The following is a 135857-nucleotide window of genomic DNA, read 5'->3' as shown; positions in this document are numbered from 1 at the left end:
ACTCACTCGGCCCATCCATCTGTCCAGTTGTCCCCCCATGGCTCACCCACTTTAGCCACGAGGCCACCGTGACATCAGTGAGAGCTGGGAGGTACCCCCCGGATGGCGAGCAGGGCAGCGGGTCTGAGCAGAAAGCCCCTGCCTGTGAGGCTGACGTGGGACCATCCAGGCCCAGCCGCCAGCTGACCCCCCGCAGATGGGCTCTGAGCGGCCCTCCACATGGGGCCCCTGCAAAGGCTGTCGTCAGCGGTCATCGCCTGGCAGAGCCAAACTCACAGCAGGATGACCCCAGGCCAGGGGGTGATGGGGCTCCAGTGCACGAGCCCGGTGCCCTCCTGGCGAGGCCCCTCTCCCTCTGCCTGTGAGAGGGAGTAATTCCCAAGGGAAGGCGCTCAGCCCAGGCATGGTGCAGTATGGGTCTTTCTTTGCCAGATGGGGCCATGCCTTGAGCTGCCCGTGTTGTGCTTCTCTTGCCTCGTGCAACGTCTGGTGCCAAGGGCGGAAAGCCATTGCCTCTGGCGATGGTGAGTGGGACGCAGGTGGGGGCTTCTCAGGACACGCTGAAAGAGACGGGTGCAGGCCCCAATCAGAGCCCACCCCAGGTCTGCCCCAGCCCCGACCTCCGACCTCCCCTCGACGCTACTTCATGCGCTGCACGGCGAGTTTGGGAACAGCCTCAGATACGGCTGTTACAGCGGATGCGGTAGAGATAGGGTTTCTGATGGTTATCAGTGGGCACAGAACCCAGACACTGACCTCTTTGTTGGGGGAACAAGGAGGGTTCTCAGATGCACCCAGAGAATTTAAAGTGGCCGCCCGCTGTCCCGGGGCTGGGTGGGGCGGCCTGGAGTCAGGAGGGAGGGACAGGGCGACCCCCAGGGCTGAGGCAGGGTGGGGGCTAAGCTTCTTGCAGACGCCGCACCCGGCCTGTCTGGGGCAAGCTGGACCCAGACCCAGACCCAGCAGTGAGCCTGGGGCGCCGGTGGAGGGGAGGTGGCCGGCAGCACACACATCTCTGATCGTTTTAGGCTTGCACCCCGCTGCCCACGGGCAGGGCCAGGAAGGGAGCCTGCCTCGGCCCGGTGCCTTCAACCACCAGAGAAAAGGGCTTCTGTTCCAGGGCTGCTTGGAATTGGGGGTTGGGGGGAGAAAATAAATAATAGGGCAGGGGGGCGAGCTGTAGCCCTAGCGCACGGCAGGGTCCAGCTGCCCGGGACAGTGCGCGTTGCCGCCCTGCAGGGACGGGGACAGGGGCAGACTGGGCAGGGCCGTGCTCCTCTCCCCGGAGCCGTGGGGCGCCGGCTCCTGCACCCCTGGGGTGCATGCGCAGGCAGGGCGGCTGGAGATGGTGGACTCAGCCTGCCCCATTTAAGTGGGGGCCAGGGCCCCCCAGAGTGTTAAGGGCTGGGGAAACGAGGGTGAAGGGCCTGGTGGTCGTACGGCCTGGATCTCCTGGCCCCTCTCCTCCTGCAAGTCGGGCGCGCGGCGCAGGATGCAAGCCCCCTCCAGGTCCCCACGTCCCCGTCCCCTGCCCCTCACCCGCCCTCACGGGCACCCAGCCCGCCCAGGGCAGCCGCCAGGCGAGGGGCCGCTCCCAGCAGGAGGCACAGAGCCGGGAACACAGCGCTGCCGTCTCCCCTCCACTCGGACGGACGCGGAAGTTCAGGGGTTCTGCAGCGTCAGCAGAGCCGCGCGCGGGCGCTTTTATCATGCCGCGAACACGCCGCTCCCGGGAGTGATAAGCATTAAACCGACCGGGAGGCTGTCAGTCTCAGTTTGAGGGTTTAGAAATATTGGGACGAATAATTAGATTTCATATCGTTACCGCAGCACCCATCGGAGGATCAGGCAGATTAATTTTTTTCTCCCTCCTCCACTCATTAATATTCATTAGAGACTCAGGGAGACCCTGGCCTCCGCCTCTGTGCTGGCCCCGGTCAGGAGAGCCGGGACGTGGGAGCCGCCGGTCAGTCGCTGCTGTGCCAGCCCCGCCCCCCAGCCTGCCCCCAGCTGTGGGTGACGGGGACCCCCAGCCCTGCAGCTAGCCGTCCGTTAAAGCGTGCTCCTTGGTGGAGACACTCGCCCCCCGTTGACAACCTGGCGGTTGCTGGCCTGCTGCCCCAGTGGATGTCAGCCTCCTGGGCCCAAAGGCACAGCCTCTGCCCGCTGTGTCCTGCTGGCCGAAGGGAATGGAGAAGCAAGGGTGGCGGGACTCCTGTTTGTCCTGTGTTTGTCACGTGACAGGAGGGCACTGTCTGAAAAGGAGGGCTTCACACAGGCTTCGACTTCCCAGTGCCCCGGGGAAACTGAGTCAAAGAGGGATGTGACCCACCCCCAGAGCAGGTGGCAGCACAAGGACGGTCGAGGGAGCCCGCGGGCTCGGGGCATTGCCGTTTGCAGAGGTGCTGGGCCCAGGGAGGGCGGGCACGGTGCTGGCTATTGGGCACAGGCAGGGAGTCTGGACTGGACCCGATGCCCAGCTCTGGAGCCCACATGGTCCCTGCAGGCAAAGCCCAGTAAAGCCGTGGGCTTGGACCAGGCGGGGAGGTGCCCAGAACACGTCAGGGAACCTCCCATGTGTCACTTGCTCCAGCCATCCCATCACGGTAGCTTCCTGGCCAGGTGCCCCCATCCAGGTGACGGCAAGTGACACTGGTCCTTCAGTTAGAGGTTCTGATACACAGTTTGACTTAAAAGCTTTCACTTGCATAAAACAAAGAAAATACTCCCGACACGAATGTGCTGTGCCTTTCCACACGGCGCCAGTGGCGGAGCTTGGGGACCCCGCCCCCAGGAGAGGAGCCGTCCAGAACCCATCCAGCCCTGGGGCTGCGGCCTGAGGGGCGGCAGCGGTCATCACCCTAACTTTCTGTGGCCAGGCAGGGCCAGGGTCTGTACCTCATCGCCTCCGTGTGGCAAGGGCCAGCCCCCTCCCAGCACCAGGCCATGTTGGGACAGGGGACGTATGTTTGCAGTGCTGCCTGGGGAGGGTGGGGGAGGGCACCGGAAATCAGGCCACCCCCTCGGGGGCCGCGGGCAGCCCCGAGTGAGAACCGAGCTCAGAGTGCTCTTCCGCTCTGGGCGCTGCAGAGGCCCGGCTCGCAGACCAGGCCGCCGGAGAGAGCGTGGCTGGGCGAGGGGCTGACCACAGTCTGCGAGCCGCAGGGAGGCCAGGTGCTGAGCCAGCCTCGGTGGGGGGGTCGTCTTGCTGCCCGCGACCTCAGGCGGCTGCTGGGCCCAGGCAGGTGGGACGAGGCATCTGCGGGCCCGCGTGCCGTGCGGCCGCTCCCACAGCTCACTCTGCAGGTCTCTGGGGGCCTGTGTGGGAGGCGCCTGCGCCCGGCCCAGTGCCCCACCAGGGAGGGGGCAGCAAGACCGGAGGTCCAGGTGTGCCTCCCCGCTCTGCCACTCACTGGCTGTGTGACCTTAGGCAAGTTGCTTCACCTCTCTGGGCCTCAGTTTCCAAGGGAAACCAGCGCCTGACCCATGGCAGGCACTGGCTCCCTGCTGCATGCGTGTCGCCAGCACAGCGCTTGGCACAGCCAAAGACAGGGAGCCCCCCCGCCGCCCCGGCCAGCCTCTCTCCTGCTGACTGTGTCCGAGGGCATGACTGAGTCCTTGCTGACCCCCCTCCCCGCCCCCAGAGCCCGGCCCTGACCCTGCTGCTGGAGGACGAGGCCTGCTGGCTGAGGACGCTGCCCCGGGCCCTGACCGAGGCCGAAGCCAACTCGGAGATCTACAGGAAGGGTTGGTATCCTGGCGCTTCCCTCACTGCCTTCCGGAGGGTGGGGGTCCCGGCTCCCCCTGGGCCGGCCCTTAAAGGGAAACCAGCCTGCTTGGGCCGGGCCGAGGGGCTGGCCACCGCTGCCACCACACGCCCAGCGCCCCCATTAATGCTCGCCTAGGGCTGGACAGGTGTCAGCCCCGGGGGTTGGGGAGAGCGGGCCCAGGCCAGGACTGCCCTCGGGGCCTCTGGGGGTGCCCGCTGGGCCAGGGCCCTGTGCAGCCTGGCTCCCTCCAGGAGGGGTCAGGAGGGCCATGTCCAAACCCAGCTGGGGGGCCTGGGACAGGTCCCCGCACCTTCTGGGGCCTCTGTTTTGTGAAGCCGAGGAAAGCTCTGCGCCCCACGTCCCTCCTGCATCCCTGCACCTTCCAGGAGTGGCCCTGGGAGGGCGGGGGACGCCCCCCCCTCCATTACAGATGAGGCAGCTCAGGTCCCGGGGAGGATGTGGGGATAGACACGTGACAACTTCTACAGCCAAGCAAGAGCCATCCACCGCAGCGTGGCCACGGGAAATCCACCCCCTTCCTCTGGGTGGGGGGGGACTCCGCTTTGGTAGAGTGTTCTGGGGGTGTCGCCCTCACCATCGCCTCCTGAACACACTGGACTAAATGTCCTGTGGGCAGCCTCGTTTCAGGACAGAGCCAAAGGCCACTGGAGGTGGGCAGGGGCAAGCTGGGCTGCTGCTCCAACACCCCCCCAGCCCCTCCCCAGCTGGGGGCCTCCAGGGCACAGCAGGGGTCAGAGCAGGTGCTGAGGTCAGCATCCGGGGACCTGAGCGTTCCATCTGACCTGCCGTTGACCCCGAGGACCTGGCTAGCACGGCACCCGTGTGCCTGTCTGCCCCTCTGTAGGGGGAGAGGACCCCGGCCCACCCTCCCTGCTTTGGGGTGCTGTGAGGGCCCAGGTTGGCAGCAGGTGACCAGCTGGGGGTTCGTACACCTGGCGGGGACGTGGCCCAGCTAGCAGTGCCTGGCCCGCCCCCCCTGCTCGCCTGGTCAACAGGGTTCATCTGCCCAGGCAGGCAGCACAAGGGTCCCTGCGGTGCTGATGCCAGCCAGGTGGCCTGGTCCCGTGGGGCCTGCGCCTCTGCGCCGGACGCTGGAGGTGGCCGGACCTGCGGGCAGCTCAGCCCGGGTCCTGTTGGCCAAGGCTGCCCCCCGCAGGCCACCGTGGCAACAGCCGCGCTGGCTGAGTCGCGAGGAGCTGGGAGGCCTTTCTAGGGCGCGGGAGAGCGGCTCCCAGGCCCTCCCGGCCGCTCTGCTCCCCTCTCCCGGAAGAGGGCCCTCCCGCTCAGACGGGCACAGGCAGGGAGGCCCCAAGAGCAGGCAGAGCCGGGGCAACACCTAGTCGCTCGGAGGAGGCAGGCGCGCCACGGAAACCAGACGGCCACAGCTGCGAACCCGGGTGTGGCCTCTCCCCGGCCACCACGCCGGCTTCGGAACCCCCGTGCCTAAGCTGGGGCGGCGCGGAGGCATGGCCGTGGGGGCCTGGGGCTGCCGGCGCCCCGTCACAGACGCCCTCCCCCCGCAGATGGCGCCCTCTGGTGCAGGCTCACCAGGCCGGTGGCCGCGGGCGGGCGGCTCAGCGTGCTCCTCGCGGCCGAGCCCCACAGCGCCCCCCGCCAGCCTGCGAAGGAGGAGCCCGCGGAGCCCGAGGGCCTGGCCCCCTCCCCCGCCGCCGACATCCAGCTCCTGCCCCAGCAGGCCGGCATGGCGTCCATCCTCGCGACTGCAGTTGTCAACAGTGAGTAACCCGCTGCCGGCCCGCCCCCCACCCCAGGCTCAGGGCTGCAGGCGGTGCCCAGCTCAGGCTCTGCAAAGACCGGTCACCACTGCCACCTGAACAGAGGAGGGCATGCGCCCCGGGGGCGTGCACGGGGGCCTGGCAGTGGGGTCCCAGGAGGGGCTCCAGGGTGCAGCCAGCGTGCAGCGGGCCACGTGGTGAGCGCACAGATGCTGACGGGGAGGCGGGTCTGCAGCAGAGCGGGCTTCTCACCACGGCGCCTCTGGCACACGCTCCGCGGGGTCCTGAGGGCCCTTCTAGACCACCAGCTGGAGAGGCCGCGCGGGGTGGGGGTGGAGTCTTGGATACATGCACCGTGGGGTGTCCAGCAGCAGCCCTGCCCTCGCCCACTAGACGCTGGTACCATCCCCACCTCCCAGTTGTGAAGGACGTGGCCAAGTGTCCCCTGGGGCAGAGCCGCCAGTGAGGAGAGCTGGAGTGGAGGGACCACGTTTGTCACTCACTCCTCCCCACAAGCAGCGGAGGGTCTGAGAACCGACAAGATTCGCTCGTTTCTCAAATCCTTGTTCAACATCCACACCAAACCAAGCGGTCAAGGCACTGGGGTCACCGAGGTGGGGACAGCTGCCCGCCCTGAGGGCGCCACCACTCCAGGGGCGGGGGCAGCCTTACTAGGGGAGGCAGGCGGCCACAGGCACATCCACGAAGGAGGGCAGCGGCTGGGGTGCTCAAGAGACCCGCGCGCCAGGGAGAGCAGCTGAGCGGATGGCCCGGGCCCAGCGAGACGGCCACCGTGGCCAGAGCCAGACTCCGAGGGTGGCCCCGGACCAGGGCTGGGGTTCCTTCTCAGAGAAACGACCGCGGCAGGGGACTTTCAGGCAGCAAAGGGTACGACCCCATTTAGTTCTAAAATTGCATGGCTACTAGAGGGAGACTGTAGGGTTGTAAAATTGGGAGAAAAGTGACCTTTTTAAGCAGGTCAAACGTGATGACGGCTTTAAGCGGGTGGAGGCACCATGGCAGAGGCCAGAGGGGCACTGGAGTGAACAGGGCCTGCCGGGGGTCGGGGGGGAGGCGGCAGCGCGAGGCCGGGGCTTCAGCATGGCCGCGGGGCGGACACTGTCCGTCCCATCGCAGTCAGGGTGGAGGGCCCGTTCTGAGCAGCCTGACCCGAGACGCCTGTTGGGCACTAAGTGGAGCCCAGGCGGCGACTGGGGGACACGTGCTGGGGCTCAGGGTGTGGTCAGAGTGGGGGAGCTCCGGGCAGGACGAGGCCCCAGGGGGAGACAGGACCTGCAGACACCAGAGCCAGGGGTGAGGGGAGGCGTCTGCCGATGGTCTGCCGTGGCCCGGCTGTGTTGAGACCAAGGGCAGGCAGCATGGAGGTCACCGTGACCCAAACACTGGCAGCCAAGTGAGGAGGGTGACACCAGAGGGGGTGGGGACAAGCACAGGCGGGCGGCCCGTCCCCAGAGCCTGCATGGAGGGACTGGGCCGGACAGGGCAAGGCCACTGCCCCAGGGAGGATGGGGTCCTGCAGGGGGGCTGAGAGAGTGGTGGTGAGCAAACGGGGGTCTTGTCTGAACGTTGAGGTTTCAGGAAAGAAGGGTGCTGGATGGAAGGGTCTCTCAGAGGCCAGGACGGCCACCCAACCAGGGCAGGGAATGGCATCGGGTGCCCGGGGGGCTGCCTCTGTCTCTTTTGGGGGTGGGGGGGCTGCAGGGAGCCCCGGGTGCTGGAGGGCTTCCTCTCAAGCCCGCCCAGGAGCAGCCTCTCTGGGCCTCGGTTTCCCTCCCCTTGGGTCTGATACTTTGTCTGTGAGGGCATGGTGGGCTAGACATTGTTTATACCAACCCCACATGGGCCTCTCCTACTGGTGGTCTAGAAGGGCTTTCAGAACCCGAGCTCCAAAGTCAATCAGACCTGGTTTAATTCTTGAGACTCCACCACTCTGGGCCTCAAAAAGTTTTCTCATGTGTGGAAGCAGTAAAGGTAATGCCGATCTTGAGGTGTCTGTGCAGGTTACCTGGGCTGCATCCACCCAGGACTTGGCCCGAGGTCAGCCCTGGGTTGGTGGGGTGACGGCCGTCCTTGCTGAGCTTTAGGGCTGCGGCTGCGGCCCACGCCGGCCTCCGAGGCTGCCTGTCCCTTCCCTATGCCGCAAGCAGCGGGACAGTCCCCAGCACTGGCCCTGCAGATACGAACAGAAGCCCACCGCTGGCCCCTCAGACCCGGATCCCAGCTCAAGGCCTCAGCTGATAGAGAACAGAGCTGCCTTGAGACCCCCAAATAAAAGGGAACTTGAAAACCAGAAATAAACAACACAGGAGGAAGAGTTAAGCCGGAAACACCGCAGGCACAGGGGCGTGAGGAGTGCCCGCCTCACTTGACAGACAGGTACTAAATTCCTTAAAAGAGGCACAAGGTGGAAACCTGGCAGCCCCCCCCCGGGGGGCGGCAGGCAGACCACCTGTTCAGTAACTGCCAACCAACGGGCTGAAAAACACATCCTAACCTGCAGAAGTTAAAACCCCCAAAAGGTGTTCCAGGCCCCTCCATTCCATGTGAAGGTCAAGGTCGAGACCCAGAACAATGTCTCCCCGCTGCCCTGGGTTCAGCCAAGGGGTGGCCGGCCAAGGAGCAGGGACAGAAACAACAGAACATTCCTTATCATTCTGCTGAGAAGCGGAGGGCTGCTGAAGCACCCACCAGAGAATCCTCACCAGCTGGCAAATCCACCCCCACCATCCAAACCCCCATAAACTGCAAAGGTAGAGGCAGCCCACCTGGGTTCAATGTGGTGAATTCAGCAAGTTCTGACCAGTAACACAAAGAGCCATCAGATGTTTGGCGGGTAGGGGGAAGGGCGGTGCACCGGGCAGCTCCTCGTCCTCTGCAGCTCCTGGCCTCAGCCCCCTGCCCACCCAGAGCCACGCTCACCTCTCGCCCTCCTGCCCCAGTGCTTGGGGCTCAGGCACCCAGCCGCCCACACACCCGCTCACACGCACACACCTGTCTCCTCCTCCTCCTCCAAGGGCACCCAGCTCCCCACACACCCGCTCACACGCACACACCTGTCTCCTCCTCCTCCTCCACGGGCACCCAGCTCCACGCCAGCCCGCGACTCCCATCGCCCCCACCAAGTCACAGAGACAATCAGGTCACGGACCCCAGCCTCGCTCCTTCCCTGGGCACCCCCAAGAGACCACAGTGTCTCCTTATGGGGCTCACTGTCGGGACGCAGCCCAGGGGCCATCCTGGGGGTCACTCACACCCCATCCACAAGTCCCCATGGCATCCTGGAGATCCGCAGAGAGGGGACACAGTTATCAAGGGACACCTGAGAAGGCAAAGCAGTGAAGAGGGACAGCCCAGGTCACAAACCCCCCCCCCCCCCCACGCTGGAGGACGCTGGGGCACAGCCCTCGTGTTGTAGAGGGCCCACGGCCTGCCCCGGGTGGTAGGCAGCCGGCACTGCTGCCGGGGCACCACTCAGGCTGCGCCCGCCTCTCCCACCCGCAGAAGACGTCTTTCCCTGCAAGGACTGCGGCATCTGGTACCGCAGCGAGCGGAACCTACAAGCCCACCTCCTCTACTACTGCGCCAGCCGCCAGGGCACCAGCTCCCCCGCCGTGGCCGCCCCCGACGAGAAGCCCAAGGAGACCTACCCCAACGAGCGGGTCTGCCCCTTCCCCCAGTGCCGCAAAAGCTGCCCCAGCGCCAGCTCCCTGGAGATCCACATGCGCAGCCACAGCGGTGAGCCCCGCCCCCAACAGCGTGTCTCCCCACCCAAGCCATGCATGCCCACTGCACTTACCCTGGGGTTGCACAGCTGCCGTGGGCGTGCCCGAGTGGCCCTCCCACCACGCCGAGCAGCCTCCCACAGGGCCCCGGGCCACGCGGCCCGCCTGCGATCAGCTGGGTGGTCGGCTGGGGGCTGGGCCCCCGCTGGGGTCCTAGGAGGCAGAGCTTAGGGGTCCTCCACACATGCCCGTGCCGTAGTCCTCGGCCAGCCAGGCTCCCTAACCGGGCCCCATGTTCCAGGAGAGCGCCCCTTCGTGTGTCTCATCTGCCTGTCCGCCTTCACCACCAAGGCCAACTGCGAGCGGCACCTCAAGGTGCACACAGACACGCTGACGGGTAAGCGGGGCCAGGAAGGGGGCGGTGGGGTATGTGGGGCGCAGCCACCGGCAGGGCTCTGACACCACAGCCCACCTGCAGGTGTCTGCCACAGCTGCGGCTTCATCTCCACCACAAGGGACATCCTCTACAGCCACCTGGTGACCAACCACATGGTCTGCCAGCCGGGCTCTAAGGTTGAGATCTACTCACCAGGGACTGGGCACCCCACTGCCAAGCTCCCCGCAGGTGAGCCCCTGGGGACCGAGGACTGGGAAGGGGGAGGCAGGCCCGGCCACGAGGGGTGGAGGAGTGGGGGGGGATGTCGGTTTCGGCCTCGACCCTCCACCACCTCTGCGCCCAGCCCAGCTCTCCCTTCCCGCCCTCCCCGGCTTCAGGTCTGGCCCAGGCAGGTCCTGCTCCAGCCCTTAAGTGTGGCCCCTGGGGTCTCCCCGCAGACAGTCTGGCCGGCTTCCAGCAGCACACGGCGCTGCACGGCCCTCTGGCCTCTGCAGACCTGGGCCTGGTGGCCGCCCCATCACCGGGACTGGAGAGGAAGGCCCTGGCAGAGGCCACCAACGGAGAGGCCAGAGCGGGCCCCCAGAACGGGGGCGGCGGCGAGACCCCGGCGACCCCCAGGAGCATCAAGGTGGAGGCGGCGGAGGAGCCGGAGGCGGAGCCAGGGCCCCCGGCCCTGTCGCGGACGCCGTCACCGCCCAGCGCCGGCCCCAGCCCCGTGCGCGTGAAGGCGGAGCTGTCCAGCCCCACACCCGGCTCCAGCCCAGGGCCCGGCGCGCTCTTCCTGCCACAGCTGCCCGCGGCGCCGCCGGCCTCCGAGATCCTGGCCAAGATGTCCGAGCTGGTGCACAGCCGGCTGCAGGCGGGCGCGGGGGTGGCCGCGCCGGCTGGCCTCTTCACGGGGGCCCCCAAGGGCGCTACGTGTTTCGACTGCGACATCACCTTCAACAACGTCAACAACTTCTATGTGCACAAGCGCCTGTACTGCTCCGGCCGCCGCCCGCCCGACGACACGCCCCCCACCCGCCGGCCCAAGGCGGCCCCCGCCCCGCCGCGCGCGCCCCCCGCCCCGCCGCCCGCCGAGGCCGACGAGCCGCGCTCGCCGCCGGGCCCCGGGGCGCGCGAGGACGAGGCGGGGGGCGCGGCTACGCCCGAGGCCGAGGCCGAGGCGGGCGGCCGGGGCAGCGAAGGCAGCCCGAGCCCGGGCAGCGGGGCAGACGAGGACGACGACCCCCGCCGGACGCTGTGCGAGGCCTGCAACATCCGCTTCAGCCGCCACGAGACCTATACGGTGCACAAGCGGTACTACTGCGCCTCTCGCCACGACCCGCCGCCGCGCCGGCCCCCGCCCGCCGGAACCACCGGGACCTCCGGGACCCCCGCGCCCGCTGCGCCGCCCGTGCGCACGCGCAGGCGCCGCAAGCTCTACGAGCTGCACGTGGCCGGACCCGCCCCACCCCCGGTCGGACCCGCCCCGTCCCCGCTCGGACCCGCCCCGTCCCCGCTCGGACCTGCCCAGCCCGTCGCGCCAGGCCACGCCCCCACGCCGCCTGCGTCGCCGGCGCCGCGGCCCGGAAGCGGAAATGGAGGCGGAAGCGGCCCAGACCCGGCGGAAGGCCCTATCGACCTGAGCAAAAAGCCGCGGCGCCAGGCTCCCGCCGCCGCCCCTGGCCCTCCGCCTGGCCTACCGGCCCTGGCCGACTACCACGAGTGCACAGCCTGCCGCGTGAGCTTCCATAGCCTCGAGGCGTACCTGGCGCACAAGAAGTTCTCGTGCCCCTCCGCCCCGCGCCGCCTGCGCGCCACCCCCGAGGACCCGCCCGCCGTTGTCTGCCCCTACTGTCCCCCGAACGGCGTCGTGCGCGGCGACCTCATCGAGCACTTCCGCCTGGCGCACGGCCTGCTGCTGGGCAAGCCCCCGGCCGGCTCTGGCCCTGGCGCCGAGGCCCGGACGCCCTCGCCCGCCGCCCCCCGCGACGGCCTCAACGGCCAGGACCACTGGGAGCCGCCCGCCGGCAGCCCCCGGCCCGGCCCGCCCCCGGCCACGTCCCCCGAGGCCGTGCCGGCGCCCCCCTCCCACTCGGACAAGGGCGTGCAGACCCCCAGCCAGGGGACGCCGGCCTCCGTGCCCAACGGCAACCACAGGTACTGCCGCCTGTGCAACATCAGGTTCAGCAGCCTGTCCACGTTCATCGCCCACAAGAAGTATTACTGCTCCTCGCACGCGGCCGAGCACGTGAAGTGAGCGCCCGGCGCTGCTGCCCTGCAGGGGGACCCGGGACGCTCCGGCCACAGACCTCGTCAGAGAGGCTGCAGGGGGCAGCGGCCGCCTGGACCTTGGCACTTAATAAAGAAGTTCAGTTTGCTGAGCACGGTGGTGGAGCAGTCTAGTTCTCTGAGCAGCGGGGCCCCGCGGGGAGGGCACAGGCAGGGCCAGCACCACCTGTGAGTACACACAGGACACTGCAGGCCGGAGTCACACACTGGCCCTAAGAGCTGCATCTCGCCCTGCACCCGGGGCTGATGGCACTGCTCTGGGCCCCCTTGGGGCACGGGGAGAGCAGGCACTGCCCTTCTAGGTCCACTGCTGCTGCCCTCCAGGAGCCAGCCAGAAGCTCTGGTTTGGTCACCAGACACCAAACGGAAGAGCTTAATCCTGGCCAGCGGACAGCTCTTCCACCTGCTGAGTCCTGAGGCCTGGATGTCACCTGTCCAGTCACGGGCCACCAAGGAACCCAGGGAGGGGAGCATGTTGGGGAGGATGAAGCCCTGCGGCTGCCGAGGCTGATGGGGGGGGGCGGGGGAGAAAGTGAGCTGCTGACAGGCACTGGGGCGCTGCCGAGGCTGATGGGGGGTGGGGAGAAGGAAGCGTGAGCCGCGGACAGGCACTGGGGGCCACACCACCCCCAGTCTGCCCTGCTGCTACTGCTGACCATGACCTGGGCCAAACCCAAGCAAGAGGAGTCCAACTGTGGTCTTGGCACTTGGCAGCTGGGGGGCTGTGGGCATCCTCAAGCCTGGTGGCCCTGTTTGCAGTACAGAATGTCTTTTCCAATATACCTGGCTGCCTACTGCAGATGAAAGTGAAACCTGACCTCTCACCTTTCTCTGCCTCCAAACATCAGATGTGCTTCCTGCCACCCACCCAGACTCACTTTCCTCCTCGCTAGAGGCAGGTTTCCTCCCGCCCAGCCCTCAGGGGTGACAGGCTAAGGAGTTTGTGTTCGGACAAGAACAGTCCCCACACCTCGCCCACAGGTCCACGGGACACGGCCCCCTCCCGCTTGCCCCCAGCTGGGCTGCTGGACAGTCGGGGGCCCCGGGAGCCAAGCTGCTTTCCGGGTAAATGCCCCGCCTTGTGAAGGCCTTCCTGGCTCTGCCCTCCTGGACTCGGGCAGGGAGGCTCCCAGACCCTTCAACTCTGCTCCTCATTGTTGCGCCCCGGAGAGTCTGAGGCTCCGCCTCTGAGTCCCGCCACCAAATGAGGCAGATGTCATTAACCCTGAGGCAGGGTGAACGCCTCTGTGTGCTGATGAGCACAGATGCTCAAAGGGGAAGGATGGGGGAGGCAGGCGAAGCATCTGTGCTCACCTCCACCCCTGCACCGCGTGAGTGGAGGACAGCGCCACACAGAAAAGGGCCTCAGTGTCCACGCCCACCCGACCCCTGACCCCCACCCCAGGCCTGAACTGCTGGCCAGGCCAAGCCTTGTACCAGGGAGGTCCTGGGCCCTGCAGCTGGGTCCTGGGTCACATGCCCCCTGCTCTCCCCCCGGCGCATGGCCAGCACCCTGCAGCGCTTGCCCCACTCAAGGTCCCCAGTGCTAGGCTCTCCACCCACAGCCCAGAGCCCGCCTTCACCCTCCTCGGACCCCCGTTTCCCACACCCTGCCTCCTTCTCAAGCCACGCCACGTCCTCCCCAAGAACCTGCCGCCACCGTCCCAGCTGCAGCCCAGGGACAGCGCTCGGCCTCCTCCCCACCTCTCTGGGAGCCCTGATGCTCCCAGACCAGCCCCCCGCCCGTGGGGGATCACGGCTCTGAGCCACCGCCCCCATCCCCGAAGCTCACTCCACTTACGCTCCTGGGCAGGCACGCGGGTTCCCGGGCCCCTACATCTCTCTAGCCCGGCCATGCGCCCCGCCCAGACCAGTGCACCCACTACATGTCCCTCAAGGGCCCTGACACGTCCAAGACTGAGCTCTCCCTGCTGCGTCTTCTCCCCACACCTGTGCAGACGTGGCCATCAACCCTCTGCCCCCGGAGCTGGTGACAGCAGCACCCTCACCTCCTCACACCTCAGTGTCAGAGCAGCTGTGACTCCGTGAAACCCGCCTCTGCCCATCCTGGCCCCCAGGTCCACAAGTTCGCCTGGCTTCTCTCTCAGCCGCCAATTCCAAACCTCTCAGCGCGTCTCACTGCCTCCGGGACGGCCACCCCCGATGGACTGCACTGTCCCCCGCCAACACGACTCTTCACTGCCAGGTCGGGTGGCTGGGAGACCAGGTGGTGTCACACCCTGCTACAGGCCTTCGGCGGCTCCTGCTGCACAGAGGTGGCCGCCAGGCCCTGGTCGTCGCCGCGAGGCCTGTTCATGCTGCTCCAGCGTCTCGGCAACACCTGCTCCCCGCAAGGGGCTGCCCTTGTCACGCGGTTTAGAGACTTTCCCTGACCCTCCGTCCTAACACCCTGCTCATTTCCCCGTCATGGTGGTCACTCTCGGGGTCACGTGGTCTCATTTTCTTACCCCCTTCTCCCTGCCCCACGGGCCTCGCCGGCCTTGACCACTGCCTCCTGGGCACCTGGCCCACGGCCCGGCCCCGGGGAGGGGCACGTGGTCAGTCAGGCCCCCCACCACACCCCAGTTGTCACAGCCCTCTGCAAAGCCAGCCCCGCCTGCCCACCTCCTGGGTTCCCTCCTCCATCCCATTCTCTGCTGGGCTCCTGCCTTTGGCTGCCCCCCCAACGCTGTGCCAATTGCACCTCCCCAAGCCAGCTCTGATCAGGTGACACTGTACACACGGCATGCACAGCACGCGGTCCACGTTCAAGGCCACCGTCCAACCCCATCTCCTCCTAATTGGGTCGCCCCCCCCCCCCAGAGTCCTGTGTGCAAACCTCGTCCAGGTCTCCGCAGCCCCGCGCACCCTGGGCCACCCCTGGGGAAACCCTGGCACTAGGAATCACTGCAGGTGGACGTTCCTGGCGCCAGGGGTCAGCAGTGACTCGTTTACGTGGGCCAGGAGGCCAGGTGCCAAGAGCTCTCGGCCGGCGAGGGCACCCGCCCTCTGTCTCCCGAGGACCCAGAAGGAAGGGTGGGAGGCGGAGGCGGGTCCCAGATGCAAAGGGAACAGGGAGAACGTGGAGGAGGGCAGCGTGCCACCCGAGGACCTGCAGAGTCTGGAGCCGCGTGGTCTCCACAGAAGGCGAAGGCGCAGCAGAGATGACGGGCGAGCACGGGAGGAGCCCCGAGGGCCGGGCCCTGGGTGCGGGGGCGCACGGGAGAAGGCGGCGGGCCCAGGCAGAGTCCCGGCAGGCACCAGGCGGGTCATACGGCTGCCCGTGCAGCAGCCCTGGAGGTACAGCCTCTACCCTCCTCCCCCATCGCCGTCCTCACAGGAGGACGTGGGCTCCGGGAGGGGGCGGGACCGGCCATCACTCGAGCCGGTGCTGGGAGCATCACGGCTGAGCGCGCACACGGCTGCCGCGGCCGCCTCCCTTCCGAGGCTCCGGCCCAGCCTTGCTCGCAGACCTGCCCTCGCCTGCCTCTCACGGGTAGCAGCTCGGAGCAGCTGAGGCCGGGCCCCCCACTGCGCGGCCCAGGCCGGCCTCAGCGCCTCCCTGTGGGGACAGCCTCCCCACCGCCGCGGGGGACGACTTAGGAGAGTGGTTCTCGGGACACGATTGGTCCCCGTTCCTGAGAGCACTCTTCTCCGGGGCAGGCACATCGCATCACCCAGAGCCCCAGGGGAGAATACATATTCCAGGGGCCCCAGACGGGCTGAACAGGCCAGGGCCCGGGAATCGGCCTTGATCAGCTCCCAGCAGGTTCTTCTCTGGCCAGTTTGAGAAATACCTGAAGGGCAGGTGCTCAGACACTGTTCATGCCTTTCTGATCAGCCCAACAGGCGCAGGACGGCCCTGCCGAGGGGCCTCTGTCAGCTGGGGCAGGACGCAGCAAGGAGGGGGCTGGGCCCAGACCTCAGCCCTTCAGAGCCGCACGTTCCGACACTCCGTCCCGATACCATTCTGCCTTCACTCATCATCAGATGAGCCTCGGAAGCCCCGGCCCCGCTAAGTCCAGGCCGCGCTGCAGAGTAGAGTCGCCGGGGGCGGCAGCCATGCCCAGACTGCGGAAGGTCCCCTGTGCAGAGTCCGAAGGGCACGAGGCTGGGAGAGTGGGCTGGGACTCCGAGGGGTCCGGCCGCGTTACTTAACTGGGGGCTCGCGGGTGGGAACGGCCCCCAGCCGCCGTACCGGAGAGAAGTGCCAGGCAGCACCTCCAGGAGAGGAGAGGGGACCCCGTCCCTGACGCTGTGCTTGCGGGCGGCGCAGCCCCGAGTGCTGACCCGTGTGACGGGGCACCCTCGCTCCGGGAGCACGCCCAGGCCCGAGGCTCCTTTGCTGCCACACGGCTGCCACCGTCACGCTCGTCCCTGATCCCCACCCCCACCCCCACCCCGAGCATGGCAGCACGAGAACTAATGCCCTGATGGAATCAGCCTGAGCACCAGCTCCCTGTGCACCCAACACGCCCAGGAGGTGAGCAAGCCCCTCCCTACGTGCAAACGCCCGCACAGGTAGCCCAGGCGCTGTGCTCGGGGGCTGGGGGCTGGGGGCTGGAATCCTGCCACCGCTGTGCTGCTGCGGCCGCCCCGTCCCAGGGAAGCCGACCAGGGCACCTGGAGAGGGAAGCGGCCACCGGGACGTCCACATGACACTTTGTGAGGTCGCATCAGTGGGCGACAACAGAGAATTCGAAACAGAAGCTTGAGATTCAAACGTGTCTGGAGATTCAAAATAGTACAGGACTTTGCACGGCAGGAGAGGACAAGGGCCGACTGGGTGTCATGAGTCTACCACCAGCTCTGAGTTACTACTCACCGCCCCCGAGATGCGGCCGCTAGCCAGTATTTCCAAGGACCCCAAAATGCATAGGCTTTAAAAGACCCCCAGAGTCTGAGGACCAAATTCTTGAGGAACACACATGCGACCTGACCCCCCCCACCCAGGAGGGGCCACGCCGGGACCCACGCCACTAACTCAGTGGGGATCAAAGCAAAGGCTGCTGCCGGGGAGGATCCTGACACCACGCCGGGGCGCGAAGGACAAGGAGACGACGCCCGCGGCCCCGGCCCCGCAGGCTCGGTCAGGGAGAGGCCCTGCCCCTGCACACGCGGGCGCCCAGCCACCTCTGCCACGGGGGTCGCCACTCGGACGCAAGAAAGCCGGGGGCGGGGGGCGGGGGGCGGGGTACGCTGCATGAGGCCCGACTCCCCACCACCCGGGCTGGTGGGTCTGTAACGTCTCTGAACGTGGCAGCCCCGATGGCTTGATTCCATGCACAATGTGAAGAGGCCCCAGCAGCCCCTTCTCGAGTCCCAGGAGCAACTCTTAGAATTCTGTCGTTAACAGCCCTCTGATCAGGCCCACGGCAAGAAACGCAGCCGACATCGCCAACCTCTCCACGGACGCTGAGGAGCGAAGCCTGCTCCCCACGAGGCCCCGCCTCCGCCTGGGCCGTGCGTGTGGCCACGCCCTGCTCCGCTCCGCGTGCTGGGGGGGTGGCGGGTGAGGGGGGCACTCAGGTTGCTCCTCACCGCCCGCAGTGAGGCCCCCGCCCCACCAGGGCCAGGCGGAAAACGCCGTGTGGGGCGGGGAGGCGGAGGGCAGAGGGAGCGCACAGCTGGCGGGGACTTGAGACCGAAAACACATCTGCTGCCCCCACCCCCCGTCCACAGCCAGGTGTTTTCTGGGGCTGTGACTCGACGCTGGGTGGGAGCAGAGCTTCTAGCCAGACGAAGGGCGCTCGTACACGCATGCACATGCTCCCAGCCTCTCGTCTGCGGTGGGTGAGCCGTGATCTCGTGGACGGAGCACCTTTACAGGAGCCCCTCGGGCGTGGCCGGGACACACCCCTCTGGTCGGTTCTCTGGGTTCCCTGGATGTCACCTTCACGCCGCCCAGGGCCTCTGCAGGGACATCCCTTACAGGCTGGTCTCTGACACTTAATGAGATGAGAAGATCACGGAGTTCCTGCAGGCCCCCTGCAGCTGACACGAATGCCCTTTATCACGCAGAGGGGTAGTCAAAGCTGGACCCACCACCTCATTAGGTCCTACTGGAAACCGAGGCCACTCTGAGCTCCATGGAAATCACGTCTCAGCACTCCAGGTGACAGGGCTGGCCCCATGAGTCAGCACAGAGAAATCTCAGCGATGACGCCGAGGGCATGTGCGACTCACACGCAGGTGCACACGTAACGGTGGGTTCACGTTCGGGCTCCACGTATGTGCTCGGACGGCATGACGGCAGAGTGACGGCCCCAAAACTGTCCGTGTCTTAATTCCCGCAACCCGTGTGTGTTTCCCTCCAGGTGCTGACCTGATGACCTTGAGATGGGGAGGCCATCCCAGAGGGACAGGCACGCACAGGGAGCAAGGCCAGCGGGCAGGGCAGACTGGCCCGGGCAGGCGGAGGGGCAGGCCCCCTGGATTCTGAGAAGGATCCACCAGCCGCAGCTGGTGTGCCGGGTCTGGACCTGGACGCGCCCAGACTCAGGCCTCTCCCCCGGGGGTTCCCTGAGCCACATCTCTAACCTGCGGTGGGCAGAGCTCGGTCCCAGGGCCCTGCAGACGGCAGCTTGGGCTCGCCTTCCATGACACTCCAGCCACCCAGCAGAGGGCAACTGGGAAGGAGCAAGGACACGCACACACCTCCTGTGCTTTTACACCAGCAGCTCTGATTGTGCGCCAGGGAATCCAGGGTTGCCCCCAACCTTTCCAGAGGGCCAGCAAGGTCCTCCTTTGACCGAAGTTGCGTGAGTGGCACAAAAGCCAAGGCGGGTGTGACAAGTGGACCTTACCACTGACTGAGGCAGCAGATCCGGCAGATCCGGCAATGGGCACCCTGGCCCTCCCGCCCCCGTCTCACAGGAAAGCAACAGAAACCAGTTTAAATTAAGAATGTCCTTGATGGAGCAGTAAAAAGCATTAAATCTATTAAATCTCACCTGTTGAGCACAGTCTCCTTAACATTCTGTGTGATGACCAGGGAAGAGCAGGACGGTGGACCTGAAGAAAGCCCCGGAGGACATACGGAGCCTCCAGGTGAACCCCCCCCCGATGGCTCCAGGGAACGTCATCGGCTGGTTTGCAAGATGATGACAGAAACACAGGGCACTGAGCACGTGAGTCCTAAAAATGGATCAATTAGCCTGTCCTGTAGGGGAAACCAGTGACAGTATTTTTTGTCAGTGTTAAAACTGGAGCTTTGGGACTTCCCTGGTGGCGCAGTGGTTGAGAATCTGCCTGCCAATGCAGGGGACATGGGTTTGAGCCCTGGTCTGGGAAGATCCCACATGCTGCGGAGCAACTGGGCCCATGAGCCACAATTACTGAGCCTGTGCGTCTGGAGCCTGTGCTCCGCAACAAGAGAGGCCGCGACAGTGAGAGGCCCGCGCACCACGATGAAGAGTGGCCCCCGCTCGCCGCAACTGGAGAAAGCCCTCGCACAGAAACGGAGACCCAACACAGCCATAAATAAAAATAAATAAATAAGTAAAATTAAAAAAAAAAAAGTGAGCAAAGGGAAATCAAGCAAGACTAAAATTAAAAAAAAAAAAAAAAAACTGGAGCTTTGAAGTGAAGACTAGAATCTGGGACGCCTGTGCCCATCACTGCTGGCTTGACAGCTTCTCAATATTTAAAGACTTTTCTGATGAGATTGGTGGTGATTTTAACAAATGAGAATTTTTTTAGGCTGTGAGATGAAAAGTGTTGGTCTTTGGAGGCTGCATGACTCAAATGGTGATGGGGATCTTACAGAACCGTGCACGGGTGAAACGCACTCACCCAGAGAAAGCAGAGTCTAAAATACAGGGCGCGTGATGAGGACGACAGGTAATTGTGAGAAAGCAGACTCTAAAATACAGGGCACGTGATGAGGACAACAGCTCATTTCTCTTCCAGAGACAACAAGATGCTTTGTTTTGTTTTTAACATCCTTATTGGAGTATAATTGCTTTACAATGGTGTGTTAGGTTCTGCTTTAAAACAAAGTGAATCAGCTATACATACACATATATCCCCGTATCTCCTCCCTCTTGCGTCTCCCTCCCACCCTCCCTGTCCCACCCCTCTAGGTGGTCACAAAGCCCCGAGCTGATCTCCCTGTGCTATGCGGCTGCTTCCCACTAGCTATCTATTTTACATTTGGTAGTATATATATGTCCATGCCACTCTCTCACCTCCTCCCAGCTTCCCCTTCCCTCTCCCCATGTCCTGAAATCCATTCTCTACATCTGCGTCTTTAGTCCTGTCCTGCCCCAACGTTCTTCAGAACCTTTGTTTTTTTTTTTTAGATTCCATATATATGCGTTAGCATACGGATTTGTTTTTCTCTTTCTGACTTACTTCACCCTGTATGACAGACTCTAGCTCCATCAACAAGATGTTTTTAAAGTGAAGGAAAAAATAACACCATCAACCCAGAGTTCTATACACAGTGAGACTATGCTTCAAGAACAGCAGTGGAATCGTCACTTAAGATACTCGAAAGTGGAAAGCGAATTCGCCCCCAAGCTGAAGGAAGGTGTTGAGGCTGCAGGGACACGAAACCAGTGGGACCCGCGTCCCCAGGATGAGAGAAGCACACGGAAATGTAGGAAACCCATCTCTTTCTGGCCTTAAACTTTCTAAAAGACAAATGTCAAAATCAAAAATGACAGTGAGGTATCAGAGTTTAAAACGTGTAGAGGTGAAACTGCGTTTACTGTGCATAAATCACCCCAATTCAAAAAGCAAAACGCTCACAGCAGGATACTGAGGTGAAGGGGGGACACCTGGGGCACAGCAGCCCGATGGGACCCGAAACTCCCCGCAAGGGTCTGTGTCCTGCGAGGGTCTCTGAGCAGTGGCCCCGTCACACCCGTGCCTTTCTTCCTGGGTACCCGCGTGTGTGTGTGTGTGTGTGTGTCCCCACAGGTGCTGACTGCACACCTGCAAGCCGCAGTCCCCAGAGCTTCAGAGCAGTCTCACCGCCTCTCTGGGCGCCCTTCCCGCTCCAGACAAGGGACCACGGCCTGGGGAGGGGGACGCCCGCGTAGAAACCGCATGCTGCCACCACACTTCTCCGGGAGCAGGAGAAGTGCCCTCCCACAAAGGGCCACTGGCGCCATCGTGCCCAGCAGTGGCGTCTGTAGAGGGCCCGTTGGTGGCAGACTGTCCGGCCCACCCTCAGAGCAAAGGAGCCCCGTGTAAGCACCTGTGAATCGCTCGGGAGAAAGACCAGACCGTCTAAGGGCCGAGGCACTGAGTCGTGGGAGCCTTGAGGTGCTGATGGGTATTCGAGAAACTGCCGGACGCCTGTCAGGACGCGGGATACAGAGGGGCCTGGTGGTTGGGGTGTCCTTGGACCGACGGTGGCCGGGCACTCTGCTCCCGGGACAGGGCAGCTGCACAGGGGCGTGCAGGCCCCCCCCCCCCGAGGACTGAGCCCCAGGAGGCTCTGGGATGGGGAGAGTCTGAACCGTATTCGGTGCAGCGGCGAGCGGCAGGCATCCCCAGGTCTGCCTCTGCCTGCTTCCAACCCTGGTCCACTCTGCCCACCTCCAGAGAGTGTCCTGGGGTGGCCAGAGCAAAGGACCACAGGCTGGGGGGCCTGAAGGCAGGTGAAGGTGTGGGCAGGCGCCTCCTCCGGAGGCTCTGGGGGGCGTCTGTCTTGCCGGCCTCGCCCCGATGCTGGCCTTGCTCAGGTCTTGGAGTCCCCGGCTGTGGGCGCTTCCCTCCAACCCCTCCCTCCGCCTTCTCTCCTCTGCGTCTGTGTCTCTCCTCTTCTGTCTCTTTTAGGGACACCCTTATGGGGTTCAGGGCCACCCTAATCCAGGATGACTTCAGTGCAATCCTTACCTTAATCCCATCTGTAAGACCCTTCTCCCAAACAAGGGCACAGGCTGAGGCTCCAGGTGGACATGAACTTGGGGGACACTTTCCAACCCGATGCCCCCTAAGGCTCTCAGGGAGACGTGGCCTCCCTTCCTCCCTGGGAGCTCCTCAAGTGTCAGGACTGCCACCTCCTTCACATGAGCTGGCTCCACGCGGACGGACGAAAACAGCTCCATTTAATCCCTTCGCTACTCCGGCTGCGCTGGTTTCCCTGAGGGAGGTGCTCCGCAGCCCAGGAAGCTGAGGCCGGGCCAGGCGGTCTGCGGCCCGAGGGTGACGGTCACCGCGTGTCGTAGGCCTGTTTGCAAGCTGGGCCCCAGGTGGGCTCCCATCCCATGCGTGTAGCTGGGCTTCCAGGCTCCAAGTTCAGCCACCTCTGTGCTTAGCAGCGACCCTGGCTGTGACCTTGGCATCTAACACACCCTGAGGCCCTGGTGGTGGTGGGGAGATTGAGCCCGTTTCTTCAGCCCAAGAGAGATAAACAGAGCAGGATAAACAGAAAGAGCCACAGAGAGATGGAGAGAAAAGGGGAAGAAGGCGGGGCGGGGGGGGGGCGAGGGGAGGAGCCAGGGCCACCTGTGTCCACAGCATCCTGGGGGGGGCAGGGGGCTGGGCTGCTGGTCACCCCCAGGCCCTGGGGGCAGCCCCCCACCTCCAGGGCTGTGGGCTCGCTGGCTGCCTCTCCCACCCTCCCAAGGGACAGCCGAGCACCCACGCCCTGCTCCGCCCAGGCCACCCCGGCGCCCCGCAGACTGTGCTCTGAGTCGGCCTCAGGAAGGCCCTGGGGGGGCCGCCACGAGTGATCTTTCAGCAGCTTTACTGAGGTATAACTCACATGCCATACAATTCACCCACTGGAGTGCACGACGCACTAGCCTTCCACAGATGCGCGGAGTTGTGCAGCCATCGCCACAGTCAAGTTTACACCCTTCTCATCTCCCGCAACCTCCACGGCCCCCCCCAGCCCCCCGCAACGACTGATGGACTTTCTGTCTCTGCAGATTCACCCGTCCTGGACGTCTCGCACACACGGAACCACTCAATGCGCGTGCTCGCGTCTGGCTTCCGGCTCTCAGCGTGCTTTCCAGGTGCCTCCAGGCCGTGTCAGCGCCTCGCTCCCTTTAAAGCAGAGTAGTATGCCACCGCGTGGACGGACCGCGTTCCGCTTGTTCAGTCGGTGACGCTCACTTCTTAGCTACGTGAACAATGCTGCGGCAGACGTCCCCGCGCACGTGTTTATGTGGACGTGCACGTCCATTTCTCTGGGCAGATACCCGGGCGTGGAATTGCTGGGTCACGTGCTAACTGTATCTTTAACCTTTTGGGGAAACACCAGACCGGTTTCCACGGCAGAGGCACCATTTTACACCCCACCCCCAGCAGTGACAGGGTCTGCTTTCTCCCCATCCTCATCAGCACTTGCTGTCCTCTGACCTTCTCCTTAGCTGTCCTCTGTCCCCCAGGTGGGGGGCAGGGCCTCACTGCAGTTTCATTTGCATTTGCTGATGGCTAATGATGTTGAGCGTCTTTTCCTGTGCTTGTTGGTCATTCATATTTCTTTGGAGAAGTGACTCTTCAGACCCTTTGCCCATTCCTACAAGGTTATTATGTTCATTTTGAAGTGAAAAAACAGAACCTGAAGGTCATCTAGTCTAAAAATGATAGGAATGGGCTCTGGCCTCAGACACCCAATCCCACCTTGGTGCTTCCCAGCCACACGGCCACGGGCAGCTCACCTCCAGGACGCTTGGTGTCCTCGCCAGCCCAACGGGGTGAGGGCATGCCCACAGCAGGAACTCAGTAGTGAAGTTCACAGAGCGCCACGGCAGAGCCCTTCTGAACCCGAGCCCCAGGGCAGGCGGCGTGACCATGTCCCCCCTCTGCAGGCGGAAGAGCAGTCGGGCGCCCAGAGGCAGCAGGTGGACGCAGAGTGGAGGGGAGAATGAACACCCCTGTCCCCAAGGGGACAGAAGCAGAGCTGGGGGCAACGCTTGTCCTGAACCGACAGATTCTAGGTGGGTTCTGGGGAGGGAGAAGAGGAGGACACAGTGGCCACACAGACGACGCAGGCGTGAGGCCCAGTTCCCCCAGCAGGAGCTGGCCCAGCAGCTTCACTCCCTGAGCTCGCCTTGCCGTGTCCGTGAAATGGGAAGGTCTCACAGGATCACACCACAGGGGCTCCCACCATACCCTCACAGATCAGGGGTAGACGCCACTCTCCCAGCAGTACCGTCCCATTCACCCCACAGGAGTCAGAAAGGGCTCCAGGCCCCCAGCCCTGGCAGGCTGGGACCCGTGTCACCTGGCGGGGCCACCGCCACCCTTCCTTCTACACGGTGTCACGAATGGAATCCCAGGGACCTCCTTGGCTCCAGCCCAAGCTCAGGGCTGGACTGCTTGTCAATGGGACCCTGAGTGGCCCAGCTGAGGGTCCCTGCTCTGCCCACCAGCACCACCCCCTCCGATCTGGCTGGCCCGACAGCTCGGCCACCAGCTCCCACCCAGGGCCTCTGGCCTGGCACGTGGCTCATCCGAGGGGGTCAGTGGTGGGTCTCGGAGCTGGAGGCTGGAGAGGACAAGGCCCCCAGAGCAGGGCCCCCAGGAATCAGACTCCCTGACTTCAGACTATACTACAAAGCTAGAGTAATCAAGACAATATGGTGCTGGCACAAAAACAGAAATATAGATCAATGGAACAGGATAGAAAGCCCAGAGATAAACCCACGCACCTATGGTCAACTAATCTATGACAAAGGAGGCAAGGATATACAATGGAGAAAAGACAGTCTTTTCAATAAGTGGTGCTGGGAAAACTGGACAGCTACATGTAAAAGAATGAAATTAGAACACTCCCTAACACCATGCACAAAAATAAACTCAAAATGGATTCGAGACCTAAATGTAAGACCGGACGCTATAAGACTCTTAGAGAAAAACATAGGAAGAACAATCTTTGACATAAATCACAGCAAGATCTTTTTTGATCCACCTCCTAGAGTAATGGAAATAAAAACAAAAATAAACAAATGGGACCTAATGACACTTAAAAGCCTTTGCACAGCAAAGGAAACTACAAACAAGATGAAAAGACAACCCTGAGAATGGGAGAAAATATTTGCAAACGAATACACGGACAAAGGATTAACCTCCAAAATTTACAAGCAGCTCATGCAGCTCAATATCAAAAAAACAAACAACCCAATCCAAAAATGGGCAGATCTAAATAGACATTTCTCCAAAGAAGATATACAGATTGGCAACAAACACATGAAAGAATGCTCAACATCATTAATCATTAGAGAAATGCAAATCAAAACTACAATGAGATATCATCTCACACCGGTCAGAATGGCCATCATCAAAAACTCTAGGGCTTCCCTGGTGGCGCAGTGGTTGAGAATCTGCCTGCCAATGCAGGGGACACGGGTTCGAGCCCTGGTCTGGGAAGATCCCACATGCCACGGAGCAACTAGGCCCGTGAGCCACAGCTACTGAGCCTGCGCGCCTGGAGCCTGTGCTCCGCAACAAGAGAGGCCGCGACAGTGAGACGCCCGCGCACCGCGATGAGGAGTGGCCCCCACTTGCTGCAACTAGAGAAAGCCCTCGTACAGAAACGAAGACCCAACACAGCTAAAAATTAATTAATTAATTAATTAAAATATCTAGAAACAGTAAATGCTGGAGAGGGTGTGGAGAAAAGGGAACACTCTTGCACTGTTGGTGGGAATGTAAATTGATACAGCCACTATGGAGAACAGTATGGAGGTTCCTTAAAAAATTAAAAATAGAACTACCATACGACCCAGCAATCCCACTACTGGGTATATACACTGAGAAAACCATAATTCAAAAAGAGTCATGTACAAAAATGTTCATTGCAGCTCTATGTACAATAGCCAGGTCACGTAAGCAACCTAAACGCCCATCAACAGATGAATGGATAAAGATTATGTGGCACATATATACAATGGAATATTACTCAGCCATAAAAAGAAACTAAATTGAGTTATTTGTAGTGAGGTGGATGGACACAGAGTCTGTCATACAGAGTGAAGTAAGTTAGAAAGAGAAAAACAAATACTATATGCTAACACATATATATGGAATGAAAAAAAATGTTTCTGAAGAACCTAGGGGCAGGACAGGAATAAAGACACAGACATAGAGAATGGAGTTGAGGACATGGGGAGGGGGAAGGGTAAGCTGGGACGAGGTGAGAGAGTGGCATGGACATATATACACTGCCAAATGTAAAATGGATAGCTAGTGGGAAGCAGCCGCATAGCACAGGGAGATCAGCTCGGTGCTTTGTGACCACCTAGAGGGGTGGGATAGGGAGGGTGGGAGGGAGCGAGATGCAAGAGGGAAGAGATATGGGGATATATGTACATGCATAACTGATTCACTTTGTTATAAAGCATAAACTAACATACCATTGTAAAGCAATTATATTCCAATAAAGATGTTAAAAAAATAAATAAATAAAATAAAGTTGAAAAAAAAAAACCTACAATGAGGTATCACCTCACACCAGTTAGAATGGGCATCATCAGAAAATCTACAAACAACAAATGCTGGAGAGGGTGTGGAGAAAAGGGAACCCTCTTGCACTGTTGGTGGGAATGTAGAATGCAGAAAGAGAAAAACAAATATCGTATATTAACGCATATATGTGGAACCTAGAAAATGGTACAGGTGAACTAGTTTGCAGGGCAGAAATTGAGACACAGATGTAGGGAACAGACGTTTGGACACCAAGGGGGGAAAGTGGTGGGGGGGCGGGGGAGGGGGTGTTGTGATGAATTGGGAGATTGGGATTGACATGTATACACTAATATGTATAAAATGGATAAAAGAACCTGTTGTATAAAAAATAAATAAAATTTAAAAATTCAAAAAAAAGAAAAAAAGAAAAATAAAAAACGCTAACCATCCTCTAAGCCTTCAGCCAGTTGTAATCTTTTGTGCAAGAGTAACAACAAAGATCACTGATCACAGTTCCCCATAACAACTGTAATAATGAGAAAGTTTGAAATATCACGAGGATTACCAGAATGTGACACAGAGACACAAAGTGAGCAAATGCTGATGGGAAAATGGCGCCAATAGACTTGCTCAACGCAGGGTCACCACAGACCTGCGATTGGCAGTGCCATCAAGCGAGCTCTGCCTGGGTTTCCTGACAGCTCGTGTAGGTGAGGACGGAGCCTTGGTCTGGAGCCGCCGGGCGCTTGTGGCCCAGGACAGCCCCGCACATGTCCTCACTCTCCCGGGACAGTACCGGCAGCTGCCTCTGAGGCCTTCGGGGAGACTCAGGCAGGTGATGGAGTTGAAGGTAGTCTGTGCGTGAAAAGGAGCTCTTTGACCTTTCTCTACCTTCTCAGTTTTCTGTAGCGGGCGCTCAGTGTTTAGAATTAAGCAGCGGCAGTGATGTTTTGTGATTAGGGACATGGATGCAGGTCCCTTGCAGGCAGGCAGGGCTCCTTCCGCCTCTGCAGGCACTGCAGTGAGTGGCCCTCTCCTCTCGCGGCGCTCACAGAGGCGGGCCGCCTGAGGGGCGGGGGCCGATTCTGACGGAGGGCTCCGAGGGCTCCAAGCTGCACCCCGCCCCCGGCTCAGGAGTCACCAGCAGGAAGGAGGAGGGAGGGGGGAGCATCGCCGGGCGGGAGTAAGGCAGGCACCTGGCCCTGCCTGTGTCACGGGTGAATCTTTCCTCTCTGAACCTCAGTGTCCCCAAAAGGAAACCGAAAGAAACGACAATGACCATTTATCAAGAACAGGACTTGCCAGGTACTATATTACTCCACACCTACTGTCTAAGTAATCTGAAATCTTTTCATCTCAGGACCCCATTTATGTTCTTAAATTACTGAGGACCCCAAAAAGCTTTGATCCACGTAGGTTGTATCTATAGGTATTTACCGTATTAGAAATACCTGAGGGGCTTCCCTTCTGGCGCAGTGGTTGAGAATCCACCTGCCAATGCAGGGGACACGGGTTTGATCCCTGGTCCGGGAAGATCCCACATGCCGCGGAGCAACTAAGCCCGTGCGCCCCAACTACTGAGCCTGCGCTCTAGAGCCCGTGAGCCACAACTACTGAGCCCGCGTGCCACAACCACTGAAGCCAGCACGCCTAGAGCCCATGCTCCGCAACAAGAGAAGCCACTGCAATGAGAAGCGCGCGCACTGCAACAAGAGTAGCCCCCGCTCGCCACAACTAGAGAAAGCCCACACGCAGCAACAAAGACCCAACACAGCCAAAAATAAAGAAAGAAAGAAACACTTCAGAATTTTTTAAATATTCATGTTATTTAAAAATAACAGTCATAAACCCATTACATGTTAGCAGAAATAATGTTTTTATGAAAAATAACAGTTTCCAAAATAAGGAGAGGAAGGACACTGTAGTGCTTCAAATTGCTTTACTGTTGGCTATTTAACAGCAGACGGTGGGATTCGCATCTGTGTCAATACACTATTTTGGTCGAAGTACGCAACAAGTATCTGGCCCCATACATGTGTGGCTGGAAACGCAGAGGCATTTCAGGAGCCCCGTCGGACCCCCGGCAGGCCCTAGAGACTAGCTTCGAGGGGGACTCTGCTACCCTATCCCCGACTCTTTCCTCCTCTGTTGCAGTAAAATCCATTGGTCTGTTTTGCACTTTGAAAGGATTTTTCCCAGGCATGACCGGGCCATTTGGAAAAATCTACGTTCACGGTGTCCAGTGGATCTCCCAGTGGAGACGCACCTCACACGACATCAAACACAGACACGGCACTCTGCCCCGTCACCACCAATTTCGTCAGCTAAGTCCAACCCGGTGAAGCTGTCAAGCTGTGCAAAATTCTCATTTTCCCACGAGAGCCCCAGCTCTATCACCAGCACAGGCTCTGAGCTGGTCTCCTGGGCGCATCCTGGAGGAGACTTGGCCCCGTGGTGCACCTCGTCTCACGGCCACACCTGCTCCTCCCGTTTCATTACCAGAACCATTAAGAAGACAAAACTCAAGCGCTGAGATTCAGTACGATTAGTATCTTGTTGCTGCCTCATCAAGGACAGCCTCAGCGTCAGCTGTGGGGACACACGGGAGCACAGCGCGGGCCGAGGCCATCAGAGCAGAGGTCACCTTGTGCCAAAGGCAAGTGGCGTCTGAGTAGCTTTGACGTCACAGACCTTGAGGGTTCCACGGACCACACTCTGAGAACTGCGAGACTAACCACTCACCACCCCTCCACCCGGCTCAGCTCTGTTTCCTGAAGAAGAAACTGGAGGCTCGGTGATGTCAGTGCGGGGCCCCTCCAGCCCTGCCACTTCCGTCTCTAGCAGGACAGGAATCTGTGCGTGGCCCCTGCTCCCACCCCACGCAGCCCAGCTCTCTGCCCCCCCCCAGCCTCTATTAAGGCCCCCTCCCCTCCGCTGGGGCCCTCAGATGGCCAAGCCCCCAGGCAACACCCCCTCCCCCCGGCCCCCCCTGCAGCCCAGCGATGACCCAGGTGTCCGTCGAGCCCCCACAACAAGAACACTTCACCACCGACAAAACACAATTCACACTATTTCACCCTCAGGACCAGCGTGAGGATTGTTCCAAATGGCCGGTGAGAGGCGGGGGCCTCGTCTCCCAGGCTCTGGGGCTGTTCCCACCAGAGCATGGCTCTCCTAACCCTCACGCCCCCCGCCCACCTGCCGCCTCCCCAACTTGTCCCCGGCCCTGCCGCCCAGGCTCAAAGTCAGCAGCCACCTCGGGGAGTCAAGAGAGAGCTGGGGGGCTCACGTGGGCCACGGACACCTCTCCCCGTGCCTGCTGGCCCCAGGCCCTCCTCTGCTGGGAGCAGCCCTCCACCCCAGGCTCCGCGGTCCCCAACCGGCACACTCCACCCCCGCTCAACCGCAGGGCGGGTTAGAGGATGGGCAAGGCCCCAGGCCCGCCTCTGAGGACCACCCTGGCGGCATCAGTCGCCCCTGCCAGCGCCAGGTGGCAGGTGCCACGCCTCCCGGACAATTCCTTCTCAGTCACCAAATCCCTTCTGAGCCAGGGTCCTGACACGGGCATTCTCACTTGGCTGGACTGAGCACCTGGAACCCCGGGCCCAGGCCAAGCAGAGCAACCCTGCCCAGAGCCAACCACTCCCCCTGGCACCCTCCTTCCCACCCACCGAGCCAGCAGGCGCCTGTGGTCTGGGCCGGGGTCCCCAGCTCCTCAGTCAGGCGGGGGTGGGAGAGCCTGAGAGCGCCCCTGGCCTCGCAAGGAGGAGGACAAGGGACAGGCGGGCTTGGGGGACCCGAGCCTCCCAAAGATGCACGACCCTGAAGGACCAGAGGCAGCGTCAAGCGCCCTGGGCGGCGGGCCTGAAGCTTCCTGGGGTCGGAGGAAGACAAAATGCTGTGCATCTGTGTGGCGCTGACACCAGGCACCTACTGCCTGAGAACATGCCAGAACCCAGCAGGGGAGTGGGCGTCCCATCGCCCCAGGCCAGCCCCGCCCCGCCTGCAGGTAAAGGAGCGGAAAGGCACCTGCGTCCACACACATCTGCACGTCGTTACTCAGTCTCTCTGGTGAACCTTCTTCCCTGGTGTTTTTCTCTGCAATTTCTTTAATGCATGATTCTCAGTCCCCTCTTGATCCTCCAGAACCAGCTCAGACCATGAGCTCAGCCTGAGACACCAGAGCCCTGAGGGAGGGGCTCTCCGGGGTCACCCAGCCGTGCGCACCGCGCTAGGCGAGGCCTGTCGCACCTGGATGGCCTGACCAGCCAGCCACTGGACTCATGCCACTAGCCCAGGAGCTCTGGAGACTAGAATTCAAAACCGCGTGCAATGCGCTCACTACCCTCGGGGCCCATAAATCAACGCTGAGCACCCAGGGAAAAGTGTTAGGGTCTCGGGAGTTTTAAGGAGAGGAAGGAGTGGTGGGGAGGAAGGGAGGGAGGGGGAGGGAGGCGTGGGATGTGGGAGGGCTGGGGGTGCCACCAGCTGGGGGCTGCCCCAGGGCTTCCTGGAGGGGGAGGGTCCTGGTGAAGGTAGCGGCTAAAGAGACACTGCCCCAGGCACAAACCCCGACTGACTGGCTGTAATGACACGATGCCCCCAAACAGTGAACCGCCCGTTCGGGCTCCACCTGAAGCCGAGCACAGCGTCTCCTCGGCTACACGGTGGTCACTCTCCTGGAACGGCCAGTGCGGCTTCGAAAAGTGCAAAGAGCCCTTCGTGTCCACGCACAAAGCTCAAAGAACTGCAAACAAGCATCTTACCTCCACGATGGTGACTTCAGGCACCCCCTGGACTGTCCACTAAGTGCCGCTGGGTCCATCCAGCCCTGTGACAACCAAAAAACCGCCATGCAGGCCGATGAGGTGGGTGAGACCAGCGCCGGAGGAGACCAGCACCGGGCAAATCGAGGGAAAACAAGCTCTGGGCCCGGTGCCTGCTGGGATATCGGGATGAGGCAGCGAACACGTGAGCAATTGAGTGGATACTAACTCAGCCCACCTGCGCCCCTGCGGCCTGCGGCCTTCACAAGAAACACGTGGGCCGCCGTGGGGCCGCTCAGCCCGCAGTGACAGCCAAACCGCAGACCCAGAGCAAGGCGGAGGGCTCCCCGGGGCCGAAGACCAGATGTCCCGGCAGGCGGCCCTGCCCTGGGCTCCTGTGGGGGGGAGGAGAGGTGTGACAGGGGTGGCCTGCGGGTGACAGGGCGGTGGTCTCCAGCTGGGCTTGTTTGGCAATCAGGGGAATCTCGGTCAGCTGAACTGGAAATGGTTTTCTCTGTAGCTAGTTTCAGGGGAACAAGCGGCTCTGATCTCAGCTAATCAACCACGAGATGAAGATCGGGGAGCTGGAGGGTCAGGGTCTGGCCTAGTCGCAGGTAACCCAGCGGGTATCTGGGGTCCTCAAGGGGGCCCTGAGGAAGAGTGAATCAACTCCACTTCATTCGGGGAAGTCTCTGCAGTAAGCCGTCTCCCAGGGCGCTTCAAAAAACAAGGGGTTTCTGAGGCTTCTTACTTGCCCCTCTTTTCTGGGAGCACAGGCTCAGAGGGGACGCTGCCCAGACACCCTGGCTGCTCCAGCATTTCCCAGGGGAGCCCACTGCCCCCAGGGCCCAGCGCTGAGCTGGGGAGTGTGGCGATGTCCCTGCACCCACGGCAGCCCGTGCTGGAGGTGGGGGAAGTGGGTGACCCACACAGGCTCCCGAGAGGGGGCAGCAGGATTCGCTGGCTCCGCCCGAGCTGGGCCAGCACCGGGCCCCACGCCCTCGGCAGCCCTTTGGCATTCACCCCGAGGGCCACACACACTCATCAGAGAGCAGAGCCTCGGGGGAGCTCCGAATGGCACCGACTAAGCCAGCACCGGACACGGTGTCCCGATGGCCCAAGGGCGCTTGCACGGCACACCCCGCCCGGGGCCCTGGCACCGTCCCTTTTCCGAGCACTGTTTTCTGGGCCCGTTCCCAGGCAGCGCCCACTCTAACCTCTAACTGCTGCGTCTACTCCCACGTGGCGACGGCTCCTCTGCGGCGTCCCGGGCAGCTTGAGTTCTGAGCCGCAGCAAGTCAGGCTTCACACACGTCCCCACGGGCCTCCCAGCCCAGCTGGGAGTGAACCACTGGCGTCCCCCTCCACACACCTAAGCTTCCTCGCCTTTAGCCCCTCGGGGTGGGAAGTCCATCCAGAGCACGGGGCTGGTCTTGGTCCCCTTAAACTGGGGGCGCTGCCTGTCACAGGCGCTGTCACAGTTAAGGGCTGGGGCGCCCAGTGGGGGGCTGGGGCTGTCCGCCTGTCCCGGCGCGTCCCTTAGCGTGGAGCGGGTTGTCGCGGATTTGTTTCCCACCCAGGGCAGTGCTCCCGCCGCGTAGCTCTGGCCCCTCTACTGCAGGCGCCCAGAACTCTGGGCCCAGGCCCAGCACTGGTATTTTTGAGGCTCCCCAGGGGGTGGGACGTGGGAACGGCTATTGTGAGAACCAGGAAATAGAAATCAGAGCGACTGAGCGAGGGGCTTCAGGGGGAAGGCCTGACACACACCAGGTCTGGGGAGCCCTGGACCACCCAACAGGGCTCCTGGGAGCTGTGTGTAAAGCGAAGCCGGAGCACAGGCTCACTCCTGGGCATCAGGACAGCAGTTTGGGGTCCTCCCCGACTTTCAGAAGTTCCCTTTTTTCATTTGCGGGGGGGTGGTGCCCAAATTAACTTATTTCCTGATTTGCATCTATGTCTTGGGTAAGGGACAATAAAGCAGTCAACCTCCCTGTCAATGACATGTCCCTGTGCCAAACGAAAAGAGGAGCAGTTCAGACAGCAGGACCGGCACAGAGGTGAGGCCAGAACTCCCGTGACAAGTACCCTCCCTCGGCCTGGTCTTAACTGTGGGCAGGGGCACCCGAGCCCAGGTGTGTGACGGGGTGACGGGAAGGGTATCAAGAAAGGCCAGGAGGAGACCCGAAGCCTCACAGCAGGGTCTCGGTTTGGTTGGAGAGATAACTTCAGCGTCAGGAGACCGTCCAGAAGGTACCAGACACAAAGCTTGAAGCCAGGAACAGAGTAAGCAGGAAAAGCTGTCCCAGCTGTGCTGCGTCCATCGGCGCCCACGCAGGAAGGCCTGCAGAGCTCGCCTCCATTTCACAGATGAAGGAAGAAGGGGCCACAGCTCAGGGCTCAGGACATCAAGTGACGTGGCCAGGGCTGGCCTCTTAACGCCAGTGCCCAGACCTGGGCCCCGCACACCCTCAGCGGCCACAGGAGATGCTCACGCCCGGGCAGCCTCCATCCCCTGGGCTCAGCCACAAGGTCAAGGTGAGGGCGCCCTCCCTCCAGCGAGGCCCTGTCTTCTCATCGTCCCCCATCTGTCCCTCGGCTCTCTCTGGGGACAGAGCCCCACCACGGCCCCAGCTTTCAGGACGCCCTTCCTCCCTGACCGAAGTACTTCCTCATTCCCACCTCCTTCCATCCTGGAAGTCACATTTGGGCGACCTCTGGACACACAGACCTCCTTCCAAACAAGTGTCCCCGGAAAATCTGCTTTAATGAGCATCACAGGGACCCAAGAGGAAAATAATTTCGGAGAGAATGGGGATGGGGTCAGGGTCCCGTGCCTTTGGCCTAACGAGCTTTGCGGTCAGGAGTTCAGCGGCTCACCCACAGGGGACAGGTGACGGCCTGAAGGTCTCCCGGCCTCAGCTTCCTCATCAGTAAAACCGGGAGAACTGGAGGTCTCCCTTGACAGGGTCGTTGCTGGGTTAGAAGGGCTGCTTGTAGCGGGCTGGCCCGGAGCCCCTGACCATCAGTAAGGACCACCAGGAGGACGGTCTGGCGTGGACAGGCGGCGGGCAAAGGGCCAGCGGGGCCCGCTGTCTGCGGCTGTCACGTGACCACGGCCACACCCACTCACACCCACGCTCTCCCCTCATTGGTGGATCAGCAGGATGGACAGCCGCGAGCACCAATGTAAGGCCGGGCATCAGTCCTCCCGCTTGGCCGACACCATACGGCACCTGTAAACAGGCCGCGTCCTGCCCTGGGGCCCGGACCGCTCAACACATAGCAGGCCGCCTGCCGGGCCCTTGACCTAGCTCTGGGGTCCCAGGTCCTGGCCGCCCGCATGTGGCCCTCGGCCCAGCCTCCACTGGCGCTTGGAGTCACAGCAGAGGTGACAACGGCTGATCTGTGTCCCCGCCCGCGATTTTTTTTTTAATTTTTATTTATTTATTTATAGCTGTGTTGGGTCTTAGTTTCTGTGCGAGGGCTTTCTCTAGTTGCGGCGAGCGGGGACCACTCTTCATCGCGGTGCACGGGCCTCTCACTATCGCGGCCTCTCGTTGCGGAGCACAGGGTCCAGACGCGCAGGCTCAGTAACTGTGGCTCACGGGCCCAGCTGCTCCGCAGCATGTGGGATCCTCCCAGACCAGGGTTCGAACCCGTGTCCCCTGCATCGGCAGGCAGATTCTCAAGCACTGCGCCACCAGGGAAGCCCCCCCCACCCGTGATTTTGAAAGCACTTTCCATACGGAGTCTCGCCTGGGAAGTGGCGAGAGGAAACTGAGGCCCGCGGTTCTGAGAGCCGGGCCAGGCAATGGTGCCACGCACCAGCTGGCCCAGAAACACATCTGGCTCCCCCACGGAGGGCTTCTTCTGCCACCTGACGCCTGAATTGTCAATGCCTTTGGCTGCAGTGTTCCACCCAGAAAAGAGATGGAGCCCGAGAGCAAGAAGCCTGGGGCCTGGCCGTCCCATGCCCTGACCTCCCCCTCCAGTGCTGGGTGTAGAGGGCAGTGGTCAGCAAAGCGGGCCCCACGAGAGCAGAGCTTGGACGCTTCGGGCGAGGGGTTCAGGAAGGCTTCCTGTTTCTGGCAGAGGGGCCCGAAGAGACACAGCGCTCTGCTCTGTTTATGACCCGAGGCAGCACCACTCAGGGCTTGTGGTCCAGGGACAGAGCTCAAAGGGGAGGAGGTCGGAGGCCGGGGTACCGGCCAGCCTCAGCACACGTGAGTGGTGAGTCTGCCAGTGGTGTCTCTGGGTGTCAGCGGTAGAGCTGGGTACCCTTTCTATGTGGCACCAGGTGGCACCGTCCCACTTGGAAAACATCGCACACGGGCTCTGCCCACAGCCAGACTGACACATGCTATCACCAGAGACTGGAAATGCATTCCTGTAATACCCATCAGGACTTTTCCCCTGGAAAACAGAGTGCTTAAACGAACGAATAATAACAGATGGAGGGTCCTAATTTTACACCAGTGAAGGCTGGGACCCTCCCAGCTTCCTCCTGCTCCTAACCTCCCCCCCTTCCAGAGGAGGGGAGAGCGCTACCCAAATGGAGTCCAACCACTGGGCCAGAACTAGGACACGTGGCCAGTCCTCGTTCATGGGGAGGGAAGGCACCAGGGACCCAGAAGAGCCGTTGGCAAAGGGGCGTCTCCCCTCTCCTGGCCCTGCCAGCCACCAGCGGACAGGACCCAGCACAGGAGCAAACCGAGGGAAGCGAGAGGGGCTGGGCAGGGGGACGGCAGCCCTCAGATGGTGCTGAAACCAGGCCCCTGCTGCTGGAGTGGGGGCCCAGCTGCCTGAGGGCCCGTGACCTCACTCCCGCCGGTCCGCGTCTTCTGGGGTCCACGCTGTAGCTGGTGGAGCTGAGGCCAGCTGTGCACGTCTGTGGCTCCTCCACCCCACCCCCGCACAGCCGCTGGAAGGCAGCCGGAACTTCGGGGACACGAGGCTGTAGATGATGGGGTTGATGGCGCTGTTGGTGTAGACATAGGTGCGACAGAGGAGAAGCCCCCAGGGGTCCAGGAAAGGCTGGGCCACAGAGGAGTTGAGCAGCACCGGTGTGCGGTAGGGCATCCGCAGGACGGCAGAGAGTAGCACGACTACCACCAGCATCATGGTGACCTGCAGGGCGGGAGGGCAGGGGTGGGAAGCCCCTGGCACCCGGCACACCGAGTGACCGAGTGACACGGCTCCTGCCTCAGGGCATGTTTGCTGAGTAAGTGATGAGGACGTGACTGCAATAATCACTTAAACTAGCACTGCGTATGGCTCTGCGCTAAACGTTTCCTGTGCAGGAGCCCACGGCCGGCATTCAGAGCTGTGCTGGTCGATGCGCTCATGAAATAGCCCCACTTCAGGTGGTAAATACTCACTGCCCTGAGCCCCCTGGCGCACCCTATCCCCCAGACCTCTCAGACGCCCAGCAAGTAAAGACCGGATGCCTGGAGCGGGGCCTCGGGCCCGGGATGACATAGGAAGGCCCCAGGTGGACGCTGTGGCTGCTGGCGCTTAGGTTACGTCCCCTGCATCGGGCCCTCCCAGTGGTTCTGTTATCATCTCCACACGAAGGACGAGGAAGCAGGGAATTCCCTGGTGGTCCAGTGGTTAGGACTCGGCACTTTCACTGCCAGGACCCAGGTTCAATCCCTGGTCTGGGAACTGAGATCCCACAAGCCACGCAGACAAAAAAAAAAAAAAAGGAGGAGGAAGCAGGGGCTCAGAGTGAAGGATGACACAGCACACGCACCACGAACCGGCTTCTCCTGCAGCCCGCCTGTGCTTGCCACTGTCCTGAGTGGCCCAGCCAGCCACGGTCATATCCCCATTCTACGCCCCAATCTGTTCTTTCAGCCCAGGAGTGAGTCGCCAGGCCCAGGAGACAGTCCTGTCAGGAGGGGGGCCGAGGACAGGGATACTCTGGGCTCTTCCACCTAACTTCCAGCTGCCAACCCAGGGTCCCGGCTTCTCTGTGAGAGAGGAGGGTCAATGGGAGGGGAAGGGGCACGTGTCCTGGCCACCTCCGAGGGCAGCCTCCACTGACCCATGCAAGGAGCTTCCTGTGGGCCCCAGAACTGAGGGGAGGTCTCAGGGGGGCCTGTCATCTGCTCTAGTCTTGGGCCCTCCCTGCTGCCGCCTTCAGGATGCAGGGGCAGTGGGTGGGAGCATGGGTGCTGCAGCTGGCAGGCCTAAGCTACGTGACCACTTCCCAGCTCTGTGACCTTGGGCAGCCCACTTAACCTCTCTGAGCCTCCCTCTCCCACTTGTGGCATCAGGAGAATAGCAGTGTCCTTCATGAATTGGTCTGTGGAGGGGTAGTGGGGTGAGGAGTCCCCATGAAGTCATCACTCTTTTGCCCCAGGAAGTTTGACATCTCTGTGTCCATAGCTTTGTGCTGGGGCCATGCTACGCCCTGAGTGCCAGCAGGCCTTGGCCGCTCTGTGCTTCTGCCTCTCCCTCTGTCTCTCCATCTCTCCCTCTCACTGTCTCTCTGTCTCTGTTTCTGTCTCTGTCTCTGTGTCTCCCTCTCTGTCTCTCCCCCTCCACTCACATCTCTGCTGCTCACCCACAGGGGCCCTCTCTGCTCAGCCTTCCCCCTGCCTCAGCCTCTCCAAGTGCCCGTCGTGGTTACATGTGGGACCTGTGCACACCTGTCTGGGGCTCCAAACGTATGGGGATCCCCCTGAAACTGGAGGGGGGTGCGGCCCCTCTGCTCAGAACCCCTTCTACCTCCAGTCAGAGCCAACTGCTTCCCGGGCCCCCGGGGCGCCCACCCCGCTCCCCCATCCTTGCTGACCCTCGGTGCACCAGGCCCTCCCCCTGCCCCCCTCCCCCGCCGCCTGGACCACTTCCTGGGTGTCTGCTTGGTCACCTCAGATCTTTATTCAGTCATCACCTCAGCAAAGTCTTCCAAACTTTCGCCTAAACTCCCACTCCTCCGGGCTCCATTTCTTCCTCTGACAGGGTCCATGTTTACTTGTCCTGCCATGAGCCCCGGGGGCAGGATGTTTATCTTGTTCTGTTCTCCCCCGTGTCCCCGCACCTAGAAACTCGCCTGGCACACAGTCGGTGCCCAGGGGACACCTGCTGAGTGAGTGGGTGGACGAACGTGGAGCCGGCACCCCCTCTCTGTCCATTCACGCCTCTGCCGCATCTCCCTGCCTCTCTGCAAACCGACCCCGCCCACCCCTGCTCCCCACCGGCCACCCCCGCCCACCTGCTTCCTGGAAGAAGGGAAGCCGCTGCACCCCACCTGGCCCACGGGGCTGCCTCCCCTGGCTTCCGGGCTCTGGCCGGTCCTCACCACCCCCATGCTGGCCCCCAAGCTGGTCCCCGAGCTGTGGCAGGTGGGCCGGGGAGCTCTGGATCAAGACCCTCCCTATGAGACTGTAGAGGACAGTGGCCTCCAGCAGGGCGTAACAAAGAAGACGGTGAAGTCCAGCAGGCAGATGGGCAGGTACAGGCTGCGGCCCCCGGTGCCCGCCAGCGTCCAAGTCCACCAGGAAGAACCAGGGCAGGCAGTAGACGGACGTGGTCCCCCAGACGCCGGCCACGATGCACACGGCCTGTGCCCGCATCGCGTGGCAGATGGCGAAGTACCTGCAAGCCACGGGGCAGTCACGTGACCCACCTGCTGCTCCGTGGGATTGGGCCATGGAGGGTGGTCCACTCAGCTAATCAGATTCCCGGATGGGGAACCGAATGTGGGCGCAATGGTGGAAATGGCCCTTTCATAGGGGACCTGGGAGGCCATGTTGAGGCAGCCTCGGGGGCTGGCAGAGCAAAGGTGCCAGTCTTGAGGGGAGGGCAGGGCCGAGTCGGAAGGTGCAGCCCCTCAAGGTCCGGCCAGGCCCACAAGGTTCAGAGTGCCCTTGCGAAGACCTTGACCTTTGTGCAAGTCCCAGGGTGGGTTTTCTACCGTCCACCGCCAAAGGTCACAGGCTGAGGGGTCAAGGACATTGCGACCCTAGATGGGCACAGCAGGGGAGAGCCAGGACCGGGCCAGTGTATGGATGTCAGAAGGCCTCGGTTATGTCCCCGTTCTGTGTAGCCCTGGACGAGACATCCTGATCCTCTGGACCAATGTGCTGAAGGCCGCGCAGCTGGGAAGAGGCAGAGCTGGGCTTGAACCCGGTCAGTGGGTTTCAGCGTCCACATGCTTAGAGGCTAGATGGCCTCTCAGGCATTAATTTCATAGCTGGAAGAGGCTCAAGAGACTGTCCGGCCCCAGTGCCCACGTTCCCGGTGGGGACACCAAGCCCAGAGAAGTGCAGGGTTGCCTTGGCATTCCGCAGCAAGTCAGTAGCAGAGGTGAGATGAGAAGCCCGCTTCCCGGCGCCTGCCCCCGCCCTTGCCGGGTTCCTCCAGGGTCCCACACAGCGCCCCCTCCATAAATGGGGAGCAGACTCAGTTTACCGAGGATCGTGGCCAGGAAGTCCTGGCCTGCAGCAGGGGTCGGGGTGTACCTCCCTCTCCACAGTGAACGCCAGGATGGAGCAAGAGGAGGCACAGATGCCCAGCTACTGCAAGTAGGTGATGCCCAGGCAGCCGGCGTGGCCACAGACCCACTGCCCAGCCGAGCTTTTGGAGACGTTGGGCAGCCCGGCCGCCACCAGCACAGCGAGGTCCGCCAGGGCCAGGCTGACCAGGTAGCGGTTGGTGGGCGTGTGCATGTCCTGTGTGTTCAGCACCACCAGGACCACCGTGGCGTTGCCCACGACGCCCACCACGCACACGAGGAGCACCAGGAGAACCGAGGCCATCTTGTCCTCAGGGCTGGGGACGGCATCACCGGGAACCAGGGACACGGTGCTGGGGCTGCCCGGCCCGCTCCCGCTCTCCATGGTGGCGGCACAGGCGCTGGCGGGGGAGGGCGCTCTGGGAGGCGTCCACACCAGCGGCCGGGCCTCACGCCGCTGGATGAACACCTGCCTCTCCGAGAGCCCGGCCCCAGGGACACGCAGGGACCCGGCGCTCGGGACGTGACTGCTTGGCCAGGCGAGGGACAGAACAGGGATGCTCCTTCTGGTCTCTGCCGTGAATACAGTCAGCAAGCCACTTGCTCTGCCAGCCTCAGTGCCCCGGTACGCAAATGCAGACGGCCGTCATCCCGAAGACGTGAGGCCGAGCGGAGGTTAAACCTGGGAGGATGCACGTCAAGCCCCAGCCCAGCACCTCCTGAGCGCTCAGCGGCCAGCTGCCCCGTCACTAGGAAGCCACACAGCGTGTCCAAGCCCCAGCCAGCTCGGGAATCAAGACACCTGCTTCTCAGGGACACGGTGAGAGTCCCACAAAACTGCGAGGCACAGGGCCTGGAGCCTGGCACCTGTCGTGTGTCCGTTACTAATGTTAAAATTGAGGCTTTAATCACCCTGGGCCTCAGTCTCCCCATCCTTCAGGGGATCCTAGCTCAACCCCGGGTGGGCTGTGCGCAGTGGATGAGACGGGAGCGCCCAGGGCGTCCGCAGGGCCCCAGCCGTGGCTCTGCGGGCTCTGCTCCCTCTTGCTCTGGAAACGCCAGGGTCAGCCAGCCCCCGTCCACCCATCGAGGTTCATAGGCGCCCCTCTCTCCCTTCTCAGCTCCTGGAGTGATGGCAAAAGGGTTTGTATCGTGAGCTGATCGAGGAGTGAAGTCACAGCTGGGACTCGGGCAAACGGGTGAAGGCCCAGAGCACACACAACACTGATGCCACGCGATACACAGCACACCTACACACGCACACCATGCGCCACCCACCTCCACCCTTTAACCCCGTAGGTGTCACCGGCCAGCAGTGCCGCCTGCCTGCTCCCGCAGAGCCCAGCCTCGCCCCTGGCAGCCCCGCCTCCCCATTGGACAGGCGCCCCAGGACCAGAGCGGAGCCGGAGCTCTGCTGAGCGGCGGGAGCCAAGGCTGACGCCACCAGAGCTTCACAGGGCGGTCCCCGCTGTGGCCCACGGGGCAGGGACCAGGGTGCAGAGTTAGGGCAGGGCTGCGAGAGAGCTGGTGGCCCCAGGACGCCGACCACACGCCTGCGCACACACGCAGCACACACACAACACACAACATACCCACAGCACACCTGCACCGCACACGCATGCAACACAGAGTCACATGGTGTTCACACACGTGCATACACATGCTGCCCACACACACAGCCCAACTCCCCCTGTGCACAGCAACACGCAGAAATGCGGACACACAAGCACACAGACACACACATGAACCAAACCCCCCCTGCACAGCATACCCGCCACACACAACGACACACACACACACATGCACCCACCTCTGCATGCATACACTTAACTCACCCCGCGCACACCTGTACCCACAACACAGGGACCCAAAAGCACACACAAGTACACAAATGCACATCACAACCCAGGCATCTGTGCTGTAGCTAAAGACACACACCGTCCACGCTCACACACCCAGGTGCACAAGCACGCAGAACACGCCACACACCTGTGCCCACAGGCGTCTTCAGACACTCCCACACATGGATGCACACGGCCTGAGGCCCCTCGCTCTCCTGGAAAAGAGCCTCTCTCCCGTTTAGCTGGAGGAGACGATGGCCCCAGGGTCACAGCAGCCGCCGCGACCCCAAAGGCTCCACTTCCCTCCAGCCGGCGGCCCGGGGTCAGGACAGACCCAGAGGTCTCCCAGCAGCCCCCCACCCCTGTGTGCAAGGCCCCCTGCGGCCCGGCGCTCACCCGGAGGCCCCTGCCGCCTCGGTGTCTCGGGGGCCCCCCTCCTCCTCACCGCCATCTCCCCCTCCTGCCTGCACGCGAGCCTGTCTGAACAAAGCCTTCCGCCAGGCGGGCAGCCGGGACCACCGTCTCCCAGCTGAGAACTTACCCAGCGAAGAGCCTTGGCACCTTCCTCCTCCCAGAGGGGGACGGGGGAGAGGAGAGCCGATCCCACAGCAAGGCTTCTGGTCCTGCAGGCTGCAGTGCCGCCCACAGACGTGCTGGGTGCTCACACGCACGCGCCCCGCCACCTTCTCCCCGCCCCCCACCGGCCACCCTTGTGGGGCTGAAGGCAGCCGATGCAGCTTCCCCCGCAGGGACACCGGTGAGAAGAAAGCCCAAGCCCCCTGCCTTCCCCAGGCCGCGGGTTCGCCAGGCTGGAAAGGACCCCGCTAGCCCGCTGAGCCCCTAGAGCCCGACAGGAAGAGGCGGAGACCCAGGGAGGAGGTGGGGAGGGCATGGACTGGTCCCCTTACCCATGAGGCTGGGATTACTGGGGCGGGGGGCGGGGGGCTCAGATGTCTGGAATCTGAAGGTGAGTCTGGTGCGGGGACCGCCCCCCGAGGGCCTTTCACTGTGATCTGGAGAGGAGGGGACCCTGAGCTGAGCCCGTGCTGGCTGGGAGACTGAGGCCCGGGCAGGGGTGTGAGTGGTCCAGGTGGAGGAGCGGGACTGGGGCCCTGGCCTGGGGGCTCCAGGGAGCAGGGGTGCCCCACCCTTCCTGCTGGGCTGGGACTGCCGCTGTGCACCCCACAGCTGGCACACCTTCTCTCGGCTAGCCTTTGGGAACAGAGCCCGAAGGGGCCCCTCAGCTGGCTCAGAAAGCAGGAATCCCAGCTGTCACCCCCAAGTGGCCAGAGGCCTGGCTCTTCCAAGGCATTTAAAGTACAGATTCCAGTCCCAGGCCCGGAGGCCTCAGGCTGGAGGGACCTGGGTAGCGTGCAGATCCCTGGCCACCAAATCGAGCATCCAGGCGAAGTGCCCTTGAATACATGTCTTCCAGAAAGACCAACAACACCTAGCATCTTCTCTTGTTTCTTTATGTTTTGATCTTGGAACATAATATACTCAGAGAAAGGTGCACTGAACATGAAACAACGGTTGAATGAATAAAGCGAGCACATGGGTGCCATCGCCCGCCCCCACCCTGGGGGCGCCCCATCACTGTCTTCTGTTCTGCCCGCCTCGGAGCTTTCTATAACCAGAGCCACTGCAGCTGTGTCCTGCTTTTTCCAGTGACACCGGCGGGTGGGGACTCACCTGGCTGTGTGTAACCAGCTCGTCCGTTTCCCCTGCTGTGTGATTCTCCGCCGTAGGGCTGGACTGCAATATGCCCAAGCGTGATGGACTCTCAGTGGACTTCTGGGTTGTTTCCAGTTTGGGGGAATCAGGCGCCACTGTTGTGAACACTCCTGTACGTGAATCCTGGCTGAGTGCATTTTCATCTGCTTGGTCCCTAAGATGTGATTCCCAGGACCTGGCTGGACACAGAGATGAGTGGACGGGGGGGGAGGGCTGCTGGGGAGGAGAAAGGGCGGCAGAAGAGACAGCATGCCTGACAGGTTGTGGTCCCACTGCCCCAAACATGGCAACCCAGCCCCCCACTGGGGCTGCCTGGAACCCTGGGAGGGCCACACGGAGGGCTCCGCAGTACCCGGGGGGCAGGGGATCTCCCTGGCTCTCCCTGCCACCCCTCACCCACCTCCTGCACCTCCCCCCTCTCCTCCAGGATGGCCCTCCCCTGGGAATTCCGCTCCCAGGACTGCTCTCGACTGCTGTCCTCCTGGCTGGTGCTGAAATCACCACGCTGGACTAGGATCTGTCTTCAGCCTCACGCTAGGCCCTCGCTCTACACCCCTCGCCTTGCTCCTGGGCGCGGGGCTCCTCCTTCTCTCTCTCGGACAGGAAAAAGGTGCCAGAGGGGCAGGGGCGTCGCCGCCCAGCACCTATGTACAGAATGCCTCACCCGCCCTGAGTTCTCACCCACTAGCTCACCTGTGGACAGACCACAGCCCGCAGACTTTCCCGCGTCTCCACCCTCCGGGTGCCCGTGGAGTCCTGCAGCCAGCAACACCCCGCCCAAGCAGCACAGGAACCCTCGGTGGCTTCTCCCAGGTATGAGGCAGTTACGGAGCTCTTGTTCGCAGTAAGACAACTCGCTGACAACTTAGATGTCCGCTCAGAGAGGTAAGGACTTGATGCTATGTCCCCACAGCTGGATGTCTGGCAGTTAAAACAGATGTGGTTGAGAAAAACTGATTGGCATGCAATCCACTGAGTTAAAGGGCGGGCTGCAAACAGTAGGTGAGCGCTCTCACCTGTTTGCAAAATGTATTCGTGTCTAATAGCAGCCATCCGCCAGGAGCTTGGCGTGTGCCAGGCATGGGGCCCGGCCCTGGGCATCTTGTGTGGCCATCACAACTACCCCCTCATGGTGGCAACTGTTATTGTCGCCGTTTTTCAGAAGAGAAAGCAGAGCCTCACAGACGCAAGTTGGTTAGCTCAAAGCCACAGAGCTGGTCAATGGTAAAGCTGGTATCTGAACCCAAATCTCTCCTTCTACAAAGTTGGTGTCCTCGGCCATAGGCTCCAGAAATGTCTGGAGAAAAGGGACACCCAGCGCCTGGATCACCTTGTTTCTCTGTCTGCATCGATAAATGTGGGTTGATTCTGTAGTTAGGAAAAGAGATGAGGGACTTCCCTGGTGGCGCAGTGGATAAGACTCCGAGCTACCAATGCAGGGGGGCCTGGTTCGATCCCTGGTCAGGGAACTAGATCCCACATGCATGCCGCAACTAAGAGTTCACATGCCACAACTAAGGAGCCAGTGAGCTGCAACTAAGGAGCCAGTCTGCCGAAACTAAGACCAGGTGCAACCAAATAAATAAATAAATATTTTTAAAATATATTGTAAAAAGAAAGAAAGAAAGAAAAGGAGATGAAATACCCCACTGAAAGGCTGCCTGTCTCATGGGATCCTTCCTGTATTTGGTCCCAAGGCCCTCCACCCTGCCGCCCTGACACTCCCTGACACTCCCTAGACGTCTCCACAGCCCAGGATCCAAAGCGTAAATGTCTGGTCCTATGTCGGAGGCCCTTCTGGCTGGTTGATGGCCACACTGTCTGGTTATGAATGAATATCTGAGCAGCACGCCTGGGTATTTGGCCATGGGTTCTGCTGGAATCTGGGCAGAGAGGAGTGATGAGGCCAGGCCAGGTGAGGAAGGGGTGGGGTGGGAGGTGCTCCTGGAGAGTGAGGTGATGTCTGTGTAAAGGAAGACGGAGGCAGAGACAGAAGATTGTAGGCGTAAAGAGACTCGGCAGGCTGGTGCTTGAAAGGGGAGAAGTCACGCTCAGGCAGTGAGCTCACACAGGGGCGGGGCACCTGTGGGTGGGGCGCCTGGTCCCCGCCATGGCAGTGCCCCTGCCGCCTTGGTCCTCTGGTGCCGGGTGACTGGCCACCCCCAGGGCAGGACTGACACTGCAGCCTCCTCGTTATCCTGCCTTTCTGTCGGCGGCTCCTCTGCTCGTGATGACGGCTGGGACGGTGTCCGCTGCCTGGCTGGCGCCCACAGGGAGGATGGGCCGGCTGGACGGGGCGTCTGCCTCTCCGTGCGGCCAGACCAGCAGAGAACCGGGCTCCCTACACGGCAGCTCAGCACGCTGTCCCCTGCGTCGCCAAGGCCCAGCCAGATTGAGCGGCTGCTGGAGAGGTCCGTCCCCGCAGGCAGGCAGGCAGGCAGGACCCCTTGGGGCCGTCCTGGAGCCCGGCCACCACCGTCTACTTGTCTTCAGCATAGGAGGCTGCCGGCTGGACCACAGCATGGCCTGCGGGTTCACGTGGGCTCTGCTGGTGGCCAGAGTGGAGGAGGGCGTTGGGGTGTGAAACTGCCGCCCCCGGGTTGTCCACCATGAGAGGGAACCCAGGGTCCTCGATAAAGGCCGCGAGGTGGGAACTGAGCTGACCTTCATCCCTTAGCTCAGTATTCGCTCATCAGGACCTCCTTGGCGGCCCAGCGGTTAAGACGCTGCGCTTTCACTGCTGAGAGCGTCAGTTCGACCCCTGGTGGGGGAACTAAGATCCCACAAGCCATGCGGCGAGGCCAAAAAAAAAAAATCATTCATTCACCAGAACCAGCCTGCCCAGGCCCTGCCGTGCGAGGGGCCCTGGGGCCACATAAACAACACAGCTTCAGGCGAGGAGGTCCCAGGAGCCCTTTCCCCCAACCTCCCCGGGGCCTGTGAACCTCATGAGACAGGGGCAGGCAGCCACCTGTTGGCTGGGTTTCAGGGTCGCCCCTGGATGTCTCCAGGGAGGGAAGGAGGCCAGGTGGGGTCAGTGTCGGGAACCCCATGAGGCCAGGATGGAGCCTGGAGGGACCAGGGGCCCCACGGGGGTCAGCACCCCTGACGGTGGAGCCCATCCTTTCCTGAGTGGAGCCCTCTCACTGCGTCTGCATAGGGACTGCGATGTGAGTGGGGTCTGGATGAAGATGGGGGAGTGTGCACGTGTGTGCGTGTCAGGGCCCGCACGTGAGCCTGCGCCCACCTGGGCCCCTCACCACGTGACCGTGAGCTAGTGCAGGGGACGGACAGCATTTGAACGTCCAGGAGCCTGAGGCCCTCCCAGCATGGGACCCCAAATGCCCGGACTGGCGCGCCCTCTGGTGACAGTCCGAGGCAGCGCGGAGGCTGGCTGGCATCCGGTCGCTTGGAGAGGCGAGAACTCCTGGTTCCCTCCTCCCGGTGGATCTGTCCAGCAGATTCATTTTCGCAAATGTGGCTTTCAGACAGAAGCCCTTGTGCGGGGCTCACCCTCGCCCCTGGACAAACTCATAAAGACACACACGCATACGTTGAGGCATTTGGGGCGGGGTCGAGGGGATGAGCCCTGAGCGAAGGCAGAGGGCAAAGTGAGCCTTGGGGAAAACTTCAGGAACCAGCGGAAAGCACCTGGGAGGGGAGGTCCGCGGCACGGAGCCAGTAATGTGTGGCACTGGGAGAGACAGGCTGCAGATGCGGGAGGTGGGCGTCGAAGGCCCCCTCCCCGGGAGCACAGACCGGCCCTGGTGACGCCTAGAAGCAAATCTTAACAGGGCCCAGTGATCTGCTAAAACCACCTGCAGGGAAGAATAAAGCCTCGCCTTCTTTGGGAGTAGATAATTCATCCACAATGTCCCACAGCAAATTGAAAATACAAGTCGTGCGATGAAAAAGGGCCAGATCGCTGAAAACCAGAGGAAACGCGGCAGACCCCCGGGTGATCCAGACGCAAGAGCTGTCAGACGGGGGTTTTAAAATAATCACCTGCCACGCCCTTCTTGTCACTGCCCTGCTCAGGACCCTCCCATGGCCCCATGGCTCCTCAGCAGGGCACCCAGCGCCCCCTCCCACCTTGGAAGCAGCTTTGCTTCACCCCTGTATAGATTTATGTATAGATTCGTACACAGAAGCTTGGGATCCATATGTTACAATGCTAAACAATTACAATCTTGTAAGTATTGTGCGATATTACAATCACCTGTAAACATTTGGGCCATTTCTCGTTTTTGCCTTTGTTCTTTCGGTTATTACGAAGGGACCCATGAACATCCTTGCTGGGATGGGCAAGAGAGTCCCAGGCCAGTGGTTCTTACTCTTCCCCGGGGCCTGTTAACCTGCAGGCCGCTGGCCCACAGCCAGCGGTCCTCAAGCAGCAGGAATGGGGCGGGGCCTGAGAATGTGCATTCCTAACAAATCCCCAGGTGCTGCTGCTGTTGGTAATCCAGGGACCCCGCCGTCTAGGGTGGAGCTGCTGATCCCAGGCACTGCTCTCACTAACGCCACGCTGTTTCCCAAGCTGGTCGTGGCCCAATGCAGATCACCACACCGTTAAGTTCCCATCCAGCGTTCCACGATTACGGCCGTGCAGAGGTCTGTCACAGCCCATGGCCACAGCTATTTTATACGATAAGTAATGTTAATGCAGGCCCTCGACTGACCCAAAGGCCCTTGCCTGATGGAACCACACCTATTGTCCCACAGAACGTGGGGGGATGTGCCAGTTAATGTCACAGTGGCTGCCGGTGACAGTGACCCCAAATGACCAGGGCTGGATGAAACAGGTGTTTACGTTTCTCTTACGTAACAGCCACAGCCAGAGTACCTTAATCTGGAGACAGCCTCATTCGCTAGGCCACTTGGGTTTTTTGTTTTTTGTTTTTTTTAATTTTGATTTTAGAGTATTTTATATTTTTATTTATTTATTTATTTATTTGGATGGACATAGTGGTTCTTTTTTATTTATTTTTGGCTGTGTTGGGTCTTCGTTTCTGTGCGAGGGCTTTCTCTAGTTGTGGCAAGTGGGGGCCACCCCTCATCGCGGTGCGTGGGCCTCTCACTATCGCGGCCTCTCTTGTTGCGGAGCACAGGCTCCAGACGCGCAGGCTCAGTAGCTGTGGCTCACGGGCCTAGTTGCTCTGCGGCATGTGGGATCCTCCCAGACCAGGGCTCGAACCCGTGTCCCCTGCATTGGCAGGCGGATTCTCAACCACTGCGCCACCAGGGAAGCCCAACCACTTGGGTTTTGTGGTCCAACTGACTGGGGTGGAATCCCAGCTCTTAGATGTTACAGTTTCTATTTCCCTGACTATAAAACGGAGAGAATGGTGAGGCTGCCTCCCAGGATTCCACAAGGTCGCTGGGCACCAGGCCTGCTGGGAGTCCATATAAGGACAGATGTTTGTGCCTATCACCTCCTGTCTCTTCCTTCCCTCCTGAGAGGGAGGCAGCAGGGGTGAATAGCCCCACTTCGCAGAGCCGGAACACTGAGGCCTAGAGAACACTGCTTGCATCCTTACACCTGGGGACTCAGTGGCTCAAGGTCGAGGATTTAGATTCAGAGAGACCTGGGTTCTAATCCCACCTTGGCCATTTTCTGTCTTTCTAAATGCACCTCCCCGCCCCCCCCCATACACACACACACACACACACACACACACACACACACACACACACTCCGGATGTTGAAAACACTGTGATTAGTAACGCCGGGCGGGAGGGGCGGAGGGGCCAGCGGCGGCCCGGGGGTACAGAGTGGGGGACAGCGTGCTCAGGGGTGGGTCTTATCTGGGGGCAGAGGGAGCTGCTGGAGGGGTCTCAGGCCGGAGTGATGAGATTGGAACCAATCCGAGATTTAGACACATGGCTCTGAGTGCCCGGAGAGGGTAGGGCTCGGGGCAGTGATGGAGCGGGAAACGGGGGGAGTGGCTGGAGCTCTGGCCTTAATCCTGGCAGGTGGTGATGTGGCTGGATCCAGAGGCAAGGGGAGGGAGAAACAGGAGGACACTCAGAGATTCACCTATGAGGAGTCCCCTCCCCCAAGCCTCTCCCACCGCCTCTCAGCTCCCACCCTCCTCCTCTTCTCTACCATCTCCCTTCATTTCTTTCCTTTTATTTTTTAATTTTCATTTATTTATTTATTGATTTTTGGCTGCGCTGGGTCTTTGTTGCTGCGCACAGGCTTTCTCTAGTTGCGGCGAGCGGGGGCTCCTCTTCGTTGCGGTGCATGGGCTTCTCATTGCTGTGGCTTCTCTTGTTGCAGAGCACAGGCTCTAGTAGGGCAGGCTTCAGTAGTTGTAGTACGCGGGCTCGGTAGTTGTGGCTCGCGGGCTCTAGAGTGCAAGCTCAGTAGTTGTGGTGCACAAGCTTAGTTGCTCTTTTCATTTTTTTAAAAAAGAATAGCTTTATTGAAGTATAATTCATATGCCATAAAGTCTACCCTTTTTTAAAATTAATTTTTATTGGAGTATAGTTGCTTTACAATATTGTTAGTTTCTACTGTACAGCAAAATGAATCAGCTATACATATACAAATATCCCCTCGTTTTTGGATTTCCTTCCCATTTAGGTCACCACAGTGCATTAAGTAGAGTTCCCTGTGCTATACAGTATGTTCTCGATAGTTGTCTATTTTATACCTACTGTCAATAGTGTGTATGTGTCAAACCTAATCTCCCAATTCCTCCCACCCCCAAAAATCTACCCTTTTAAAGTGCACAGTTCAGTGGTTTTTAGTATATTCACAAAGTTGTACAACCATCACAACTGCCTGACTCTGGAACATTTTCATCACCCCTAAAAGAACTTTTGTCCCCATTAAGTGGTCATTCCCCATCCCACCTCCCCCAGCCCCTGGTAACCTCTCACCTACTTTCTGACTCTGTGGATTTGCCTCTTCTGGATATCTCATGTAAATAGAATGTATTTGTCAGCTCAGATGACCATAACAGATACCGCAGACTGGGGGGCTTCAACTACAGACATTTATTTCTCAGAGTTCTTGAACCTGGAAGTCCAGGATCCGGGCTCTGGCGAAAGCCCCCTTCCACCTTCTTGTGTCCTCTTACGGTTGGACCACGGCATCTCTTCTTAGACAGAGTTCAATCTTCTATATGGCTGAGTAGTACTCTACCGTATGGATGGGCCACATTTTTTTTTTGGCCGTGCCACACGGCTTGTAGGATCTTAGTTTCTGGACCAGGGATCGAACCTGGGTCTTTGTCAGTGAAAGGGCCAAGTCCTAACCACCGGACCCCCAGGGAATTCCCTGGACCACATTTTACTGAGCCATCATCAGTTGATGGACACCTAGGTTGTTTCCACTCTGGGGCTGTTGTGAATAACACTGCTGGAACATTCGTGTACAGGTTTTTGTGCGCACGTTTCATTTCTCTGGGAGTGACATCGCCGGGTCAAATGGTAGCTCCATGTCAATGCCCTCAATTTCTTCTCTTGCTCATTCATTCACACAGGGTCCACTGCAAAGTGAAAACGTGGGCCCCTTGTTCAAAAATGATTAAGAATCTTAAGGCGAGGACAGCAGAGCATTCGACCAAGCCTAGGGTCCCTCTAAGTGCAGGTTCCTATTGTAACATGGACAGTTTGATGTTCTGCAGGAGGCTCTGTGTGGCTCCACCCTGAGGGCTGTGAAGGCAGTTGGTAAGCTGTAAAAATAGTCCCAATGCCACATGATGTCCTTCTGATCAAGGACATTAAGCTGACTGCATTTAGTAAGATACACAGCTGTTTATCCACATGGAAAGAGTGTAAAATTTTAAGCTCTGATATTTAAACGCAGTATCTTTAAAAAATGATTAACTTTTGTGATTATTATTTGGTTTTTGTTTCTGTTTTTTTGAGCTGATTATTTTAAAGAAATCAGTGTTAAAAATTCAACTGAGTAATCTTGAAGATCTAATTAGCTTTATTCAACAATTTATGAATCAGGCTGCATCCCATGTAGCAAGCAGAAAGGCTTCTAAAAGCTGTACAAAATGGAGGTTGTTACAGGTACAGGAGGGTGAGACAAGGAAGTTAAAAGGGTGGGTTACTTCCAGCAAGGGCACCTTCCCTTAGGGGATGCAGGGGTCTTAGGCAGATCACCTCCTTAGTGCTGACTGATGGGTTTAAATTTCCACTCTAGGGAGAGGCTAAAACTTCAATTAAATTAGGTATTAAGTCTTGATAGGCTTAGCATAAGTGACTCCATTTTGGACCTGTTGCTACTTTTTAACAACATTGGCAACAGTTTTAAATGTTTAAGCTTTCAGTGGTCTATGTCCTTTTGCCAGCCGGGACTCCTATTTTTATTTATTTCCTATGGGGAAAATCCCACCCTGGACCTCTCATTCTAAGACAGCACACACAAAAAATTTGCTTTTCAATTTAAAAGCTAATTAAGGTTGATTTTTTACTACTGAGAACTTTATGGTGCTTCCAGCAAATAGGTTACAAGCCACAGTGTGGCAAAATCCACCAGGACTCTATGAAATTTTCTTTTTAGTTGATCCTGTTTCTTAACCCAAAGATAACACCACAAAATGATGAAGCAAACTTTTCAACACTGGATTGCTTACAAAAAAAAAAAAAATAATAATAATAATAATTAAATGTTTAAGCTTTGACATTTAAGCTCAGTATCTCAAAAAAATGATTAAATTTTGTGTTGGACTCATTATACTTGATAAAGCAGGAGCTATTTAGTCGCACAGAAATAGTCTTTAAAAATGTTTAGGCTTCATTCTTTCAAAGATTTCCTAATTGAATCACCTGGATACATCATGCTTAAGATTCAGTCAGAAATACACCAGAGATGCTCTCTAAAATAATCGATGGGAGGTTGGATGAAACAAAATGATTAATCATCAATAGCACTACATACTTATTTGTGTCTCGACATCACATCAACTCTGTTAATTTTATTATGTCATCATTTCTTAGAATATTTGTTATACAAATAAAAATATTTTCTTTGTAAAAAAAATGTTTAGTCTTTGACATTTAAACTCAGTTTCTCGAAAATGATTAATTTTGCGTTGCACTGATTATATTTAACAGAGAGGGAGCTATTTAGTTCCCGGGAAGAAGTTTAAAATGTTTTAAGATTTGCTATTTAAACTCATTTCCCGCAAAGGATTAACTTTGGCTGGGACCTCTCCAGCCGCATGGCAGCACGTAAGTTCCGAGCCCCGACGTCGCAGAACCCACCTCCGCGGGTCCGGTACCGCCCGCTGAGAGCACTGCCAGGCGCGAACCGGCGCTCGCGGGTCACGAGACCGCGCGGCGCGGGAAGCCCACCCTGCGACTAGGCGGGCGGTGCGGCGGCTCGGAGACCCGCCCCAGGGGCGGTGCCCCGGCCGCGCCTGCGCCGTGCTGGCTCGGGCGGGCTCGGGCGGGCGCGCGCCGAGGGGGCGGGGCCGCACGGTGGCGGCCGCGCGGAGGCCGGAAGGAAGCGGACGGAGGGCGTGGCGAGCGAGGGAAGCCCGCCGGCCCGCAGACAACCGTCGCGGCCTGATGACGTCGCACAATGGCCGGCCCCCGCGGGTAGTGGAGCCCGTTTGTTCCGCCCGCGTCGCGCCTCAAGCCGGAGCCTGTGAGGAGCGGAAGGGCTGAGGGACGTCTTCCCCGCGCCGCCCCGACTCCTGCGAAGCCGTGGCCCCCTCTCTGCCCTTGCGCTGAGGTAAGTGGTGGCGACGGCGGCAGGCCGGGCCGGCGGGAGGAGGAGGCCGAGGCGGCCGGGCGGGGAGCGTGGCGGCTGCGCGGAGCCGAGGCCCGGGAGCCCCGCCGCCTCCGCCTCCGCCTCCGCCTCCGGGGAGCGCTCCAGGCTGCCCCCCGCCGAAACGTGGCTTTCGGGCCCCGGGAAGGGGAAGCTGAGCTAGGCACGATCCCACGTTCGGTTCGGGCGAGCCGGCCTGGGGGTCCTGGACCCCCTCAGCTCGAGCGCCCGACAGCTGCTTCCGCTCCCTGCAGTGGGGTTGATCTCCCGAAGCTGTCATTTCTCTTCCGGGATATTCGCGTGGCACTGCTTTCCGCCCACAAAGATGGGGTGGGGGGCGGAAGGAGGCACACAGGTTCGCCCTCCGGATTGGGGATAGGCTCTTCGGGAGCTTTGAGCTCCCCGGAGCCTCCTGGAACTTGCTCCCTCGGCTTCCCGGAGGCACAGGTAGGACCTGTTGGCTGTGTCCCAAGACGCGCGCCACTCTTTGGAATAAAATTCCTTGTGCCCCTTTGGTTAAGAGCCCAAAGGATGCCGGCTCATTGCTGGGAGAACCTAAGACTTAAAGACTTTCTGCCTTACTCTTGCTAAAACTTCAGTTTTACTGACTACTTCATGACAGCTGAGTTTGCCGGCTAGAGTGGTTGATCGTCTTAAATGAGCTGTTCAGTTCTGTATCTGTGAGAGCAGGTCAGTTCTTCAGATCAATTTGGGGAGAATGGACGAAGAGGGCATTTAGAGGCATAGCAGTGCTGTCATCTTTTCTCCTTTGATTCTCATCTCCTTCGTGTTGCCTGTGGAGTGGTCCTGTCCCAGAGCAGAGGTTGGGATTCTCAGGGTGAGCCTGGACCCAGGCTGATTCCCGCTTCCCAGGCAGGGGAGTCTTTGCCTGATGATTTTACAATCTGAGCACATGTGTGGAGCCCAGCCAGCTCTGGAAACCAATCACGTGTGTCCCAGAGGCTGGAACTTGTCTCCGGTTCTGGGTGGGAAACGATCAAACACTGAAGAGGTTTTTTCCTTTTTCACAGATCATCTCAAGGTGAGTGCTTCCTCCCTGAGGAGTCGTTTGATGTCAAGTTTAGTCAGTTTGGGGATGGTGTCTATCACCAACCTTGACATCCTTCCTTTGGATGTTGTAAATCCATGAAGTTATGAGTCTGAATTTTAACCAGATGTAGCAGAACTTGGGCATTCAGATAGGGAGTGCTCTGTTAAAAATTATTAACCTGGAAGGTTAGGCTTGTATTTCTTTGGTGCTCCTTTGCCAAAACCTCTTTGGAACTCCTGTTTTGGTAGTAAATATACAAGCCATAGTAAATATACAAACCATAGGAGGAAAATCAGTCTCATTCAATAGTCACACCCCACGTTTGACCAAAAACCATCTTACCTGGCTTGGGAACTCACCTCACTTACCAGACCAGGCCCTGAACAGCTTCCTGCGGTTTGTCAAAGTGACCCACCGTGAGAGAGGGAAGATTTGCTGCCACTGAGAGTGCCAGGGGAGTGTCCTGCAGGTTCTAAAGGTTGCTGGGAAAGAAAAGTTCCCACATGTTGTATACTGTAGCAGTGTCCTTGCAGTCAGGGTGCAGCCTTCCAGAATGACCGCTGGGAAACGAGGCAGCACCCACTCTGTCTCTCAGTTCTAGAATAGTCTTCTAAAAAGTAGGCACTTACTTCAAGTTTCTTTCTGGCGTGCAACAGGTAGTTCATCAAGTAATGAGACCTTGTGATTTATTCAGCGAGCGTCTCTCCGTCCGCGTCTGCCAGCGTAGTATGCTGTGGAGACACAGTGATGGACGCTGCTGTTCTGTGCTCCAGGCACGTTCACTGTCTTGTGGGTCACAGGACTAAAGAGTTCTAAACTTTGCCAAGAACGCTCGGTGACAGGGTGATGGTGTGAGAAGAACAGACTGAGTAAGAATAGTGAGCCTGGGGGTTGTGAAGACGTGACCAGAGGACCCTCCACTTCATTGTGTGCATTTAATAGACCACATGGTTTTCTTGGCTCCTGACACAGAGCACGTACTCAGATATTTGCCGAATTGAACTAATCTCAAAACAGGACACTGATGCCCAGAGAGCCAGTTCACTCGCCCAGAGTGGGGCCTGGAACACACACCGTCTTCTGACCCCCAGCGACACACCCCTTCTGTGCAGCAAGGTGTGCCTCAGGTTGCTTCTGATAAGCAGGAAGATTCTTTGGCATGTTTTCCTCTGCAAGCTGTTCACCTGTGTGTAGCCTCAGATTGGAAAATCCCAGGAGGTTCCACAGGGAAAGAAGAGATGGGACCCCTTTGCTCAGGAGATTGTCAGGGCCTCCTAGGGGTGACTGTGTGTCCCAGTGTGCCTAGGACAGCCAGGCTCATGCCTGCTGTAATGGTTAACAGTGCCCCCTTTCAGTCTCAAACACGCCCCCAAGTTCAGACAATAAGTTATATGGTAGCTCTGCTACCAAGTGCCAGCCATTTGCTGAGCTCGGAGAACCCAGGTGATTCTGAGCCCTTCCACTCAGGCCCTTCATGGGGCCGGGGGCGGGGGACCTCCCAACAGACTTTGCAAACAGATAGTTGCGGTACACGGTGTGGCGAGTTTGGGCATGTAGTAGAATAATGTACAGCATACTTAGGGCAGGAGTTCTCAGTGGGTGGACCTCAGGAGGTTTTGAACTCCGAAAGTGGGGGATAAATTGTGTATGTCCAGGTTTTTCTAGGGAGAGGAGCCATCCCCTTCCTCGGATTCTCGGAGCAATCCGTGCTGCCCAGAAGGCTGCCAGCGGTAGTCCTCCCCGATAGGAGCAGGTGCACACAGGGCCTTGCACTCTACCACCTTCTGGTCAGCACTGAAAACTGCCCGTGAGAGGAGGGAAGTTAGCTTTGTGCTTGGACGGCTGAAGTGAGTTCCATAATACACACTTCGTGGGGCATGTAGGCTCTGCAAGTACTTCTTTTTTACACACAGTACAGCAGCCTCAGGATTTTAATTTGAGGCAGCGTTTCCTGTGGTGTCGGTGTAGAAGTGTGCACCTTTGTGAGGGCTTCTTTTACGAGATTCACCTTTAGTGTAAGTGCCTAAGGTTCAAACTTTAGACACAATTAAAATAAAAAAATAAGTGACTGGTGTCGCAAGTTTGATTCCCATATGGTCATCACTGTTCTTTAATAGTCTGTGTGGATCATATAGTAGCTTTTCCGTCTCTGTGAAAATGTGTCTTTTTGGTTCTAGAAGGGCTAAGATAGCAACCTAGCTGGATCAGCACAAAACTTTAGAAGGGAGAAAAGAGCAACAGGCAAAATCTCCTGGTTCAGTCCAAGTCCCCGATTTATGTGACGGCTCTGTTCCAAACAAGCACGTGTGAAGTCAGTTAGAGCTCAGGTCCCATTTTCCTGTCGAAACAGTGGCGGTAAGTGGGGATTAGTCCCGGGGCAGGTAGCAGGAGCTCGCGTCATGCATCGGGCCGGCGCCAGCACTGGGCACCTGCTCCGGCAGCGGCTCGGAGATGCAAGCCCGGATTGCGCTCAGTGGCCACGTGGCCTTGGTTTCCTTCTCTGTGAGGGGAGCAGCGTTTGTTTGGAAGGTTGATGCGAGGAACTGGGTCGAGTGCCTGGCAGAGTGGTAGTCTCTCAGCAGGTGGGGGGACTTGATTTTATTGCACACGTGGTCGTGCAGAGTTGATTATCCAGCGTGTGTTGGATGGCTGTCTCCTGAGCACCCAGGAGACTGACCGCAGTCTGGTGGGGAGAGGGGTGTGGGTGTTGGAAGCCATCAGGCTGATCTCATTTAGGTGTCGCAACGACTTCTGCAGCGGATGCTGTTTCCCCGTATTTCAGATGAACAAACTGGGGTCTGGCAAGTTTACGTAATTTGCCCAAGACCCTGAAGCTGGGAAGCAGCAGCAGCGCTGGGATTCAGGTTCTGACTCAGAAGCCCACACTGTGTGCCCTGTTCCATGTGTCCCAGAAAGACATGGCCCACTTGCTTGAGTTCATATAGTTGAAGTTAGACGTTCTTTCTCCCATTTCTTACCCTAGGATTTAAATCAAAGTTTGCCAGAATATAAAGAACAATTTGGTTGGACCTAATCATGACAATGAAACCTTTTGGCACCTGGGCCCCAAGAAGGGGCTGCTATCAAGTTACTAGTGAGGGAGCCTCTGTGCCATGAACAGGATAATAATATGTTGCAAAGCTAGAGTATCAGTTTTGTGGATTTTAAACTAGTTTAAGGGGACACTTAATTTTGATTACCAGTTGATTGATTTCAGAGGTGACTTGGTTCCCAAGGTTGCCATTAGACTTATGATGTGAGAATCAGAATTTGTCAGGTTTCCAGTAGGGATATGTCTGAGGCTCAGTGACCAGCTGCGCGTGGCTGCCTGCCTACAGGGTCCCAGGTGCCAGCCTAAGCAGCTGGGGAATGAAAGTCCCTGCCCTTCTGTGGAGAGGTTTTGTTATATACAATGTAATAAAAACTGTACAAGGGTAGGCAGAGGACATCATACACAAAGGAAAATCTCCTATGTTTTACTGATGTCATTAGCTAAGGAGGGAGGCTGCCGGTTTGCCACTGGCCCCTGACTGGCTGCCCTAACGCCCCCACGCTGTCTGGAAGAGGTGCGGGTGCCGGGCCCTGTCCGCGGTAGGCTTCTTGCCTTGCTCGTTGCCCTGGGCTGCAGGGGTGATGTGTGTGGTGACAGGCTGTGCCCTGCACAGGGAAGCCAGGAAGCCACGGGGCAGCAAAATACTCCATTTTAGGGCTAACTTTTTAATAATTCTTTCCAGTAGTCCTACCTCTGGATAGTGTAGTTAGAAGACTGAAAAGTGAATCATTTTCAAAGCTGTCTACTTTTAAGTGACTTTGAATGGATTGGTTGGTTTGTAAATTTCTTTTACTGCTAACCATTTAGTTTATTTATAAAGTGATGAATTTTAAGTGACTTGTCCTCATGTTTGCTGAATTTTAATAATTTCCATTAACAGCAAAAACAAAACAAAACAAAACTGTTTTTAACTGTGGGTTCATATACCAACTCTTGGTATGTGCATCTTTAAACATAGGTTCTCCTTTTGAAGGTATAAAGTTAAAAGATACACTTTAAATTTTTAGTTATGTAAATGCATAAAGTAATTTTATATAGAGTATATAAATATACTTGTGCGTTTCCAGATCTCACTGAGGTACCAAGTAGCATGACTGGGGCATACATTATTTTAAATAAAAAATTTTGAAGAATCAAGTGAACATTAAACCCTTCACTGTTCCTGCTATTTCACACCAGCTTAGTGGTTACTCGCTACCCATTGCATGATGGATGGTAAATGTTTGCTTGTAGGCTGTTTGGTGTTGATTTCATGCACACACCGTCTCAGCCCACCTTCTGCAACCTGCGTTTAGAACCAATGGAACAATGTCCTATCTTTGCACATTGGGGTGGGAAAACCAGAAAATAGTCACTTTATAATTAAATCTAGTGAGTAAAAATAGAAATGAAATCTTCTAAAATGACACTGTTGGTCTTTTTATATAAGAAACTACTTAAATATGTAAGATTTTCTGCCAGAGTTCTTTCCCATGACCTGCCTGTCCTGGAACAGTGGTTCTCGAGAATCACAGCGCACGAAGGCCTTCCGGGCGTCCCTTGGCTGCTCCAGTAGGGTCTGATGCGGCCATCACGACCGGACCTGGAGAGACATGTGCAGGAACGGGAGATGGCCCATGTCCTGGGGGCTCTCAAAGGCAGGCCGGCTTTCTGTTCCAGACCCTGCGGGGTGACTCCGGAAGAGGCCAGGCGCTGCCTTCAGTGTTGCCACCTCCTTCCGAATGCGCGTTTTCCTGAATTTCACAAGTAATTACTTTACGAACCCAAAAAGCTATCGCTTGCAATGCCCATCTTCTTGCCCACTGTCTGATAACCAGTCGGGGTGCCCTGTGTGGAGGTGGGCACGCCGGGTCTCTCGCTGCCCGGTGGCTCCAGATGTGAGGCTCCTGGCGCACAGCTCCACGCGCTCGGCCCGGCCCCGCGGAGGCCTGGGGTGCAGTGCCGGTGGTCTGCGGACTGGGGTCTGGGGTGTGGAGGAGCCAGGCGGGGCGAGCCCTCCTGCAGGTCAGAGGCAAGCACGGGGCCCAGCAAACCAGTGCGAGATTGACTGGCCCTTTTGCTGGATGCTGTGAGTGTGTGTTCTCTTTGTTTTGCAGAACCGTGGGTACCGATGGATGTGGCCGAGAGCCCTGACCGGGACCCTCGCTCTCCGGAGGATGAGGAAGAGGAGCAGCAGGGGCTCTCGGACGATGACATCCTGAGGGAAAGTGGGTCTGAGCAGGACCTGGATGGAGCGGGGGGGAGGGCTTCTGACTTGGAGGCTGAGGAGAGCGCCGCCCCGGGACTGAGCCAGGAGGAAGAGGAGAGTCGCTCCGACGAGGAGGACCGGGACTCCGAGGCTCAGGAGCTGAGCGGGGGCCCGGCCAGCCCCCCGCGGGCCGAGGGGGGCCGGGGGGAGGAGGACCGCACCAACGACCTGAGGGACGAGGCCTCGTCGGTCACCAGGGACCTGGACGAGCACGAGTTAGACTACGACGAGGAGGTCCCCGAGGAGCCGGCCCCCGCCGCGCAGGAGGACGACACCGAGAAGGCCGGGCCCGAGGAGGACGAGGAGAGGGGAGAAGGGGCTCCCGGGGAGGACGGGAAGGCAGGCGTCCGCGGCGTGGAGGACAGGGAGCCCGTGGAGGCCGCCAAGGAGAAGAGGAAAGAGGACGACGACGGAGAGATCGACGACGGAGAGATCGACGTGAGTATGCCCAGCGGAGCCGAGCCGGCAGCGCCCCCGGAGGAGGGGGACACGAGGCGTGTGCTGGGAGCCGTGGCCGTGGTGACGAGGGAGCGCTGAAATCAGGGGACGTGGGCTAGAGTCAGAAGACTGTCTGCCAGTCGGTAGCTGGCAGAAGTCCCGTGGACCCTCACTCATCTGGTGCTGTTGGTTGGATTGCGGTAAAATTCTAGATTTTTTTTTTTTTTTTTAACAAGCAGTAATTTTCTGCCTTTTTCTTTGCTGTCTTTAAGTAATATTTGAGTTAGTATTCAACTAGAACCATTGTGGATTTCAGTTCCTGTTAGGTTCTTTTTTTTTTTTTTTTAAATATAAATTTACTTATTTATTTATTTTGGCTGCACTGGGTCTTCGTTGCTGCGCGTGGGCTTTCTCTAGTTGCGGCAAGCAGGGGCTACTCTTGTTGCGGTGCGTGGGCTTCTCATTGCCCTGGCTTCTCTTGTTGCGGAGCACGGGCTCTAGGTGTGCGGGCTCAGTAGTTGTGGCTCGCGGGCTCTAGAGCACAGGCTCGGTAGTTGTGGTGCACGGGCTTAGTTGCTCTGCGACATGTGGGATCTTCCCGGACCAGGGATCAAACCTGTGTCCCCTGCATTGGCAGGTGGATTCTTAACCACTGCGCCACCAGGGAGGTCCCCTGTTAGGTTCTTGAGACTGAAAAAACTTCCTTCCAGCTTTCTCTATTATTTTAGTCATTTTTATCTTTGCCCTTCTTCGCTGCTGAGGGTCACAGCTAGGCCACGCTTCTTTGGGAGTGTCCCTAAAAAGACCCTCAGGACTGGATAAAATGGGGTTGTGTGTCAGAACGCTTTGGCTTCTGACCAAGGCATCACATTCTTATAACTTATTTAAATTAATCTGGCCTTCAGATTAAGGAGAAGGTACCCAGTAATAATCATCTTAGTTGTGCGCAGGTTGGGTTTTTATGACAGATGATTCTGTTGAAAGAATTTCCGTCACGATCTTTTAAGAAGTTGAGTCTTGGGGGAGAAGAGCCTGAAGTCCTGCTGAGAAATGCTTTTACTAAAAGGGGTTGAGAGAGGGACGGAGCAGATTGACAAGATCTGGGGCCTTTAATATCCCAGCAAGGAGATTCTGCTCCCCGGAGAGTCCCCGTGGGGAGAGGTGTGAGGAGCACCTCAGAAGCGCTCTGGGTTGCCGAGAGAGGAGGGGCTGGTTAAGTACGTAACCCCGGCTCGCCGGAAGTGCCAGGCTCCTGCGGCAGCTGGTGCGGACGCTGCGTCGCGGTGGCCGTGGCTGTGGCCTGGTTTTCAAAGACCGTGCTTCTCAAGCTTTGGTTCACGAGAGCAGAACTTTGTGGGGCGTTACAAGATTGCGTATGTAGTTACAAGCTTAGAATTTTAGATCTTTTATCTTCTCACAACTAAGTGTAGGAGATGATCTCCTAAATTAACAGCCGTTACTTATTAATACTGTACTCATTTAAAAGGGTATTGTCGGGACATTATCTATGAACACTCTTAGGTTTCGCCAGCTATGCTTCCCTTCCCATCTGGAAAGTTCACCTTGACCACAGGGTTACCAGAGGAAAAGGAGATGCCATGAGACTCCAGTTAATCAGTTTGGACGACATTTTGGGCAGAAGATGAAATCATTGGTTGAGGTTGCCTTGAGTTTGGTTTTTCAGTTTACAAAGAGAAAAGCCACGTCTGCATCCTGCCCCCAAGGATTGAGGGGCTCCTGATGACTGGGGTGCTGTGGCCGGCGGTTCTGGGCAGTCTGTTTCCCACTAAGAAAGGACCGGTTGCAAGCTCTTCTTGCTTCAACTGTTGAATAAGCTGTACGGGAAAATTCATCTACTTTCCTGCCTTTCCATGATCATATGTGGACAGGTGTCTCCCTGCAGGTCCCGGGGGGCCTTGCCGTCATCGCACTCCCGGGCTTTCCTGCCACACTTAGATGTGGTGGCGTGGGACATGGGTTGAACTGAGCTGGCCCGGGAAAGCACCCGTCATCTGGAGGTTTGCTGGTTTCCCCCAGAAACAGCAGGTGAAATAGAAATCCAGTTTGACTTTCTTGCCCACTTGATCCTAGATGGTTGTTTGGTTTGGCTTGTGCCTGCCTGGCACCTCTTGCAAGGGCCTCACAGCCCTACTGGACCCGCAGGCTGCTGGGACCAGAGCACAGCTTCGTTCAGCCACGGGGCGGCACTGCCCTTCCCACACACAGCCCCATGGACCCTGCAGTGTGTCAGGCTCATTGTAACACGCTGGGGGTGTAACTGGGAAGGGCAGAGCCCATCACCCCTCAGGGATAGGCAGGCCTAAACGGGAGTGGGCGCTATGAATGGAGACTTGGGCCCTCATGGGAGCACACCTGCCTTCCAGGAGCCCCTTGGTTCATTTGCCCTTGCCTGTGCCCGCCTGCGTTCCAGGCTTCTCCCCATCCTTTAACCATTGGCTTCCATGTCACCTCCTTTCTGCAGGCTCTGCCTCCTGCCCCTGACTCTTACCTCTGGCTCAGTGCCTTTGCTGGGCTTCCACAGTCTGAATTGATTGGGTCATTAGTGTGTTTGTTTCTGTTGCTCTTCCGTGCCCACACCTCCAAGAACACAGGTTCCCTAAGTCTGGGACCTGCATGGCTTTCCCCCTCTATTCCCAGGACCTGGCACTTTGGAGGCAGCCGGTAACTGCCCTCTAAGCAGATGGGCGAACTCCAGCTGCTTTGGGGCGTGTTGAAGTTGAGTGCCGTTGAGATGGGGGTGGTAGTGGGTGGAAGGTCTACACTGGAGAGCCATTCGCATAAAGAGGCAGTTCAAGCACTGCGTGTGGGTGACCAGCACCAGCACTAGCCGCTGTTGGAAGAACCCAGTGTAGATACACATTAGCTCGTATTGAAAAACTACTGCTGGTTCGCTTCTCCTGCTCTCTCCATCCCAGTTCCCGTCCTTCCGTCCTTGTCAGAATCTCGGCTAGAGAGTTTGCCCCACGGTCCCGCAAGCACACACTCCTGTATCTTTCTCTCCCAAGATGGAAAGGGAGCCAGAGGTGTGCACTTGGGTCCATGAGCAGCCTGCTTCTGACAGGCCTTTGGCCTGGTCCCCTTTAGTTTAAATCCCTGCCAAGTAGCCTCTGGTCCAAGTGGAAAGCATCCGTCCCAGGGGGCCTTTTCCCCATTGCTTTCAAGCACGTTTTTTGGTATCAGAAGTGGACTACCTGGATGTTTTATGCAGAAGAAAAGGGCCGTTTGGCTCACACCTCGCAAGTGTGCGTTCACTGAGGCCCCTGAGCTTGTCCACGTCTGGCAGGGGTCTTGCAGCCCCGCTGACTCTTCAAAGAGGCTCACCGTTCCCAGGGCCCCTCCTGCACTTCGCTGCCCGTCTCCCCTCAGCATCCAGGCCTGGAATTGCTGGGAACGGCCAGCTGAGTGGAAGCGTCTAAAAGGCCCTGTGGTTTATCCTCCTGTTAACTGAGAAGCACTTTTCTCTCCTGTCGGGGTACACTGTCCCTCTTTTTTCCCTTGTAGATTTTGGGTCACTGGGACAGGTGAATTGATTTGGGGGGGAGTCACCCCCACCCTCCGCAGCTTTTCTGCTCTCTTAGTGGTTTCCTTGATAGTGGCATCAATTTGTACAATAAACCTTTGACATTCTTTTGTCTGAACCACATAGTTTATAACTCAGGCCTTGAATTACTTTTATCTGTTTTGGTGTGCTACCTTCAGATACAAATGCCTTTCTGGAAGTGCCACTCCCTGCTGCGGTGGGGATGGGATTTTGCAAACAGGATTGTGGACCAACTATTTATAGCACCCGGCTTATTTGTGGACGGGGGCCGAGGGTCCCCGACAACCGACAGCTGAAGCGCGGGTGAGTTCGACTTCGTCAGCGGTCTCACCTGTGCACGAAGCCACACTTAGGACAGGCAGACGGAGCAAGCGGCCGTGTGAGGCCTGCCTGGCTCACTCTCGCACCCCTGCTGAGTTCCGCACAAAGACCCCCTTCCTTCGTGGCTCTGTGATTCACCTTAACAGACTCGAGGCCTTCCATCTTTGGTCCATCCTTTGTCTCCTCCGCTTATGGACTTGGTTCTCTTTTTATATCTCGCTTGTCATCTGGTTGACAGAACTTCAGCCACCTGGAGTGTGCCATCCCCTTGGGAAAGCGTGGCGTAGTTTGTTCCCTTCCTCCTTTCGTCAGTGACTGTCACACTGATAGGGTGCGCGCTCAGAGACAGGGCGGGGGGGGCGCGCCCCGAGTGGATGGGCCACATGACTCCTTGGGCAGAAGTGGTAGCTCTGGGCCCAGCCACAGACAGATACACTTGGAGGCGTTTTCTTTGCAGGCGGTCTTTTGTCTTTTCTCCTGTTCACATCTACCTCCTCCTTTCGCATCTGGACACACAGTATCTTCTGCCAAAGGGCTTCCAGGCAGGTGAGGCCTCGGGCTTAGGGATCTGGGGACATCCACAGCACTGTCCCCTGGTGGGAGCCGGGGAAGCAACCGTGGTGGCCTGGCCACGAGGGACTAAGTAAGGCCTGCCGCCCCCCTCGGGGCGGTTGGGGGGCCCGGGCCACTGTCCCTGCTCAGCTGAGCAGCCCAGAGTTCTGGGGTGGGAAAGCTCTCCTTCTGCCAGTGGCTGACCTGGCCAGAGCCCGTGGAGGCCGTTTGTGGTTTTGTGTTTACCCCCTGTGGGCTGGTCCCGGGTCCCCTCACAGGAGGATGACTGTCCGTCCCGGGCGCCGCTCCACCCACCCGATCACCTTTCTGAGGCCAGAACATCACCTCTGGCCCCAAAGGGTGTGAATGCGGGATTATAGACCCGAATTGCTACCCCACTTCACAGGTGCAGAATCGAGGGTTCAGGGAGCCCCTGGTTGGCCCGGTGGGTGCCTGGGCCTCTGCTCCAGGGCACGTGCCGCGTCTTGCTTCCTTATCTGCCGAGACTGCGGAGCTGATGGCTGGGAAATGAGTTCTTTTTGTTATTTGAGGACACATACAGGCTTTGTGGTTTTGTTTTCGGTTTTTTTTTTTTTAAAAAAAAACTTTGGGTTTATTTATTTTATTTATTTATTTATTTATTTTTGGCTGTGTTGGGTCTTCGTTTCTGTGCGAGGGCTTCCTCTAGTTGCGGCGAGCGGGGGCCACTCTTCATCGCGGTGCGCGGGCCTCTCACTATTGCGGCCTCTCTTGTTGCGGAGCACAGGCTCCAGACGCGCAGGCTCAGTAGTTGTGGCTCACGGGCCTAGTTGCTCTGCGGCATGTGGCATCTTCCCAGACCAGGGCTCGAACCCGTGTCCCCTGCATTGGCAGGCAGACTCTCAACCACTGTGCCACCAGGGAAGCCCTTGTTTTCGTTTTAAGTAAAATAAAAACCTGCACAAAGGAGAAAGTGGAAGTCACCCATGCTCCGCTCACTCACTTTTTTTTTTTTTTTATAAATTTTATTTATTTATGTATATATGTATGTATGTATTGGCTGCGTCGGGTCTTCCTTGCTGCGCACGGGCTTTCTCTAGTTGTGGTGAGCGGGGGCTACTCTTCGTTGTGGTGCACAGGCTTCTCATTGCGGTGGCTTCTTTTGTTGCGGAGCACGCGCTCTAGGTGCACAGGCTTCAGTAGTTGTGGCGTGTGGACTCAGTAGTTGTGGCTCGTGGGCTCTAGAGTGCAGGCTCAGTAGTTGCGGCACACGGGCTTAGTTGCTCCGCGGCATGTGGGATCTTCCCGGACCAGGGCTCGAACCCGTGTCTCCTGCATTGGCAGGCGGATTCTTAACCACTGTGCCATCAGGGAAGCCCTCACTCACGCTTTGACGTGTTGCCTCTGAGGGGGTTTTTCTATCACGATGATACTCGCGCCCCGGGTGGGAGCTCTGGGTGCTCAGAAGGTCGGGCGGGGAGAGCACAGCTGGGGCGGAGGGCCGTGTCCACGGTCATGGTGGCAGGTGTGATCCAGGCTGCCCTGTGCCCCATGCCCTGTGCACACTCACCCCAAGGACACGCTGCCGTGGTTCTCCTAGATTTGTAAACTGTGGAGGGCCTGGCACTCACCCCCTGAGTTAGTTGTTGGTGCCGTTTTAGCTGTTTATAGACCCACCAGTTTGCTTCTTGCTGGACCTCTGCTCTCTGCTGGCTCCGGGATCAGGGGCTGCCCGTCAGAATTCCCACCTGACAGTTCCAGCCCTGACCTGACAGGAGGGCTGTCCAGCAGCTGAGCGCTGGGAGTCTGGCTTCAGAGACCTCCTTCTTGAGTCGTATTTGCGTGAAACTCTTTATAAGATTTAAGAACTCCTTTGGTTTGTCCAGCACTTGAAAGGCCATTGTACTAAATGAACGGTTAGTTGACATTTGAGGGTATTCGACTGCTGAGTGATTTGTGGATGTTTTCATCTGCCTGGCGTCTGAGAAGCCGCAGAGCGCCCCCTGGTGGCTCATGGCTCAGGTGGCTGCTCCCCGCCTGAGCTAGGGAGCTGGCTCCTCGCTGCTCTTGTGACTATTGAGAGTCACATCTTTGCAGGAACACCTCTTTAACCCCATCTCGTGCACTGACTGAATCTTGATTTCTGAGAAGCAGTCACTCTGTACTCATCATTTCAACTCCTGTGCATTGACTTCCAAACGAAGCAGAGGATTTGAATGAGTTCTGACCTCTCAAAAGAGTTTTGTTTTTCTAATGAGAACAAACAGAATCTGCTCTCAACTTAGACGTGAGCTCCTGTGTAATAGATAATAGCACATTGAGGTTATGCCGGGAGGGAAGTAGTGAAAGGAAAACACGGCTGGGAGACCAGAAGGGCGGGGTCTTCTGTCATATAGCATAAAATCAGCACATTTTCCTCAAACTGAAATCATGTGGGGCGTCGGGAAAATGGGGAGATGTTGTTCACAGGGTACAAATTTTCAGTTATAAGATGAATAAATTCTCGGGACCTTTAAAAAAAAACCTTGAATAACTTATTTAATCTTTCTCTCTCAAAGAAATTCTGCCGACTCTCTCTTTTAAGGGATATAACTCTGAGGCATCTGTTGTTTTCTGTTATAAAATGCCTTTTAATAACTTGGTATTTTTAAGGTAAAAATTATACAAATATTTAAGCTTTAAAAGAAGTCATCATAAATCTAGGGTTTGCCGTCAGTGTTTCTTCATTCGGTAACTAGCAGTACTTGCTGTTTACTCTGAGCCTGACGCTGTGCTTGGAGCGGTGACCCGTGGTGTGCAAAAGGCGGGGGCCGGCTGGGCAGCCACGACGGCTGGGACCCGTGCTCCAGGGGCAGGGGGCTGTGGGACCGGCTGTGAAGGGAGATGGGGGGCCCTGAGGAAGGGGACTCGAGCTGCAGTCTGGACATGAGATGAGTTCCACGCCGGGGAAGAGAGGCGAGAGTGTGGTCAGGCCAGACCTGCAAAGGTCACGGCACAGCGGGGAGCACGTGGAAGGGTTCAGGAGTGCGGACGCCCTTCAGGACGCAGTCCCCTGGCCAGGTGGGACTGGGCAGTAGTTTGGACGAGGGTGGTGCTGCGGGAGACGGGGAGACAAAGGTCCAGGTGACTCCCACACCGCTGCCCTGCTTGTGATCCCTTGCTTGGACCACATGAGCGCGCTCTGGAATGGGCTGGGAACCGGGGGGACGGGGTGGGGGGCCGTGAGGAGCTCCATCTTGGACTTACCTACTTAGCTATGCTAGCAGGGCGCTGGATACCTGCCCAAGCTGGGGGCGGTCCCGGAGCGGGGTCTCAGGGGCACAGGCGGGGACTGAGGAGGGTGCAGAGCAGTGGTCCAAGTCAAGGCTGCTCTTTGGAGTCCCTGGGGGAGAGACCCCCCCACCCCTCCCCGGGCTGTGGTCTTTAAACCCTCCTGCGTTATTCTAAAGCCAAGGTTAGGACCTCTGCACCAAGAACCAGAAGAGAAGGGCCCAGGTCTAAGCGAAAGGTGGATACGCTCGCTGGCCTGAGTCGCCTAAATTCCCTCCTCCTTGCCCCCAGACTTTTCAATTAGAGAAAGTGTCTAATTTAAAGGACATAAAATATTTTGTCCTGTGAATTTTGTTTAAATGTAAAAAATGTTAAACACCTGAAGTGTAGCCATTTCCTGCCCAGAATTGCTAATTAAGAGAAACGTGATGACACCCTGCTTTTTATCATGCATCACGTACTTCACAGAACGTTGTTGGTCTTGTGTGATGCTGCACTTTTGTGGGTAAGCTTTGAGAGATCCCCATTGTGTGGATGAGGAGTCTAAGGTTTGGAAAATGTACGTGAACTTGGCCACATGAGTGGCCAAGACCTGAGTGTTGTGACAATACCCTTTCTGGTTTAGTGAAGGCCGTGCATGGTGGTAGATGCCCCTCCGGCCTCTTCAGCCCTCATGAAGACAAGTCTCTCTTCAAGTCACGTTGTCCTCTGTTTCAGGATGATGACCTGGAGGAGGGTGAAGTGAAGGACCCCAGTGACAGGAAGGTGAGGCCTCGTCCCACCTGCCGATTCTTCATGAAAGGTAATTGTCTGAGTGAGGGGCCTTTGCGCGGCCCGTTTGTGTGGCCTCGGCTTTTCCTGGGACTGCGGTGGTGGTTCAGCCCTGGGCCTGTGCAGGGCAGTTCTCAGGGCCGGCAGCGGCGGTGCGTCGATGTCAGCTGTGGGCCTGCCGTGGTCGCTCTAATGCCTCTCTCGGAGGGGAGCCGGCCTGCTCGTTTCACCCTGGGGTGCCAGGCCCACCCGCCTAGCACAGACCTGTATCTTCACTGTAGACGATGCTAACTCTTTTTCTAAGCGGTCCTTCTTACAAGGCCGAATGCCCCGGCCACCAATTGTGACATTTTCCCACCTCTGTAAGGGGAGTTGCCGCTTTCTGCAAGATGTCTCAGAGGCATATCTTTCGTTTGGAATGGACTTCTAAATAGAGAGGGTCGGCCTCTGAAGGCGGCAAGGCCCCTCCCTCCTGAAAAGTGGACAGAGTGAGTCAAGTAGCTGTGACAGTGGCAGTGTGACAAGGCTGGTGAGCAGTGGGCACTCAAGCCCGGGGAGACGTGTCACGGCACCGTCTGGTGTGCGTCTGTGATTGAACGTTTCCCTTGCACGGCAGGAAGGTGTTCTTCTCCTGCCCTGCTCTGACCCTAGATGCCTCGCACAGTGACCCAGCCCACCCATGCGGCCTAACGTTCACAAGAGCTTCCTGTACTTCTTTTCCAGATGTTGTGACACCACTGTCCACTCCTCCTTCACCAATACCAAATTCCATACCATTCAGAGGCCAGGTTAAAGGTACAAAATATACGATATTCATCTCTTCAGTACCTCACAGTCCCCCTGCTCCGGAGGCCAGACTCCTTTCTCCTGGATCCAGAATGCTGCTGTGACGCCAGGGGAAGGGGAGGCCCTGAGGGCAGAGAGCGGCCATGACAAGGCTCACGGGAGCTGCGTGCTGCCTGCACGGGGGCGGGGGCACGGGGGGCATGGGGGCGGTGGAGCCCCGTCCTACGAGTGGCCTCGAACAAGCCCGTCCCTTGTCCCGAGGTGACCCAGGGATGAGGGTGCACAGGAACGCTCGGGACCCCGGTCAGCGCGTGCCGGGGGCGTGTCCTCTCGGCCGTGCTGATTCTGCGCTGCTGGTTGCTGCCGAGTGGGGGAGTCCGGCTCGTCTGAGTTAGACGGCCGCGCGATGGCTCCGTGTGTGGCCGTGTGCGCTGTGCCCGTGGGACGGGAGCGTAGCCGCCCTCGGGATGCAGATACGTGTGCAGTACCTTGTAGAAAGTAAATTGTTACAGGTCTTCAACGGCTTTGGTATTTCAAGTGTCATTATTTCAGAAAATTTAAACTTAAGCCGAAGACTTCTTTTTCATAATGACGTCAGCCCATCTCTGGAATTTCTGGAGTAAAATGATGGAGACAAACACGCATGCATACACGTACATGTACTGCAGTCATCTCCAGTTAGCACTGGCCACACACCGTGTGCTTCAGAAACCTGGCCATCGGCCAGGAGCAGCCGGAGGCCCCCGTGGCAGCGAGGGCAGGAGGCAGCGGCATCCACTGTGGAGGCCACGGAGGCTCTGGTCCAGGTGCTTGGGGCCCCACGGCGGAAGCACTTTCCAGCATTTAGCCCCAGGAGCACACACACCGTGAAGCGGAGTTGGTGGCGGCACTGCGGGTCGGCATCATCGGGAGGCGCCTGGCCAGACGAGGACAGGGTGCCCTCTCCAGGGACGTATGGGGGTCACATCACAGGAGGAGGGGAGGTGCCTCCAGGTCACACTGAGCGCCCAGTTGGGGTTTCGGGGAGTGAGACCAGTGGGTCAGGCATTTCGCAGTGGAAAAATCTGAAGCTAGTGGTAAGTGGCCTTTTTTGCAGTTTAGTTGGGCCTGTTCAGTAACTTGTTTCAGGAATGTATTTTTTAAATATTTAGTCACCTTTCCCCCATACTGTTTGTTTATTCTACAGAATAATGCGAGTACAGAGTACAGAAGGGAGATGGGTGTTCTGGAACATATCCTGCTTATTCTTAGTTATGAGAAAGGTTTTGGATGTAAATGTTTTTGCTTACCTGCGGTTTGTAAGATTGGTGTTGAATTGAGATGAATGCGTTTCAGTTCTCTCCGGTAGCAGGAGAGTCACTTTAAAAATACAATGAAGTTTTTCGTGTTTGGGGAGGATGTGGGGAAGTGGAACCTCATACCCAGCCGGTGGGAACGTGAGCCGGTGTGGCTGCCCTGGGCGCGGCCTGCTGAGTGTGGCGAACGGAGCTGCTCTCTGAGCCGGCCACACCCCTCCTGGGTGTCTGTCCAAGAGAAATGAAGGCGTGAGCCACGCCGAGACTCGTGCTAGCAGCATAGACACAACAGCTGCGTGACTGTGTGGAAACAACCCCAGTGTCCATCAGCTCATGAACGGATAAACAAAACGTGGTCCATCCTGATACTACAACGCAGTTGAACCTTGAGGACACTGCCAAGTAAAAGAAACCAGTCACGCAAGGCCCCATATTGTACAGTTCCACTTACAGGAACTGTCCAGAGTGGGCAGATCCATAGAGACTGAAAGTAGGTTAGTCATTGTCTAGGCCAGAGAGGGATGGGTAGTCATTGAGTGCAGGGTTTCCTTTAGGGGGATGGAATGTTCTAGAATTAGGTAGTGGCAGTGGTTGCACAACTTTGTGAATGTACTAAAACCCACTGAATTGTGCACTTTAAATGGGGGTATTTTATGGTATGTAAATTATATCTTTGAAAATCCTTTTTAAAAAATGTAAAAAAAAAAAAATGTTTGTTAGCTATATTTCTGTTGTTATTGTGATCTGCAGGTTTATTGTTAAATTGCCCAAATGGACACATTGATATTTGTGACCATTGACAACAAAATGTACTTAGGAATACAAATTGAAACATTTTAAAACACCAGTACTTTGTTTATGGTGTATTTTTACCTGTCTTATATTTAGGTTGAGTCATCAAGACATGAAGTTCTATCCACAAAGGCATAAATAGCATTTTCTTTAAACTGTGTTCTGCTTTGGGTCTCTGATTACCTAGCTGTCAGTAGCACCCAGCCCGTTCTGTGGGCCAGGCCTCCTGTGTCCTCTCCTTCCTGCTCTCTTTTTCTCTCCCTCCCTCTTGCTTTCCCTTTTTTAAATTGTGGTGAAATACACAATATAAAATTTACCATCTTAGCCCTTTTTAAGTGTACGTTTCATTGGCATTCAGTACATTCACATTGTGGCCATCACCACCATCCATCTTCAGAACTCCTTTCATCATGTAAAACTGAAACTGTCTCCATTAAACACTAGCTCCCCAGCCCTTGGCATCTGCCCTTCTCCTTTCTGTCTCTATGAATTTGACTACGCCATGTGCCTAATAGAAGTACAGTCTTACAGGATTTGTCCATTTGTGACTGGCTTGTTTCACTCAGCACGGTGTCCTCAAGGTTAATCCAGGCTGTAGCAGGTGTCAGGATTTACTTCCTTTTCAAGATTGAATAATATTCCACTGTGTGGATGAACCACATTTTGCTTACCCATCATCCATCAGTGGACATTTGGGTTACTTCCATTTTTTAGCTATTATGAATAATGCTGCTGTGAACATGGGTGTGCAAACATCTCTCTGACACCCTGCTTTCAAATCTTTTGAGTATACACTCGGAAGTGGGATGGCTGGGTCAGGTGGTGGTTGTGTTTTTAACATTTTGAAGAACCACCCTGCTGTTGCCCACAGTGGCTGCATCGCTTTGCACCCCACCACTGAGCGCAGTGTTCAGGTTCTTCTCGCCAACGCTTGTTTTCCGAGTTTGTGATAGCATCATCGTGGCTGTGAGGTAGGGTTCTGGTTTACGTTTCACCGTGATCAGTGATGTGGAGCATCTTTTCATGTGCTTTTTGGTCATTTGTGTATCTTCTTTTGAGAAATGTTCACTGCCCTTATTTTGTTGTTGTTAATTTAGTTTTGGCTGCGTCGGGTCTTCGTTGCTGGGCGCGGGCTTTCTCTAGTTGCGGCGAGCGGGGGCTACTCTTCGTTGCGGTGCACAGCCTTCTCACTGCGGTGGCTTCTCTTGTTGCGGGGCACGGGCTCTAGGCGCGCGGGCTTCAATAGTTGTGGCACGCGGGCTCAGTAGTTGTGACTCGCGGGCTCCACAGCGCAGACTCAGTAGTTGTGGCGCACGGGCTTAGTTACCCCGCGGGATGTGGGATCCTCCCAGACCAGGGCTCGAACCCATGTCCCCTGCATTGGCAGGTGGATTCTTAACCACTGCAGCACCAGGGAAGTTCCTACTGCCCATTTTTTAATCCCTGCATCCTCTTGTGTTTAAAGCAGCAGGTCTCAAGGTGTGTTCTTGAGACCCAGGGGCGCCCTGAGGTCAGTGCTCTAATGACAGTAACACTGCGCCAGTCGGCAGGTGTCGCCCACTGTATGTGCACCGAGAAATGACATCTGGGATAGAGCAGGAAGATGCATAGTTAAACTTTATTTTTGGGTCTAGGTCTTTTTTTTTTTTTTAATAACTTTGTCGAAGTATAATTTAAATGGCATAAAATTCGCCTGTTTTAAATGTCCAGTGATTTTTATTAGTTTACCAAGTTGTGCACCCAGCACCACAGTCCAGATGTAGAATATTTCCATCACCCCACCACAGCCCCTCAGTGTGTCTTTTCGCTCTTCCATCTGACGAAACTACAAGTGCTCACGGAGCTCGTCTGCTGACACTGAGGCATGAGGGGCGCCTCCAGGGAGGGCGTGCCAGGTGTGGCTGTGAGCCCAGACGGCCACGTCTCCTCCAGGACACCCAGGAGACCAAGACAGTGACTGTGCTAATGATAAGGTTCAGGCTCTCAAGTGAAAATCAGAATTTTGGAGAACTTGCCAGCTTCGCAGGGTTTGATGACTTTTCCAGATGACTGTCATGTGGTGTCACAGAAGCATACCTGGGTAGAAAGCCATTCACAGTGCAAGGTGGACTGGTGGACCTCCGCCCAGGAGTCGGGGAGGTTCAGTGACAGGACTGCAGCTCGCTGTATCGGAGCCTCAGAGGACGCGCAGTGTCTGGAGAGGCTGTCATGGGTGTCCCCAGGCCGGCCGCACCTCCTTCTCTGAAGCCACCCAGCACAGCAGATGGGATGCAGGGCACAGTTGTCTGTGAGAACCCAGCTGTCTTCATTCTAATGTCAAATTAAAGAGATTTGCAAAAAGGAAAATAATGCTACTCCTATCGCCAAGTATTCTTAAAACGTTTTCAGAAAACTTTTATGTTAACAACTATTGCTAACATAAAATTACATACGTTATATTTTATGTCTTTAAATTTTCTGTTTTAATTTCCAATATAAATATATCAATTAATATAATCAATTATTAAATATCAATAAATATAATCATCACAAAGGCTCTTTGGGGGTCCTGAGACCAAAAAGTTACAGGAACCACTGGCCTATGTTGTTCACAGAGAAGCAGCGCAGAAATTATTTTAATTCTTTCAGCTACCATAATGACTGTATTCCTTAAGAAGTTAAAATAGCTCAGAATACTGCTCAATATGACCGTAGTTGTCTGTCACAGTTCTCTGTGAAATAGGAAAGTACTTGAGTTTTTTGTGTTCTTTCATTAAAAGTTTGTATGCGACAGTTCATGGGATTTTATGTGTGTTAGAATAAGCGTTTGTAGATCTTGGGTTGGTCTTTAATATTTAATTATTAGATTTTTATATATTCTGCCTTCCTTTTAGGAAGTAATTTTTAAAAACCATGAAGCACTTTAAACTTCTTTATTTTACTTTGACAGTCCCTATATTTGTTACTTATTCTGAGTTGTTTAGACTAACAGGAAATGGGACCAAGGAATATTTAAGTAAGACCACTATGTCTTATTTAGAAATAAGAAAGTCTTTGTTTAAAATTCTAGTGTGAAACAAGCATTTTGTATGGAAACTAGAGAGAGATTGTAAAATTATCTCCACTGTTGCAGTGGGACGCACTGCAAATGCGGTGACATGCGGCTTATAAATGCCATCTGGAGGCACCATGCTGACGCCAGTCAGACCAGCAGTCAGAATTTTAAGGTCTGTAGTGTTTCTGGACCCACCGGCAGCCACACTCACACCTGTGCCCGCAGAAACGGGCACTTTCAGCTCCCCTCACACCATGAGCGAGATGGGCTCCTTGGGCTGCTGTGTGTGGTGTGTTTTCGTTTCCTGTTGTCTCTGTGTTCAGGTCCTTGGTTTCTGCTGAGGCTCAGGTAGGCTTTCTCTGTGTATGTGTCTGTTTCACTGGTAGAGTTTGAGTTTGTTACTTTTGAGCTTGCAGGTTCCTTTTTTGTAGGTATATTTATTGTATAGTGAAGAAAAACAGGGCTCAACACAGAGTGTATCATACAACCAGGAAAAAAATGGGGATGGATATACTGATTGACTGATCGATCGATCCCCCACAAATGGGTCACTGCCTTTGGTGCAGGGCCCTGGAGATGGGGAAACAGCACTGAGTACCTTTCTGAGTATTGGGATGCCTTTGTTGACCTGCATTCCCGTGCCTCACCACGCCCCGCACCACACTGCCACGCTGCATCCTTTTTTTGTTGTTTGGTTTTTGGTTTTTCAGCCGTGCCACGAGGCTTGCAGGATCTTAGTTCCCGGACCAGGGATTGAACCCGAGCCCCGGCAGTGAGAGCGCCGCGTCCTTAACCACTGGACCGCCAGGGGACTCCCAGATCCTTTCCCTTGTTCCCTTTGGGCTCATATCCCTGTGCACGCAGCGTCCTTACACAGTAGTAAGCCTGTTAGTCATCCAGGCACAGTCGCAGTCCACATAAATTTTGTGTTCGTGAAGTTTCATTTAGAAGCAGAAGAGTATACAATTTTTAAACCAGTAGATCTATTTTTGCTTCCATTTCCTGGAGAATTTTTTTTCCGAACAAATTGCTTTTTTAAATTATGAAAGTAATATGTGCTGACAGAGTCAAAACAATAACAGTTTGGGGTGTATCCTTCCAGACTTTTTTCTACACAATTAAACATTCACTTTCCAAAAGGCTGGTGGGATTACACTATTCTTGCTGCTCTTCCTGCCTGCAGGTGTGGGACATCTGTCCTTGCCCGTGTGTAGACTGCCCACACTTCCTCCTGGAGTAGTCCCCTCCTTCTCTTTGGAGGCCAGACACATGCAGTGTGGACCTTAGCCCTCTGGGAGCGGGGGCCCCGGGGCGGGCGGCTCGGGGGCGATGCCCCCGCCCTTGCCTCTCACCCTCCTCTCAGCTCTGCTCACCGCTGCTCCTCCGCCCTCCCCTGCCAACATGAGGGACGGGAGAGCTTTTTTGTCAGTGCGCTCAGGGGTGACGTTCTTGTTTTGTTTTGTTTTGAAAATTTGTTAAATACAAAAAGAACAGAGAATCACAAATACTCATTTATCTGCTACCCACATATTTATTTTAGATTTTAAAAAATTATAGAAATGCTGTGGTTTATATTGTTAATACTATTCTGTGCTTGCAGTTTTCTACAATGAGCTTTTGTGACTTTTTAACCCCATAAGCAGCGTGGACTCTGACGCGAGTTTATAGGAGTCACGCACTGGAGAAGCGTGTGATGTTCTGGACTGCTTTATTTAGAGATATGACCGCAGAGTCTGGTTTCTTTGAAACTCTCGGAGTCTCTGGGATTTTGAAGCCCCTGTAGTGTATATGTCCCAGCCTCTGACTTATATGTGATCTCTCAGACACTTCTGGAAATTAAAAAGTTAATTGGTTATTTTTGCATTCTCAGAGAAGCAGTTTTTTTAAGCATACTTTATTTCATATTTAATTTGGAGCATTATTAAGTTGGTTTTAAATACAAGTTTAAATATTCATAATGTTTAAAAGGTAAAATTTAGTGTTTCTTTAAATACCAAATGATTATTTCTCTACAATTTACATGATACAAGAAAAAGCGTATTTTTTTGACAGAAACATTCAAATGGAATATCATGTTTAGAAGTGAATATACATTAAAAGATGGCTTACAATTTAACTACATGCTAACCAATTGAAAATGTTTTTTAAAACCACTTAGATATTGTATGCCATATTTATTTTTTAAGCCTATGTACATATTACCTATTCAAAAAATTAAATTTTAAAAAAGTAATTCACTCAGGGCTTCCCTGGTGGCGCAGTGGTTGAGAATCCGCCTGCCAATGCAGGGGACACGGGTTCGAGCCCTGGTCTGGGAAGATCCCACATGCCACGGAGCAACTGGGCCCGTGAGCCACAACTACTGAGCCTGCGCGTCTGGAGCCTGTGCTCCGCAATAAGAGAGGCCGCGACAGTGAGAGGCCCGCGCACCGCAATGAAGAGTGGCCCCCACTTGCCGCAACTAGAGAAAACCCTCGCACAGAAACGAAGACCCAACACAGCCATAAATAAATAAATTAATTAAAAAAAAAAAAAAGTAATTCACTCAGTAATTAATTTTAAAATGTAGACTTCTTGCCTCCTGTGCTGAAAAGTCAAGTGGTTTTCTTGAATAATCTTGGTTTCTGTTGCTGAATAATGCTAAAAGTTGACCTTCTTAATTCTTTGTTGTAAAGTATAAACACCCAATCTGTCTATGTGTTTTCTCTCTAACGCATTTTTTTAAGTACCAGAAATAGCCTGAAGTGGTTTGGTAGGAGAAATGCAAATGTACAGAGCTGGTAAAGATCACCCTGGCATAAACGTGCAGAATTCTGATCATTTTTGTGCTTCTGGTTGCTTTCTGTTTCACTACGGGCAGTCTTTTGAGTCAGAATAACAACCCTGTCCGTGCACCTGCACGCTCCCCAGGGCACGTGTGTCCTGAGCAGCAAACCCCAAGGCAGGGCCGTCCCGATCATCGGGGCGCTCTCGGGCTTCTCTGTTTCAGGGGAAATGAAGTGTTCCTACGGTGACCGTGGGACAGGGGCCCTGCGGGAGCCCTTTAGGAGGTGCCGCTAGCAGGACGGTCCCAGACCTTCCAGGCCTGCCTGCTGTGGCCTCGTGGGGCGGCCGGGACCGCGCTCGGCCCGCTGCCTGGCCGCCTGGCCCGGCGCCGCGGGAGCAGGGGGACGCTGACCTGTGCGCTTGGGCCGGGCGCCCCTTCTGACCGGGCTTTTATTTCCGTAGGGAACTGTACCTGGGGCATGAACTGCAGGTTTATACACCCTGGAGTCAACGACAAGGGCAACTACTCCCTCATCACCAAAGCCGAACCTTTCCCGCCCAACGGTGCCCCGCCTCTCGGACCTCACCCTCTGATGCCTGCCAACCCGTGGGTGCGTGAACACCTCTTTCATTGCTAGCAAATCACACCTAAGCTCTGTTTGTGACTTTCCGACTCAAAGCACGCTAATACGCCTTGTGTGGCAGGCGTTTCCGCCTTCTAGCTACTCTGGTGTCTCCAGGTAGAGGCCCCCCAGGCTCAGGGCAGCTGGGTGGGGCGGAGGCAGGCTTGGAGGAGAGAGCAGGTGGTAGCCGGCTGGTGTTCTCCTTGGTGTTCTGGCTCCCCCGTTTCTGTGTAGATTTTAAAGTTTGCTTGCTCTCTTAACTTTTCCCTTCTTGTTTTTTAATAGGGTGGGCCAGTAGTTGATGAAATTTTGCCTCCACCCCCTCCAGAGCCCCCTACAGAGAGTGCTTGGGAGCGAGGACTCCGGCATGCAAAGGAGGTAACGGAATCAGCAGAAAACCCGAGAAGAAAACTAGTGGCGGTCCTCGCGCACAACTAGCCTTTCTGTCTCTCCGAGGCCTGCTGGGGCGTGACAGAGCCCAGGCGGCCAGGGAGGCCCCACCAGGAACGCGGCCCACAGGCTTCCTGGGGCTCGCAGTGCATCGGGCCGTGCCTGAGCCAGGGCTGCAGCCCCCGGCCCCGTGGAGGCACTCCCCAGAGCCTTAGCGCTCCCGCGCCCCTTGCGGCCTCTGCGTCTGGAGAAGCGGTGCTACGCCGGCCTCCCCTCTCCCCCAACACTGCAGGCCGCACCCGGCCCAGGGGCCCGGGCTTACCCTTCTTGGCTCTGGGCCTGCCTTCCCCTCAGGGAGATGGCAGACTGAGGCAAAGCTGTTCCTGCCCTCAGCACACGCTCCCCGCCCCCAGCCCTGACCCGCTCCCGGTGCCTCTCCTGCCTGGAGCACACCTACCTGCCTCCCCTCTGAGGGCACGTCTGGAGCCCCCTGGTTCAGTGCCAGCACTGGGAACAGGGAGTCACCACTCCGTCCCCTCTTCCCAGACCTGGGTGTGTGCTGAGTGCAGGGTTCACTGTGTCTGCAGGGACGGGGCGCTCCCGTTCCCCAGAAGGGTGCGTGGGGTCCCGTGTCCACCCCCAGCACGGAGCTTAGGCGTGTCCCCAGTGAGTGCTCGGTCGTGCTCTCCTGCCACTCCAGCCCAGGCTGCCGGGGTCAGTCGGGACAGGATCCCCTCTGTTTTCCTAACAGTAACTGGTGTTGGCTTCTCTCTTCTTAAAATGGTAGGTTTTAAAAAAAGCAACCATTCGAAAAGAACAGGAGCCTGACTTTGAAGAGAAAAGGTTTACGGTGACCATTGGTGAAGATGAACGGGAGTTTGACAAAGAAAACGAAGTTTTCCGAGACTGGAACTATCGGATCACGAGGGATGTCAGAGACGCAGCGTAAGGAACGGCTCTGCCTCTTCCTTCCCTGTTGAGAGAGGATTCAGCGTCCCCAGCTGCGTGGGGCTTGCACCCTGGAGAGCAGCAGCGCCGAGGCTACCCAGGGCGCGCGGGGGCCTGGCCACCCGCTGGCCTCAGGATGGCCTCCCCGAGAGCGTTTCAGGCAGTTTGCAGCTGACTTTCCTTGTTGTTTTGCTTCTGGGGAGGACACGTTTTAGCTCCGTGCCTGGGCCTTGTGACTGCAGGGCGCCTCACGCCCGTTTGGGTTCCTCCGAGAGCTCGGAGAGGTTTTACAGCTGCTCCTAAAGCCCCTGGGGCCCCGTGAGTGTCCTCCCCGCTTTTCCCCAAGTTCCCCAGGGACCAGGAAAAGCTGTGAAATTTGTCACTAAAATCCGGGAGTATGGCAGGTTTCTTCATTGTTTCTTCCAGACATTTTATCAGGGGTCTTTGAAAACAAATTGCAGAAGTACATGGGGTTGAAACACCTGTCAGCTCTTGAGGAGCTATGTAGCGTCCCAAGTACAGCCCTCGGCTCGCAGCACGCCTGCTCCGGGGCAGGTGCCGCTTTCTTGCGCTCCCCTCTCAGGACCGAGCGGGCCAGGCCTCTCCTGAGCAGGCCGGCTCCAGCATCGTCTTATCTCACAGTGACACCGTGCGTGGAGGTTTGCTGCTGCAAAGCACAACCACTGAAATCACAGTCAGAGGCTGAGAAAAAGGACGTAGGGTTGGCTCTGCGTTTCCAAGATCACCAGTGCTTGCCTGTGCGGCGTGAGGGTTGGAGCGTTAGGAAGGCGTCTGGCTGTTGGGAATGAGAAACAGCTGTGTCACTTGGTAGAGCAGCCCAGGTCACCCCGCCAGCACCCCACAAGTGCTGGGGGAGAGATTTCCTAGAAAGCAGCCCCTGCAGGCCACACAGATGCAGCACGGCCTGGCGGGGGCCTCCGGCCTCTGCAACCTCTGGGCGTCTCTGTTTCCCCCGCCAGTTTACCCAACGGGAAGGGTCAGTCTGGAGCCAAGAAGTCCCTGAAACAGCCTCCAGGGCCATCTGCTGCTGGTGTACACTTCCCTTCCCTGCACGCCACCCGGGGTTTGAGTCAGGGACCTGTGCAGGTCCTCTGGGTCTGTGTGTGTGGGAGCTGGGGCCGCCTCTTGCCTCTTCCCAGGGCTTAGTCAGCTGTCCTGTCCGTGTGATTGAAGGCCCACCTTTATCACCCACACAGGGGTCTGCTCCCGGACCTCCTGTTTTATTCTTTGGGTCTGTTTCTTCACGGGCCGGGCCTTCTGTGATGTTGTGAGGTCGCGGAGGGTGTGTCTTTTTTTCCTTTTCTATTATTTGGCCGCACCGTGCGGCATGCAAGATCTTAGTTCCCCGACCAGGGATCGAACCCGTGCCCCCTACAGTGGAAGCGCGGCGTCTAACAACTGTTCTGCCAGGGAAGTCCCTCGGAGGGTGTGTCTTGTCTTTCCCATGGTTTCTTGGCTGGTCTTACATGTTTTGGTGTCCATGTGAACCTGAGGATCAGTTGTCTAGCTGCATAAAGAATCTCATCAACGTTTTTACAGGGATTGCCCTAAATTTGTAAATTAACAAAGGGCTTTGTAAATTAACTGACTTCTTGGTGATGTTCAGTTGTCCTTTCCAAAGACAAGGGAGGTGGTCTCATTTATTCACACGTGCTTTTGTGTCTTTCAAGAGTGCTAAAGTTTTCTTCAAACAGGTTCTGCACGTTTCTGATTAAATGAATTTTGTTCCTAAATATGTTTCCTTCTTTCTTGCTAGTCTAAGAGGGGTTTTCTGTACCCTCTGTCTCCTGACTGGTTATTATTTTGCACATAAGGGTGTTGGTTTCTGTATATTAAGTTCTCTGCATCTGCCTTACTGGGCTCCTCTGGCCACTTGAATCGGCTTCACCGTCGTGTCTTGGCTTTTCGTGTACAGCATCATTTAATGTGCAGATTGAGGTGGTTCTGGGGTCTCCTGTAGTCTGACCACGGCGGTGCCTGCAGCACACGGGTGGGCTGCCTGAGAGGCACTGGGCTTCCTCAGCCCGTCTGGATCTTAACGGGAATGCCTCCCTGTTCCCGATAAGTTAGGTGCTGGCTTTAGTTCTAAAGTGTATAAAAACATGTTATCACGTTAAGAAAGGATCACTTCCTATTTTCATTGAGGAAGGGGTATTGGATTTTTGTCACAAACGTTTTCATCATCTGTAGGTGTAATCCTGTGACTTTTCTCTGTAGGTCTGTGATTTTCTTTAGTATGTTCATTTTCTAATATTGACTCAGCCTTGCAATGGTGGTGTGTTATTTTTTTTTAATGTGGTATCTGAATCTTTGCAAATATTTTATGTAATGTTTTTGCATTAATATTCCTAAGCGATAAGCTTGACTTTTACTTGCTCTTTTTCCAGACTTGAGCCTTACGCAGACCCTTATTACGACTATGAGATAGAGCGGTTCTGGCGTGGCGGGCAGTACGAGAATTTCCGGGTGCAGTACACAGAAGCGGAGCCGTACCATAACTACCGGGTATGTGGGTCTTATGTGTGTAGGTCAGAACTTCACTGATGGACCCATTAAAATCATCCCTTTTTTATTTATAGGACTTTATATGAGCTTAATTGTGTGGGCATGGTGTACTAATTTCAAGCCCCGCTTGACTGTTCGTGGAGAACTAATTCGGGTCCATGGACTAACTTTGTGGTGATTTGAACAGATCCTTCCTTGGGTTGGTCTGTGCTCTTGCTTTGTTTCTCACCGGAGCTGCTGGTTGGGTGACTGATGCCAGTGGCACGGGGTGTGTCCCACCCTCTTGAGCACATCACTCTTTCAGGTTCCTTAGGACCACCCTTCACGGGTCGTGCCGCCTCATGCGCCGGCTGCCTGGGCCACTTACAGCCATTGCTGTTGGTGCTTCTCTGACATGTAGTCGATTTGTGAATACATGCACTTCAGTCTCTGAGTCCCTGACTCTATGCTTTTGGTGTGAAGCTGCCACTTGGAAGAGATCTGTTAAAAGCAGGTTAGCAGGGCTTCCCTGGTGGCACAGTGGTTGAGAATCCGCCTGCCAATGCAGGGGACACGGGTTCGAGCCCTGGTCCGGGAAGATCCCACATGCCGCGGAGCAGCTAAGCCCGTGCACCACAACTACTGAGCCTACACGCCTAGAGCCTGTGCTCCACAACAAGAGAAGCCACCGCAACGAGAAGCCCATGCACCACAATGAAGAGTAGCCCCCGCTTGCCGCAACTAGAGAAAGCCTGCGCGCAGCAACAAAGACCCAGTGCAGCCAAACATAAATAACTTTATTTAAAAAAAGAGAAAAAAAAGCAGGGTAGCAGTTTTTGTGCCACGACTTAAGTCGTATTCGTGAGTTTTTTGGAGCAAAGGGAGTGACTGTCCGGGACCCCATCAGATGGTGAGCTTGTGGTGAGAAGGGGCCCCTGGTTGACCACGCTGTGCCCTCTCCCCGGCAGGCAAAGCAGGCTCCTCGCTGGGGCCGGCCTGCGGTTCCAGGTGCCTCGTGACAGCTGGGGCAGCCTCGAAGGGAGCAGGACCTGCTGGGGTCCCTGCCACCACGTCCCCCGGTGCCCCAGGGCCAGGCTGCCTGTGCCGAGCTCAGTCATCTCCATCCCTCGACAAGAGCTAAGGCCAGAGAGGTCTGCCCAGCTCCCAGCGGCCTGGGTGCTGATGTTGGAAGGGCAGGCTCTGCAGGGCCCCCCCCCCCCCGCCACGTGGCCTCAAGTCCGTTTCTAGCGCTGAAACAAGACCCCGCCCCGGCGGTTCTGTCTCCTCCTCCTGCTCTCGTGTGTCCTCCCCGCGCCTCCCCTTCCTAGTAGCTAATCGTGGCATGTGCGTATGTCTGGCTTTTCCACGAAGGAAAGGGAGCGGGAACGAGAGCGAGAGAACAGACAGCGGGAGCGGGAGCGCGAACGGGAGCGGGACCGGGAGCGCGAGCGGCGGCAGCGGGAGCGCGAGCGGGAGCGGGAGCGCGAGCGGGACAAGGAACGGCAGCGGCGGAAGGAGGAGTGGGAGCGCGAGCGCGCCAAGCGGGACGAGAAGGACAGACAGCACCGCGAGCGCGACAAGGAGCGCGACAAGGAGAAGGAGAAGCCCAAGGCCCGCTCCCCGCAGCCACCGAGGTGAGGCGCTCCCAGAGCTGGGGTGCTGGAGCTGGAGGCCCGGGTGGGGGGCCGGCCCTCCCTGCTGCCTCTGGGCTGTGCGCCGGCAGGAGGCCCTAGGCCCAGGGCCTGGGAGGGGGGCCCGGCTCGGGGGTTTCGGGCAGCCTTTTGGAAACAGAAGCGCAAGCACGTATGTGAGTACCAGCCCAGGATACGTGGTCCTCTCCAGAAGATCATAGCGCGGGCTGAAGTGTGTATGTCCTGTGTGTCTTACAACTTTGTTGAGATGTAAGTCACACAGCATGCCGTGCGCCCACTGAAGGTGTCCAATTTCAGTGGTTTCTACCATAGTCACGGAGTCGTGGTGCCGTCACCACAATCTTAGAACGCTTTTGTCCCCCAGAAGGAAACCTCATACCCATTAGCTGTCATTCTCATTTTCTGGCCCCTGGCAGCCGCTCATCCACTTCTGTCTCTGTGGGTTTGTTTCATATAAATGGGGTCATATAATGTGTGGTCTTTTGTGATTGGCTCCTTTCACTTAGCATAATGTTTTCCAAGGGTCCGCCACTTTGTGGCATTTATCAACACCTTGTTCCTCATTATAGCCAAATACTATCCCATTATGTGGATGGACCACATTTTGTCTATCCATTCGTCCGTTGATGGACACTTGGACTGTCCTGACGTTTTGGTGACGGTGAATGTGGACATTTATGTACAGGTCTTTGTGTGGACATAGTTTTCATTTCTCTTAGGTATCTGTATATCTAGGAGTAGAATTCCTGGGTCACGTGCTAAATATGCTTAACCTTTTGAGGAGCTGCTAAACTTCCACAGCAGCTGCACTATTTCACATTCCCACCAGATATATGTGAGGGTTTGGATTTCTTCCTCATCCTTGTCAACACTTACTATTACCCATTTTTTAGGTCCTAGCCATCCTAGAAGTTGTGGAACGGTATCTCGTTGTGGTTTGATTTTCATTTCCCTGATGACTAACAACGTGGAGCATCTTTTCATGTGCTTGTTGCCTGTTTGTATATCTTCTTTGGAGAAATGTCTATTTAGATACTTTGCTTGGTTTTTAATTTGAGTTGTAAGAGTTCTTTATATTTTCTAGGGACAATTTCTTTATCAGATGTCTACTTTACAGCTACATTCTCCCATTCTGTAGGTTGTCATTTCACTTTCTTGATGATGTCCCTTTTCTTCTTCTTCTTCTTCTTTTTTTTTTTTAAAGGAAGGCCTCTTATTTTTTCCAGCTTTATTGAGATACAGCTGACAGATAACATTGTGTGAGTTACAGGTGTGTGATGTGGTGATTTGATACACTTACACATTGCAGGACAATTCCCACAATATGGCTTGTTATCACCAGCCTCACATAATTGCCTTTTCTTTGTCACATATTAATTGACCGGATATGCAGGGCTTTGTTTCTGGGCTCTGTATTCCGCTCATTGGTCTCTGTATCTGTTTTTATGCCGATACCATACTGCTTTGATTACTACGGCTTTATAGTACAGCTTAAAATCAGGAAGTGCAATGCTTCCAGCTTTGTTCTTCTTTCTCAGGATTGCTTTGGCTATTTGGGGTCTTTTGTGGTTCCATACAAATTTTTTTTTTTTTTTTTTTAATTTATTTATTGGCTGTGTTGGGTCTTCGTCTCTGTGAGAGGGCTTTCTCTAGTTGTGGCAAGCGGGGGCCACTCTTCATCGCGATGCGCGGGCCTCTCACTATCGCGGCCTCTCTTGTTGCGGAGCACAGGCTCCAGATGCGCAGGCTCAGTAATTGTGGCTCACGGGCCCAGTTGCTCCGCGGCATGTGGGATCTTCCCAGACCAGGGCTCGAACCCGTGTCCCCTGCACTGGCAGGCAGACTCTCAACCACTGCGCCACCAGGGAAGCCCTTTTTTTTTTTTTGATAGACTGACACCAAGCATTGTAAATGGATCACCACAACAAAAGCAACAATGATTGCAATTACCCAACACAAAACACACTCATACTATGTCATAATATTGACGTTCAGTCCAGTAATCCTCCACTGTAACAGCTCCTTTACTTTGCAGTGAAAATTGATTTGTATATTTTTTGCCTCTGAGTCCTTGTGGGATTTTTTTTTTTATTCAAACAGAAAGTCACAAAAATTATAATCATCCTCATCAGTTCACTCAGTCCCATGTAATTAATTTTTTTTTTCATCTTGATCTTTTGTTAGCACTTTTACGAGTTCGCATCAGTTTTCCATTAGAGTTCTGAAAATGCTTATTCATTCAGTTCAGCAGTATAGTCAGTTACCAGAAACCTGTACTTGTCAGAGTCTTTTCCATGAATTCCTTGAAGATGAAACCCTTTTATAGGAACATATTTGCAAAAGCATCAGAGTACACCCAGAACTGTCTGTAAATGACAAAAGACTTAAAAATGACCACGGTTAAAGATTTGATGAAAGTTCATAATAATGCAGTTGACAAGGAAATTTAGTTATTTCTGAGATATACATTTTAAAGTAATAACTAGAATAACTAAGTCCTAAATTTTAGGGTTGTTTTTTCTATTTCTATGAAAAATGCCATTGGAATTTTGGTAAGGTTTGCATTGAATCTGTAGATTGGTTTGGGTGTTACAAACATTTTAACAATATTAATTCTTCCAGTCCATGAGCGTGGAACATCTTTCAGTATTTTGTGTCTTCTTTGGTTTCTTTCATCAGTGTTATAATTTTCAGTGTACAGATCTTTCACCACATTCATTAGATTTATTCCTAGGTATTTTATTATTTTCGATTATCAATAGGATTATTTCTCTTTCAGATAGTTTCAGATAGTTTGTTGTTTAGTGTATAAAAACACAACTGATTTTTGTATGTTGATTTTGTATCCTGCAATTGTACTGAATACGTTTATTAGTTCTAACAGTTTTTTGGTGGATGAAACAAGGCTCTCATCCCTAATTCTTGTCCTTTCGTTTGGACAAACTTCCGTCCTGTGTGCAGTTCTGTTTCTGAAAGTAAATGTCAGGACTGTAATCTTTCATTTTAGTTTGTGGTCAGTGCCAGATCTGACTGTTTTCATCCTCTAGATTACAATGAGCTGACCTCCTTGAATTTACTGTATTTTTTCCTAACATTGGGCAAAGTGAGGTTTTACAGAACACTCAGAGTGAATCATATTTTAGACGCATTGAGAGAGTTTTTTCTTTCTTTTAATTAATTTATTTTTGGCTGCGTTGGGTCTTCGTTGCTGCACGCGGGCTTTCTCTAGTTGCGGTGAGCGGGAGCTACTCTTTGTTGCCGTGCGCGGGCTTCTCATTGCGGTGCCTTCTCTTGTTGCAGAGCACGGAATCTAGGCGCACGGGCTTCAGTAGTTGTGGCTCGCGGGCCCTAGAGCGCAGGCTCAGTAGTTGTGGTGCACGGGCTTAGTTGCTCCGCGGCCTGTGGGATCTTCCCAGACCAGGGCTCGAACCCGTGTCCCCTGCATTGGCAGGCGGATTCTTAACCACTGCGCCACCAGGGAAACCCAGAGAGAGTTCTTTTTTTAAAAGGCTACTTTGATGAATCTTTTTACGTTACAGTAATCGCTCTTTAAGTTATCTGAAATTTATATATCCATTTGAGTGTTTGAAGAGCTTTATTTTGATCTTTCTCTTGTTGGTCCCTTTGACGCCCCTTTTTGGTAGAAGCCCTTTGCCCTTCTGCTCATACCCGGCAGCTGTTCCACCTCTGCACCGTTCACCGCGAGCGTTCCGCCCCAATCTTTGCTCTGCCATTGCCCCTGACTCCAGGGCTTTACCCACTGCTCAGGGGGTCACCCCACTCACTCCTGTCTTCTCACCCTGCTTCACTGTTCTCACAGCTCTTGTCACCCCCTGACCTCACATTACTCGCTTATTTATCTGTTGTCATCTGTGGCCCTCGTAGAATGGAACCCCCAGAGGGCACTGCAGTCTCAGGGCCCGGCACAGAGGGAGCGCTCATGAGCACTTGACAGATGCCGTCGTGAGTTTTGGGTTAATGTGACACACGAGAGCGTTCTGCTTTCCAGGTTCAAAAGATGGCTTTGTTTTCATGCATATCCAGATGCCTGGTCTTGGAAGCAGGGACCCAAGGAAGAAGGGCAGGTGATAGCTCGGGTGTCACTACGTGTAACTCTGTGGATTCCTGAATCACATTAGCAAGTCCACTCTTGTGGTTTCACGGTTTCTGAGCATACTTCCTCCGGCTATAGGCCGCCTTCCCCAGCCCTGTTAGGATGTTCTGCTTGTTTCCAAGGAGCCAGCTGACTCTTCCCAGGTAGATGTCTATATTTCCAGCTCAGGGGCGTCTCTACACGAGTGTGGCTTTAGGGACCCTAGGGAAGGGCAGGCCAGCTGTGTCTGCGTGTGACCACAGATCCACCCAACTTACAAGGGGTCACGTCTCGATGGACCCGTTGTACATTGAAAATGCATCTAACCTGCCAGATGTTGTAAAGTGTGGAAAAGCTCATGTAATTTATTGAACACCATACTGAAGGTGAAAGCAGAATGGCTGTCTAGGTCCAGAAGGGTTGTTTGGTGTAGTGGTTGTCTGCCCTTGTGGTCACGTGGCTGATGGAGACGCTGTGGCTTGTTGCCCTGGAAGAGATCCAAATGCAAAATTCAAAGAACAGCTCCTACTGAAGGCATGACACTTTCGCACCATTGAAAGTCAAAAAATTGTAGTCAAGCCATCGTAAGTCAGGGACCATCTGTAGCTCATGGGGCAGACGCCTGTGTTCACATTCCAGGGCTGCCTGGCCTCTCCACAGGGAAGTATAAGCAGATCCAAAAGGAGGGTTTTTTTAAAGGCAGTAGCATGTCTTGGCCTGGCCCCCAAGCAGCAGAACACGGTGAGAACAGCCTCCAGATCTGACGTTTACACAACCACAGGGTCTCCCATGAGGAAGGGCTCAGTGAGAAAGTGGCTGAACTATCGGGTCAGGGTTCAGGAAACTTCTTGAATTCTTCCTGAAATCAGATGCAGCTTTTCTCATGGGCTGATCTGCTCTGCTGCCGGCCTCTGACCTGGTTTGCTTCCTTCTGTTGGGCTCAGTTCTGCTCCCATGGGTCTCCACCCCCAGCACCTACTACCCTCAGGGCGGTTGCGGGGGGCGCTCCATCACTCGGGTTAGGCTGGCTCACTGGTCTCTGGTGTCTTGAATTCCATCTTTGATCACCCTGGCTGGGGCCCCGCCAGCCCTGCGACCAGTGTGGAGGGTGGGGTTTCACCAGAGCAGAATTTCCAGCGTGGCCGCCTGTTTCCTTTCCCTTGATCAGCCAGAGCTGGAGTGACCACTTCTTTAGGAGGTGGCCAAATTCCCTGCCGTGATTCCTTTATATGACCTCCCTTTTATAGAAGAGCTTGTTTATTTAGCCTTTGACAGGTTGGGAATTTTTCTTTTTTTTAATAGATTTATTTATTTTATTTATTTATTTTTGGCTGCGTTGGGTCTTTGTTGCTGCGCACGGGCTTCCTCTAGTTGCAGCGAGCAGGGGCTACTCTTCGTTGCGGTGCACGGGCTTCTCATTGCGGTGGCTTCTCTTGTTGCGGAGCACGGGCTCTAGGCGCGTGGACTTCGGTAGTTGTGGCACGTGGGCTTCAGTAGTAGTGGCTCGTGGGCTCTAGAGCGCGGGCTCAGTAGTTGTGGCTCACGGGCTTAGTTGCCCCGCAGCATGTGGATCTTCCCGGACCAGGGCTCGAACCCGTGTCCCCTGCATTGGCAGGCGGACTCTTAACCACTGCGCCGCTAGGGAAGGCCCGGGAATTTTCATCAACAGCTGAATAGAAAGAACTTTTCTCACCTGAGACAAGAGACTGACAAAGCTTCATCCAGAAAGACCACTTGGGAAGCTCTTGTCTCCAACCTGTGTGTGAGGGGCTCTGGACAGTGGGGCAGAGTCGGTGCCGGGATCTCACTTGTGGGTCCTGCGGATGTACGTGGGGAGAGGTGACAGAGTAAGCTTGGTGATGGGTCTTTGTTTCATCTGCAACAGCACGAGCTCCCGAAACCCACCTTGCGGCCGGGAGGGGGAGGGAGGCGGGCGCACAGCGGTGTGGGCACTGCCTCTGCCCGGCGCCGGCAGGACCCGGGGCTCCCTTCTTACACCACCTCCGACCCCTGCCCCTCACCTGCCCGAGCTGTTGCCCTGAGACAGGTGGTTGGTGAGCTGCCTACTTCGTTTTGGCTCTTCTCCAGACCCCCGGGCCGGACGCCGCAGTGTGGCTGTGTTTGGAGATGGCGCCACTCCTTTCATCCAGGTTTGCCTTTGTAATTAGGCCTTTGGAGACGTTTTGCCCACTGCTGTAGCTGGGCTGTTTCTAGACTAGAGCAGAGCCTGTCAGCCCGCTCTGCGGGGCGCATCTCTGTGATGGGGAGTCCCTTCTGTGCAGCGGCCTCTGCTCTTCACAGCCCGGCTGGGGGGTGCGCTCTGCTGGGGGTGGGGGGCGCCGGCCGTAATTAGGGTGTCCTCGGCCCAGGCAGAGGGGTTCCATTCCAGACAGAAGCAGTAACCAGGACCTTCCTGCCCAGACTGCCTGCTAGCTTTAAAGCTGTTGACTGAACATTTGGGTGTAGTGTGAGGTTCGGTGCCTCTTGGTTGCAATGGCCCGCTTCTCATTCCCTAGGAGACGGGTGGTCCCCGTGAGGGAGCGCTGTCCCCGCTTCCTCACACTCTCTGGAGACTGGCAGGCTGTCGCTTCAAAAGCAGGGGGGTGCCCTGCTCAAGCGTGCCCACCGGGGGGTCTGGGGGCAGGCGAGGAGCCACTCTTCTCGAAGGCCCTGGGGGCGGGAGGTTGCTGTGCGGTTGGCCGAGCGGCGGCTGGATCCCTGCCCGTGCGTCTCCGTTCGGCTCACGCCGGCCCGTGGGCCGAGGCTGCCCGGCCTGCTGCTGCCCTGGAGACAAGGGTTATGGTCGCCGAGGTCTGCTTTGACTGGTCCGTGGGACTCTGCTGTCTGCAAAGAAGTGCATGTTAGGTTTCCCTCTGCTTCTGGTGCTTTTTCCTCCCTGTTTCCTTGCGTGCTGCTGCCCCTCCTCCGGCCTCAGCTCCTGCCGCGGCGGCTCCGCCTTCAGTGCCGTCCGTCTTCTATGTGGAACTCATGGGTTTCATGAATTTGAACACCACGAGTTGTGATCTGTGTAGGCCCCCATGGTGGTGTCGCCTGCCTTTGCTAACCTCGAGGGTGTCAGACGCTCACACTGGACACCTGCCGCGCTGTCCCCGGGCCACGGGCACCTCCCACTCCACTCTGTCTCGGTCCTCACGCTTAAGGAGTTAGATCCCCAGCACTGACCTTTCTGTTAGCAAGAAAGACGCTCCCTGAGAGCTCAGGAAACCTTTCTTTGTTTTCCTCATCTCATTCCAATCTATCCTGGTCACGGCTTACCTGCTGACCTGCTCTGAGAAAGTCACCGTGCCCGGGGTGTTTTCGAGGAAAGGTGTACCTGTGTTTTAACTTCTTGCCTAATGCACTGAACTACAGAGGCTGCCCGACTGAGAAGGTGGAGAGACTCGTGGTGTCTCACATGTTCTGACCTAACTGCAGACGTGCGGGTTGCTGGGAACTGGGTAAATGCAGGTGAATATGAAAGCAGTCAGGCCATGGCTGCGCTTCACAGTGGGAACGGCGTGGGGCCTGGGGTCCACACAGAACCGAAGGAAGCTTGGGAGCGGGCTTGGGAATGACAGAGCCTCGCCTTGGAAACAAAGTTTTCACGACCCCGCCCAGAAATTGAAGTCCAACCTCGCGTTGAAGTTGAAATATGTTTTCAAAATCTGAGGATTAAAGCAACAGGTCTGTGATCCCAGGTGCCACTCCCTGGGGACTGCCCTCACCTTCCCAGGCCCCCTGGGGAAAGTGAGTAGGAGTGAGGGGGCGGGGGCGTGAGTAACGGGGCCTGTTCCATCCCCTGCTCATCTGAGTGCGGGACCCTGGGTGCCGCCAGCCTGGCGGAGGCTGGAGGAGGGCTGCTCCCAGCCGGGCAGGTCATGCAGGCTGATGGCCGTCCTGGCCGGGGCCCTGGGAGCCGGCTCCACATCCACCGGGCCCCGGGATGACCGAGGCCAGCAGCTTCGAGGGGAAGGGCTGAGAGAAGGCCCTCGGGAGGCGTGAGCGATTCCAGTTGGGAAAAAGCCACCCGGGTGCTGCCCGTTCCCTCTCCCTGTGTCTCTCCCTCTCTTTAACCCTTCCATCTTCGAAGAGAACCTTCCTCCTTTTTATCTTTTCTTATCTTTGACCCAAAACTGGGCTTGCTACTCAGGCTGGAGTTTGCAGACGCCCTTGCTGTGGCCTGCCGTGCCTCTCACCTCCGCCCTGGCATCGCAAGGGGACTCGGGGGCCCTTTCTCGTGCCCTTTGCTCCTCAGAGTCCCTCTCTTGTGGCCTTGAACAAAGGATCAGGTGCCTGGAAGATAAGATTGTTTTGTGGCCGTGCTGGGGTGGGCTGCTCGGAGATCACTAGAGGGTGTTCCCCCCTCTCTGTTCAGAAGGGTTTATGCAAATTCCAGATCTGTTCTGTCAGCTTTCGATGCCAGCATGGCTGGCAGTCGTCCTCCTCCCAGCCGTCCCCACTCCCTCGGGTTTCCTCCCGTGTACCCCCAGCTTCCCGTCGTGGAGCGGCCCGTGCGCCAGCCTTCGGTGGGTGGCCCGTGGGCAGAGCCTGGTACGCCTGCTGTTTACTGCGGTCCAGGGCAGTTGCTGGTCTGGCTGCCAGGCTTTCCAGGTCTCTTTAGGCTCTCCTCTGGTGTCAGAAAGCAGAGGGACAGGCTGTGTGTCAGGGGTACCGACCTAGGCCCCATCCTCTGTCGCGGCTCCCCCGTGCCTCAGTTGGGAGCAGACCTGCTTTGCCTCTTCCCCGCCCTTCCCCAGTAGCATAGGAACAGTTTCCCAAAGGAGGACTGTTAATGAACGCTGTTGACACTCCACACTGACATGGCTGCATCGTGAATCACGCCCTTGGTTTCCGTCTGTTCCTCCCTGTGTTAGAAGAGCCACAGGTTGACAGAGCTGGGCCATTGTGATGACTTATGAAAAACCTAGTGACCAAGGTGCTCCGTTTCCTGTTGCATTTTTAGAGAGAACGACACACGAAGTGTGAAGGTGAAAGCAGCTTGGGATGGCCCGGGCCAGGGCAGAGTCATCAGGCGGGTTTCACTCACTTCCTGGACACTTCCAGGAGGACACGCTGAGGAGCTGATGGGGCAGTGGCTCTCAGCATTTGCGGCTGAGATTACAGGGATTTTATGCCTCAGTTTAGTGTGTTCTTGGGACGATTTTAAACATTGGGTGTTGTTCCTGGTGTGGGACTCTTAGCAAATAGTAGGCATGGAACTTGCTCGTTGGTGGATTGATTGAAAAGTTCTGAAAATATCATCAGGTGTTGGTTGTTGTATGTTATGATGTAATGTAAGTAGATGCTGGTGATAGAAAACTTATGTAATTCTAAAATTCTAGTCCCAAAAGGCAGGACCATTTTTGAATAAAACTGTGATGTTTTGCTGACACCCATAGAAGGTGGGAATCAAAGGCAAGACACAGTTCCTAAGTCTGACAGCGCTCTAACCCAAAGCCCAGCAGGTTGGGGGCAGGGCTGACGGCACCGCTACCATTGTTCTCTAGGTCAACGGACAGGACACGCCCAGAACCCTCTGAAAATTGAGAGTATCCGGAATTGTGACAACACTGTGGTCCTGTGTGCAGATAAGATTCTAGAATAGGAGAAGTCAGATTAATGGGAGAGCACAGCCCCTCGGAGTAAGAATTTATATGCCCCAGAGACGGCATCGCCCACAAGCCATTCTGGAATGGAAGCGGGTCCACTGGCCTGCGGGATAGTGGGCAGGAACGTGCACCAGAGAGGAGGAGGGGGTTAAAATAGAAAGACAGCAGGTCTAGAGCAGCTAGAAGCGAGTGTGGCTTAGAACGGAGGAGGCTCTGTGAGCCGGGAAGAAGCTGTTACACTTGTAACAAGCGTTAGCACCGCCAGCGCAAGTGAAAGCCAGTGGCCTGGGAGAAATACAGGACGCAGAAGCGTTCCCAGAAAACTGGCCAAGAACAAGGCACCACCAGAGCTCAGGTGGCCTCCCTGCCGCCAGGTGCCGCTGCACAGGTGGGAGCCCATTTCTGTGCGCGGAGCTGCCAGGGCTCAGGTTTACTTCTGCGTGGGCTGCGCCGTGGCGCCCCCCACCGGTTACACAGGAGCCCAGAGTTGATGAGAGGGAGGGAAGACAGGCGCCCCCGCTGTGCTGAGTGCAAGCTGCTCAACTTGCAGGGAACGTGTGACTGTTTACCAAGAACCTGTTACACGCTCACCTCCTTTGGCCCACTGATTCCCCATCTTAGGAATTTGCCCTTGGAAAAACATGATGTCCATGAAGACTTACATAAAGGGTGATTTTACTGTTCTTTGTGTTTTTTAAACACCGAAACAGCTCACCGTAGAGAAATGTCTAAATTACGCAACACCTGACAGTGAACTGCTGCACCTTCAGGGAGGCCAGCTCCAGGCGGAGCAGCCCCCAGGCGGGCTCAGCTGTGCTTCCAGGGTTCATCGTGGGGAGTGAAGTAAAGGCAGAGAGGAGATTCAGAGACGCTAAGCGGTGGCTGACCCCAGAGAGCGGGATACTGGGGTTTTTATTTCTCTGTTTTTACTTTCTGTGTGATTTTTTAATTAATAAGTATCACAAGGACAGCAGATACCTTCATATTGAACTGCTGCCAGTTGTTCTGGGACCCTGTGCTCTGGCTCACTGTAAAGCAGGGGTGCTTTGGTGTGGGGTGTGGGGCACCCTGGCTTGGAGCTGAGCCTTGTCCCCTGTGCGGCGCTGCTGAGCTGCTGCCGGCCCCCGGCCCCCTGCTCACACCCTCAGGACCCCGTTGCTCCCACTCCCCTGCGTGGTTCGGCCTTGTTGCGTTCCCAGTTGGTGGTGACCACATGGGTAGCCCGCTGTGGCGGCGGGCTGCTCTCACTAACCCGCTGGCCCTCGGGTTTGATGCTCTTCGTCACAGCATTGACTTGTCCTGCTGTCGTCCCTCTCGCTGGGAGATGAAGTTCTTTCAGTGAATTAAACCTAAGAGAACAAAGGACATGTGTAAGGCTTGGGTTTAACTCATTTGCAGACAAGGGGTTCCTCGATCCCTTGAGCTTCCTAAGTGCCGGTGTGTGGCCACTGTGCGCCAGCTCTAGAGAGAACATGCCCCTTCCTCCCTGTGCTCCCAGAGCCCACGCAGCGGGGAAGGCAGGGGTTCTGGGGGAGGATGGCGCCAGATGGCCAGCTACCCTGCTGCCCTGGAAGGCACCGCTCGTGGAGAGAGCCCCGCGTGTCTGGTTCCAGGTGAGGTCTCCCGTAGACAGAGCACCTGCTGCCCTGTGTGTCCAGCGTTCCTGGAGCGAGCCGTTAGGTCGCGGTCTCTCCTCTGACTCAGTTTCTTTCACCAAACGGCATTGCTGTCTGCTGGGAGGTGGCCCTAGACCTGCTAACCCCTCTGTGATTTCAGCCGTCAAGCTGAGCCACCAAAGAAGGAGACGGCCTCTGCCGGGCCCCAGGTGAAGAGAGCCGACGAGTGGAAGGACCCCTGGCGCCGGTCCAAGTCTCCCAAGAAGAAACTTGGGATATCGGTCTCCCCTAGCCGGGCACGACGGCGTCGGAAAACATCAGCCTCGTCGGCCTCTGCCTCTAATTCCTCCAGGTAAGGAGGCAGGGAGGTCAGCGGACTGAGCAGCGTCTGTCTGCTCAGCGGGGGTGTGGCGTAGCTGGGTTCTAGAGCATCGCTGGCTAACAGGACTGACACTTCACACCTTGGTGAGGCTTCACATACCCCCCAGAACAAGGTCAGCCGGGGTGCAGGCCACCCAGAGTGGAGCACAGCCCTGGGCAGGGGTCAGTGTGGGGAGAGACACCGCGTGGCGGAAGACCAGAAGAGCGGCCTGGCCCCCGTGCCCAGTCGGTCCCCGTCACCTGCGAGTTTGGGTCAGCAGCTGTGCAGTCTGTGTGTGCGCTAGGTCTGCACAGACCAGTGAGGCTGCTGTAGACGGAGAGAGCGGGGCCTCTCCCTGAAGAGGGCCCGGAGGGGCCTGCGGAGGTGGACGGGGGCTGGACGTGTCTGTGGACTCAGGGTTTCCACTGCCCGCACTGGTGGACACATAGATGCCCACGCGTGTGTCTGCCCGCGTCAGACACGCTCACCTACACACACGGGCACACGTATCCTGGCTCTGTCCCCCGAGGGCCTGGGAGCTGGGTCCCCAGCAACAGCGAGCGCGCCCGGCACGCAGGTCTTGGTTTCTAAGCACCATTGCCACGAGAAGGGGGCTGGAATGCAGCCCGTCCACGAGGCACCCGGAGGGCGGCGTGTCTGTGTGAGCGGGGGCGGGCGGAGGGGACGCAGCCTTTCTCTTCTCTCCCGGCGCTCCAGGTCCTCGTCGCGGTCGTCCTCCTACTCCGGCTCTGGCTCCTCCCGGTCCCGGTCCCGGTCCTCTTCCTACAGCTCCTACTCCAGCCGGTCTTCCAGACGCAGCTCGTTCTCAGGCAGCCGGTCCAGGTGCGTCCCTGAGGCCCAGCAGGTGTGGAGAGCGCCGGCTCGTCCAGGTTCCTGCGTGACGGCAGCTTTCTGTTTTGACGGGGGCCTTCCAGCTCCTCATTTGTTGAGGAATAGTCTCACTAGGTTAGGTGTCTGGTGAATTCTGAAGAATACACAGCGAGGGGCTGAGGAACCGACACAGTGCACGGTGCACATCGGGGCTCGCAAGCCACACCGCTGTTGGCCTGATTGGGGGCTGTGCTCATATCATGAACAAGGCGGCCACAGGGTCAGCGCCAGCTCGGTGACCTCCTGTGGACCTGCACTGACCACACGTGGTGGGTCACATTCCAGCACACTGGAATTTTGGAGTGTGCGCAACCCCTGTTTGGGAGCTCAGATACAGACTGTTTCCATCTTCGCAGAAGGTGCTACTGCCCTGTTCCAGAAAGATGGGGAGTATTGCCCCACTGAAAATAGGCAGACTGCTTGGGATGTTAGAGAATTTCTGGTCATCGTCTGGGTGGGAGGAGTCACTGGTTCGCATGAGGAATAGGAAACGGCTGACACCGTTTTTGCCTCTTCAGCCTTTTCAACCAGGGCAGGCTGCTGCGTGCGCCTCCACCCCCGGTGCCACCTGCACACGGACCCAGAGTCACTCCCCCGCCCTCTCTGCCTCCTGCCAGCCTGAGACGCGCAGGTGGGGCCCCACCCAGGACAGGTCTGGGACCAGAGGGAGGCTGCGAGTGGCGGGGGCCGCCTGTGTGGTTCTGTCCCCGCAGTCGCAGACAGGCGCAGCTCTCCCAGAGGGCCGCAGCGGGGCATGGACCCACCCCTCCGCGCTCACACGCACACCACACACAGACCCCACACAGACACACGTGCCCACCGCTTCCCTGGGGAGCACGTCACAAAGTGTTCTTGGGGTAAACCGATGGGTCTTCCTGCGGGGTCTGTGGCCCCCAGTGGCGCCCCTTCCTGGCAGGCTGTCTCACCCTAGGACAGTGTAGGGCGGGTGGGAGCAGCACGAGGAGGTCGTTGAAGCTGTTGCGTCTGAAGGCCGCGTTCCTGGGTTTGTGGGGTTAGATGACCGCTGGGCCTGCTTCTCCTGAGTGTCATCTTGTGCTGAGTGACAGCTGTGAGAAAGGAAAGCCAGCCTTTGGCTAAGGGTATCCAGAGGGCCAGCTGTGGGCACTGGGGCCTCACGGCCTCCCTGCCAGAAGTGTAAGCAGTGCCTGGGTGTCCAGGGGAAGGCTGCTTGTAGGAGGCTGGGAGGGAGACAGCAAAGGTATCGATCATCAGTGGCAGGAGACGCCTTCTGTGGTTCCACGTGGGAAATAAGGCTGGTGAGCTGTGGGGAAGAAGCCTGGAACCAAGCTGATAAACTTGGGGGTTCTGGAAACCCCAGGGTGTGGGGGGCTTACCTGCAGTCTCCCCTCTGTGAGCACTGGGTGACACGGGGACAGACGGAAGAAGGCCCTGTGTGTGGTCTGTATACGGCTGAGCTCTTCTCACAAAGTCGGGGATGCTTTCTTCGCTACTTAACCTTCCCCTCGGGTTGTGTTTGCGAGCCCCACTGACTGTTCCAGGGCCTCCTGCCGGCTCCCGGGTGACGGCTCATGGGGTGCTGCCTGCCCCTTGGCACCTCTTTTCCCCTCTGACGTGCATTTCAGGAGATGACCGAGACCCGTCCGAGGCCGATCGGTAGCCCCTCCGGGGGTGCGGGCTGGGTGGAGCGCCTCCTCTCACCTTGGTTCACTCCCTAGGTCCCGGTCCTTCTCCTCGTCCCCGTCCCCATCCCCGACGCCTTCGCCGCACAGACCTGTCAGAACCAAGGGGGAGCCGGCTCCGCCTCCTGCAAAAGCAGGGTGAGTGCTGCGACGGGCCCCGGGAAGTGGGCAGGGGCGCGGGGTGCAGACCTGGCCTCGCGCTTCCCGGGGGTGGGCCTCGGGGCCACGGGCCACGTCCGTGCTCCAGCGTGCTCACTCTGGGGCTGGAGCCTCACCTGTCAGGAGCCAACGCGGCACGTTGAGGGCCCCTTGCCCTGGGGACCTGCCGTGCTCCGCCCTGGCTCTGTCCGTGGCAGCCTCAGCCCTGCCGTCCTTCACCTTCTCTGCTGCTCCTGGAGCTGGTCACATCGATCCTTCTCAACAGATGTGACGACGGGAGGGGTTAGAAGCATCTAGAACGTAGCACACAAACCTCACAATACCTGGCGTGCAGGGTTGGGGTGCACGGTCCGCCAGGTGAGAGTGGGCTCCGCTCCTGCAGCTCTGCCGAGCGCGAGGCCCGTCCTGACGCTGGCCGTCCCCACGTGCGCCTGGCCCAGCCCCCGTGGCAGGTTTTCCTCCTGAACGGGGTCGGCTCCCGGGCCTCAGGCTTAGGGAGTCCTGGGCGGCTCACTGTTAGAAAGGGAACCGTGTTGGCATATGACTTAGGCCCCAGGCACCGCGTCCACCTGCACTGTACTGTTGGGTGGGGACCCCGACCACAGTGCAGGCGCTCTGGGCCGCCAGGCTTCACGCAGACAGCGCCGCGCAGGGGTGAGCGCAGGTCGGCCTCCTGGTCGGCACGGGCTTGGGCTCGGCCCTGCTGCCGTGCTGAGCAGCTTCCTTTACCCAGACTCTGCTTCCTGCTGGCGTCGGCGTGGCTGGCAGCGTCTGCTCTGTGGTCCATCTGCGCCGTGCGTGTTCAGGGTGTTTATTAACAAACAGGCAGGGTACCTTCCCCACACAACAGTGGAGAACAGCTTGGGGGCCGTTTTCCCGACAGCGGTGGGGTCCCCAATCACTGAGGGAGCACAGCCCAGCTCTCGGCACTGCTCCGGGGCTCTTCAGACGGCCCCGTCTTCCTCCCGCTCCTTTCTTGGAGGGGGAGGCCGCAGGATGCTCAGTGTGGGGTGGGGTCCGCAGGAAACAGCCCCTCACGGGGGGGGTTGGGGGGGTGTGCGTGCATTGCACGCGCCCCGAGGTCGGCCGGCAGGGCTGCCTCTGCCTGCCCAGCCGGGCCTGACCCTCCCTCTGTCCCACGTCACAGAGAGAAGCTGCTGAAGAAGCCAGCCCCACCTCCAGCCCCACCGCAGGCCCCCAAAACCACCGCTCCTGCCCCCGAGCCCACCAAGCCCGGAGACCTTCGGGAAGCCAGGAGGAGGGAGCGGCAGGCCAGGAGCCCGCCCAGGAGGTGAGTGCACCGGCCTTCCAGGGCTGGCGGAGGGGTGCGCCCAGGCAGCGGAGGCCAGGGGCCGCGGCACGTCACCAAGCCTCGGTGTCCCCAGGACCTCGATGGCTGCGAGGGGCCCGGCTGCTCTCTCGATGCCAAGTTCCCCCCTGCTGGAGGCACAGTGTAGGGGGAGCTGGCCAGGGCTGTGGTTGGTTCACTTTGAGGGCATCAGAGCCCCGCCTGCTGCCCGGTCGGTGGCGGGTCATTGGGGGCACGTTGGTCTCCGGCCAGCGAGCCCTGGCTTGGAGGAGCACCCGCGTGTCAAGGCCACAGACACGTGAGCAGCCGGACTGTTGGTTGCGTTGCAGGCGGACCGTCAGCGGCAGCGGCAGCGGCAGCAGCTACAGCGGCTCTAGTTCCAGATCCAGGTCATTATCACGTCTCCCTGGCCCCAGTCCCATCAGCATCTGCCTCTGTCCCCCAGGCAGGGTCCAGGGCGCCCCGGGAGAGGCTGCCTCAGGTGTGAGCATCCCCCTCCCTCGGGTCCGAGGGGCTGTTCCTGAGCCGCTCCGGCGAGGAGCGGGCACGGGCTGAGGCAGCTGGGGGACGGCCGATGGAAAAGATCTGAGGAAGGAATAAGCAGGAGAGAGTTCTGCTGTTCAGTTGTTGAGAAAGCAGACAGGATCGGATCAGTCCTTAGATTCCTTGAATCCGGTTTTCTCTTTCATTTGGAGGCAGCAGGTGGTGTATGCATTTGCCCAAAGCTGTCTGAGTAGGTCTGAGGTGTGTTAAAGACCTAACCTTTCAAAAAGGCTGGGCTCTTCCCTTCCCAGTTGCAGCATCCACACACCTTAGGACGCCGTGCTGCCGGTTTTCTCAGAGGGCGGGAGTCCCTGTGGAGCCTGGGCTGTGAGGGGACCAGAGCCTAGGAGATCGGCCATGTGCAGAGCCTCCCGAGTGGGCCCGCTGGGGTGTCTGGCACAGCGTCTGCTCGCGCTGCGGCCCATGTCTGCCCTCTGTTATGCACCGTCGCCAGGGTGGGTGTCCCGCTCTTGGTCACGCTCAGCCGTGTGTCCCTGTCCAGCTAACAGCACGGTAACCTGTGAGCACGAGGGCCTGGCCACAGCCACGTGGGCGGCACCTATAGAGTGCCCAGAGCCCCCACAATCTCGGGCTGGGTGGGTTCCCCTTCCCTGGGAACAGGAATCGGGTCTCAGGCTGGGGCCGCGGTGCAGACGTGCTTGTGCGTGCAGGTCCCTGAGCGTGAGCAGCGTCTCCTCCGTGTCCAGCGCCACATCGAGCAGCAGCTCAGCGCACAGCGTGGACTCGGACGACATGTATGCAGACCTGGCGAGCCCCGTGTCCTCGGCTAGCTCGCGCTCCCCCACCCCAGCCCAGGCCAAGAAGGAGAAAGGTAGAGCCTGTGTGCAGGGGAGCGGCACTGTGCCAGTGAGGGTGTGTTAGTGCCAGTGAGGCACGCCTCCCCCCGCCGGCCCGCGGGCGGCCGCCTCACCGCAACGGAGGCTCTGATGGGCGTTTCTCACGGGCAGGAAAGTCTAAGAAGGAAGACGGTGTGAAAGCAGATAAGCGGAAGCGGGATCCGTCCACGCAGCCGCCCAAACCCTCGAGAACCCCCGCGGGCGGCAGGTCCTCCCAGCAGCCCACGACCCCCCAGCAGGCGCCGCCCGGCCAGCCCCCACCGGCCGCGTTCATCGCCCACAAGGAGATCAAGTTGACTCTGCTGAACAAGGTGAGGCCGTGGGCGGTGCTGCTGGGGCTCCGGGGCCCAGGGCTGGGCCGGCAGGCGGCTCTCCACGTCACCCGGCTCGTCCTGCTCTCGTGGCCAGCCCCGTGGGCAGTGCCACGTGCGCACAGGGTAGATGGGAGATGGGCCGGTTCCCACACGGCAGCCCTGGGACCTGGGGCAGGGAGCAAAGCCGATCTGGCCTCTGAGTTGACATCCACGATGCCCTGAGAGACTGGAAGGCCGGAGTCCCACCCCTGGCGTGGAGGCCTCGAGACCGTGAGCCCTGCCCCCCTCGGGGCCACGTGGCACAGGAGCCCCAGAGGAGTGCCTGCAGCGGCGGAGAGCAGGTGGCCGCCTGCCCCAGGGCCTGGTCCTCCTCACACACACCGCGTCGTTCCAGGCTGCTGATAAAGGGAGCAGGAAGCGCTACGAGCCCTCGGACAAGGACAGGCAGAGCCCACCTCCAGCCAAGCGGGCCAACCTCTCCCCGGACCGAGGTGAGCCACCCGCGTCTGGAGCCGGCGCCCTGTTCACCCTTAAAAAGTCTTGAGGGCCTTAAGGGACTTCTGATTGGGTGGGTCGTGTCTATCCACGTTTACGATTTTAGAAGTTATAACTATATATAATACTTACTTTTAAATAACACAGGTAAGATTTTTATAGAAAATAACTGTATCTTCCAAAACAGACGTTAGTAGGAATGGCATTGGTCTTTTGTTTTTTAACAACCCTCTTACGGCTGGGATCCCATCTCTTCTGGTCACACGAATCACTCGGCCTCTGGAAAACCCCACCCGGGCTTGTGAGGCCGTGAGGGTGCAGAGGGCGCGCAGCATCTCGGTGTCGCGGGACGCACCTGACTGCTGCCCCGGCGCGGTGCTCGGCCGCACCTAGAGAACCACTGGCCCAGGCAGGGCCCCTTCCTGACTGGCTCTAACTAGTAAAGCAAAAGCCTGAGTGTTTCCAAGCTGTCTTTCCCCCTTAAAATGGAGAGGTCCCGCGAACCCCACCAGGAGCAGGAGGTGGACACCGCCCGCCCCGAAGCACCCCCCCCCGCCCCCGGGGCCGCCTGCATGCCTCTGCGGGGCGGGACCCCCTCCATCTGCCCTCGCTCAGGGCCCCCGCGCTTGCACGACAGCAAGCACTCCTTGCCGTTCTTGGTTTTGCTTCTAGTTTTTAAGCCGCCGTGCCTTTTTGTTCCCCATTTGAAGACCCTCACCGTGAGTTTCTGCAAGGCACGGAAGGAGGGTTTTGTCTGCTTGGCGTTGGACGCTCAGAGCTCGGTGGCCTGTTTTGATGCTGCCTCAAGAAACCAGAACCGAAATTAGACCTCGGCTTCCGTGTTTTTCTGGGGCTTCATTTTCCAGTGTAATCAATCCTCCCCTTTTCCTTTTTCTCACTGGCTCTGCTCCTTACGTCTTTCTGTGAAAATGAGGAAGCCGAACTGAGCTGCCACCTCTCTGTGGCATGGGGTCACCAGTGGCCAGAGGGGCCACCCCATCCCTGTCTGAGCACACCAGCCCCTGCGCAGCTGGCCCCGTTTGGAACTGGGACCCTTGTCTTACCTTGTCCTCTGTCGCCCAGGTTCTCGGGACCGAAAGTCAGGTGGGAGACTCAGCTCCCCGAAGCCAGAGCGGCAGAGGGGCCAGAATTCCAAGGCACCCGCGGCCCCAACAGACAGGTGAGTGTCTCCCCCCCGCCCCCATGCCCTGGGCACAGCACGCTGGCTCCTTTGCCACAGAGAGGGCTGGCGCAGCTTCCCTCCCCAGGTGGAGGCCAGCAGGACTAGCCAAGGGCAGGCTCAGAGGCAGCAGGGGTGTGGCACTTGGCTCAGATCCAGAGGCAAGAGGGCCGTCCGGCCCGTGTCTTAACTCTGCCCCAGTGGGTCCTAGAATGAGGAACGGCCCAGAGCGCGCAGCTCCCGGCCAGGGGACCAGGACCAGATGGTGGCACCCCTTCCCCTCCCTCCCACGTCAGGCACAGGAAGTAGGGGCATGGATCCCCTTTTCCCAGGAAGCGGGCTTAGTCTCTGCACACCTGCACCCCTGGCTTTGGGTCAAGGGCCAGGTGGGAGGGGCCGCGGGGAGGGTGGGCACAGCCCCCAGCCCTCGGCCCACAGCACTGCTTGAAGCCGGGGTCCAGCAGCGTGGGGTTTCACGTCAGCACAGAGCGGGGCGCGTACGAGGACCAGAGTAGGAGGGCGGGATAGCGTGGCTCCCGGCAAGCCCCGACGCTGTGCCCCTTCAGCCGCGCAGTCTCTGCTCTGCGGTCGGGGGCGTGGGAGCGGCGTGGGGAGGCCACCTCGACTGTGGCCAGAACCCGGGCTGCAGGCAGGAGGCCGGGCCGGGCCCCGCACGCTTAGCCATCGTGGGGGGCCTCGCCCATTGGGGAGGGGCGCCTTCCACCTGGCAGGTGCCGCTCCTGGGGTCCAGGCCCCCGGCAGGAGGCTCGCAGAGAGAGGCCCTCCGCCCCTCTGACTGCCTCCCCACCCCCACAGGAAGCGCCCGTTGTCCCCCCAGTCCAAGAGCTCCAGCAAGGTGACCAGTGTGCCCGGCAAGGCCTCGGACAGCAGTGCTGCCGCCGGCGCGTCCACAGGCACCAAGTCAGGGAAGGCCAGCACGCTGTCCCGGCGGGAGGAGCTGCTGAAGCAGCTGAAGGCCGTGGAGGACGCCATTGCCCGCAAGCGGGCCAAGATCCCCGGGAAGGTGTAGCCCGGCCTCTGCGCCCCGAGGCAGGGACTCACTTGTTTTTATAAATAGGGTAAGCGCAGCCATTTTGGATTTTGCAGTTAATGTCTTATTTTGGCTGTGATTCTTTTTAAAAACTAAAAAAAAAAAAAAAAAAAAAGTTTCTCAGCTGGAAAAGAAGCCACACACGTAACGAAGATGACGCTGAATCCCAGACTGAAGCAGCCCCTTCGCAGAGCAGAAGTGCGGCGAGCCGGCTGGGCGGGCGGCCGCGCGGTGAGGACCGGCTCGATTTTATGTAAACGAGGAGTCCTCCCTCTGCTCGCCAGTCAGGCGTCCTCACCACCCGGTCGGCCACGCCCTCGGCACCCGCCCTCCTCCCGTCGCCAGGAACACCAAGGCTGCCGAGCGTCCTCCCCGCCCCTGCCGCCCCCAGGATCAAAAAGTATATATATATTCTTGACTAAAGTCTGATTGGGAAATACTCCTGTCTTTTATTTTAAGCATCAAATTGTTTTAGTTGATTTAAAAAGGAAAAAAAAAATACAGAAAAGACCAAAAAAAAAAAAAGGCCGAGGGTATTGTTGGGCATCTGTCAGATGTGGAGGGTCTTTTTTTGAGGGGTCTCCTAAAATAAAATATTTTGATAAACAGCTGTCTTGCCCTGGTGGTGATGTTTGCCTGTGCCTGGGTCCCCGCCTCGGCCCTCCGCTTGGCAATGCCTGCTGGGCTGCTGACTGAAGGAGGCCGGACCCTGTGGAGCGCTCACCTTGGTTTCCTCGCGGGGGCTGGCCTGGCAGGGCTTCCTGAACACCAAGATCTCCGCCTGAGCGAGAGCCCACCTTCCCCAGCAGCGGGCCCTGAGCCAGAGAGGTGACCCCAGCCCGAAAGCCAGTTCTCCGCTCAGTGCCTCAACGCACAGTTGGACCCCACTCGGACATGCGGGTGTCTGAGCGTGAGACGCCCCGGCCAGGACCACGGTGCCGTCTCACTCACTGCAGGCTGGGAAAGGCTGTCGTCGAGTCTGAGAGCCGCTGCCCGCAGTGCCCTCCTCAGCCCCTGCTCTCCTCCCAGCGGGACCAAGACCACTGGAGGGGGAGACCCTTCCTTGTGGGTTGAACTTGCAGAGTGGTGCCGGGGCCTGGGAGTGCCCCCGCCCGGTCCCCAATCGGCACCTCTGCTCTTGGATGACTTTAAACCAAGTTCCGTGAGTCCTTGCAGACACGCCTCCCAGAGCCCTGCTCTGGGCCGTCAGGAGGCCACGGCCTGGGGCTCTGGTCTGGGGTTGTGACCCTGAGGCTACGTTCAGTTACCTCAGTTACCGGGTGCTCTGTCCCAAGGCTGCGTAGCCACTGACATGTGGGACAGGAGAGCCGGCCGGGAGCCAGTGCCACGCCGTGGGGCCTCCTGCGTGGACTGTTTGCAGTGCAGTCCACGCCTGCCCCACAGCACAGCACACGCAATGCTCAATGCTTCTTGCGTCACCGGCCTCAATAGTGTGTCTGGGCAATTTCTCAAGACTTATCTGATTTGCCCTCGGGTCAAAGCCAGGTGCAGAGGGAACTCCCATTCTCCGAAGGGCGGCCTTCAAGGACACAGAGCCAGAATCCAGGACACCTTGGGTGACAGCCTGTCCCTGCGTTCTGCACCCCAGCCGCTGGGCCCCACGAGCCAGCCAAGCAGTGATGGCCTCTGAAGCCAGGAGCCCGCAGGTGAGCGAGTCCCCTACGCAGGTGTCTGCACGCCGCCCCCCCTGGCCCTGCTGACCAGCCAGCTCCTGTGCCAAAGAGCTGGGCTGACCTGGCTTCCAGCGCCTGGGTTGGACCTATGGCCCTGGGACCCCTGGACCGGAGCTGGGTTTAAACTAGCAGCTTGCCATTTGCTATCTGGGGGCAGGGGTGTGTCCTGGGAGGGGTGAGAGTCACACCCCGAGCCAACTCTCCCCCAGGTCTAGTGGAAAGAACATTCCAGGCCAGGCATGTGGGAAAAGGGAGGCTCTGTGGTATAATGGGTTCTCAGCGTCTTTGCCCCGCAGGGGACGTGAGGGCTGAGGCCCTGCCAGGCGGTTAACATGCAAAATCACTGGGAGTGATTCCCAGTTCCTCAAGTTTCTTTTCTGCCTACTGACCCCTGCCCCTCCCTCCAGCCCTCCTCCTCCGCAGCTGCAGACCCCGACCGATCCCCTCCCCTGCCTGTGTGCATTCCTCCTTCCCAGCCCGGGCCTTTGCACGCACTGCTTCCTGTTCCTGGAGCTGTGACCCAGCTGCGCCTCACCCTTCCTCTCCCAGCTCAGGCCAGGCCTGCCCCGTCCCCTCAGGCCTTCCCCTGTCTGCTGCGCCAGTGCTGTCCTGGAGCTGGCCTCCTCAGGGGTGAACTTTGGTGTGCTTTCCCCGAGTGTAAAGCAGAGGCAGAAAGCCCAGCCTCGGCCCTTCTGAGTTTTCTCATACTAACCCTCCTCGTCTTGAGGGAAGGGGCCGGGGCTTAGCTCCACCGAAGGGGAGCCGCACCCCTCGGGCCGCCCTCCCCAGGCCAAGGCACTCGCCAGCTTCGAGCGTGCCCGTCTCTCCTCCTCTCGCTCTTGAACGGGTAAAAAAAAAAAGATTTCATTTCTTCAGTGTATAACTTTCCGAACTCAAGTGTGAAGTGTCACCTCCAACGTCATGAGTGAATACATGGAGCTAGCGGGGCAGCTCAGTTCAGTGCGGATAAGTCCCTGTGGGTTTCTTACGCCTGCTGGTGATGCACAGCCGGTGCCAGTTCCTCCCCGCAGCGCCAGCCCTGTGCCCCCCGTTCCCTCAAGGCCTGGGCCTCCACCCTCCTCTCGCTCTCTGCCAACCGTCCAGCTCCCCCCGTGACGGTTCAGCAGCGCCTCAGCCCCTGCGGGTCTGTCAGCCCCTGAGGACAGCAGTCAGCCTCCGTCGGCGGGAGGAGGCCCAGGCCCTGGGTGAGTGGGCAGGGACCCCTGCCCTGGGCAGCCAGCCCTTGAGGGGCCGTGGACGAGCATGAGGCGAAGAGGTCGTTCCTGACGGTGCCAAGTTTTGGGAGCACGAGAAAACTGGGCTGTGTCCTAGGTTGACTGTGGGCAGGGCTGCCTGGGGCCCGGTGGTCGCAAAGGCCACGCCACAGGAGGGACGGGGGAGAGGGTATTGCCACCCCCACTTCACACACGGGACTGAGGCCTGCCGCTGGGCTTCCCTCTAGGACGGGGGAGAACTTCGAGCCTGGAGCTGGCAGGGCCTGGAGCAAACCCCTCCTGCAGGCCGCGTCCCCAGCCCAGGCCCACTTGGGCTGCTCCTGTCCAGCCAAGGCTGCAAGGGCTCCGAGCCACAGGCAGGGCCACCCCAGAGGCACTCAGAGGGACTGGCCCTGTTGAGTGTCCCTGTGGCTCCTGTGTTTCTGCCTTCCTGCCCTGGCTCTGCCCTTTTCTCTCTGCCCTGCCTTCCATCTGTGGTCTCTGCATTTGTCCGAGTCTCCCTAGATCTCTGTGCCTGTCTCCATCCATCCCTCCTCCCCTACCTCCATTCCCCCCCCCCTTCTCTGTGCCCCTCCATCCCCTTTCTACATCTCTCCAGGCAGGGGGACTTGGGAGCTTGGTCGAATGGGTGTGGTCTGGGGGCAGAGAGGTGGTGGGTGTGGTTTGAGGGGCGGAGCCATCCAGGGCACCTCCTCCAGGACACTCTCCAGCCTTCCTCCTGCAGCTGCCTTTCCAGTATTGCCTAACCCTGTACCGGCGTGCTTGCCTCAGCTGCCCGCAGGAATGAGGCACTGCTGGGCTCCGCCCTGTCCTTCCGTGGGTGCCTGGGACCCTGACCCCAGGCAGGCCACCAGTGCACACAAAACAGCTCGGGGTGGTAGTGAGGAAGGAGGCGTGAGCCCCGGCCCCGGGGTTTGTCCCCGACTTGCCCACCCAAAGACACAGAAAATGCTGAAGCTCAGCTCCTTGGCGTAGGGACCCCTGAGCCTTTCACTTCCGAAGATCCTTTGCGGGGGACCCCAGCCCCACGAAGGCAATGCCGCTTCCCCTTGGATTCCCCCCCCAGGGGCCAGTGCCAGGCGTGGGTGTCCCCTCCCCTCACTCTGCGAGGGCAGCTCCACGGCTGGGGACAGGGCAGGTCCACTGCACGGTGTCCCTGCCCTGGAGGGGCTCACACTACCTTTGGGGCTGAGGCAGGCGGGGACTGGGATTTCTGAGGCCCTGCGTGCCCTGCAATAAGGCCAGCCTCAGCTCAGCCTAAGGGGGGTCTTTCTCTGGACCTGAGCGTCTGTCCCGGTGGAAGGTGGAAGGGGCTCAATTGTGTCCCCCAAAACTATGTTGAGGGCCTAGCCCCAGTGCTTGGGAAGAATGTGCCTTTATCTGGGAAAAGGGTCTCTGCAGCTGTGCTTAAGGTCAGGCTCTTGATGAGATCACCCTGGGTAGGTGAATGTCTGTAGAAGGTATGGAGACGAGAGACACACATGGGGAGAGGCCATGTGGGAGTGAGGCAGAGGCTGCGCTGGTGCGTTTACAGCCCGGGGCCCCAAGGATCGCCAGGAGCCGCCAGAGGCTGGGAGAGGCAGCAAGGATTCCCTCTCAGAGACCCCAGAAGGAACCAGCCCTGCTGACACTTTGACTTGGGGCTTCCGGCCTCCAGACCGTGAGAGAATAAACTTCTGTTGTTTTAAGCCCCCCATTTTTGGGCACTTTGTTATGGCCACCCCAGGAGGTGAATACAGGTGGTGAGCTCCCTGCCGCAGGAGGTGTGCAAGCAGAGAGTGGATGGCCACGGGCAGGGGTGCGGTAGGCAGGAGCAGCCCTGGGGCCTCCACGTGTCTATCCATCCAGCGGTCAGAAAGAAGCCGGAGAACAGCCGTGACGCCATGCCCGCTGTGGGAACATTTCCTCCAGACCGAGGCTGGGAGGGCGGGCGGACTCGGGGCCCAGAGTCACACGCTGCCCACTGGAGGTCCTGGGAGGACCCCGGCGTCCCACTGCCTTCTCCGTCCCTCTCTCAGCGGTCTTCCTGCCCACCGAGTCTGCGCCACCAGAGTCAGACTGGCCCCTTCGTGGTGTACATTCTGGCTCCTGCCAGCAGGTGAGGAAACCCAGAAGGCAGGTTGACTCCATCCTCCATGCCCCGGCCCTCCTCAGCGGGACATTTTATACTGATTCGAGAGGACCAGGGCAGACGGGCCCTCGCCAGCATGGCATCCAAACCTCAGCATTCAAAGCTTGGCAGGATCTGGCCCTAAACCGTCTCCCTTTTAGGATAACGAAGGCACCACCAGCACCCTCACCAGCAGCACGGAGTTGGGGCGGGTGGGCTCCGGGGGCCTCCTTAGGAAGCTTCCTAGGGCACCCTGCCCTTTAAAGGTTCCAGGGCACTGTCACCTCCTCCACCTCAGACTTGCACTTTTGTTGACTGAAACCACAGAAGCCCAGCAGAGAATCCTGAAGGGGTCGCTGGCCCCCAGCCGCCCCGGTCCCTTCCGGAACCTCCCCACGTGGCAGGAGGAGGGGACGGGAGAATCAACCCTGGTGGAGGACCGGGCAGCAGCACAAAGTGAGCAAGCTCTCGCCTCAGGTCACCGGGTCCAAACAGCAGAAACGTGCACGTGGTTAGGACTCGGCACTCAGAGAAGGTTCAAGAGTGCCTGTCACACGGGAAAGACCGTTCTGAGCCCCATTAGCAAGTGCTTGGCCTGGGGTGGGGTCCCTGGAGGTGGGGGAGAGGAGGGAGGAGTGGGTCCCCCCTGTCCTGGAGGGGAGGGGACAGTTGCAGGGAGGGGAGGAGGAAGCATCGCCAGGCCCTTCCCCAGGAGGGAGGGTGCCGGATGTTCCCCAGGTGTGGCCCGAGGTATAAAGGGCGCCGCAAGCCGGCTGCAGCCAGGGCAGCCACTGGGTCCGCCGGGACCGCCAGGTGCACCGCTGCGGAGCCCGGAACCCAGCCCCCGCCGCGATGGTGAGCCGCTCCTCTCCCCACCCTCCCCCCTGGACGGTGCCGCCCGGCCTGCCGCCGACACCCAGGCTGAGGACGGTGCGGGAGGGTCCAGGAAGCTGCCCAGATCTGGGGGCAGAAGGGAGCCAGGACCCAGGAGCCCAGACCCCTCCGGGCCTCCGTTTCCCCAACTGTAGAGGGAGGCTACGTGCCCCCGCCCACTTTCCACAGGGAGCAGAGCCGGCGGGTGGCAGCGCGGGGCCCCTGCCCTGGGCACCGCTGACCACCCATCACCTGTTGCACCAGCTCTCCCCTGTCCTCCTGCTCCTGCTCTGGCTGCCCACCAGCCTGGCTCAGCACAGCCCCCCACTCCGGGCGGGGCCCCGCACCCACACGGCCGGGACCCCGCGCTGCTACTCGGCGGAGGAGCTGCCCCTGGGCCACGCCCCTCCCCACCTGCTGGCGCGAGCGGCCAGGTGGGAGCAGGCGTTGCCGGTGGCGCTGGTGTCCAGCCTGGAGGCGGCGGGCCGCAGGAGCCGGCACGCGGGGCCCCCGGCCGGGAACCAGTGCCCTGTGCTGCAGCCTGAGGAGGTGCTGGAAGCTGACGTCCACCAGCGCTCCATCTCGCCCTGGAGATACCGGTGAGAGCGGGCCTCCCTGGGCACAGGCCCCTGGGCCCCCTGAGCCTCAGCGCTCTCACCTGCTGACCTCCGGCCGGCCGGCCCCACCACTGGGAGGTCAAGGCTCTCCCGCGAGCTGGTCCTCGCCCAGTGTCTCAGACCTCAGACACCAGGGTCCCCCTGGGAAAATTGGGGGGTCCCCCATTTGAGTCCTTGCAGGGGTGGGGCTGGGACTGGCAGGGAGAGAGGGGGGCTTCTGGGCTCTGGGAGGGCCGTGGGGCACACGCACAGTCTCACTTCCTGGGCACCAGCTGCATGCCAAGCCCTCCCAGCGCCGCACACCTCCCATCCTGCGGCCCGGAGCCGCCCTGAGCGCGTGGGGCAGCCGTGGGGCCGCGGGCAGGGAAGGGGGCGCCTGCCCAGGCTCTCTGACACCCTGCCTGTCCCGCAGCGTGGACACGGATGAGAGCCGCTACCCCCAGAAGCTGGCCTTCGCCGAGTGCCTGTGCAGGGGCTGCATCAGCGCCAAGACAGGCCGCGAGACGGCTGCGCTCAACTCGGTGCCGCTGGCCCAGAGCCTCCTGGTGCTGCGCCGTCGGCCCTGCTCCCGGGACGCGGCGGGGGCGCCCACGCCCGGGGCCTTTGCCTTCCACACCGAGTTCATCCGAGTGCCCGTGGGCTGCACCTGTGTCCTGCCCAGGTCGGCCCGGTGATCACCGGCTGGGCTCCTGGACTGGCCTCAGGGACGCCCCTCCTATTTATGTGTATTTATCAGTTATTTATGTGCCCCCCTGGGGCCGTGGGCAGGTACCGAGGCTCCAGGCCTCTGCTTTGAGACCTGGCCTGGGAAGGGCCCAGTCCCCGGTGCCTGGGGGATGACCCTGTGCTGGGCAGCCCCCAGCTCGAGATGCAGTTTATCCTTTGACAAAAACAGCTGGGCTAGAAGGAACATTCTCACTCTTCTAGAACTTGCTAAAACAGCTACAGAAAAGGGAAAAGGTGTTCTGATGGCCACCTCCACTTCCTGGCCCCCTGGGCTCCCCTCACCCCAGCCCCCTGGGAGGAACAAGCACCCCTGTGTTTCTAAAACAGCTATTTATTTACATGTGAATACGCGTTGTCTCCCTGGTAAACAGTATCTCAGAGCACAGCACTGGCTGGCAGAGGGCAGTGGGTGAAGCCACTCTCTCACCCTCTCCCCTGCCTGGTCGTCAACACCCAGCTGGTCCCCCAGGGGCAGCCACTGGCCCAGATCATCGTCTGTCCTTCTAGGAAGGTCTATGCATGGACCCAGGTGCACCCAGGGCGGGGTTATGTTTTCACAGAGTGGAGCCCAGGTGTGCCCCGCTGGCCATGCAGTAGCTCCCGGGTCTGGCGATGGGACTCGTTCCCAAAGCCCAGCCCCCTACCCACAGACGTGGGTGTGGCCCCTGGGGACTACCTCCCTACCCCATGGACAGGTGTCCTGGGGTGACTTCCCGGGGGGTCCGCTCAGGGGGACATGTCTTTGGAGCCTGGCTGAGTCATGCTCTCCCGAGCCTGGCTGAGTCATGCTCTCCCTACCCCAGCAGAGGCCCAGGCAGCTCTGGACACCCCCTTGGGCTTCTGTCCACCACGGGTGACCTGCCAGACGAGGGGCAGCCAAGCTAACGGGCACCTCCCAGCTCAGGCACCCAGCCAGCCACCTGAGAACCACCTGACCTATCACGACAGAAGGTCCTGGATCAGAGCAGTGAACAAAACGGATAGCTCCCCACCTGCCCCCTGGGTGACCGACAACCACGGCGCAGCAGCGAAGCCCTGGGCCGGCTGGTGGTGAAGGGATCAGGAAAGGGAGAGGGGCTGCAGTGGAGGCCACCTGAGAACCACCTGAGTGGCCATCCGGGGCCCGCTGCTCCAGGCAGAGGGGATGGCCTGTGCAGAGGCTGAGAAGGTGGCCTGCCTGTGCCCGGGGGTCAGTGTGGCTGGAGCCCAGTGGGCGGGGTGACAAGGGCCAGAGCAGATGGGGGCGGGGGCCGGAGACAGTGTCCGTCCTGGGCTATGGGAGCCTGCGGGCTCCGAGCCGGGCACCGGGCGGGACAGGGCAGCGCTGGGAGTGGCCTGGGAGTGGGGGCGGAGGAACGGTGGGCCGACTGGATCTATGCTGAAGACGAAGAGTGCTGGCTGACAGGCAGGGTGCCCTCCAGGCCAGAGGCCCCTAGAGACCCCCAGCTCTGAAAGTGTGAGAGGAGGAGGTGAGCGATGTAAGGGCTTTTCCAGACTTCGGGGGAGGGGGTGCCGGGGAAGGAAGGGGCTTCCGAGGCTGGGGTGTGAGCCGAAGCCAGGCAAAGCTTTGGGGGCCACAGGGGCTCCTGGCCCCGCCATGGCTAGTGTGGTGTGTGTGCGGCATGTGCGAGGGGGGCATGTATGGTGTGTGGGTGTGTATGTGTTACCGAACCCACTTTGGGTTCACTCACCCACTGATTACTCCCCCACCCTCCCTCCCTCACTCACTCTGTCTTTAAAAACCTTTCCCTGAAAGCCACCAGGGAGTTGGGGGGGTCTTTTGAGCACGAGCTGCCTGGACTCCTTGCTCGGTGCCTGCAATAAACCCTGCACCTGCCTTCACCACAACGCGTGTCAGCAGACTGGCTTCGCTGTGCGTGGGTGAGCGGACCCAAGTTTGGTTTGGTAACAATTTTGGCGACCTGGCTGGAGCGGAAGTCCCGAGTGGGCACCTTGCCCACGGCACATCGGCCCTAGGGTGGTCCGCGGGGTGCTCCAGCAGGTGAGTCCTAGCAGGTCAGGGAGCTGGAGGGACACACACGCCCTCCCCCCAGACCTGAGACATTCTTTTCCAGAGTAGAAACACAAACACTTGGAATTCCAGATACGTGTTTCATGGAACAGGCGATGCACCAAGATCCCAGTGCCAGTGAGGAAGATGACAGCCCTGTTGCCAGTGAACCCGAAGGAGTCTGCAGAAAAGGGGGTGCCCCGGGCTGGGGGCCGCCCACCCCCACCCGTCTGCAGGAGGAGCCCTCGAAGCTTGGGCGGGACGGGAGTGGCTTGAGGCCCTGGTCACACGACCTCATCAGTCACCGGCATGGGGTTTTCATGGGGGCCACCCGCAGGGACCCCTGCCGCCTCCTCCTCACTCGGCTTCTTGCGGGCCTCGGCCGGGGGCCGGGGCGGGGGGTTGCTGGGTGGCTGCTTGATGGTGCCCCCCACCTGCGGCCGCTCCTTGGGCTTGGTCTCGATGGGGGTCCACTTCTCCCCGCGGATAGCCGCCTGCAGGACACGGAGGGGCTGGGCTGGGGATCCTCCCGGGCCGCCCCCACCCCGCCATACCGCCTCCCCGCCCCTGTGCTCCCCCACCCCCGCCAGGAGCCAGGACACGACCGAATTCAGTGAGACCTGAGGGGACTGGAGCTCAGAGAGGTTATTTGATGGGCCTGAGGCCACACAGTCAGATCCCAGCTATTTCACCACAACACAAGGGGCCCCACAAGGGCGAGGGGTGCTGAACCCCGGGGCTCCTGGAAGATCCCCTGGAGGCAGCTTCCAGGTGCACAGCCTTCCTCCCAGGGACTAAGGGCCAGGAGCAGGACAGGAGCCCAGGCCCCAGTGGCCATGATGCTGAACTGAGGCCGGCAGCTCTGGGTGAGGGGGGTGGGGAGAGGCCCAGGAGGGTGGCCAGGGAGGCCAGGGGCCCAGGTGTGTTGAGGAGGAAGAGTGCACGGCCCAGGGAATTTGCTGAAACGCAGACTCCAGGGCCACAGGCCAAGTGGACCTAAGAACGTGTATCTTTCATTTTGTATCCCCTAATACATTAGTTGATAAAAAAAAAATGTGACAGCATATACTTTATGAAGCATAAGAATAAAGTGAATTTCTATAATCACACCTCCTAAGTTAAAAACTAGAACACTGGGACTTCCCTGGTGGCACAGTGGTTAAGAATCTGCCTGCCAGTGCAGGGGACACGGGTTCGAGCCCTGGTCCGGGAAGATCCCACATGCCGCGGAGCAACTAAGCCCATGCGCCACAACTACTGAGCCTGAGTGCCACAACTACTGAGCCCGCATGCCTAGAGCCCATGCTCCGCAACAAGAGAAGCCACTGCAATGAGAAGCCCACGCACCACAACGAAGAGTAGCCCCCGCTCGGCGCAACTCCAGAAAGCCCGTGCACAGCAACGAAGACCCGACGCAGCCAAAAAATAAGTTAATAAATTAATTAAGAGAAAAAAGAAAACCAAACTAGAACACTGTATCCCAGAAGGTAAAACTAGAAAGTTAAAGGAAGAGAATGCAGGAAAATATGGCATATGGGCAGGGAAAGCCATTTTTAAAAAGCATAGACCATAAAGCAAATAAATATATTAGACAGACAGACTTCTGCTCAGTGAAGAATTCATGGACAAAGTTAGATCCTTAATAAAGAGGGAGGAAGTATCCACAATGGCTAAAACTGACAAAGGATTCACAATTAAAATACACGTGACATTCCTGCAAACTAACAAGAAAAAAACAAAACCCCAATAGAAAAATGGGCAAAAGATCTGAACAGGCAGCACAAAAGCACTCAGACAGCTGAAGCGAATGAGGAGGCGGCCAACTCGTCATCGGTGGAGCAATCAAGTCAAAATCATCAGGCCCTGTCGGCCTGACTGAAGCTGGTGGCCTTGGCGGGGCTGGAACCACGGCTCGGCGGGTCGGGGGCGCCACGCGCAGGAGAACGGCGAGCGTCCCGCAGCCTGCACCTGGTGGGGGCCCTGCCCCATCCCCGCCGCCCCCTGCCCTGCTGTAAAGGTGGCCTCGTGCAGCCTTACCGACCAGGGGCGCTTTGAGTAACCTGGACTCCAGGCCAACCCAGCCCCGAGGGTTTTGCACGTGGCGTCTGCCCTGCTCACGAGCTCCCCGGGAAGTGCTCCTGACAGCATGCCGAACTGGATGAGAAACCTTTGAGCGATGGATCCCAATCCAGGCCGGGCCTGCCGGCCGTGGGACCTGGGCCAGCCACGTCCCCTCTCTGAGCTTCCGCCGCTTGTCTGTGAAGTGGGGGCCCCGCCTCCCACCTCGCAGGGCTGCAGCACAGGTTACAGGGGACGTAGGGGAACGGCTAGCACGTTAGATGGACCAAAATGGAGGCTACGCTGTAACCGTCCCCACGACGTGAGCAAGGACACGGGCTCGGCCTGCAGGGCCAGCCATGGGGCCAAGGCTGTCAAGGACCGGCGGGGCCGAGCACGGAGGACGCCACTCACCAGCAGGTAGATGCTGCTTGCGATGGCCAAGCAGGCTGTGCCCAGGATGGTGGCGAGCAGGAAGCCGGCAGGTACCGACAGCCTGGGGAGGGGGTGGAGGACGGGAGACAGTCAGAAGCGGGGTCTGCAGCCCCAGGCCTTGGTCAGAGACCACAGGGTCTCAGGGCAAAGCCCCCAGGACCTTGAGCGGAGGGGATGCCCTGTGCTGCCCAGGCTGGCTTCTAACTTTGGCCCCTGAGCCGTTTGCACAGGGCAAGCCAGGCAGACAAAGGGACAGGGCACTGGGCCCCCAGCCACCACCCAGGGAGGAGGCCCAAGCAGCTGCAGAGGCGCTGGGCGTGGCGGTCTCCCTGGCAGCGGCCGCCAGACTCACTGTGGGACGGCTGAGCAGAACCGCCCAGCTGAGCCCAGTCAGCCCCAGAACACTGATTACTCCTGACTTACGCTACCAGGTCGGGGTGAACCGTTACCCTGTAAGTAATGACGGATACAGGTTTAGGGAACCTCTGGCAGAGCCCGGGAGGGGCCTGACTTGACCCCAGCAGTCCTCTGCCGGCGGCGCTGGTGATGCCAAGTGGGCAGAGACTCACCCAAGGTGCAGGAAGGCCCGGATGTAGTAATTGCTGGTGAGGGGCCCGAACACCTTCACCACTCTGGTCAGGTACTTCTGTCCGCTAGGCAGAGGGAGGGAGGGGAGACAGACCGCGTCCAGCTCAGCACACCCCACCGCCCACCCCGGCCCAGAGCACCCGCTCTTCCTCCCAGGGGTCCGGGGGCTCGGCGGCTGGGCAGACAGCGAGTGGGCTGGTGCTGGGGACAGGACCAGGCTCCTCCGTGGTTACAGCTCCCAGGGAGACCCCCAGAGCAGGGTGGGGGAGACTCACCACCTCTCCATGGTGGAGCCCTTGCTTCTCTTCCCCCGGGGGTACTCTAGCAGGCAGATCAACACCCCTGCCGCACTGAAGCTGCGGTTAAGGAACAGCCCCGCTCAGCCTGAGGGGCCGCAGTGAGCCCCCTTTGCTGATGAGAAAAGAGAGAGGTGCGGCCACTGCCTGAGGTCACGCAGCTGGGAAACAGCTGGATTGGATTCCCATAGCTCTGGCCACTTTGCTGCCTTCTTTGCTGTCCTGTGCCCTCCCTCCCCCCACGCGTGCCTTGGCCTCCAGAGAGCCTGTAACAGCCGGGCTGGCGGGGGGAAGGGGGGACCCGGTCCACTCGTGGATAGGCCCGGCTGGCTAGGGAGGGTGGCTGAGAGACGGGGGTGTGGAGGGGATCCCGAGCATTCCCGAGGCCTCAGTGCCACCCTCAGGGGGCACTGACACCTCCCACCCTGCCAGGGCCCGGCCCGGTGGGTCTGTCACCTCCCTGCTCTGAGCCCCTCCTGCCTTCCAGGAGCGGCGGCATCTCTACCCCCCCGCCCCGACCCGGGGTGTGCAGCGGGAGGATACATGGAGTATGCGCCCAGGTACCACTGGGCAAACTGGCCGGCCGTGGCCACAATGCCCCCGGTGATGAGGACTGTGGACAGAGGAGAAGCAGGTTAGTAGGTGCTCCACGCATCCCTGCAGGGGCTCCGGCCACCTCCCTGTGCACGCCCCCCCCCCCAAGAGGGGCCAGCAGTCCACCACAGAGCTGCCCTCTGTCCGCCACCGTGTTAGCCCAGGAAGGGGACCCAGACGGGTGCAGCCCCTGGCCGGTGATGGGGAATGGCTGTAGGCATGGGGGTCGGGACGCCTCCCCCTGGGAAGCAGCATTCGCGCCGGGGAGGGGGCTGAGGAGCTGCTGAGGGATGTGGGGGAGAGGCGAGGCCTGGGCTCCAGCCTGGACACCCCCCCCCCCAGGCCCGGGACCCTCAACACGCTGAGTGTTTGCTCGATGCGTTTAAAGACTGCGCCGTTGGTTGCCGATTTTGTACCGGCTGTGTGGACGTTCTCTCCTGGCTGGGGGTGTCCTGGTCGACCCCATTCGTGTGTTTTGTCTGATGCTGAAACTCCCACCAGTTCGGAGTGGACTTGGTTTCTCTGGCCCTTTACCTGCCGCTCTGTGTGCGCCTGCCGCGAGCGAGTGTATCTCTGTCTTTCCTCCCCAGTAATTCTTTTCTTCTATTGTGGTAAAATCAGTGAACAGCTCAGTGGCGTGAAGCACATTCACACTGTTGTGGCACCGTCACCAACCATCCCCAGGATTTCCAGTCATTTATTGAGGTATAATTATTACATAAAGTGCACAGACTTTTTACATGTGTGACCCCCTACGTGATCTCCACCCGAATCAAGATTCCCGCCACCCCGGAAAGTTCTCTGAGGGCCCTTTTTTGCTGAACAGGTTTGTCCAGGCCCTTCCTGCGGTGGTTTGCATGGCGCTCCAGCTCACTCTTTGTCTTGTTGGGTAGTTTCCTACTGTGTGAATCCACCACGATTTATTTATCCATTCTCCTGCCTTTGGGACATGTCAGTTGCTTCTGGTCTTGGGCTATAATGAATAAGCTGATAGAGCTAAATTCTTTATAGTTTAAGCGATCTGATAGTGAATTTAACACCTTTTATTGACTATGATTGCAGATAACTTACTTTGTTATCTTATTTGTGTCTTCTCTTGAACTAGCTTTTTTTGTTGCTTCTCCTGCCTTCCGCTGACTTGATCAAACTTTAATTTTAAAATTCCTCTTTCTGGGACTTTCCCTGGCAGTCCAGTGGTCAAGATTCTGCGTTTCCAATGCAGGGGGCACGGGTTCAATCCCTGGTTGGGGAACTAAGATCCCAATGCCACGTGGCGCAGCCAAAAAAAAAAAAAAAAAATTCCTCTTCCTGAACCACATGTGGACTTTAGAAGGTTTAACTTCAGTCTCACCCCAAATTACCCACGATTATCCATTATTTACAGTCGGTGTCTTCACGCTGGTGTTGCCGTCCTTCTCTCTGGATCCAGCTTTGCTCTCGCTGGAGCACATCCTTCAGTAGTTCTTTCCGGTGACCTGAACTTCCTGGTTACACTTCCTGTGGCACAGGGTGGGGGAGGGCAGCCCCCCCCCCTCCATGCGCAGCACAGGCCTGAGTTTCCAGCGGTTTTGTCTTGCTCGAGACTTTCTTCGTCCAGGCTCCAGTGGCAGATGGCACAGTTCCTTGGCGGGGATGATCTTTTGGTCTGTTTCTTCCCGGCTCTGGCCTCAGAATCTCGCCGGGTGAAAGCCCTGACTCCTGGCGCCCCTCCCTTCGGCCCCTGAACCGTCGTCACCCTCCACTGGTGTCAGGCTCAGCTACGCTCACGTTCACGCTTGCTGTGCTGTCAGCGCCTCCCCGAGCTGGAGGAGGGAAGGGGCACTTTCCCTGCATTCAGGCAGCGCCATGTCCACTCGACCTGGGGGTGTAATTTCCTTGGCCTGAGCCTCCATCATTAGCAAGAGCCTCAGCTCCCACGGGGCTGTGGTCTCACGATGGGGATGGAAACTTCAGCTCGTGGTGAACAAGGTGAACGTGGGCAGAGGTGCTGGCTACGTCAGGCTGTGTGCTCTGGAAAGACTTCTCTGAGCAGGTGGACGTGAGCTGAGAGGTGGGCTTCAAGAAGAAGCCGCTTCCGCAAAGGCCAGGGTGGGTGGGCCCCAGAGGACTGGCGGGCCAGGGGCGGAGCGGTCGGAATCGGAGGGGACATGGGCTGATCAGATGGGACTTTCTACAATAAAAAGGGCCCATGGGCTGCGATGCTCGTGGGGCCTGGCCTGGTCAGCCCAGGGGGGGCTGTAGTTAGTACTGAATCAGGAGGAAAAGTCAGCAAAAGGAGGAATTCGGAGCCAGAAGGGGGACCTTCTGACAAACCGCCCCTTTTGATGGCGGAGGAAGCTGAGCCGTAGTCATTGCGGGGGGGATGGTGGGGGGAGAGGGCAGCTCTGGGCAGAAGCGAGGAGAGCCAGGTACTGACCCACTGAGTTCTCAGCCATTTAGACGCCAGAAGGGGGCCTGTCTGCCTGGACACAGATCTTGGGGCTGGTGCCCCAAAGCTGCCCACCTCCCAAAACGTGACCTTACGGAGCTCCCCTCCCCACCCAGCCTCGCCGGCTCCTCCAGTCCCCGGGACGGGGGTGGGGGCCTCAGGGTGGGTCCCAGGTAAGCGGTGGTGGGCTGAGACCCTCCTCACCCCCGTATCCCCCCGTCCTCCCACCCGCCCACTCGGCCTGGGTGTGGGGCCTTCCTGGGAGGGGCAGAGCTGTGAGCGGCTTCTTCTTGCTTCAGGCCCCCCGCCTCCTGGGAGGTTCCTGAGTCTGTGCAGCTCGGGCTTCCGCCCCTGTGAGCGCGGGGTGGCAGGGTGACAGCGCCGCCCCTCCCCAGAAGCAGCCCCAGGGGGCTGGGTGGGAGCAGGTCACACGGGCTGTTTCCAGCCGCCTTGTGCGATGGTCTTCTGCGCAGACTCAGGGCTGGGCCCCAGAGACAGAGCGGTCGCCCCCCACAGGCCAAGTCCAAGGCCAGGAGGCAGGAGGAGCCCACCTCCACACCCCAGGGCCCCCGGGGCAGGAGGGGCCAGTCCAGGCAGGGGTGGGTCAGGCCGGGTTTTCCCAACCCTGCTGGGCGGTGACTCTCCGGAAACCACCGGGGGCAAACGCTTCTTCCCCCGACTGCAACTTCCTCTTTTGGGGAGGGGGTGGAGGAGTGAAGGGACAGAGGATGGGGTGTGGGTGTGCCCGGGTCTGCAGGGGCAGGAGGGCCCCGGATCCCCCTCCCCAGCCCCAGGGCTCCGCTCGGAGGCTGCTGCCTGCTCCCAACACAGGCCGCCACACTCCTTCCCGCTGGAGTCTCCAGTCTCGGGGCCCCCACCCCCAGGCCGCAGTTCCCACTTCCTGGCCTGCAGCCCGGCGTCTCTGGCTCCTCAGGACCCTCTCCCGCCCCCTCTCCAGCCTGCCCCCTCCCCCTTTCCTCGGCCATAGCCTGGGGTCTCCAGGCCCCCACTTCCCCAGCCCGGGCTCCAGCCTGGACTGCCGCGGCACCCCTCACCGCACGCGCAGCCGCGCTCTGCAGCCCCCGCCCCCGGTGCGGCGGCCCCCCACTCACTCAGGCCGGACGCCAGCGCCTGCTCGTTGGCCCACATGGCCCACTCGATCTGCCCCATGGCGGCGACCCGGCTCGGACACGGCTCAGGCCCTTCGCACCCCGCGTCCCCAGAGCTCCGCCTGCCTCCCGCCCCGAGTCCCCCCAGTTCCGGCGCCGCCCGGCCCCGCCCCGCCGCTGGCCCCGCCCCAGCCCCGGTTCCCCAGGTGGCAGGCAGGCCTGGCGGCAGGTGGGGTGCCGGTGCTCCCGGGAGCCTCGTCCCCCACCCCCTCCATGAGAGCCTGGGCCCTGGAGCTCAGGAAGGGGCCCTACCCAGCCCCAGCCAGGCCTTCCTCCGTGCAGACCCAGCCAGCTCGGCTGCGGTGGACTCCAGTGGGGGCGGGGCTTCAGGCCAGGACCCCGGAGCCTGGTGGGGATCCCTCCCCGGAGGTCAGCGCAGGCCCAGCCTCCGCCTCACCCGGCCCTGGGCTAGTGCAGGCGTGGACAGGTGTGGCCTCTGCAGGCAGCCCTTTGCTCAGAGACTAATTTGGGAGGGGCGGTGGTGAGAATGTGGGAAGCTTCCGGGAAAACCCAGAATGCAGCGGTGCTGGGCCCTGTCTTCTGTCACCTCCCTCCTCTGACACCCCCCCCACCCCCTTCAGGATCAAGGTCAGAGAGTGAGAGCTCAGATGCCCTCCCCCTCCTACCCCCAGCTGGGTTAGGACAATGGGGAGGGATGCGAAGGGTGAGGTCGGTCAGGTCAGAAGAATGAAGAAGCTCACTTGGAGGGAGGGCTCCGGTCGCAGACCCACAGCTTTGGGCTGAGTAGGGGCTCCTGCCCGCAATACCGCTTCCCACCTCCCTTCCTGGACGGAGCTTAGAGACAGGCCCAAACTGCGTCCCCAGCCTGTCAGCCTGAGTGACCACATCCACCACGGTGGTGGCCATGGCCGTGGGGCAGGGTCAGCTGAGCACCCCATATGTGGCTGGGCAACAAAGGGCGAGCTGGGGGCAGAAGTCGAGCCCCCAGCCCCATCTCCCGCCGTGCCCTCCCAGCCCCCTCGCCGAGCTCTGCCTGGACCAAGAGAAAGCACGCCAGGCAGAGTCCTTGAACTGCCTTTACTGCGGCCTTGGCGCTGCTCCCCGTCCCCTCAGACACAACACTGGTCTTTTTGTGAAGACACCCTGTACCCACTCGGGGGCCTGGGCTCAGGGTCAGGCGGAGCACTTCACGGGGGTGTCCTGAGGTTGTACCCTGTGCGGTGGCCCGTGCTCCAGCTCCGAGGGGGGACCCCTGACACGCCTTCATCTCCAGTGGTCAAGCTGCTGTTAGGGGCAGTGGGAGTGACCCCCGAGTTCAGGGCCAGAGCCCTTTATTGGCGATGCACCGGCAGCTCCCCACTGGCCGGCTCGGTCCCCCAGTGCTTGGATCTGAGAGCAAGCTCCCATCTCAGCAAGGTGCTGGGTGCAGGTCGGGGAAAGGTGAGGCACCTGGGGGGCCCCTGCTCCTGGCCGCCTGGGCACCTGCAGGCATCATTCCACTGTCCAACTCGGCCACAGCACACTGCCCGGCCCGGAGCCAGGCGGCCACCCACAAATCCCAACGAGCACGGCCGGGCAGCTGCCACACCCGGCTCCCAGTCCCAGCAAAGCGGCCCCTTCTCCCAGCGGCGGCCAGGGCTCCGTCGAGGAGGCGGTCAGGCGACTGGCTTCGGCAGACCATCGGGACCCAGGAGGTGAGCGCCAGGGTCATTCAGGACCTGAGGCCCGGGTCCCACCTAGGGGGTTGAGGAATCAATGTCAGGGCAGGTGACAGGGAGCGACTTCCTTCCAGGAAGGGCCGGTCAGATGACACCCTCTTGGTGATGCCGGGCCCAGGGCCCAATCCTCCAGCAGAGCCTCAGTCCCTCCGGGCAGACCTGGGTTGGACAGCAAGTCCTGGGGTGGACGGTAGAGGCCAAGGCCTGGGTGCACAGGTCACGGGTCTGGGAATTGGATGGATGTGGCGGAAATCCCGGCCCTGCCACTCTTGAGCGGGGACCCTGGTCTGTTCTGGGGGTCCGCACATTCCAGCCCCACCCCCCCCACCCCTCAGCACGGGAGCACCGCCCCGCACACCGCCTGCATCCTTAAACATCCGCTGGGAGTGAGCGAGGGAAACGCCAGGTGCTTTGAAACCAAGGAGCAGGTTCACGGCTACTCTACTGTCCCTCCCGCCGGGACACACTGGGGGTGGATGGTCTGGGGCTGAGCCCGCAGGGCACGTGCGGTGTGCGGCCAGGACTCACCTGCGTGGCAATGATGTATTTGACGCCGCCGGGGGTGGGGTCCGCACCCAGCGCAGCCTTAAGCTCATCCGAGAGCGGGACTGGCTCCACGGGCAGCCCCTTCAGAAACCTAGGAGACAAGGCAGGACTGGACGGCGAGTGCAGGGATGGGGCGTGTGCAGAACGGGCAGATCCAGGACAGAACACGACGCGGCTGCCGGGGGCCGGGGGGTCGTGACTATCAACAGAGTCGGGGCCTCTGGGGCTGACGGACGAGGGCGCCCAGCATGTTCTTAACGCCCCGGGCTGTGCACCTCAAAGCGGCTGAATGGTGGGTTTACGTTACGAGCGTTCACCAGGCACACAGACGCTGAGCGGGAATGCCGAGGGCCAGGCGCCGTCACTGAGGGGAGGGTTTCGGGAAACCTCCACAAGGCTTTGGTGCCGCCTCTCACCCTGGCCCACGGCTGCTGCTGCGCCCATTGGGGGACACAGCTTAGGAAGAAAAGGCCTCAGCTGACACTCGGGTTGGTGCTGAAACCTACAAACTACCCCCAGGGTGACCAGCGCGATGAGTCCTCGGTCGTGGGGCCGGTCCCACGTGGTGTGGAAGGCAGCATCCGGCTCTTCCCACTCGAAGTGGCACCGCCCCCTCTGGGTGACAGAGCAAAGGGCCCCACCCACGCTTCCCGCGCCCCTAGCGGGCAGGCATCCCCTCCCTGAGAACTGGGTCCCTTAAACAGCGGAGAGGAAGAAATCCAGACGCCCTGCCGTCACAGGAGCTGCGGGCGGCACGCGTGTGGCCCCGGGGCTGGGCCGAGCGGAGAAGCGTCCGCGGTCACACAGAGGCACACGTGGGACACACCGCCTGCGGCCCCACGGGTCCCCGCCTGCCGTGGCCTCCCGGCTTGGGGCCAACTCACTTGTCTCCGTTCAGCTCGGGGGGGAAGCTGTGCCTCACGGCAGCCACAAACTCGGCCACAGTGTCGTCCAGGGTGAAGATCACAGCGTTGGCACCCGCGTCAAACGTGTATGCCACCTGGAACCACGAGGTGGCTCAGACCGGCTCAGACCAGCTCCCAGTGCCCGCAGGCCGCCCGCTCAGGACGAGGGTGGGGGGCCGCGCAACCAAAACGCAAGCGAGAGGGAGCTGCAGCCCCCAGAGCAGCGGGCTCCGGGAAGCCCCGGAACGACCGGCTCCCGGCCCGGGGCGCCCCGGCCCCGCACCTGCCTTGGTCCGGCCGTGGTGCGCGTTGAAGCAGTGCACCAGGCGGATGACCCGCCGCGACGTGTCGCTGAGGTAGGAGATGGGCGGGAAGGTGTCCAGGCAGGTGGCGTGGAACTGGTTGCTGTCTTTCATGGTCAACTGGCCGAAGGCCTGGAAGTCGCGCTCCCTGACGCAGCGGCTCATCTCGGCCATGCGTGCCGGCACCAGCGCCTCGGCCCGGAACTGCAAGGCAGGCGGCCGCTCCGTGAGCCCAGCAGAGCCACGGGGCCCGGCTTCCGAGCGCCCCGGGAGCCGCCCGCCCAGCCGGCCGCGGCCTCACCCTGAGCAGCGCGCTGGTCTCCACGCTGGTCTGCATGCCCGCCGTGCTGCCCGTCGGCTTCCTCTCGGTGCTCACCTGCGGCGAGGGAGGGAGGTCTGCGCCACGCCCGCGGCCCCGGGGGCTGGGGAGGCCCTCCCGCCCCCCGCTTGGCCCTCCCGCTCACCACGAGGATGAGGACACGGAGCTCCGGCCAGTGTGACTCGGGGGCCACCTGACGGGCGACGCTGTCCTTCCCGTCGGCCCGCTGCCCCATCTGCCACTCCACGAAGCCGCCATACAGGCTGCGGCAGGCGCTGCCCGAGCCCCTGCGGGCCACTTCCGACAGGTCGCTCTCCACGCCGTAGACCCGGGCCAGGGTGTAGGCTGCAGGCAGCGATGGGGGCGGGGAGGCTCAGACAGGCTGGAGGGGCCCTGGCCTGTGCTCAGTGCCGCGGGCGGGGGGCACCCGGGGGACGGAGGCTCGGCCCCCAGCTCCACGGCTGGCATCCAGCACCCACGTGCTCATGCGCTCAGCCTCCGCAGGGGGCTCTGGCGGGAGGGCAAGCCCCCCTGGAGACTGGGAGGCCTGTGTGCCGAGGGGCCGGAGAAAGCTTCTCTGAGAAGCTCTGAGGGGCGCTGTTTGGGGCAGGGCCCAAGGCACAGAGGGCAAAAAGTGTGCACGCCCGGGGCTGCTGGCAGCGCTGGGCACAGGGCCAGAACTGGTCAAGGGTCTGATGCCAGGATGCGGACCTGGGGGTCCACGAGGCAGGCCGTCTGCCCCCGATGCAGCCCGGCTCACTGGTCTCAGGCTACATGGAGGCCGTGACTCAGCTGCCCACCTCTGTGGTAAGTGCCCCAGCTCGGGGGTGGGGGTCCCTGCCGGAGGGTGAGCCAACAGAGGGGAGGGCAGAGCAGACATTCAGAGGGAGAGATGGGTTCCCAGTAGGCCGTCCGAGAGCCTGGAGCTGGCCACAGTCCTTGGGATTCTGCTACGTAAGCCAAGAAATCGTCCCCACTTAGTTTAAGCCAGTTTGAGGGGCGTTCTGTCACGCACAGGATCCTATACACGGAGCTTGGCGTTCAGACATGTGACACGGCCGAGGCCACTGCCCCATGCCCGGGGCACAGCACTGGGACCCATCCCGGGCACCCACCTAGGCAGGCGTAGCCTGCCGCTGAGGAGGCCAGGCCCGCGGCCGTGGGGAAGCTGTTCACCGAGGCCACGTGCACCTTGTAGCTGAGGCTGAGGGGCAGCGGGTCCTCGTGGCCGTCGCTCCTCCGCTTGCGGGCCAGGCGACGGACTGCGGGGACAGGAGACAGTGCTGTGGGTCAGCACGGAGGGGACCGGCCTCTGTCCGAGCTCCGCATGCAGACCTTCTCGGGAGACCCCAGGCCCCAGGCCCAGACCCCGCTGTGCTGACGGGCGTCCGCTGCCCCTGGGCCGTGGGAGGTACGGGGGGGTGGGGTGGGAGGTGACGGCCGGCAGCGCCTTCTGTGCACTCCGACCCGCCCAGTGCAAGGAAGGGGCACAGGGGAAGGAGCGGGCCTGGCCTGACCCCAGCATCCCCGGGGCCCCCACTCACTCTCCCTCAGGCAGGCCTGGAGGCGCGGCTGCCCCACGTCCTCCTCCCGGCCGTTCAGCCAAATCCGGTCCTCTGTGAAGTCCCTGCTGATGGCGGCCGTTGTGGTGGTTTTTAACTGGGAAAGAAAGTGCAGGGCCACCTGAGTGGGGGGCATCGGCCAAGCACCCCTCTCTACGGGGGCCTTTCTGGCCCTGGTCCCTCCTGGGCGCCCACTCAGAGCAGTGGCCTTGCTGGAGGTGGAGGCCAAGGCGGGCCGGGCTCGGGTGGTGGGAACACCCAATGGGCGTCCACTGCCCAAGGCGCGGCCCATGCTCCCATCTCCTGGCAGAGAATGCAGGGCAAGGACCTCCTGGGGGGGCGCCAGGCGTGTGAATGCCTGTGCGCTGAGCACTCCTCACAGCGGGCGACGGGACGCACAGCATTTGTTGGCTGGGGGTTTACTGCCACCATCTGTAAACAAAGGTTTTGTAAGTATTTTTTCGGTGTGTATCGCCAGCCCAGGCTCACCTGATCCTGGTGCAACGTGACGCTCAGAGAGGAGTTGATGGGCAGGATCAGGTCCTCATCTCGCTTTCCCCCTGGAAGACATGGCCCACGGCAAAGCCAGTCAGTGTCCCAGCCCAGCAGACTGGCGCACTGTTGCCCCTGCCCACCAACGCCCCACCCCTCCCCAAACTCACTGCCACCCCACAGCTCCCCAGCTGCCTGAACCCTGCTCTCTCACTGCACAATCTAAGTCCTCTTCCTGCTGTGCCCCCGCCTTCAGGAAGCCCTCCTGGATTGCTCCCCCACTTCACTTAGCTCCCGAGAGCAGGGCTGGACCCCTTGCTTCACTGCTTCTGTTTTGTCTTTCACTCACTCAACAAATAGTCTTGGAGTGCCTACCAAGTGCTGAGTGCTCTGATTATAAGGCCCTTGCCTTTTCCTCCCAAACAGAAGGAGCCCCAGTTACTGAAAACCCTTCAAATCTCCCTGTTCGTTCCCCCTGGAGACAGCATTCCCCCCACTTCCGCTGAGCACTTCCACTCCTGTCATATCACAGCAAACACAGGAAACCTTCCAGAAAGTCCAAAATTTCAAATCCATTGTTAGGCACAGGTGCCGCACTTTTGTGCAGGGTCTTTGGGGTGGCAGACAGTTACGGGACATAAGAAAGACGAATCCTGGTAGGTAACACAGGAAAGTCCAAAAGGATACCCCATAAACACGCCCAACTGGTTTCTGACAAAAGTGCAAAAGCAGTTCCTCGGAGGAGGCACAGCCTCTTCCGAAAACACTTCTGGGTCACTGGATATCCACCACTGAGCAGAGCCGAGCCCCACATCTCAGACCTTGGACCAAAAAAATCACTCAGAATGAATCACAGACTTAGATTTAAAACGTAAAAGCCTAAAACTTTTAGGAAAAAACATAAACACTCTTCAGGACGTAGGACTAGGAAAGACGTCTCTGACTTGGTACCAAGGATGGAGAAGACGACCCACTGGGCCCTTTTAACAACTTCAGCCCTTTGAAAGACCCTGTTAGGAGGATGGAGAGAGAAGCTACACGGTGGGAGAAAATATCTGCAAACCACACATCCAGCAAGAATTAGTATCTAAAATACAAAGCGAACTTTCAAAAAAAGTTTTTTTAAAAAGCAGATAATTCAGTTAGAATGTGGACAAAAGTCCTAAAGAGACATTTCACATAAGACTCTCAGAGGACAAATGAGCACTGGGAAAGCTGTTCAACATCACTGAGCGACAGGAGAACACAAACTAAAGCCACAGTGAGATGTCACCACACACCCATCAGAATGGCTAAAATAACAGCTGGTGACAACACGGCATGCAGAAAAGCTGGATCACACCTACATTATATGTTGTTGGTAGGGATGAAAAATGGTACAGCCACGCAGGAAAAGTTTGTTTCTTTAAAAAACCAGACATGCAACCACCCTATGGCCCAGCAACTGTACTCCGGGCCATTTATCCAGAAGAATGAAAACTTATGTTCACACAAAAACCTGTACAGAAAAGTTTACAGCAGCTTTATTCATAATTGACCCAAACTGGAAACAGCCCAGCTGCCTTGAAAGGGCATATGGCCAAGCAAACTGCGGCCCCTCTACGCTGGGAACAGAACAGGAGAGAAGTACTGACTCCAAGACTCACCGGGGCGACTCTCCAGAAACTAGTGAGCAAGAAGAGCTAATCCCAGGAGCATTCCTGAGACCAGAACAAGACAGACACGGAGAGCAGGTGGAGGTGGCAGAGTGGGCGTGACCATGGGAGCCAAGCCCCCGCGGGGACGGGCGTCCTGTACGGACTGTGTCTCCCGATGTCTAGCTCCGCGGGGACGGACATCCCGTAAGGACAGTGCCCCCAGGTGTCCCGGCTGCAGGGGGTGCCCAACTCCGCGATCGCCCTGCCCTGCCGGGTGGAGGGCGCGGCGGGTCCTCACACCTGCACACGGACACACAATCTCATCCAGACGAGGGCCCAGCCCACCTGCCGCGGGCGGAGGACCCGGTCCACCGCCCAAACCGGCCCCTCCGAGCCTCAGTTTCCCCGTCCGCAGGGCCCCCACATCCCGCGCCCCGAGGCCCGCCACTCACAGTACTTGATGACCGCGATGTTGACCGGCGCGGTGCAGGTCACCACCTCGACCGGCTCCTCCGAGGCCATGTCCGAAAAACAACGCGACCCCAGCTCACGGCAGCAGGCCTTTCCAACCCGCGCCGCAGCCAGCCCCGCGATTGGTCCGCGTCGCCCCACCTGCTCGCGTGCCGCCCAATCAGCGGCGGGCCCGGTCCACGCTCCACCTCCCAGCCAATGAGCGGGATCGGACGATGGACTGCCGACGCTGAGCCCGCCCCCGCTGGCCAGCGGCCCGCTCCGACTCTGCGCAGGCGCGGGGATCTGTGCCAAAGCGGTGTCCGCGCAGGCGCCGGCTCTGCGCAGGCGTGGGGTGTGCGCAGGCGCGTGGCGGCGGCCTTCCCGGTAGCGCGCGGCTGTTGCGGTCGAAGACTTGGGGTGAAAGCTGCTCTCAGCTCGACCCGACGCGGGCCCCGCCGCCCGGGGTTCCTCGCGCCTCGCCGCACGGAGTCCCCCTCGCCCCGCTGCCCGGGGTTCCCACAGACTCCCCACCCCCTGGGCGACCAGTTCCTGGGTGGCGGGCTGCTAAGGGAGGAGCTCTTTCGGAGATAGGTGCTTTCAAACCCCGCTCCCGTTTTTTTAAGCTCCAAATAAGCAAGGATTCTTTTTTCCCGGTTGAAATGGGTTGCCACATTTATATTGACTCATTTATTGCTGTAAAATGTACCATTTTAACCACTTTCAAGCGTGCAGTTCTGTGGCATTAAGTACCTTTATATCGCTGGGCAACCATCCCCACCCTCCGTCTCCCGAACGTTTTCATTTTCTTAAACTGGAACTCTATTCCTTACAGAGTAACTCCCAATTTCCCCCTTCCCCTTGTAAAAATTTATTTTTAGTTTTAAAATGATTCAGGTGTCAGTGAAGATAGGAGTATGTGATATAAATTCTCCCACTCTGGGTGCTGCCCCCCCAGTTCTGTTCCTGGAAGTATCAGCAAATAGCTTTCTTCCTCTTAGGTGTTTCTTAGAGATCATCTCCGATGATCTAGACTTGCCATAACTTGTCCACCGCGTCCCCTGTTGGTTGACAGTTGGGTTGTTACCAATTTTTGGACACAAGCTGCTTTTTTGTGCAAGTGTGAGTTCTTCTGTAGGAGAAATCTCTGGAATTGGCGTTGCTGGGCCCAGCAGGATGTGCCTAAAGTAATGTTGATAGCTCTTGGCAAGTTCCCTCTGGAAGTTCCATTGATCATTGAAGCCCAACCACCAAAGTAAGGGAGCCCGAACCTTCCCCAGCACGGCGGCTCGCCCTCCGCCTGACACATGAAAAATGGTATCTCACTGACGTTTACAGCTGTGTTTCTGATGGTTGTTATTTTAAGTTTTTCTTGGAATCATTTTTCGGTTTCATGCAAAGCCACTGAAACTTCTTTGAAGAGTTGCTGGTGTATTGCTCTGGACAGCGGTCGCGGTGTGTTCTCTGAGCCACAGAAGAAAGGTCACCCGTGAACCTCAGTGATGTATGCTGTGCCGTGGTAGTGATGTGAGGGACAGCGCAGACGTTCATGACACATCTGTTTTGCGTCAGGTACTGTGCTAGGTGCTCCACCCTACATCGCCTGGGTAACTTCAGTTTTATGGTTTATAATTTAAGTATTTACCATAGAGTGAATGTGTCACCCCAGATTCGTATGTTGAAACCTAACCCCCAGTGTGATGGCGTTAGGAGGGGGGCCTCGGGGGGTGATGAGGTCATGGGGGTGGAGCCCTCATAAAAGAGACCCCACAGAGCTCCTCACCCCTTCTTCCAGGTGAGGACACAGCAGGAAGACACCAGCCGTGAACCTGGAAGGGGCTCTCACCAGACACTGAATCTGCCAGCACCTTGATCTTGGACTTCCAGCCTCCAGAACTGTGAGAGCTCAGTGGTATTTGTTTAAGCCGCCAGCCTGTGGTGGCGTTTGGCATAGCATCCTGAACAGACTAAGACAGTACTACATGTACGTGATTTAGAGAGTGAATTACCAGATCCCCTTCTATACCCCCCACCCAGGTTTCAGCTCACCAAAGGCAGCCACTTTTAAATCTCTTATTTTTCTCCGTGTTTCTAAATAATCTGCTTATTTTCCCTCTTTTTTTCTCTCTTTCCTTTATTTCCGTTTTCGATGGTGTCTGTTGATTACCACCAAGTAGGAATGAGGAATTCTCTTCCAACCCCACCACAGTCCTTCCTCCCCCGTACAGTTACATGTTCTCAGTGTTATGCTCGTGTAAACCATGTTCACGGTTGAACATGTAGGCATAAATGCCTGACTGTATGCATGTGGGCAAAGGCTCCCTTATGTAGTGGGGAACCTTGAACAAACAAGCCCCCTGAAAGAGGGCTGGACGTAGACCCGCAGGCTGACACGGTGAGCCCCAGCTCTCCTGAATGGTCAATCAACATGCATGTATAAGATAAACTCATCATAGGGCCTCTATTTTCTGTTTTGTTTGTTTGTTTGTTTGTTTTGTCAAAGAGGTGTGGGTTAATGCCTGTGGGTCATGGTGAGGGTGATAAACCAGACGGAGAAACTTTAAGACACATGTCCACACGTTCTGATTTGCTCCATTAAAACGTGTTTCACAGGCATGGTGGTAGGTGCAGGGAAAACGGAGTCAGGTTGTAGTGTCAAGGTCGAGGGGCAACAACGAAGCCTGGAGCATCTCCCACAGTCCGCCTCAGATTTCCTGTCTTGTTTCAAAGCTTTTTTTTTTTTTTTAATGTGGTAAAATACATGTAACGTAAAATTTACCATCTTAACCATTTTCAAGTGTGCGGTTCAGTGGCAGTAGGGGCACTCACATTGTTATGCAGCCATCACTACTGTCATCTCCAGAACTCTCTGATCTTCCCAAACTGAGACTCTGTCCCCACTAAATACTGACTGCCCACCCCTCCCCCAGCCCCTGGCAGCCACCCTTCTACTGTCTGTGTCTGAACTTGTCTACCCCAGGGACCTCATATCAGTGGAATCCTATAGGATTTGTCCCTATGTGTCTGGCTTATTTCACTGAGCATAATGTCCTCAGGGTTCATCCATGTGGTAGCAGGTGCCAGAATTTCCTTCCTGTTTAAGGCCGAGTGATAATATTCCGTTGTATGGACGGGCCACGTTTTGCTTATCCATTTATCCGTCAGTGAATAATTGTGGTGCTTCTGCCTCTTGGCTGTTGTGAGTAATGCTGCTGTGAACGTGGGTGTCAAACATCCCTTAAAGTTCCTGCTTGCAGTTCTTTTGAGTGGAATTGCCCAGTGGTAGAATTGCTGGCTTATATGGTAGTTCTGTGTTTAATTTTTTGAGGAACCTCCAGACTGTTTTCCACGCGCCTGCACCATTTTACATCCCCACCAACAGTCACAAGCTTCCCGTTTCTCTATGTCCCCACTGACACTTGTTCTTTTCTTTTCTTCTTTTTTTGTGGTAGCCATCCTAAGGGCTGTGAAGTGTGAACTGGTGTCTCATTGTGGTTTGATGTGCATTCCCAGATTTCCTTTTATTTGTGGTGATTTCTCAATGTTGATGAGAGAGCACGTGGGATGGCGTTTCTCAAACGTTGGCATGCGTACCAGTCACCCAGGGAGTGTGCTGAAATGCAGGTTCTGAGTCAGGAGGTCTGGGAATCTGCCTGTGTAGCCAGCGCCCCAGGTGTCGACGGCAGAAGCTGCTGGGTGAGGGCCACACCGTGAGCAGCAAAGATGGATAACACAGTGCACAGGGGCCCTGCAGGCAGGCCAGCCCAGCGTGTGGGTAACTTTCTTAGCCACAGAGAGCATGTTTCCTACAGCAGAGCAGTGTTCCCTGAAGGGACTTAATGGACGGGAGGTGACTTGCAAAGATGATATGTGTCTGTACGTAGATTTTTTTTATTGCCCTTTCGTTTCAATTCAGTCCACTCTGGAGATCCTCAGCAGCGAGGTTATTCTGGAACCTGGGGCGTGTGAAACACCAGGGAGTGAGGCAGTGGGAGAGGGAAAGGGAGGGAGTCTCCTCTCCCGGGAGATTACCTTGGTGGGGGAGGATTCGCTACTTACAGGAAAGGTGACATTGCAGAGGTGATGAGGTGCAGGTAGACTGCACCGCGAGGTAGTACACATGGGGGGTGCAGACGCTGTGGTCCAGGGCAAGTGTACGGAAGAGGAGTCGGGGGCGGGAGCCGGGGTGGCGGGGGCACCGAGGAGTGACACTGGTGGGCGGGGACGTTCTGGCGGTGGAGGCAGTGGGAGCGACTGCGCAGGAGCACATCGTCCCTCCAGGAGGAAGTTCCTCTCTCCTCCAGGCCAACCCAGCAGCCAGGCGGCAGCCAGACCCTCGTGTGTGCTGGCGGGGGCAGCCATTCAGAGCGAGAAGGGCCCGGTGCCCCAGATTTCACTCCCCACCTCGTTTCTCACTGTCCTCGTCATCTTCTGAAGTCCCATGGGACTTATCATCTTGGCCCTGGAAATAAAGGGCTTGAACTCGGCGACCTCTAAAGGCCCAGGACTCTGACCCTGTGCCCGCACAGCGATCCCGTCTCCGTGGGTCCCGGCACTGGCTCGAGGCTTTTCTGCAAAGGACTGGGTGGCAGACGCCGTTGGCTTCCTGCCTCTTCCAGCTCGGCTGCCACGACCTGCCTTTGCTGTGGCAGATCCAGAGCAGCCCTAGAAAACGAGCAACTGACACGGACACGGAGGTGTGAATCTCATAGAATTTTCAGGCCACAAAATCTTCTTTTGATTTTTCTGGTGTTTTTTTTTTTACAGTGGTAAAATATGCATAACACAAAATTTCCATTTTAACCGTGTTTAAGTATTTAGTTTTAAGAGCATTCACATTGTGGTGCAGCCATCACCACCATCCGCCTCCAGAACTTTCTCACCGTCTTAAACTGAGACTCTGTCCCCATTAAACACTGACTCCCGGGTCCTCACAGCCACCATCTACTTTCTGTCACTCTGTCTTTGACTCCTTTAGGTCCCCGTGTCAGTGGAATCATATAGGACATGCCTTTTGTGTCTAGTTTATTTCACTGTGCATCGTGTCCTCAGGCTTCACCTGTGTGGCGAGTGTCACAGTTTCCTTCCTTTTTATTGCTGAGCAACGTTCCATTGTACAGACGGACCACACTTTATTCATCCATCAGTGGACACTGGGCTGTTTCTACCTTTTGACCATTGTGAATAATGCTATGTCTTTTTTTTTTTAAATATTTATTTATTGATTTGGCTGCGCCGGGTCTCAGTTGCGGCATGTGGACTCCTTAGTTGCAGCATGCGGACTCTTAGTTGCGGCATGCATGTGGGATCTAGTTCCCTGACCAGGGATCGAATCCGGGCCCCCTGCGTTGGGAGCACGGAGTCTTAGCCACTGGACCACCAGGGAAGTCCCTGCTATGTCTTTTGCTTTTCTTTGATATAACCATCCTCAGCTCTTGGGCTGTCCAAAACAGGTCGGGAGGGCTCGGTTTGGCCCCTGGCCATGGCTCACTGACCCTGCTCTCAAACAAAACGGTCCCAAATCACATTCTGTGCTCCGCTTTGCGTTGCCTTGTAAGTATCCAGGAACTGCCCAGGCTCATCAGCCATCCCCATCTAGAGAAAACGGATCTGGGTGGAGTGGCCCAGGGCTGAGGGCTGTCTGGGTCTGCAGGGAGGACAGTCCAGCCCCTGCGTCGGCTGGACCATGTCCCGGTAATCACTGCAGGGGACACCCGCCCTCCCCTTTTCTTCTTGATAACTTTTTTCCCCCCAGAGCCATTGTTTCTGGGTAAAAGTTTTCCTGTTTATTAAGGAATGTTTGATGCACATAAAAGAATACAGGTCATGTGGTCATATAAAGCGTCAAAAAATGAAGCCCTAGCCTCTACCACTTACTTGGAGAACTCCGACCAGTTTCCCCAAGTACCTGGTGCATCTCCCATCCTGGTCCACTCGCAGATGCAAGGAGGTGGGCGGCCCTGCTTTCTGTGAGGTCTTGTCCCTGCACAGCACTTCCCGTGTCTGAGTCTAGCTCTTCTCATAGTTATGTCTGTAAGGACCCCTGACTCTTCCTTATAGGATGAATTCAGTGTTAAGAGGACCCAGCTGCAGAGGACCTGCTGGCATCCTGGGAAGGTGAGGATGACAGAGTAGTGGGGTTGGTAGCAGAAACGGAGAAACAGAGCTCAGTTCATGCCCCACGCGAAGACTCGTGGGAGGTCACCCCGGCCTTCATACTTTCAGGCTTTCAAAATTACCTTCCGTTGTCTCCCTCTTCAGGGAAGAGCTGTGTGACTTTCTAATAATCGCAGAATGGAAGGTTCTGAAGCCTTCGGAGTCCTTCTAAACTTTGCTAAGTTGTGTGTGCTCCTCTGACCATTCACGCACTTTCGTTGGGGTCCTCCTCCAGCAGGTGCTGTATTGGGTGAGGGGGGAGGCTGGCAATCTCCTCGTGGAGGTGAGACAGCTTCTAAAAATTGAACAAAGGGGACTTCCCTGCTGGTCCAGCGGTTAAGACTCCGCACTCCCAACGCAGGGGGCCCAGGTTCGATCCCTAGTCAGGGAGCTAGATCCCACGTGCCACAACTAAGTCTTGGCGCAGTCAAATAAGTATTAAAAAAAAAAAACTGAACAAAAACACAGCAGAGAGAGTGGCACGGGAGACCACAGGTGACAGCGGTGGGTCGTTGGGAGATGCAAATATATGCTTTGGTCCCACAGGCGTGGCGACAGCCTGGAGAATGATGTGATTGTAACTGTGTCTTGAGAGCAAAGCCAGTCGGTGACATGTTGGATGCATTGGAGCGAGGACTGTCTGTGGCCAGGGAGACCTCTAAAAGGTCACCGCGGTGGTCTGTGACACTATCCTCTTCTGTGACGTAGGCTAAGGAGATGAACTGTCATAGACAGTGACAGTCTGGAATGGAAGGTCTGGACCAGCAGGGGAGTGGCAGCGAACAGACTCTGAGGCCTGGAGGAGTGAGATGGGAAGAAAGCACAGGGTGCGTCGAGGGCCCAGGGCTGGAGACAGAGGGAGGGCAATCATGGCAAATTCCACCCATGAAAATTCTAGAAAGTGCCAGCTAATCTGTAGTGACGGAAAGCAGATCAGTGGTTCCTGAGGTGGCACTGAGGGGGTGGGGTGGATGGATTAGGAAGGGGCAGGAGAAAGCTTCCTGGGGGTAGATATGTCTCTTCCGTCGATGGGAGCGATGGTGTCACAGGTGCTCATCAAACGTGGACGCCAACGTATGTGCAAGTGACCATATACCAGCTCCATCTCAGTGAAGCAGGTTTGATTGTGCAGGATTTTCTGTGAGGCCCAGGTGGATGATTTTGAACTGAAGGGCTCAGAGAGGGTGGGAGAGGGTTCTCGCTGTCGTCTGAGGATAACACGCTCATGGTGTCAGAGGCGTTGTCTTTGCCCAGCTGCTCATCTAAAAGTACTTGCCTTCAGTCTTGGAACCGAGAGGGCAGCACGGGAAGAAGTTCCACAAGTGGGGAATGAAGCTGAATCTGGAGGAGGGTGGGGCGTGGGTGATGAGCCCCCTCCCCTAAGCCTGCTCGCGTCTTTTTTTTTTTTTTTTAATGTATGGATTTTAAATTTATTTATTTATTTATTTGGCTGCGTCCGGTCTTAGTGGCAGCACATGGGATCTTTCATTGCAGTGCACGGGCCCATCTTTGCAACACGCAGGCTTCTCTCTAGTTTTGGTGTGCGGGCTGCAGAGCACGCAGCCTCAGTAGTTGTGGCGCGCAGACTCTGTGGGCTCTCTAGTTGCGGCGCGCGGACTCCGTGGGCCCTCTAGTTGCGGCGCGCGGACTCCGTGGGCCCTCTAGTTGCGGCGCGCGGACTCCGTGGGCCCTCTAGTTGCGGCGCGCGGGCTCCGTGGGCCCTCTAGTTGCGGCGCGCGGGCTCCGTGGGCTCTCTAGTTGCGGCGCGTGGGCTCCGTGGGCTCTCTAGTTGCGGCGCGCGGGCTCCGTGGGCTCTCTAGTTGCGGCGCGCGGACTCTGTGGGCTCTCTAGTTGTGGTGCGTGGGCTCTAGAGCGTGCCGGTTTAGTTACCCCACGGCATGTGGGATCTTAGTTCCCCGACAAGGGATCAAACCCACATCCCCTGCGTTGGAAGG

The 135857-nt window shown here is 58.1% G+C and overlaps 7 protein-coding genes, 1 long non-coding RNA gene and 1 pseudogene across 37 annotated transcripts in view; 4 read left to right on the top strand and 5 right to left on the bottom strand.

Moving 5' to 3' along the window:
• ZFPM1 (zinc finger protein, FOG family member 1) overlaps nucleotides 1–12034 on the top strand; it is a 69746-nt gene extending 57712 nt beyond the window's left edge. For 4 of the 6 annotated variants that reach the window (XM_082370086.1, XM_082370082.1, XM_082370084.1 and 1 more), the window contains 6 exons: nucleotides 3645–3747; nucleotides 5315–5527; nucleotides 9050–9283; nucleotides 9572–9667; nucleotides 9749–9895; nucleotides 10045–12034. In XM_082370086.1, coding sequence (XP_082226212.1) covers nucleotides 3645–3747; nucleotides 5315–5527; nucleotides 9050–9283; nucleotides 9572–9667; nucleotides 9749–9895; nucleotides 10045–11909 — 2658 coding nt within the window. In that variant the 3' untranslated portion in view covers nucleotides 11910–12034. The remainder of the gene's footprint in view (nucleotides 1–3644; nucleotides 3748–5314; nucleotides 5528–9049; nucleotides 9284–9571; nucleotides 9668–9748; nucleotides 9896–10044) is intronic. The other 2 variants (XM_082370085.1, XM_082370083.1) reach the window with 1 other exon arrangement.
• Nucleotides 12035–33822: 21788 nt separating this feature from the next.
• Nucleotides 33823–46580, bottom strand: LOC309617695 (uncharacterized protein; the record flags this gene model as incomplete). The annotated part of the gene is made up of 6 exons (XM_082370211.1): nucleotides 33823–36236; nucleotides 41921–42219; nucleotides 43072–43134; nucleotides 43514–43604; nucleotides 45292–45481; nucleotides 46361–46580. The coding sequence occupies 6 exons, from the start codon at nucleotides 46578–46580 to the stop codon at nucleotides 35588–35590; spliced, it is 1512 nt and encodes a 503-aa protein (XP_082226337.1). The 3' UTR covers nucleotides 33823–35587.
• Nucleotides 38305–41732, bottom strand: LOC309617077 (thyrotropin-releasing hormone receptor pseudogene; annotated as a pseudogene). The gene has a single exon. The product of its transcript is annotated as a thyrotropin-releasing hormone receptor pseudogene (transcript).
• A 6042-nt stretch (nucleotides 46581–52622) lies between the features above and the next one.
• ZC3H18 (zinc finger CCCH-type containing 18) lies at nucleotides 52623–103738 on the top strand. Of its 6 annotated transcripts, none has more exons than XM_082368516.1 (20): nucleotides 52623–52810; nucleotides 59046–59635; nucleotides 68037–68121; nucleotides 68814–68885; nucleotides 77226–77374; nucleotides 77672–77764; nucleotides 78564–78721; nucleotides 81133–81250; nucleotides 82601–82863; nucleotides 94360–94551; nucleotides 95278–95403; nucleotides 97149–97250; nucleotides 98419–98562; nucleotides 98910–98969; nucleotides 99777–99955; nucleotides 100092–100291; nucleotides 100689–100785; nucleotides 101873–101969; nucleotides 102786–103048; nucleotides 103630–103738. In XM_082368516.1, exons 2-19 carry the CDS (start codon nucleotides 59060–59062, stop codon nucleotides 102997–102999), a joined length of 2925 nt encoding a protein of 974 aa, XP_082224642.1. In that variant the 5' UTR covers nucleotides 52623–52810; nucleotides 59046–59059; the 3' UTR covers nucleotides 103000–103048; nucleotides 103630–103738. The 6 variants fall into 6 exon arrangements, with proteins under 6 accessions (XP_082224642.1, XP_082224641.1, XP_082224643.1 ...); XM_082368515.1 differs by lacking the exon at nucleotides 103630–103738 and adding an exon at nucleotides 103137–103628; XM_082368517.1 differs by lacking the exon at nucleotides 103630–103738 and having other exon boundaries at nucleotides 99795–99955; nucleotides 102786–103628.
• LOC309617013 (uncharacterized protein) lies at nucleotides 93242–101984 on the bottom strand. Of its 16 annotated transcripts, none has more exons than XR_014237709.1 (7): nucleotides 101854–101984; nucleotides 101508–101710; nucleotides 100922–101068; nucleotides 100055–100097; nucleotides 97585–97784; nucleotides 96378–96518; nucleotides 93242–93932 (listed from the first exon to the last, which is right to left on the bottom strand). XR_014237709.1 is itself a non-coding variant. In XM_082368528.1 (4 exons), the coding sequence occupies exons 1-4, from the start codon at nucleotides 98056–98058 to the stop codon at nucleotides 93728–93730; spliced, it is 726 nt and encodes a 241-aa protein (XP_082224654.1). In that variant the 5' UTR covers nucleotides 98059–98412; the 3' UTR covers nucleotides 93242–93727. The 16 variants fall into 16 exon arrangements, 1 of the variants encoding a protein (XP_082224654.1); XR_014237711.1 differs by having other exon boundaries at nucleotides 97595–97784; XR_014237710.1 differs by lacking the exon at nucleotides 96378–96518.
• Nucleotides 103739–108765: 5027 nt separating the features above from the next.
• IL17C (interleukin 17C) lies at nucleotides 108766–112515 on the top strand. Of its 2 annotated transcripts, XM_082368532.1 has the most exons (5): nucleotides 108766–108914; nucleotides 109197–109531; nucleotides 109962–111744; nucleotides 112032–112277; nucleotides 112380–112459. In XM_082368532.1, the coding sequence occupies exons 1-3, from the start codon at nucleotides 108912–108914 to the stop codon at nucleotides 110221–110223; spliced, it is 600 nt and encodes a 199-aa protein (XP_082224658.1). In that variant the 5' UTR covers nucleotides 108766–108911; the 3' UTR covers nucleotides 110224–111744; nucleotides 112032–112277; nucleotides 112380–112459. The 2 variants fall into 2 exon arrangements, with proteins under 2 accessions (XP_082224658.1, XP_082224657.1); XM_082368531.1 differs by lacking the exon at nucleotides 112032–112277 and having other exon boundaries at nucleotides 112380–112515.
• On the bottom strand, nucleotides 112368–119951 carry CYBA (cytochrome b-245 alpha chain). 2 transcript variants are annotated; one of them, XM_082368529.1, is made up of 7 exons: nucleotides 119798–119934; nucleotides 116792–116860; nucleotides 116207–116276; nucleotides 115643–115717; nucleotides 115349–115432; nucleotides 114759–114840; nucleotides 112368–112780 (listed from the first exon to the last, which is right to left on the bottom strand). In XM_082368529.1, exons 1-7 carry the CDS (start codon nucleotides 119853–119855, stop codon nucleotides 112571–112573), a joined length of 648 nt encoding a protein of 215 aa, XP_082224655.1. In that variant the 5' UTR covers nucleotides 119856–119934; the 3' UTR covers nucleotides 112368–112570. The 2 variants fall into 2 exon arrangements, with proteins under 2 accessions (XP_082224655.1, XP_082224656.1); XM_082368530.1 differs by lacking the exon at nucleotides 116792–116860 and having other exon boundaries at nucleotides 119798–119951.
• Nucleotides 119952–120877: 926 nt separating this feature from the next.
• MVD (mevalonate diphosphate decarboxylase) lies at nucleotides 120878–127886 on the bottom strand. Its single transcript, XM_082368524.1, has 10 exons — nucleotides 127749–127886; nucleotides 125657–125727; nucleotides 125150–125264; nucleotides 124721–124867; nucleotides 123751–123950; nucleotides 123588–123662; nucleotides 123272–123490; nucleotides 122964–123079; nucleotides 122062–122170; nucleotides 120878–121551 (listed from the first exon to the last, which is right to left on the bottom strand). The coding sequence occupies exons 1-10, from the start codon at nucleotides 127816–127818 to the stop codon at nucleotides 121471–121473; spliced, it is 1203 nt and encodes a 400-aa protein (XP_082224650.1). The 5' UTR covers nucleotides 127819–127886; the 3' UTR covers nucleotides 120878–121470.
• A 79-nt stretch (nucleotides 127887–127965) lies between these two features.
• On the top strand, nucleotides 127966–130504 carry LOC309617016. Of its 2 annotated transcripts, XR_014237724.1 has the most exons (3): nucleotides 128084–129318; nucleotides 129542–129730; nucleotides 130360–130504. It is a non-coding gene; the product is annotated as an uncharacterized lncRNA (long non-coding RNA). The 2 variants fall into 2 exon arrangements; XR_014237725.1 differs by lacking the exon at nucleotides 130360–130504 and having other exon boundaries at nucleotides 127966–129318; nucleotides 129542–130196.
• The last annotated feature ends 5353 nt before the right edge of the window (nucleotides 130505–135857 follow it).

This window comes from Balaenoptera borealis (assembly GCF_965194805.1).
Source record: "Balaenoptera borealis genome assembly, chromosome: 19".
In the NCBI taxonomy this organism is placed as follows: Eukaryota; Metazoa; Chordata; class Mammalia; order Artiodactyla; family Balaenopteridae; genus Balaenoptera; species Balaenoptera borealis.
This window is presented reverse-complemented; position numbering and strand designations above follow the sequence as displayed.

Coding starts and splice junctions, on each gene's coding strand:
- MVD (XM_082368524.1), bottom strand. CDS start 127,818: ATGGCCTCGGAGGAGCCGGTCGAGGTGGTGACCTGCACCGCGCCGGTC. Junction 124,868..125,149: donor CCAGGCCTGCCTGAGGGAGA/GTGAGTGGGGGC, acceptor CTGTCCCCGCAG/TCCGTCGCCTGGCCCGCAAG. Junction 121,552..122,061: donor AATACATCATTGCCACGCAG/GTGAGTCCTGGC, acceptor TCAACCCCCTAG/GTGGGACCCGGGCCTCAGGT.
- LOC309617013 (XM_082368528.1), bottom strand. CDS start 98,058: ATGGACCACAGAGCAGACGCTGCCAGCCACGCCGACGCCAGCAGGAAG. Junction 97,785..98,000: donor CAGCAGGAAGCAGAGTCTGG/GTAAAGGAAGCT, acceptor CCTTTCTAACAG/TGAGCCGCCCAGGACTCCCT. Junction 96,651..97,594: donor ACCCCAACCCTGCACGCCAG/GTATTGTGAGGT, acceptor TCTCCCTCCCAG/CCTCCTACAAGCAGCCTTCC.
- ZC3H18 (XM_082368516.1), top strand. CDS start 59,060: ATGGATGTGGCCGAGAGCCCTGACCGGGACCCTCGCTCTCCGGAGGAT. Junction 94,552..95,277: donor TCTGCCTCTAATTCCTCCAG/GTAAGGAGGCAG, acceptor CCGGCGCTCCAG/GTCCTCGTCGCGGTCGTCCT. Junction 97,251..98,418: donor CCGCCTCCTGCAAAAGCAGG/GTGAGTGCTGCG, acceptor CCCACGTCACAG/AGAGAAGCTGCTGAAGAAGC.
- CYBA (XM_082368529.1), bottom strand. CDS start 119,855: ATGGGGCAGATCGAGTGGGCCATGTGGGCCAACGAGCAGGCGCTGGCG. Junction 115,718..116,206: donor TACCTGGGCGCATACTCCAT/GTATCCTCCCGC, acceptor CCGCAGCTTCAG/TGCGGCAGGGGTGTTGATCT. Junction 112,781..114,758: donor CAAGCAGCATCTACCTGCTG/GTGAGTGGCGTC, acceptor CGTGTCCTGCAG/GCGGCTATCCGCGGGGAGAA.
- IL17C (XM_082368531.1), top strand. Junction 109,532..109,961: donor ATCTCGCCCTGGAGATACCG/GTGAGAGCGGGC, acceptor CCTGTCCCGCAG/CGTGGACACGGATGAGAGCC.